At 34.5% G+C, this 117,257-nt stretch overlaps 1 protein-coding gene across 1 annotated transcript; it reads left to right on the forward strand.

Moving 5' to 3' along the window:
* The first annotated feature begins 7,482 nt into the window (after positions 1-7,482).
* On the forward strand, positions 7,483-115,232 carry TMPRSS15 (transmembrane serine protease 15). Its single transcript, XM_054576629.1, has 26 exons — positions 7,483-7,627; positions 9,648-9,778; positions 10,069-10,136; positions 19,483-19,634; positions 22,390-22,434; positions 23,992-24,027; positions 30,934-31,065; positions 35,560-35,668; positions 39,323-39,429; positions 45,272-45,412; positions 46,473-46,622; positions 55,815-55,920; positions 56,217-56,367; positions 58,369-58,504; positions 65,758-65,847; positions 68,348-68,473; positions 70,089-70,229; positions 77,720-77,830; positions 79,366-79,498; positions 96,321-96,416; positions 99,615-99,664; positions 99,828-100,002; positions 106,320-106,501; positions 107,763-107,858; positions 110,863-111,002; positions 115,077-115,232. The coding sequence occupies exons 1-26, from the start codon at positions 7,483-7,485 to the stop codon at positions 115,230-115,232; spliced, it is 3,105 nt and encodes a 1,034-aa protein (XP_054432604.1).
* Positions 115,233-117,257: the final 2,025 nt, after the last annotated feature.

Here is a 117,257-nt window from a genome sequence, read left to right on the forward strand (position 1 = left end):
AGCACACAGCTGCTAAGGAGCTTTTCCTTAGTTTACAGCCTTCAGGAAAAAAGGAAAACTTCCGGCAAGTTTCCTTAAGACAGACCCCAAGGTTATACATGTCTTTTTCTCCACATCCCATCACACCCATAATCATACGGCCACCAAACTGGGAAAAAAAGGCTAAACACCAGGAGCCGTTGCTGGTGGCTCAGGGGTGACACCCAGGGAGCCCCACTGCTGTGCGGAGGAAGGAGAGAATCATCGCCACCACGATTGTATTCATTATAGAACTTTTCTTATTTTTACACTCTCTCTCCAAGGATCCAACGTGAGGGTGTCAACATAACACACGATTGTCCTGTTTAATTCCTTATGTCTAACCAATTTTTCACCAAGCTCATGTCTCTATCGCTCACTCCACGCTCCTTAAACAATGACTTAACAATAAAACTACATTTTTGGTTACTGTGAGTTACTTTATTTTTAACCTTTCTTCCCAACTTTTAGCATTCACAGAAGCATTACTTGAAACATTCATTAAACACATAATTCTGGTTACTGCGTAACAGTGGAAAATTGTAATGGTGGGGAACTGTAACCCACCCAACCACTCATTTGACATTGTTTCTGTAAGTGCTGACTCTGGCGAATATACGGCTTATACATGAACAGCATGTTTGTATAAGAATCTTAGGAACTGGTTTCAGAAGATGCAGACTCCAACCTTCAGGCATCCCAGCTCCAGGAGATTCGCCGACCCTTGACCATGAAACCAGGGTAACGTGAAGACAAGATGATGAGAAGCCAGGATGAGTAAACCAGGGTGATGCACACCTGGCTGTCACTTGCCTTACTGGAATGGACTGTGCTCATCTTCATGGAGAGGACTTTGTCACTTCCTCTCACGATCTCTTTGTTCCATTCTCCTCTCCTTCCTTATAAAAAACCTCTGCCTGCTCTGACAGGCAGAGATGGGCTTTGCGATGTGAGCCCCCCATCGTCCAGGTGGCCGGCTTCTGCGAATAAACCACTTTCCCTTACACCAGCGCCTGCCTCTCGAGTATTGGCTTTCATAGCAGCAGGCAACTGGACCTGCTTTAGGTTATAATGGTACAATATTATTTAACCAAAAGCACACTATGTACTCAGCCGTTTTCATATAGGAACTGACACTCTTAATAATAAATAAGCAGACAATAGTCATATATAAAAACTGTGCAGTTATCTAGGAAAAAAATATTATCCAGTGGATTTATTTGGGTGGTATCTAAAGAGACATAGTCATAAAAATGAAGTGCAAATTTTTAGATGGAAATGTGGATACCCAGACCAGGCTGGGAAACTTTCCTTTCCTTAACTATTAGATCTTTTAATTGGATCTTATCTTTATTCTTCCAGTTAGGAAATAAAAGAAGAGGAGCTTTCTGGAACCCTTTTATAAGACAGTGAAAACTAAACATGTTGATGTGGAAAACTTACTCTATGGAAAAAGTAAAGCTTGGTACAATACTTGGGTGATAATAGTAGGGCAATTAGATAAAGGAACACTGGGGAAATTTGACAAGTTGGCAGCCTCTCTTTCAATATCAAGTAAATCTTTTGACCCCCAAGTACTAAGATGATTAAAGTTAAAAAGTAACATGGTGAGAAGATAAATCCTGCCCGAGCTACAGATGTGGCTGGCACGACAATATAAAATCATGGGGTTGTGAATTGGTTAGAATTCTGTGTACATAGGGGGTTTCTTTGAAAATGACCTAAACTAGCAGCTGATAGGGAGGAACATGCTGATATTTTTTCAAAGCTCCTTACTAACCAACTAAAATGCTATACAAAATGTGGTAACTCCCACTGGGAAAAACCAATCTCTCCCAGCTTAGTTCATTTTTCTCTTCTGAAATACAGATCTATTTTTGAATATTGTCATCAATAGAGTTCTCTCCTTCGAAACAGTTAAGTGCTATGTAGTTCAGCATGTTCTGGTATAATACCTTTTATTCAAAAGTTTCGTAATCCACTTTACAGACAAAAGTAGATTAGGGAGATAGGCTGGGAGAGAGTGACTTTCATAAGGCCAGGTAAGAAGCCAGCTGTGGAGCAGGAACAAAGGAGGAAGAGTCAGGAAGCAGCATTTGCATTAGCAATGGGAAAGTAAATATGGTTTTACTGCAGTCAGACAAAAGAGGGATAAAAAAGAAGCTGCAATGAGAATGAAAGGTCAGTGGCAGCCATGAAGGAAGAGATCCGAAGAAAATGTTTTAAAGACATTGTCTCACATGGGTGATGGTTTAGGTGAATATCTGAAAGAAATCTGGGGAAGAAAGGCTTTTAAATGTGAAGAGACATAAATCACCTACTTTCCTTTGGAAGGGGCCATGGAAATCATAAAGTCATGAAATTTTAGAAATGAAAGTGATTTGAAGATCAGTAACTTTGTTCTCCAGATGAGAAAACTGAAACTCAAAAATGAGTTTTAGTGAAATGCCCATGGTTGCCTGGTAAGGGTGTACAGGTGGGTCTACAGCCTACTTGTCTAGCGTTTTTCCCACAGCCGCCTGCCTCCTTCTTTGCATGGCAAATGCATTTTTTACCAACTCAAGGAGTGCAGGTCTGCCATTCATTTTAAACAGACTATTCCACTCTGTGCCATTATATAGGTTTCCTTACTCTGAACCTAAAATTTGTATAGGAATCCAACTCTTGTCTGATGGGACTGTGAGAAAATTAATCCAAAGAATTTTTGATCTGTTTATTTTGTTTTCATGCATACTTCTGTAAAATAGTATTCAGCTGTTAAAATCAGAAACAGAGACCAGCCTTGAAAATTCCCTGTGCAGACAAAACAGTTTACTCATACAAGCAAATCTGAAATTAGCTTAGTTTGCAAGACTAACTTGACCGGGGTCATATCTTGCTTATGCCTCTGGAAATCATAAGCAAAACTTGAACTGTTTCCCTAGGACAATATGAGGTAACCATTGAAAACTGTAATATTATAACCAGTCAGTGAGAAGAGGAAAGAGTCACTGCTTCCTTATTGTATACACTGCTTTATGACAATATACTCTTGAGCCTTTTCCATGCTTTGGTTTGAGTGCTCCCAGTTTCCAAAGTGTCTTTCTCATATGTGCACAATAAACTTCTACTAATTACTACCTTGGTGATTCATTGGTTTCATTTCAGCTATTCATGAACTTTTGAAATAGCTAAAAATATGTTTACATAAGTGAACTAAATATATGGTTTGCTCAGATACTTTCAAAGCCAGGAACCTTTAATATGGCATCTAAATTAATTTTCAGGTAAAGTTTTAGTTGAATAAAAATTGATGTAGTCTGTAGGTCAGAAACTATATTGGATGGATTTTAGAGTAAAGTTCAAGTTGAAACTGAAGCTTAAAACATCATTTTATAGAATCTAATTAAATGACTTAAAAATTAATGATAATCTAGTCAAAAATTTACCAGTAGAAAAAATAAAAGAAAAAAAGCAAAACAAAACAAAATAGCAAGAAAAACAAAGTTCATGGCACAAACTATGTCTAATAACAAGAATATTAAGAAACTCAACCTGGTTCTTCCCTTTCTGTTATTCACCTATAAACCCTCTCCTCCCCTTCAGTATGCTGAGAACTCAAAAAAGTTCTAATTTTTTTTGATACCTTGCAATTTGTAGAAAAGCAAGTGGTGATTAAGCAAGTATGTCAAACTAGCACCCCCTAGTGGCCAGTGCCTGCTAGGAGATCTCAGTGGAAATGAAACCATAGGGCCTTGTGATTTTTCTCAATGTTACTCATCACCTTTTAGGGAAGAGTATACAGCTTGGTGGCATCTCTCACACATTTATGAACAGGATACATCTACATTAGTACAAGGGATCCTTTGCACAGGGCGTTTAACAAAATTGCAAAAGAAAGAAAGAAATATGAACCATCATATAAAGGCTGGATATAGTCTCACGTGAGTTTTTCCTCTTCCCTCACCACCTCCTCTCAACCCCACAGTTTACAAAAAAAAAAAAAAAAAAAAAAATTAAATAAGCATTAGTATGCATTCCTCAAACTGTAGCTTATACAAATGCAAAGAGAAGTCACTGGTTCTATGGGAAAACCATAGGAAACAAATCGGCTTCACTAAATGGAGTATGAACCAGAGAAAAAGAAACAGTATGGAAGCCATGAAGAAAGGGAGGGAAGAAGAAAAATAATAGTAAATAAAATATTGTCCAAAAAATGGATTCTAGGAGCAAATTTAACCGAAGGAAATTTTTCTACATTACTATTTATTATAAAATACATGCACAAGAAAATTAAAAACAGTAAGAACTCAATAGTAAGATGATAAAATAGAATTAGATTAAAACAAAATGATTATAATTAAGGGAGTAAATTGCAATCTGAATCAGCAGCATTATACAAATAATCAATATGATACTATAGGTAGTTAATTAGTAATTAATAAGAAGGAGAGCAAAGGAAATTAGACATTGAGCTTAATAAACTTGGGAACATGAGCCTGTTTGCTTTACTGGAGAAAAATAAATTTAAAAAGGCTTACCCCTCCCCTTTTTTTTTTTTTTTACCCAGTAAGATGTTTATCAAATAGTCCTCAGACTTTTACAAAGGAGGGTTACTGTCCTACTGTCCTCTTATAACATGTAAACTATAAAGAGGTTTACCAATAGGAGATTAGAATAGTATATGAAATGATATAGGAAGCCAAAAAATATATACCAGCCTTGGAAACAAGTATGTCCTTCATAAGGGTGTGTCATCTTTGAACCATATAGCACAGAGGTTAGCTTTGTGCTATTGATTTGATACATTGCGGCATTTGGACACATTTTCATAGATAAAAGCCATCTGTAGAATCTCCAAAAGTTAATTTCTATAAGCAATGTAGATTTTACTGAATTTTGCTAGTATGTTTGAAGGCAATAATATTTCATTTTATTTTTATTGGAATTCCATAAGTACTACCAAATTTGAACATCTACTAAAGTTGAGCACCTAAAGACATTTTGTTTCTTTGTTTGGTTTTGTGTTTTGTTAATTGCCTACTGTTTTTCTTTTATGTGTTAATTGTATAAATTTTTAATATTCTCTTTCCTGATTTGTCCTTTTATTTTTTAATTGTTAAAAAAAGATCCTTTAGTACCCCATCATCAAAAAGACATGTGTCTATATTTTCTTCAGATTTTTTCTGTACTTTGTATGTAATTTAACTCAACTGAAATGTACTTATCTTTACGATGTGTGATAATGATCTAGTATCATGAAATGGATAACCAACTTACCCGCATCATTTATTGAATAGTCATCCTTTCCTCATTTATTACAGGTAACACTGTCATATTGATACATGAGATTTCCACATGTAAAGCAAGCTGTCTGCGGGCTCTGTATTCTGTTTCACTGAGATATTTTCCTGCTCCTGGACCATGATCACATACTCTTTACTATAACCTTGCAATGGTTTTTGTTATCCGATAGGGCAAGTTCTATTGTACTTAAGCAACTTTTTTAAAATTTTAAGACATTTGATTTCTTCTTTTTTACATTAACCAGTTTGTTTAATTCAGTCTGTCTTACATAAATTGTTGCATGCATTTTTTAAAAGAAAGCTATTTTCCACTCATTTATTTGGGCATAGTAAGTACAGTTACTCAAAACAAATAATTTATGGAGAATGCATACTATGACTGCTGATTTTATTTCTGAAGTTAACTTTATAATGTTTGTTTTTCAATCTTATAGTTAATACATTATTACCCTGTGCTTGGAGCAGAATATGTAAACTCATTTTGCCATCTTCTCCTTCTCTTATAAATATTTAAAAGAAATATAATAAAGTTCTTGATTTCCCTAAAAGTAATTGAACTGCACCAACTATAAAGAAGAAGACAGTAATCGTGATCCCATATTTTGGCTCCCCAAATTCAAGGGTCGCCCTCCAAGATACAATTTTTTCTAATGGACTGTCTTATTGCTAGAATCATCTGCCAGAATAAAAGTGAAATGAGCTTCTCCCAACTCCATCAGTGGTATCTCTCATTTTATGTATATTTTAAAGTGCCTAATCCTAAATTGCATAATAATGCAATTAGTATTAATTCAGTTAAATGAAAAGTATAACTATATCCCATGATATACATTTTTAAATTTATATTCTGCTTTTTATGACTGAGGATTTTGGAGTGCAACTCTTCATTCTCTTTATTCAAGGTTAAAGTAGAAGGAAGAAAAGTATCTACTGTTTACTTTAGCAGATTGTAATATCCCATAATTTTAGTGTGTTAAGGACCTCTGATCTAGGACTTTATCACTTCTGGCCAATTTTGCTTACCAGAACAAAAAGTAAATGGGTTTACTTCAGATGAGGTTTGATTTTATTTACAGGGTGGGGCAAAAGTAGGTTTTCATTTGCGAATACACAAAACACAGAGTTTATTATTGTATTCTAATTTATTAATTATTTTATTATTTTCCATATGAACAACTTTAAACCTATTTTTGCCCTACTTGTATTTGATTTTGAATTCTTAGACTCATTATTATTCAAGGTGTGGCAGTTTTAATGATAAGTTGTACTGTACTTGTCTGAAAACAGTCTTGATTTGCCCAGAAAGCATACAACTACGGTTATGAATATAGTTATCATAACCTGTTCTCTTGTTATAATTGGCATGTTTATAAAGTTCCGAGCAAGTGAGCAAAACCTTCCCCTCCCAGAATACTTTCTTAAAATAGAAAGAAATGTTTTATTCCTCTCACAGCAGCTACTCCCATTCATTGTTAACTGCACAAAACCATAAAGAGTAGCCATTTGACACTCTGCTTAAGTGGATTTTCCTTTAAGGTAAATCAATACTGCCTTACATTGCATAACTTCACTTGGGTAATTTAAAGAAGATTAAGGAGGATAAATGGTAATGGAAGAGTTACAATTAAAAAAAGAAAAAGATGAACAGAAAAAAATTGTGATTATTTTAATATTATATGCACACATACACTTAATGTGCATTGAACAAGGAGAAATGCTTTAATATGATTGAGTCACACATAGATGGTTGACCTGTTAGGAACTTTCTGCACGTATCAAATGCATGTGCCTAATGACTAACTTGTCTAGTATGAATTTTAAATTTTTCCTAATGGTTTTCAAAAAGATAAAGTGCCATTTTTGTTTACAACATGCATTTAGTTTCATTCATCTTGACAAATGGCCTGTTCAGATGATTAGCATTTACAACTCTAGGTATCTCTTTGCTCATTTACATTTTCTTAAAGATTAACTGCCCTTTTAAATCTACATAACATATAGAGACACACTGTTGCCCTTTGGGCACACACGACACATTTACATGAACCAGTAAGAGTAGTGTAGACTTATGTGCTGCTTTCCAAACCTTTTTTTGAAAACTTAAGTTTTTCTCTACAGTGGGTGCAAGTTTTTTTATTCTCTCACAGTGTTTCGATTACTATATCTTCAAGGGCCAAAAATGGTGTTAAAAAGAAGTGTACCTTCAAAGCCACCTCCTCTCAGCACCTATGAAATTACGTTTGCAGCTCTCTTTGCCATGTTGGTGGTTTTCTGCGCTGGGTTAATTGCGGTGTCCTGGCTGGCAATCAAGGGGTCAGAAAAAGGTAAGTCACGCAGAAGACATTTTCAGGGGGACGTACCCACTTTAATCTCAGTCGTCCTGCCACTACACCGTATTCGTTGCTGTGCTTTCATCACAAGCTATTTATGTTGTTTCAGTACCTTGTTGTTATTTACTTCATAGACTATGAGAAAAAGCAGTTGATCTATGATTTGAAACTGAATTCGGAATTCAAATATGGAACAAAGTTTTTCTTAAATAAAAATTGTTAAGTATGTTTCTCAGTTTCAACATATAACAAAGTAGGTTTTATAGCCTGTGAGTTAATTGTGATATACTTTAAATGAGAACATTGTTGACAAGTCAATAAATCAACTAAGTTAAAGAAAAGTATTATTTATTCCCAGAGAATATATTCCTTCCTTTGTTAAGCTAACAATTTTAATTACAACAATATAAGGTAATATGTAAATGGAGAATTATAACGGTCTGAAGCTGCCTGAGTAACAAATTATGATATGAAAAAAAAGAAGAGGTAACTAATATTTACAGCTAAATTGTATGTACCAAAAACTTTTCAAGGATCTTCAAATGTATTCTCTTGTTATAACAAACCTATGAGTTACTCTCCTTTCATAGGTAATGAATCAGAGGCAGAGAATTTAAATAACTTGTTTAAATTTAAATCATTACAACATCCTGTATATTCATAGCACAATTGTTATAGCCAAAAATTAACAGTGCTAAAATATCATTAATTGAACTGCACACTTTATTTAAATTCCACTAGTTTTTCTATTAGTGTCCTTTTTCTGGTGAGGGTCCAATGCCGAGACCTATATAAACCTTAGTTATCATGCTTCCTTAGTCTCCAATTCATGACAGATTTCCTTCTTTTCTTGTCCCAGTTTTTCCTTGTCTTTCACATATAAGCATGCAAATCTAAATGAAATTTTGAATATTTAAAAAATAAAATAGTATAAATAACATATGTTACATCAAATATGCAATGATAATTATTTAAACTAAATGTATTTTATTGTTTGAAATATTATTTCTAATGTTTCTTCTGACCCTGGAGATTGTTGTTAATATATAATAGATTCTGGCTTCTCGAGTCAGTCAATCCTATGCCCAAATTCCTTATCTTTCACTTATGACCTCTATTAACTTGGGAAATATTCTTAGTGAAATTAAGCTCCAGTTTTCTCATCAAGGACAAGAAGAAATAACTTCCTGTCATACCAGGTCAATGTGAGAATTATGTATCATGATTACTACATTTACTATGATTTCACCATTGCATAAGTTTTAGTTTAAGCAATTCATTTTAAATATGTTATATCACAGAAAATATTCTGCTAAAGACATTATGCAGGACTTAATGGCACATTTTAGCACCCACACTTATATTCAATTTGTTGGTTTTTTCTTATTTTTTAATATTGAGATAATATATTTTCTGCAACATTCTCAATAACTTCCCTGATAACAACATTCACCATCTAATGGGAAAAGGTCAGTCATGCCAATTTTATAATTATAGAGGGAAAGAAGTAGCTTCAAAGCTATGGTTCAAAGTAGTACACACACTGAAATCTTCAAAGCAGTCACATGTAGAAAACCAGCAGTGCCTTGGATGTGAGGTGTTCAATAAGGAACTGAAAGCAACTACAAAACTTTTAATTGTCCAGTTCTCACCATGTTTCCCTGAATCAATTCCCATAATTGGTGCAAATTGATTATCCCTGTATTTTCCAAAAAGAATCTCAATGGAAAAAAAGAAAAAGAAAAAAAAAAGCTCAGAAGCATGGCATACGGGTTGGACTTGAAAGGACAGAAAAAAAAATTAATAGGCTAGAGAAGAAGTTTAATTTTTAATCTTGAAGCAATGAGATGAGGGGAAAAGCAAGTGACTATGAAGCCTGAAGACTGCAAAGAAAAAACAAAAAAACATCTCAGCACAAACACATGAAGCAAGACCTTCATGTCTTAACTGGAATGTGCATATTTTCTCTTATAATTCACATTTTAAGTGTTTCCTTTCTTATTAATTTATTTAGATGCAGTACTTGGAAAAAATTATGAAGCCAGAGGGACACTGAAAATAACATCAGGAGCTACATATAATCCTAATTTGCAAGACAAACTCTCAGTGGATTTCAAAGTTCTTGCTTTTGATCTTCAGCAAATGGTAGGAGACTGTCTCTCTTCAGCTGGTTTAAAATTTCATAGCATAAGTTTATTAACTACTTGTCAAAGGATACATAGATTCTGTTTCCTTACTCTGAAAAAATTAGTAAATAAATATAATATGCCCAGGATGCTTCAATGTATGAGACTCATTGCCACAGAGATGGAAATTGCCCCTAATCCAGTTCTAAGCTAAACTTTACTTAATATTACAGGTAACTATTCAAATTTTTAAGTAAAAGTTTAAATCTTAAGCATAATAGGCTTTTATTTCACCTTTTTATTTTTTAGATAGATGATGTCTTTCAATCAAGTAATCTGAAGAATGAATACAAAAACTCAAGAGTTTTACAATTTGAGTGAGTACAGCTCAAAATTTTTCTTTTGATAGAAAAGAAGCACAGAATCACAAAATAGTGATCTATTTGCTAACATTTGCAAAATAATGTCACCACTTTCAGGAGAAAAAAAGAATATTTGAAATGTTCAACATCATTATGGGGATTGATAGGTTTTCATCTTAGCAGCAAATAATAAAAATAATTCTGAATAACTGATCTCCTGCCAATATTTTTCTCCTGAGGGTAAAATCTTCCAAAGACACATGAAGGAGGCTATGTTCGAATGTTTGGAGATATAAATAGAGTGTCTGATTTGCTATGAATGTGTGGAAGTAATTTGGTTATTATATTTCATTTACATTTTAAGTCATAAAAGAAAAGGTACTTGTTCATTTTTACTCAGCAAGCATAAGACTGTACCTAGGGAGAAAATGAGTGTTCCATAAATGAATGAATCTTAGATCAATAAGATCATGATATAATTCCACTGTGGATACTTGTACCAGGAGTTTTCTCCACTCCAAACTACCAAAAGGCCTGAGGAATAAAGGTATGAATCGGCAAGAAATTTATAGAATCTATAAAACAAAATTAATAGGGAAAAAGTCAAAGAGAGGGAATTGCTTTTTTTAAGTATATTTTATTGATTATGCTATTACCATTGTCCCACTTTTCCCCTCTTTAACCCCTCCTCCCAGTATTCCCCTTCCCTCCAGCAGCCCCCCCTTTAGTTCATGTCCATGGGTTGTGGATATAAGTTCTTTGGTTTCTCCATTTCCTATACATTCTTAACATCCCCTTGTCTATATTGTACCCACCAATTATGCTTCCTATTCCCTATACCTTTTCTCCCATTCTTCCTCCTCTTCCTCCCCACTGATAACCCTTCAAATGATCTCCATATCTATGATTCTGTTCCTATTCTAGTTGTTTGCTTAGCTTTTTCCTGTTTTTGTTTTTTTAGATTAAGTTGTTGATAGCTGTGAATTTGTCATTTTAATGTTCATAGTTTTGATCTTCTTTTTCTTAAATAAGTCCCTTTGACATTTCATATAATAAGGGCTTGGTGATGATGAACTCCTTTAGCTTTACCTTGTCTGGGAAGCACTTTATCTACCTTTGATTCTAAATGATAGCTTTGCTGATTAGAATAATCTTGTAGATTTTTGTTTTTCATCACTTTGAATACTTCTTGCCCGTCCCTTTTAGCCTGCAAAGTTTCTTTTGAGAAACCAGCTGACAGTCTTATGGGAACTCCTTTATAAGTAACTCTCTTATTTTCTTTTTGCTGCTTTTAAGAGTCTCTCTTTATCTCAGGGCAGGGGAACAATAGGGGGGTGGAAATGGGGAGAACTCTAACTGACCAACAATAAAAAAATTTTTTAAAGATTCTCTCCTTGTCTTTAACCTTTGGAATTTTAATCATGACGTGTCTTGGTGTGGTCCTCTTTGGGTCCATCTTCTTTTGGACTCTCTGTACTTCCTGGACTTGTATGTCTATTTCCTTCACCAAATTAAAGAAGTTCTCTCTCATTATTGTTTAAAATAAGTTTTCAATTTATTGCTTTTCTTCTTCTCCTCCTGGCCTCCCTATGATTCGGATGTTGGCAATTTTGGAGATGTCCCAGAGGCTTCTTATTCTCTCCTTGTTTTTATTTTTGTTTTGTTTTGTTTTGTTTTGTTAATTCTTGTTTCTTCATTCTGCTCTGGTTGACTGTTTATTTATTCCTTATGTTTGAAATTGTTGATTTGAACCCTGGGTTCCTTCCTTTGATTCTTGGTTCCCTGTGGATTTTTCCTATACAACTTAACAGGTGTGCTAAAACAGGGAGTCAAAGCAGCTCTAGCTAATACACAGAAACAAACACAGAAGAGCTGCCTAATTGAGGAAACAAAGGAATATGGCTGAAATGAAAGAACAGAACAAAACCCCAGAAAAAGAACTTAATGAGTTGGAGACAGCCAACCTATTAGATACAAAGTTCAAAACTTTGGTGATAAGGATCTCAGAGAACTCATTGAGTACAGCAGAACTGTAAGGGAAGAAATGAAGGCCACACCAAGTGAAATAAATGGAATTCCTTTTTAAAAAAATAGAAGAAACATATTTTCTACAGAAATAAAATGGTAGATAAAAGGCTGAGAAAGAGGAGACCAAGCAATGAAAGTCAAGATAAGGCTGGGGAGCCTGACTTATGTCACTTAAACCTTTACGAAAACGAGGCTGATGGCAACAGACCTTAATGACCAAAGGTCCATCTCACATATTGTTTCACAGTGGAGGTAAATAAGTGTTAGTTTGGGGGATGTTGGCAGCCTGCAATGGAAGACAATTATCATAGTCAGAAAGAATGGACAATGAGAAAGCTCCAAGCCTCCACCTTCGAATGAAATCACAATATATGAGTTCCAGACCAGATAGCAGTGGTCTCATTGTATTTTCATGATAATGCAAAGTCACTGCCTATAAAATGTAAGTAGACATTCATTTTACTTTTATCCATTTATCATTTAATATATGTACATCACTGATCACGTACTACCTATTGTTACTAGGCAATTGTATAGGCAAGGGTGGACGAAAGTAGGTTTATAGCTGCTCACATGAAAAAAGACAAGCAAGTTATAATTATTACAATAATCATATTACAAAAGAATGTCACAATGCAACTCTAAACCCACTTTTGCCCACCCCCATATGATTTGTATCATAGGTATGAGGGGGAAAACATTTTTAATGATGTAATTTAACTTTTGTTTCTCTGCTTTGGCCTGGAATGCCCACAGCCTCAGAAGGAAGTTCATTCTCACCCAACAAAGAAAGAGATTCATACTGTTAAAAACAGATTCCCTCACATGATGATGTTTGATAAAAATTAGGAGTCCATTTTCAATGTCACTGTGAACATAATTATTATTACTATTATTATTACTGTGTTTTATTTTCTGAATAAATTCAGTTGCTAGAAAATTATTTTTTATTCTCAACCAAGTCTTTAATTCTTTGGTTCTCACCCACTGATCCTAGCTGTAGTTATTAACTTTTTATAGAATAAATATATCTCTATCTTCATATCTCAGTCTTTCAAATACCTGAAGACTCTTTCTAGTGTTCTTATCCTAAATGTAGGTACTCTTCTGGGATTTTGTCTCAGAAACTCACTCCTGCCTTGTCTTCTTCTATTTCTCCTTCCCACTTGTTCTCTGTAGGCTTCAACACATTACCTGTATTATCATATTACAGGTAATTGTCAACATATTACCTGTAAGGCCTCAAAAGCATCTGCTTAATTCCCTGCCTGGACCTCCTCTTCTTCTTTATTATATATTGTATGTGTCCATAGAATCTACCCCTACATGTCATTAAGAACTAGTCCTTGTTACCTCCTCAGGGGGTACTAACTTGGCAGTCCAGTAGGTGTTAGTACCTTGTACTTATATATAAAGTAACAATCCTCATACTCTAACGTAATTGTCAATGTGCCTGTCTTCTCACTAGATTATGAGCTCACCTCAGGGCAAAGAATGTGACTTTGATATCTGTATTTCAGAAACTAGTTAACTTCTGGCTCAGAGTACGTGCTCTAAAAAGTCCTCACAAATGAACGAGCTATTTATTTAATACCCGGTTTTGATACATTGAGTATTATGTTATGTGTTACATGTTTTCCTTTAAACGATGTTCCATAGATATGAAAATGTATGCTCTTACTTTGTCTTTAATTTTCCATAAAAGTAGAATTTTAATTTTTAAAGATTTTAAATGAGTTCTCTGGAAGCACAGCAGTGTTAATGTATTAAAGAACCCCCTCAGGTTGAAAATGTGGCTCATGAAAATACGGCGAAAGATGTTTGTACCCTGCTGGTGTGGCTCAGTGGATTGAATCTGACGTGTGGACCAAAGGGTCACCAGTTTGATTCCCAGTCAGGGCACATGCCTGGGTTGTGGGCCAGGTCTCCAGTGGGGCGCACGTGAGAGGCAACCACACACTGATGTTTCCTTCTCTTTCTCCCTCCCGTCCCCTCTGTCTAAAAATAAATAAGTAAAGTCTTTTAAAAAAAAGAAACGAAGAAAGATGTGGGACACATTTGAAGAAGTATTCATGGAGACTACCTAAGGAGAGAGGAAAATAGCCATTTTTGGTAAAAAAAAAAAAAAATACAAGTTTAAAAAGCCCCCCAGCACTTATGCTCGCTTGCTCTGTCTCTCTCTCTCTCTCTCTCTCTCTCTTTTTGTCATTCATTCTTTCTTTTTTCTCTTCTTTCTCACTATCTACACTACTTATTCTTTATTTCGTTGCTTTTCATAACACTTTAGCCCAGTACCCTGTCAGCCTTATATTGTCCCACTTACTGTCTTCACACCTATCTGCAGTACAGAGGTGTCTACTCCTGTTTCCCAGGCCTTATTACCTCTGATTGTAGCCTCTTTTATTGGCCCAGTATCAGGACTAGAAGGAGATGTGTGGGAAAGATTAACTTGTCTTTTTCAGAGCCCTATTTTTAAAATATTTATTCAGTATTTATTCTGTGAAGGTAAAACCATGTGTGCAAGATATTTTTTAACTTGAAGCTATTTGTCTGTTTTGAAGTGAGTGGAGCTGATTTCTCTTTTTCAGTTTTGTAGAGAATGGAGTACAGAGCTCTGCATGAAAGCATCACAATTATTTCTCTAAGGTCTTAATGTTCTGTGAGGAAAGCTCTATCAGGTACCAGCCTCTCCTTCACTGGGTTCTTCCACTGAAATCTCTGCAAAGCACAATATCCATTGCAGAGTTTATTGGCATAGTTTTCCTAGTGGGACTTTTCATGTTCTCATATTGTAATATGCTGGATAACTTTATTTTTACTATATTGAGAAAATTTGCTGAATGTAGACTTTTATACATAGGCCTGGTGGGTTATGAAAACCCCAGCATATTCTTTAATATTTAATAAATAATCTTTTATTTCTCCGGATGCTAAAATCACTATATTTGAAACTGTAAATTATTTCAGCTGAGGAATTTTTTCTTCTTCTTTATAGCTACCTAGGAGACCAATATATTCCCTAAACCTTGATACATATTTTATAATTATTGTCAAATAATATACTTCATCAGTGTAGAAATACTTCCCCTAGTTGTAGCTGAACTACTTTTAAATCAGAATGAGTTTTTGAAAAACACAAAGGAATTTTATACATGTATCTGTAAGACAAATTGCAGTTGGTACTTTGGAAGACTGAGAGGATAGGAAAATAAATTCAGAAGCAGAAGAGTAACAAGCAAGCACTTAAGTTTCCTTTAAATAAGCACATATAAAATGGCTCATTTCACCCAGAACAAGGGTGGCAGGTTCCTCATTAGCTTTATAATTTTTTTTTAATTTTAAACTCTAAGTGGTAAAATCAAGAAACAAATAACTGAGATCTCAACTAACAATACCCACACTAACTGTGAAAAATGCATCTAAAAATCCTTGAAATACCTATTTTCTTTTTTGTTACCCATTTTCATTAAACTCGCACTGCATGCATGTGTACATTGTCAAATCATAGCACTAGGGAAACAGTCTGCTAACCAATCTTTTCTTACTTTAACTCCTGCCCCTTGTTGAAAAGAGAGAGAGAGAGAGAGAGAGAGAGAGAGAGAGAGAGAGAGTGTGTGTGTGTGTGTGTGTGTGTGTGTGTGTGGCCACTCAGGCCAAACTCTCTGGGAGCGGTCTCTGTTATTCTGCTTTTTGGAAAGCACTTTGACTGGGAGAGCATTTAGCGGCATGTGTACATTGTCAAATCATAGCACTAGGGAAACAGTCTGCTAACCAATCTTTTCTTACTTTAACTCCTGCCCCTTGTTGAAGAGAGAGAGAGAGAGAGAGAGAGAGAGAGAGAGAGAGAGAGAGAGTGTGTGTGTGTGTGTGGCCACTCAGGCCAAACTCTCTGGGAGCGGTCTCTGTTATTCTGCTTTTTGGAAAGCACTTTGACTGGGAGAGCATTTAGCGGCTGATTCTTCTCATAAAGTGCTGTTTACTCTCTGTGGTGCCATGGGGCTTATTCTGTCCTTTGAGCACGGATGAGTCACCGAGTGAGTAAAGAAAAGGCTTCTGTTTACTCAGCAACCCTAGGGGTTATAGATGTCATTAAGGAAAATCAGAGATAAGAACCATTTTGATTTATTGCACACAGGCTGTCTGTGTAATGATAGGATTGATCTGATTTTTTGAAAACTCAGATATTTCACTGGAACGAGTACTTTGAAATGAAAATGGCCATTTACCTTAATAAGTAAGATCAATTTCAGAGCAGTGATAGAAAGATCATTACTAGACTACTAAAATAACGGCTTCAGCATTCCTATTAGGTGAAACACAAATGTTTGTTATGGTTTTTCTGGTTTCTAATATATATATATATGTATATATATCTCCTTTATGGCCACACTTAGAATGAATAATAAAACAAATTTTTAAGAATACAACAATATGTGAATATAGGACCTGTAATTCCTGTCCTTGCAAAGCATAAATTATTAAATACAATATATAATTCACAAGTAAGAAAACACATCTTTTATACAAAGATGTTTTATGCCTGAGGATGAACTAATTCAGTTACTTTCAACGGAGTGAAAGAAAATTCCAGATTTGTACTTTCTCTACCAAAAATATCTTACCTTTTACACTTCCTTAGAAAAAGAAAAGTAAGTGTTTAGTCAAATTAAACATGTGGAAATTACATAAAGAAAAAACTCAGATTTAGTCAAAAGTAGGACTTTATTTTAACCATATTTAATCCTGCCCATTTAATTATTTGAGGAGTGAAGGGGTTAAGGAGACAGAAGAAGAAGGAAAAGGAGAGGAGGGAAGAGGCTAGAGAGAGGAGGGAAGATTTCATCCCTTAAAAGTAGGGAGGTTATAAAATATCTATACCCTAACTTTTCCCCCAAAATAAAACTAGCTATTTTCCTGATCTATTTAGTTATGAAGTTCTGGTAACAAGGCAAGATAATTGTAAATGTGCATCCAGGTAAATGTGTTATATTGTCTTTCTCTAACAAATAGTTTATAACGGTATTGATGGAGATGGTGCTGACGGTGGGAAGTAACTCCTATGTAAAATCACATCTGGGAGACATCTACCCCTGGAGTTCATCCCTATCTCTGATACTAATTAGCTATGAAATTCTAGGCAAAGTTATCTACATTACTCTGAGCCTCAATATCCTTATGGTTAAGTGACAATTTGGCTAACATCACATGCAGAGATTGAGTAATCTTCCTTTTCTGGAGCTTCTGTTTAAATAAGTATGTGATGAAGCCTGAGAGATGTATGCCAGTTAGAACTAAACTGCAATTAACAAAAAGCATAACTCAAAGTGCCTTAGAAAGTACGTGTTTATCATCTGACATCAAAAGAAATTTGAAGGTTTCTCCAGAGGTTAACTCCGTAGTACAATAACAGTGATGTAATCAATAATGTAGGTGCTTTCCTTTTCATTTGCTGCATTTAGTTTGTCGGCCATAATTTGTCCCATAGTACTGAGACAGTTGTGGCACTTCAAGCAATCACATAACAGTCATACTAATGTTCAACAAATAAGACCAGTAGTCCACTGTAGACCATTATTTTGTAAGATATGAAAAAGATTTCTAGGGATCTCCCATCATTGTCCCCTCACGTTCCATTGACCAAAGTCTGATCACATGCCCCTGAATAAAACTATTAATGAGCAAGAAAGGATTGCAGAAACCACCAACTCTTTGTAAGAAAATAGAGAGTTATTCTCAGATAAAATTAAGGATTGGCCAGCATGGAATTAGCGATTGTGGAAAAGTAGATAAAAACAGCATCTGTGACAAAATGTATGCTTTTCAAGAACAGCGTGTGATTCCATACATGCATGAGGTAGGGGAACCTGAATTAAACGGTTAGTAAAGAGTCTTGCCATTTGCAAGATTTGGTTACTGTGACTTAAGCAAGTAATTGGAAACTTAAACATTGCAAGATTTATAAATTATTTAATAGAGGTAAAATGTATAATTATTGCGTCAGAGTATCTTGTTTACTTCGATTAATGAAAAAACAGCTACATAGAAAGGAATTGTTTTCTGCTAAACTGTGAACCTGAATGGCAGCACAGACATTAAAAAGGAATAAACTACCAGGTGGGGATGTTGATCTACTATGATCTTTCAGAAACATTTCAATCTTGTGCATAGTCACGTGGGAAAAAAATGCAATACCATTTATTCTAAGTTCTATCACAATAGATATATGGACAGATAGACAAAGAGCTTTTCTGGAGTTGACAAAATCCCTCAAAAAGATCATTAACTTACAGATACCATAAGGATAAGACGGTAACTGCCTAAATTTTGAAACTAGCTAACATACCATGCAAGGTTTGGTTCTCCCTAGTCTAGCTCTTAAGGGTCCAAATATAGCCTGAGTACCCCCAGTTTACTGAGGGCTACAGAATGAAGATCAGACCTAAAGGGTTTGTCTCTCTAAAGGTTGTATCTTGAAAGCATAGCATGAGGGAAATAGGAAGGTAAGCAAGAGAGGAAAAATTACTCATGTATCTCTACTGGGCCAGGAGTGTATTCATTTTTATGTTTCTTTAAACTAGAAAAGAATAACCACTGAATAAAACTTTTCAAATGCATGCTGTAGAGTAGAGAATAAAATAAAAAGAAAGATGACTTGGGCTATGAAATCAAACTCTATGTTATGGTTTGAGATGATGTTGGCAAAATAATCCTGACCCTTGACAATAGAATGAATATCCTGTAAATCCCCAGTAATACAGGTACTGTTTTCTTCTTTCCATCCTTTTAAAATTGAGCACTTTTAGATATTTTATATGAAAAATAGAGAAAAATGTAGATAGAGAGTAGTTGCCTGAAGCTTGCTATCAGGTTTTCATAAACTACTCAGAAAATATTTCTCCAAAATCAGTAAAACTACCTTCGACTTCTCTCTACTTATAAATCATGTGTGAGAAATTACAAATCCACACTTTCAATTCCTTCAAACAGTAAAATAAAAGTAAATGTCATGAAATCATGTGATTTGGTTTAAATTGACATGAGTAACTCAGACATAGCCTGGCCTGGAAATTTGTGTGCTAATGTGGAACTCAGGAAACTCAGATTCCAGTTCGGGATCTCCCTTTGTGTTCTTGGGAAAAACACTTAATATTTTAATTCCTTTTTTCCACCTGTAAAATACAGATAACACTTGATATTATTTACCTTGCACAAGTGTAATGGAGATAAACAAGGTGATAACTGTAGAGAATTCCAAAGGCATCTTACATGAATTGAGCCCAAATCACTGAAAGAAGCCTGACTTTTTCTTCTTATATCATCTTTTGCTTTGCAGAAATGGCAGCATTATAGTCATATTTGACCTTTTCTTTGCCCAGTGGGTGTCAAATGAAAATGTAAAAGAAGAACTGATTCAAGGCATTGAAGCAAATAAATCTAGTCAACTGGTCAATTTCCATGTTGATTTGAACAGCATTGATATCACAGGTATCCGTGAACATTATTTGATTTCTTTGAATCATTAAGCTATGAAATTAAAATTCTAGTAATATACCGGGAAGCAATGGGATCATCCTTGGCTTCAGAAACATGTCTTAGTGCTTGAGGTAACACATTTACCTGAAAAATGTGAAATACAGATAAACCACATTTGAAGAAATATATCAGTGAGGAAAAGTTTATAAAATATCAAATATCAAAAAAGCTGTAAAAAACATTGACATGCATAAATGTTTGTGGGTCTTCTCACATTCTTGGCAGTAATCCAGCATATCCTAACTTTCCAGAAACCCTCCATCATAAGGTGACACTCATTCATTTCTGAGTCATAAACATTATTAGATTACAAAGTCAAGCGGTGAATCTAATCTCAAATTGAGAACTTAAAAGAAAGAGAGAAGGGAAAAGGAAGGATCAATGAGTTTGATTCATTCTGGCTACTTATTTATATACTAAGAAAATTTTATTTTCAAAATGACAAATGATTTTAAGATAAGAAATCAAAAGTGAAAAAATATAGAGGATCAAAATAACAGCAGACTATATGTCTATCAATGCTTATTCTAAATTTTTCATTCTAGGTATCCCCTATTAAATTCAACAAACATCACACTGTTTGTTTATTTTGGTTGAAAACAATAATTGTCTCCACAGTCCCTTATGTGTAATCCTTGGTGTCAATTATGTTTTGGAGTTTAGATATTTGGGGATGTTAAAAAGCTAATCAGCATTCAAATACCCACATCAAGAGGAATAAAGGCAAATTCTAAATAATCTAAAGTCAGAAAAAATATAGTTTTACTACAGAATGAGATCAGTTAATACAGATTTGCCTCTGAATCGAATATATAAAAAATGCTGAATTTTAATGTTGTTTAGTTTCAGTTTTGTAATAGTAGATACAAAATTAAGAATCTTGCCTTCCTTTACAACATTCATTCATGAAACACAGTTTCCTCTTAAGTCTCCTGCTATATCTGTGGTACCTGTTCAGTGAAAACATAGTTGATATTCTTAGTGCCTCCTCTACTGATGATTTGGTACCCTCAACTCAGCTTCTGGAGCAGAGACTGTTTTAGATCATTGTTTGATTCAGACACACTAAAAACTACTGCTAACTCTTATTAGCTAGAACAGATGTGTTATCTATCAACACAGTTACTCCTCATATCGACCCTATTACATGATGTCTTTACTACCGTCATTTTGCAGAGAAAACTAACACAAATAATTTTGGTAAATTGCCTTAAATCACACAGCTATTTAAAGTTGGATCAATGTTTCTGACCCAGGTAATCAGACCCTAATGTCTATGATCTTAACCATTACATTAGAGTTTGAACAATGTTGACTGATTTTTTTTCAATAGTTAAGTTTCTTTTAGAAAATTTATTTCTTGCTATCTTTCTTTGTATGTACATCAGTTTCTGTGGGTCTGATATGGCCAATGAATTGACAGATGTACTAAAACTTACTTTCATGACTCCTTGAAACTGAGCTATTTGAGGGAGGAAAGTGTGTGGTTTTTAAAAATTTATTCAATAACACTACATCCTTTCAGTTAACTTAGAATAATTACCATGAATGCAATCAATTATATTACAACATCAATGCAAGAGTATGCTCTTTAAGTTACATTTAATTTATTGAATTATGTTAAAACATTTTTATGAACACGATACCAAATTTAATCTTAGGTATTCAAATTTAATATTCACTTCAGTCATGTGAATTTTCAAATTTATTAAATTTACAGTTGGTTGAGAATTTAACAAATACTGTGGATATTTGCATAGTATACTGTATAGTTAAACATAATATCTTCTTTCACTTAAAAAAGTGAAAATATGGCATACACCATGTTATCTTTTTCATCAGTAATCTATCACATACCATTTATAAAAATTTGCTATAGATCTTGTAGAAACAAGACAATGCAAAATGAAGAAATACTGTAATAAACAACGTGGTTAATAAAAAAGAACCCACAATTTATAATGAATACAGTTTTGAATAAAAACAAATACACTGGATGAGGGTTTTTATTTTTTTTCTTAGACTTTCTTTTTTGAGAGAAGGGAAGGGAGGGAGAAAAAGAAGGAGAGAAACATCAAAGTGTGAGAGATCCTTTGATCGGTTGCCTCTGGCATACCCACAGCTAGAGACCTGGCCCACAACCCAGGCATGTGCCCTGAATGGGAATTGAACCAGCAATCTTTTGGTTTGCAAGCTGACACTCAATCCACTGAGCCACACCAGCCACGGCTGGATGAGGGTTTTTATAAGCCATACTTTGGTTGCCTTTATATCTTATGTAGTTGTCATAGTTTTGTCATGCAAAAGAAATACATATATTTTTAAAACTCTTAAACAAGTTAAAAGGTGAAGAAAGTAGCTAGATTTTGCAACACCATGGGTACTACATCTGAGAAGATCTGGTATGTAATGGTATATTACTTATCTTAAATATAAATTATTCTATGATGAATAAATACATATTTTATTAAATTATTAAGACAAAGCAAACTTTTTACATAGGCAAATTTAACAGAAAGAATATACAGATTTTGGAAATTTATTAAATGGATCACAATCAAATAATAATCAGAATATTTAGCATGAGATAAAACAGGAACTCTAAAGGATCAAATGCCCTTTGAATGAAAATTACAACTGCACTCACTTTTATAATATATGCATGTTATAAGTCCAAGCTAAAAAAATTAACTTTATTTTATTGTAGCATCTTCTGAGAATTTCTCTACGGTGAGCCCTGTAACAACTTCAGGTCAGTACTATGACATTTAAAAACTAACTTGGCAACCATCAAACTCCATGACATTGGGGAGGGATTCATTTTTTTCAGCAGCTCTTTCTGAGACATTTACTCTTTATATTAAAATGTAAGAGGCATACATTTGGTAGGGAATAATGTAGTTCATAATATTGCAGAGTTCATAATGGCTAGTTGTATCTGCCAAGGATATGCATTTCCAATTTCATATTTTAAACTCTATAGATGCATGTATACATGTATGGGTATGAGTGTATGTGAATCACTGAACATGTCTCTTTACCCCTCTGAAATTCTGTTTCTCATAAATCAGGAATCATACAATTTTCCGAATAATTTAGGTCATCCCAAATATCAAATTTATATGTACATTATTTTTAAAATGAAAAGTGTGTTTATGTGATCCCAAAATAAGACTCCAGTCATATAGTCTTAAAGGTAAAACCATGGCATTTATGAGATCACTAAGACAAAGGGAAAGAAAGTTTCAAAATGTATTGCACTCTTTGCAAAGGAGAATCTAAGGCTTAAGGTTAGCTTTCCTCTTTTCCAGCATTTTCTTTTCTTTATCTTTCTCACCACAGTTGGACACTACTGCTCCTTAAATTTAGAACTTCACTTTGTTTAATCAAGACAGCACTCTCACAAGAGATTGCTCAGGAAATTATCAATAATTTTAGAATTAACTGTGTTATCTTAAAATTTAAAATTATTATCTTATAGAAAAATCATTTTAATTGAAGTCATAGCTATAAACATTAATACTGACTATCAACTACCAGAATCACTGAGCATAACTCCTTACCCTTCTGAAAATCTGTTTCTCATAAATCATGAATAATACAATTTTTCTGATTATTTCAGAAGTTATCCTAACTATGAAATTTATATATAAATGATTTTTAAAGTGAAACTTGGTATAAATCCATGAAGATATTACTTTTGGGATTCTCTATAAACATGACTATTTTTATAAAACCTGAAATCTTTATTTTTAAAGAGGTATCTACTTGGGCCAACTACTATATTTTACAAACATTAGTTTATTTAATTCTCAAAATAATCCTGCAAAGAGGTAATATTTTTTCCACTTAAAAAAGTCACACATCTATTAAGTGTCAAACTCAGGAATTAAACGCAGTTCTTTTGGACGCCAAAGCCAGTGGTCTAAACATATTTCAAGCTTCTATTTCAAATAACATCAGATTAACCCAGAACACTGAAGGGTACAGCCACTACTACAAAATTAATGAATTCTATGTTTAGTTATTTTTGATAATTAAAAAACATCATATTCTGTAGTTAAAAAAATACAAAATGACTTAAAATCTGAAAACCTCCCCTCTACAGTTCTAAGGATCAATAAAAACAAAATATTTATTTTTAGATCCAGATACAAATGACACATTCTTAAGTTAATAGATACTAATAAGTCACAGTAACTTCTAAAAAATGACCAAGTTAAAAATATTAAATGGGAAGAATATACAATAAATTCCTAATAATAAGTTTAAATTGTAATAGTTGTTTCAATGTTATTTATTTTTACAGGCAAGTTAACAACCAACAGTCCTCTGACAACACCAGGTCAGTTTTAATATTATTTCTTTCATTTTAAAAAAGTTTTCACTAATGTTTCATTTCAGGATCCTGAGAATTCTCTCATAACACAGCAGTTAATATTACCCTTACTTTATAGATAAGAAAATTAGAGCTTAACGGTTTGCTGTTCTAGCTGAAGATTTCACCAAAAGTTAGCAGCATATTTTGAGCTAATGCCTGGATTATCTGACCTCGCTCCAGTCCTCCATTAGAACTGTGCCTATGATCTATTGCTAAGAACACCGTCAGTGGGATCAAAATGTAGGTTTCATCAGATATGATGGATTTTGTCTTTGATTATTCTCTCTGCATGCAAGTTGGATATGCTTGCACTCTTCTCTGTTCATTTAAAGAATAAAACAGCTAGTTATTTTACACAAAATGAGTTGACTCCGGAATTGCTAGAGAAATTGCAATTAGGGACATGCAAGCTACAGCAAAACCAAGAAAATGTTACTTTTTAGAGAAAGCAGGGGCTGTTAGAAACAAGATGCCATTGGAAGACACAGGGCTTTCAAGTGTAGTGACTTCTTATTGGCTGAGTCATGGCTGTTTATATTTGGCTGGACCTGTTGCTAAGCAAAAAGAAAATGTTCCTCTTGCTAATATCTGCAAGATACAGTGAGCAATTTGGTGCATGTGAGAGCTCCTCCTGCAGGGCTTTCTGATTTTTTTTAAATGAGATTTTTATATTTATTTTCACACCTCCTAACACCAGTACTGGTTGACAAATCAATACCAAAGTAACCTTGGATTTATTCATTCAACAATTTTTCATTAAATGCCTACCTTGTGCCAACTCCTGGTATGTAACTTTGATGTGAAAATTTATCTGGATTTCTAGTAATTTTCTGGATCTCTAGTAATTATCGTTCTTCTGCCTACCTGCTGGTTAATTAAAGTGCCTCTCTGGTCATAACTTAACCATTATGGTGAATGTCTTGTATGTGTCCCTTAATCTCTTCAGGTAGACTCCTTTCAGGTTATTTTGCACAGATCTTCAGTTCCTAAAATAATACTGCCATTTTTGTGTTATTCAAAATTATGTCAATTGTTATACATATACAAGGAGAGATCATTTCTATGTAAATACCCTTCTGGGTAAGACTGAATAATTCTTGTATAAAAGGGTTGATGTGATGTTTGAAAAGCAAAGTGATACATGAATCACTAAAATGCTTTACGGAAGAAGCCATCACACCTCCAAACACATAGTGGTCTTTGATGGTGGGATAAGCCTGCCTGGTGTTGTATTTAGTTGTTATTCATCTAGCTGTGCAACATGTGGAAAAATAAAAGTGCTCTTCAGCTCCCAGTCCATTCTCCAAAGTAGAAAACTATGGCACCTAAAATCACCTTTCAACACACTTTCAAAAAAATGATTTTAGGATTGATAATCGCTAATTTGTTTAGCCTAAAAGTAAACTGAAAAAATAATCTGAATATATTTTTGTTATTTTCAAAACTTTGAAAGTCACCAACTAATATCTAAATTAGTGCCATGTCTTTTATTTGTCTGTGTATTGGTTCATTAAATGACTCATATGACTCACTGAGGACCCTTAGATGTATAAATTGTACTAAGAGAAATATGTGGATCAAGTTAGGGAGAAAAAAAATCAATGTCAAAGCAAGAAATCCTTGGACTTAAGTTTTTCCCCTTTTCTATCTGAAGACATACCAGTCAAAAATATAAAAAGGGGCTGAGCCACATGTCCATTTTCTTCCAGCCAAAGGAAATGATGAATGGGGAACAAAGAATATAGGGTAATATTCCTCCCATATTTTTCTTTCTTGAGGAAGAGAGCAGAAATCTCCTTTCTTACAAGAAAACTATAGGAATATGATCAGCATACACCTAACCTTAGCTTTCACATTTTAAGCAGCTGTTATTCAGAATGAAAACCAAAAAGTAACATACAGTTCTCAATCATTGAAAAGGCATGGTGAACCCACCATTAACTAATTTCACCAGTTACTCTATATGTAGTGTTTGGCAAGTACCTAGTCATTTTTAACTTTATTGTCTGAAAGATAATTAAGATCTATGTCTTAGAGAGTGGTCCTAAGTACCAAGAGAGAGAATACAGATAGCACAACTGTTGTGAAGAGCAAAAATACAACCAGTGTTATATCTCTTCTTCCTTCCCCATTCTCAGTTAGGAAAAAAATGCAGTTGGATACTTTTTGTTTGTTTTTAAGATTTTCTAAAACTGGACTAAGGTTTAAAAACAAGATGATTGCACTCAGTAATACTCATTTTAATCTGATCATTTATTTGACAAAAAAACTCCTTTTCTGAAGTTTCCTGCTACTGCAGACTATTGAATTACCTTAAGCAATCCTTGAAGAATTATAATAAGGTAAATTGGTGGCAAAATATCATATTCCCTCTTTTACTGGATCCATGAGTTCCATATCATCTGTCCTATTTATTCCTCTCAACCAGCAAGATACTATAGATTTATAGAGGGGAACGGGGCAATTAAACTTAAGAACCACATTTCCAAGCCATAATTTATTATGAATATGCTGTTCAAGGATGTTAAGTTTATTCTCATTTTTACATGCCTGGAAGACAGAGTTTGAGAAAGATCAGCAAATACATGCATCATATACCTGGAATTAATACTATTATAAATTCTGCCAAAGAAAATTTTTGTATGATAGTGGGTACAAAGTCTGTGAGGATTATATTCTATTGTTCAACTGCCTTTGCTGCCAATTATCATCAAGTTTTACTAACCCATTTGGAAACACTATAGGAGAGCGATGAGAACCACAGTTGCATTACACTGATTTCTTGGCTGCTAGAGAGCACTAGAGGGGTTGTTTTGGGCAATTGTTCAAATGCTTAAAGTGTTTGTAGCATACAGCTTGTTATAGTGTTTTGTTACTTACTGTGTAGGCAATAATTGCAGAAAAACGAAGTTTCATTATCATGGGCTTTCTCAATCTCATACAAAATGTAATCTTGTTATAATTCCACTATGTGGAATGATTTGGGGATTAAAGAAAAATAATCATCTGATTTAATGAAGAATATAAATTTTGGGGGGAAAAAGCAAAGGTAGTGCAGAATTATGTCCCACTATTGAATTGCCCCAGAACTTTAAATAACAGGGACTTTTCCTGACCCCAAATGCATTATGAATTTAAGTGTTATTTTTTTCCTCCACATTTAAGAAAACAGCATGTATATACTGCTAAGCACTCAAGACATTTCTATGCACGATATCAGAGCTATTAAAGTATCTTCCCACTATAATTTCATTTGGATAGACCATCCATAGTCTTGTTAAAAAGATTAAATCTGTTCTATCAAAGTAGATGAGAATTTCTGTAAGGTGATATCTATTTTTCTAGTACAGTGTAGTAGAATGAACTTGGATTTGGAAGGCAGGTGTTCTTGAATTCAGATTCTACTTCCACTCTTAGGTGAGCTATAAGGCTCTTGGGCTTAATTTGTCTCAAAGAGCTTTGGCCACTAAACATTATTACCCCCACTTAAATGTCTAAGAAAATAAAAATCTATGATTTCTAAAATATGATTTTCAAATTATTATCTTGTATATAACATTTATTATAACTGGTTTGGAAGTAAAAAATGGATTTCAGTCTTTTCGCCTTCCACATGCCAAACCCAAGGCCTGCCCTGGTAGGCACAGGAGGTTCCTCACTCCGAATCACTGGAAAGTATTGCGACTTTGAAGCGTGCTGCACTAATCACATTGAGTTTATAAGGAATCTTTTGTAATACAAAAATAAATGGATAATTAAAATCTTTCATTTGCAGAACTCCAATTAATACTAATTTATTGGTGGGTTTTCATAAAGTGCCAGAAAATTAATATCCTGAAGATAAAATACCGTATAGATATAAAATTATATGCAGGTCTTTTTTCACTCAAAATCACAGTAACTAATATTCAGGCAATGTGATCAACTTCTAATAAACAGAACCAATTAATATTCTCTTAAAATATGATTATTTAACTCCTTTTCTCAAATTCTCTATTGAGAAGTACACTGCAGACTTAGAAAAGGAGAAAAAACAGAGCAAATATTAAGGAATGAAATGGCAAATAAAGTAGCCCACAAGTCGAAAAACTCTAGTTTTAAGAATGGAAGGTCATTTTTTAAAAAGCTGCCATCTGACTAAATTCTGTAACAGTTAATGTTTTAATCAATGATTTTGTTCAAATTTGCCATCGTATATGTAGATGTAATAAGAGATAAAAATTACAATCTTATAAAATCCTAAAATGTACTATCCTCATGTAACAATTATATTTATATTTTCCATATTAGATTCAATATGAAGAAATTTTTTCTTCATTGACCAAGGCAACTGAAAAGTGTTTTTAAAGCAGAGTCTGGGGAAATATAGTGCAAAATACACTAGAGTTCCTAATAGTTCCACTTTCAAATCAAAATACTTCCAACTAGAGTTATTTTCTAATCCCACCGGGTGACCTCCTATATTCACTGTCATAGCGAGGTGCCGTTAGTAATTTAACTGGCCACTCCAAAAGTGTGTCACTCTTGGCACCCCCTCCTCCACCTGCCTTTGTTCAGGAACACATCTGGCCACTAAAGCCCACCGATTTTACTTGTACAATAGTAGCTGAGTCCATGCCCCAGCTCCTCTGCTAATGGGAGAATTCCAGCCCTCTTCAACGTTCGCCTCCACCATTGCAACAGCTTCTCTGGTCTCCTTTCTCCATCGATCTCCATTTGATGCTATATTGTGTTAATGAAGCATGGATTGGTCACATCACACATACATAAAAACTTTCCATGCCATTGCCTATAGAAAAATATTTCTAACATTTTACAAAAGCAAAATGAGTCCTCTAGAATGTGACACCACACTCCCTGCCTTGCCTGGCTTTCACAAATATCCTACCATCCAGAAAAGTTAGATTCATCTGTATACCACATATTTCTGTGTTCTCATCACACAGTGTGTACATTCCATATATCTCTCTTCCTGGTACATTTTGAGGCATCCTTCAAAATCTAGTTTTTGTAGAGATGTTTACAATGTCTGCCTCAAAAAGAAATAAATTGCCTAATCCTTGTTCTCATAGCACTTTTTAAAATATCTCTTAAAAAACTAACTAGCTAATGACCCAGTCTTTCACTAAACTCCAAGTCACATAAGCCTAGAGCTTCTGTCTTACTCCTCCTTTTGACTCCATCCCCTTAAATATTTGTGACACAAATAAATCGACAATAAATACTTGCAGAGTGAATGAATACTCATCAATGGCATCAAAGGACCCTAAGTGGTATTACTTGCCCATGTGCTTTTAAGGTTGGATCTACTGAGTTTAATAGGCAATGAGCAGAGACATGGAGCATCAAGAAGTGAGGTTCCTATGGCAAGCATTAGAGCAGACAAAGTATACATCTTCCTAGCAATACCCCAAGATCTGTTCTTTCAAATGCTGAATACTTAGAATTCTATTTACTGCTGTTAAAATGACACAGAGAGTTTCCAGAGCAAAGCTTTTTTGTTGTTTATTTTTTTAGTAAACATTTATGGAATACTATTGACATTCTCTCTGCCTTTCACAGATCCGGGACTCAGTAATTAGGAACTCTCTCGGTGATTTTCTCACAGATATCGATGGTTACAGTGTGCATTTGTGTTAACTCAATATCATTTTTATCATTTTTTTATTGTCTTAAATGGGCGTATTCTGTCATCTGGGAACAGCTCTGATCTTTATCCTATCTGATTTTTAGATGCTAGGTGATCCAAGAATTTTGCAATATATATATCCTTTTTAATTAGAGCAAATTACAAAAGTCTAATATAGCTGTATATATGCTTGGCAACCCTATCCATAAATGTTCCAAATTCAATATTGTCTTAGTAGATTCCTTGACATAAGCACTTTTATTTTCTCAATTAATTTCATGAAGCATCAGGAGATATTTCAGAACAAAATATGTTTTTAAAACCAGCAGATGGCGGTGCAGTGCTGGTTTTAAGATGAACAATAACAAAAATAAAATGCTATTGAGCTTAAAGATTTTTCAAAAACTTTAAACTATCGTTGTTATTCTGATCATAGACAAAAATTTCAAATTTCAAAATTTCAAATTCTCACATTTCTCTGAAACATAAAAGCGTATGTCTTTATCTAGTGAGCATACAACAATGTCATTTTTATTGCACCTACATTTCCCAAATTAATTTCTTGGAGTGAAATGTGTTTCTGGCTGCATCTCTATATGTAGGTGGAAGGCAGACAAGAGTGTGCGCACTCCTGTTAGAACCTGATCAGTGTGCACCTTTCAACCTGGCCTGGCCTTCACCTGCTCCTCTCTTCAGAACTTCTGCCCCAAGGGGTAAACACATACTGAAGGAAGTATTCACAGGGTTTTGCCACTGCTCAATAGGGCAATGTGCTGGGGATTTTCAGTGTTTTATTTTATTATAAAATAGCTTTCATTGACAAATTTTGCTCTGCAGAATGCAAACCTTGACTTCTGCAAATGATATGAAAAACATTCCAATACATTGTCCCATATGACATATGTAACAATCCTAGGAGGCGTAAACATATGTAACAATCCTAGGAGGCGTACACATTAGGGGCCAAATGTTAAAATGGCAGTACTGATTTATCAAGGTTAAAATAAACAAAGTAAGTGTTCATATTTAATATTTATGAATAAGCATTTTTCCAGATACAAAATTCTAAATGTTTACAGATGGTTAATTTATTAAATGAAACAAATATTACAGTGGAAATTGGAATATATGTTTATAAGTAAAAACCTAAATGACAAAAATAACATAAATATCTAAACATTATACATATGGTAAGAAATTAAATCTTATATGCAGTACAAATTCAATCTTTTTTTCTAAAGAAAATGTCTCATTGGAGTGTCTGCCTGGTTCAAGGCCTTGTGCTGATGCTATAAAATGTATCGCAACTGATTTATTTTGTGATGGAGAATTAAACTGTCCAGATGGTTCTGATGAAGACAACAAAACTTGTGGTAAGTAATGTTCCCTCCCTACTCTCTAAGCCAGTTTTGAATAAGATCTTAAAGTCTCATGAATAAAACACCTGTGTTTTATTTGTAAATTTTGACATTTGCTAATAATAATATGTTGTTATTATTATAATTATTATGAATTAGCACTTAAATAATATTTACTATATGCCAGACATGGCACTAAGTGATTTAAACATATTTATTCTTTGACTTATTTCTTCATTTTATAGCTGAGTAGCATACTTATGAAAGACTACCACCTAAGTATTTGAAATACAAATATAGATTGATAAACAATATAAAGACCTATTGGAATAATTCTAACCTATAATTGCTTCTTGAAAAATTAAACAGCAAACATGAATTGAAGTTTTTTGGTGCAATCATGATCAGTGTTATTAGTAACCCTGAGCACAGTTAGTTCCTGAAGTGTGTAAAGGTTGTAGCTACGGTTTGCTATAATTTGCTCTTCTAGTATTTGTTTCACTTTGCTTTCCTTGCTTGATATTAATGGAAGATGAATGTTCCAATGACAACCAAAGTCTTTAAAATTACCTATCCACTTGATACATACTTTAAACGACAGGGAGTCCATCAGTTCCCCAGCACCAACTCAAAAAAAAAAAAATTAAAAAATGGCAACAACTAAAGAGGCTTCTACTAAGAAATTCTAATTCAAATGTTCTTGGATAAAATTCAAACCTTCAAAGTTTAACTGTGTACTTTGAAGTGCACTCAGAGCATATTGGAAGAAAGTGCAGGCTACAGAATATTTTTAAATCTATTTTATATAACTAAGTTATTCAAAGAAGAAGAAAGAAACATGCTTTTGCTATGATTTTCAGGAAGTTTCCAAAACCTTTTCAGGGAGAATATGATACAAGTGTGCCATCATGAGGTGATGCAGGTGATGTTGATTCATATTTCAAAAATAATAATGTACATCAGAGTGAGACACACAGCTTTAAGCCTATATAATGATCAATGATTTAAAATGGGGGGTATAAAATAAATTGAATAATCAGAAAATGAGCCTCACCTATAATTTGGTCTTAACTGCCATGGAGTTAATAATTTTCATGTTAAATTACTATCAGTGTATATTTAAAAACAACCAGAGATATATCTTGTGTGACAACTTATCTTTAAGTAAGTAAGAAAGCCATGAATTACTTTTTTGAGCCCCTGTAAACTCATGACATGGATCTCAGTATTAGAACTGAATTAATTCTCTAAGTTTGTGTTAAGGACAAAGTGCACTGTTCTCAGTATCTTGGAGATTTTGTGTTAATTCAACTTTAGTGTCAACTTGCCAGCCATGTCACTAACTTCCTTTATCTCCTAGACTTCCATTTCATATTTTTCTTGATTCTCTTCATTATTCATATTTTTGAATTAGCATTGCATCAATTTTGGAAAATAAATATTACGAATTTTTGGATAAGAAAGTGGACACATCAATCAATTACTCCATATAAATTCAGCTAGAACTCAGGCATACAAGTTATTTTATTTATCATTTAACTATTAAATGGGGATCCCCAAAGCCAGTGGCTTCAGCTCAGCACCAACTCGAGTAGCTTTTCTATGTGAATTTTCTATGTGAGTAGATCTATGTCCATCAATCTACATTTACAGAAAAATTAATTTAAGGGAATTATTCTATATAAAATTGACCTGTGCTCTCTCTGTATGTCTCTCTCTAATTCTGGTTCAAGTTATTAATAGAGTCACATTAATGTTGACTTCCTCACACAGCTTCCTCTTTCAGTCTTTAGTCATTTAGGTTTGCACAACTTATGGCTGACTATAGCTGAACCAAGATTTCTTTAAATTGTTTTTCTCTTTTGATTAGGGTTGCATCAGCAAGAACATTCACTTTTTAGCTGACCTGTGAGAAGGAAAGATGCTGACTCACAGCTTTTAGGCCAATGTTCAGGTCTATTTGGAAGTTGGCAAAACTCTCCACAGATTGTTTGTGTGCCGCTATGTGTGTGCACAGTAGAATTAGGTGCCTAAGCATAGATCCCATCCACCCAAGTTAGATTTGAACATCCTAGAGAATTCAGTGTTCTGCTCAAACACACAATTAGCGAATGTTCAGCCAGCAGAGGGAGCTCTCAGCGGGTCCCAAGAGCATCCTTTGATAAATCCCATGCCATTACAGACAGCATTTCTGATAGAGCAATAAAATGACTGATATTATTTGACAGGCTCATTTATCTCCCACTCAGAATTTTTTCTGATACTGCACTAGAAAATACTTTGTAGTCTAAAATGTTATAATCCTAAACAGCCAGTAATCCTACTGAGCCACGGCTGGGATATGTCTGTTTTCCCAAAAGGTTATCCTGCTTCATTGCTTATGTAAAATTACATTCTCCAGAAACATCCTGAAATTAACTGAGAAAATATATAAAGTTCCTATCACACAAACCTCTGTCCTGAAATAATTATATTGTGATATTATGGACTTTGCTATTATAAGTAGTTAAATTCTACTGTAATTTTATGTTAAATACCTTCAAGAATATTCTTCTGAATCTTTACTTGCATGCAGGAATTTACCAAAGTCCTTTTAGAGCAGAGCTTGAGCTGGAGGTTCTTTCCACTAAAACTTAACAATTTCTTACAACTTGGTCATATTTTTTAGGACAGGCTAAATACCGTGATAAACAATCTTAGCAATTTCAGACAATAACTATTTACTTATAATTTACATTACAGTCTAAGAAAGATGGCAGAGGGCTCAGCTTTAACGTGTGCATTCAGAATGCCAGCTCCTTCACCTCTGGTCTGGGCCCTCCCCTAGATCCTTGGCAACCTGCTGACAGACAGAGGGAAATATAATATCACATAAAGCATTCTTATTTTTATGATCATTGAAGATAAGTGGTTAATTGCCCCCATTATTTGACATCTTTTGACAGAGTAGAAGGTGAAAGAGATTTTCTTTTGCATCTAAAAATTATTGAGCTCTGCATTAAAAGTTCATGTATTTTACTTTTTATCTTCAAATCATATAAATTAGATTTAGCCATTTTTGTTTGCTTCAGTATTATACAAAAGGAGATTATTTCTGTCAACAAGCCACAGTTTTATCTCTTTCCTGAGGTTTGTAACAAATTGTTCAGAGTATAATCCTTGCATCGTGGGTTATTATCTTTTCTGTTCTCTGTTTTTCTTTTTCTTTTTTGTCTTCTGCAGGGAATCAGGCTATCAAACCTTAAACCAATGCAATTGATTCCTAGGTCATTGTTATTAAAAGGACTTTGAATTTAAAAATGTATTTAACAAAGTAATCTTTATGCTTTAAAAATTATACCAGAAATTGTTAAAAGTTAAATAAAAGTATTAAATTTTTTACCAAAGTTTTTATGTGCTATTCAATTGTTTAATTTTATTGCCTATATAAAATTTTGATGTCAAATAGTAGCTTGTATTTTATAACTTAACAAAGTTGCTGTATAACATTGCCATGAGCTTTTTCATCCATAATTTAGAATTAACTGATTCAAGACTCAGATTCCAAGAGCAGAAATTTAATTTTTATACATTTCTTTGATTTCCCTACTCTCCGTCAACACTTCTGGCATATGAGGAAATAACAACATGCCAGGAGAAAAAGGACAGTCTAGAAGTCATTATTTTACAATATTATATCAACAAAACTAAGTATATAGAAAATAATTACGAAAAACTGAAGATTGTGAAAATCAAGTGCTCTTTGGCACATCCTACCCATAGCAAGCATAGGATGAAAAGTGATGGGTCTGGGTCCCAGTGCGCGCTTTCAAGATGGTTTTAATCTAGTTAAACTGATTCAGACATAAATTAAAGATGTCTGATAATACCTGGCATTGCAAAGAAGTACGTGAAATGTACGTAAAATGTGCAACAAAAATTATTATAAAAGAGGAAAATGAGAAATCATGGAAACAAGACATGCAGGAATATTGAATGAAGATATTGAGCTAGATAACAGTCCATTTAAAAGAGGCAAGAATGATGAAGCAGAATAAATTGAATTTTCTACAGGCCCCTTTGCTACATGGATCATTTGCCTGGCCACATTCTTATCATTTCAGGAGGACATGGAGCATATATTTGAAATTCACTGTAGCTCCAATTTAATAGAGAAAATAAGACAAAAAATTAGTAGGTGTTTTTCTAAATTAGTTTACAATTCAGGTATATTTACTTCCTTACAAATATGAAAGAATATACTAAAAATCCAGCTAAGGCCTTAATATTTAAAATAAAATGTTTGTGCAAAGGACTCTGTAATGAGGTATGTAATAATGTTTGAAAATAGCCAATGATTTTAAGCACGAGATCGACTTCTGTTGAATCATTTCAGTTTTCTAAAATAGCATCACGCAGATCCAGTCGTGAGTGTTCTGTGAAGTGTTCATTGGCCAAATTAAACTGAATTTCATTTGAGAAATCCTTCCTAGATTGTTTTTGTCTAACATTAAGTGCCATTTTTTACAGCCACAGCTTGTGATGGAAGATTTTTGTTGACTGGGTCTGCAGGGTCCTTCGAGGCTACCTCTTATCCAAAGCCTTCCAAATCAAGTGTTGTTTGCCAGTGGATTATACGGTAATATGCCATCTTCTATTCCCTGTTCTTAAGTCATAAAGTCATTCACTATGCAATAAGTCTTACCACATTTAGTGAGGCATTCATTTTTGTTTGACAATTGATGTTTTCATTAGATATGAAGCAAAGTCTTCCCAACTGAAAACCTGACCAAGAAGTTCCTCTCTTGTTCTTAACCTTTTAAAAAGATCTTCTGTCCTATGAACCTATATGCCCTGAAACTTAGAGCCATTTCATTAGGCTCTCTAGCAAGTTTCTTTTTCCCTGTGGTTGGCACAAATCAGGTGCTGCCAAATTAAACAGGACATGTGTATGTCTGTGTATCCCAAGAAATGGTATGTCACATCACATGCATCCTGGAACCAGAATAGTTTCTTACTCATCATGGCAGCATCTCTAAGAAAGTCTCCCATGGCCTAACTTAGCTACAGCTGGGGCCACAGTCTATATACATCCTTTTCGCTATATCTTGAATTACACTTTGATCAGTTGCTATATCTTTAACCTCCAAGCTCTTACAGTTCAATTGACCAACTTAATCATTATGATGATCAAAATAATCAAACTGCTGATGGTTGACCTACCTTAACGTCCACCTAAGCATTTTTCATGGAAGAGTGTTACCTGATTTCCTCCAGATATTCTAAGGGAAAATAATTTTTACTCAAATATAAGAATTCTGAAATAAACACATTGCCATTTTTTAAAAGTATATAACTTCTCATAGCTTTAAATAAGTTATTATGTGATGTAAGTATCCAAAAATATATGTTTCCTATTAAGCCTCTGAACATTTTTCCCCACAGAACATTCAGGATATATGTTATAAGGAATTTACTTTGAGAAATGATATTTTGATTGGTTCTTTTTAACAGCTGGATGAGATTATGGTTTTCCAATCTAACCTCCTGTAAAATAGCTTTGATCATTGTGATGACTTACTTGAAAACTAGGAGAATCAATGTAACAGCTGATAAAAGACGATTAAAAAGCAGAGCTTCAGATTCTTGTCAAATGGTAGGAAATGGCCCTATAAGATTCACAAGGGCAGTCTTCCTGTATAGACATATCCCAGAGATAAGATGGGGTGTGAAAGAAAGATTGTTTTAAACACATTTACTTGGCAATATTAAAAAAAAAAAAACAACATCCTGTTTCTTTAAATAATTTCTATTTTGGAAATAAGCTCCATGAAAGCCATACAATGTAAGTAGGAGCATAATTTCCTGTTTTCATGTTCTACACAACATGTTCCACACAACATGTTCCTTGTGTGCCAAAGATATGATTTTGTATTTAAAATGGTGCATCAGGAGTCTTTGGGTTGTGCAAGCAGTAAACATGGAACCATCTCAGTGCCGTGAGTCTGCAACAAGGCCCAACGTAACTGCACACCTTTTAGCGTTCAACTCACTAGCTCAAACCTGAAAGCTTCTTATTTTAAGAAATTATGACTTTTTCACTTCTAAATATATTTTGTTCCAAATATCAAAAAATAAAGTGGCAACTCTAAGTAATTCTTGCCAAGTGAAAAACTAATCAATTCAGGTGATGTTTCCAATATATAATCATATCGAATTTAAAAAGAACAATTTATATATGGTTATTATCAGTGTTCATAAGTATAATGAAAAAGATTCCATTTCTTACTTTAAATGTCAGCAGAAAACCTTAGAAAAATCTTAAATTACTTCTAAAAATGAGAAAAGCATGAATCCTAAATGATGTCTTCATACAATCTTTCAAATTTTATTAATGTCAAATACAAATGATTAAATTGTTATATCCAGTTAATAAATCTAGGTCAAATTTACAGGGCTTGTCAGCAGAAAACAATAAACTTTTGATATAATAGTAACATCATTTATGTAATAATGACACTATGCTAATTAAAGATTTGTATTGCTCCGGTGTTTTAACCTTTTTTTCATTACTTAATTTTAAAAAAATATTTTTAAAAAGTCCATCATTGGTGACAAGGCAATTTTAAAACCCAAAGAATATAAAATATTAACCTAAACAAATACTGCACTTCATGATAAAATTATTATATAATTGATTATATAAATAATATCCCTATTTTTTTCTTTCCAGAATTGATTGTTATTAGAGAAGCATTGTACCAGACAGTTTCTTTTTCCTAATCGTGATCAAAGTTGGAGTAAGGGCGATAGTTTTTCCAGAAGCTTAGAAGATGACCAATTACATGGTGGAGAAATGTTTAAAAGGCAAATAAGTTATATTTTGGACTAGAGCAGCCCAGCCAGCACAGCTCCACACCCAGAGAACACCTGGTCGTGGTTCAATAACTCTCACTTGGAAGCAAAGAGAAATGGAGCATGGGTCCAACATTGTAGCTTTTCCATGGGCTGCCAAGGGGCTAATGTCGCTTGTGCAGCACTGATGGAACCAGCATAGTTCACATGCCTGAGGGGTGCTGAGAGCAAAGAGAAATAGGGGAGGCTTGCTGCAGCCAGTATGTCTTATCGTAATTGGGAGATGGTGCACAATGAAAAACTTCTCCCTCAGGATGGATGGAGAGAAGGGCAGCCTGCTTCCGACATTGCAGCTGTTCCAAGGGCTGTTCCAGGTACTGTCATTTGTCTCCCTGCCTCAAGTTGAGTGTCTGGCGGCTGCAAAGAACAAGGGAGAATGAGAATGGAGTGGCTTGCTGTTATAGAACCAGAGCACGTGAAGTGCCACATACGGTCACCAGAGGGAGCAAGAAATTGGGACTCCTGAGAAAGAAACCTGCAAGCCTCTAAAAGCTCCTGAATAATCAATGGGTCTTAGGACAAAAAAAAAATTAATTAGAAAATAACTTTAGACAAATAAAAATAAAAGTACAATGTGCTACAAATTATGAGATTGACAAAAAGCAGTACTAAGTGTAATGTTTATAATAATAAACGCCTAACTTTGCACCTCAAGGAACTAGAAAAAGAAAATCTGAGCCCAAAATTAGGAGAAGGAAGATATGATTAATATTAGAGCAGAAATAAATTTTTAAAAGGATAAGAAAATAATTTTAAGTAATGAAACATAATTGTTTTTCAAATATTAACAAAATTGACAAACAGGTAGATTAAGAAAAAAGAGAAAATAAACAAAATCAGAAATGAAAGAGAAATTACTACTGATGATCATCCAGAAACTAAAACAATCATAAGAGACAACTATGAATAATTATACATCAACAAAATGGATAACCTAGAAGAAATGGATAAAATCCTAAAAACATACAATTTACCAATACTGACTTATGAAGAAATACAAAATCTGAACAAACCAATTACTAGTAGGAGATTTAATCAGATATAACACATCTAAAGTATTTAAACTCATAGAGAAAGAAAGTAGAATGGCAATTGCCAGGGGCTGGGGAGCAGGAAATGGGGAATTACTGTTCAATAGGCATAGAGTTTCAGTCATGTGAAATGAAAAAATTCAAGAACTCTGCCATACAATATTGTGATAGTTATCAATACTATACCAAGTACCTAAAAATCTGTTAATTGTGTTGATCTCATGCTATGGGTTTTGTTAAGTACAAGTATAGAAAATTACATTCAAATTCTAGAATGTATTAAGAGTTGCGACAATTGTTAACTGCAGTAACCTGTTGTTTGTTTGTTTTTTTTGCTTTTGCTTTAGTGTAAAACAAGGACTTTCTATTCAACTGAGCTTCGATTCCTTTAACATATATTATACAGATATATTAAATATTTATGAAGGTGTAGGTTCAAACAAGATTTTAAGAGGTAAGTTAAAACAGTTATACAATCCATTATCAGAATGGAATATGTGAGCAACTTTTTGGAGTGATGTGTTTTCTCATTATTTTGAACGAAATAAAGACTCGGAACTTGAAGTTTCTAAAAGGAATAAACAAAACAGGTCCTTATTATAAAAAATAATAATTTAGTGCGCTATGTAATAAATCTTCTAGAAACAAAATAGTTACTATTTCACATGGTTCTCTTCTAATTGATATTATTTAAAATCGTGTGAAATTTTCCAAAACATACATACTTATATCTTTGGTTATTATATTTTGTTTGAGTGTTATCTCTTCCCATTAAACAAAACTCAGACAAATATTAAAAACTACTATACTATTTTTCTCTGACATTACACAGATTATAAGCTCATGGAACTCTTTTTCTTCTCTTTAATGACTCTGTTCCTCAGTCTCTTGCAGGGCTACTCCTAACAAAGTGAGTAAGACAAAGACTAGGAAGGGTGTATGATCAGTAAATGGTAGCTGCGGGTAGTGCTGTTATTACATAGGCATTTGTCATTATGTACATGGACGTTGCTAGGAACTGAGAGGAGGGCAGGGAATGCACTAATTTACGTGGACCCATCCCAGTTTATTGCATCTGATCCCCAAAATAGTAGCCACCAAATAAAGAAGTGAAATTCCATGAAAAAATAAAATAAGATAGAAGAAGAGAATATGGAAGTGGAGTCAAGGGAATAACTAGTTTTCTTCACACTTTGGAGGAATAGTCAAATACAGAACTAAGCAGGGTTGCAAATGACACCTGTCACTAAAGTTTATATAATAACTGCATTTACTTTAATATTTTTGCCTACAAATTGTGCTTATGAGAACCAAAAAATGAATTCCATTGAATGGATGTTTTTGATTGATTTATTGAGTTGAGAAATATTTAAATATATGCTAATAAATGTACATTTTATCGGGTGCTACTGTATGACACTCAGAAACTGAGAACTGTTTATGGATATTCTTATTTAATATTTCAATAAATGTGCAAAGTATACATCACAGGAGAGGAAAATGAGGTGTGAGAAGTTAACTGACCCCAAGTCCACAGACCTAGTTAAGGTTGGTGGCAGAAATCAAACCCAAAATCTCTGACGTCAAACACAATGCATTTCTTTATTGTGCTTTAAAATCCCCAAGTACAAATACAATAATGAGTCTACATAAAACAGATGAACTCATGATAAGTCATATTTGGTTAATAAATGAGCCAAGCCTTTTCATAATCTACTTATTTCTGTAGTTGACAAATTCTATTCCTTAAATTTATGTCAACACAAATATTTATATAGATGGACAAATAAACCAGTTCATATAAATTTTTCCAAGGACTAATGTGATAATAATAAATTTTACCATACATCAGTCACTGACAATATGCAAAGTACTGTTCTCAGCACTTTAAGTTAACTCAATAAATGTTTTCTAAAACCATATTATGTAGGTACTATTATAACCTATACAGATGAGGAAAACTAAATTCACCGAGATTAATTGCCCAAAAGCAATAGGTGTAAGACATTCATGTTCCTTTAGTCTTCAAATACTTTGATTTGCCTAAATGCTGTTTTTAATTATTTTATGTGGTTAGATTATCAATAATACATAAATAAATCTTAGAATAATTAGGCTTATTGATATGAAAAATGCACAAATAATTATGATAAAATGTAATAAAGAAACTACCTACAGTTTTAAAATTTATTAAGTTATATTTAAATTATGATAAGTAGTCCAATTATAAGGTCTTTTGAAATATAAGTCTATTTTAAAATTTTGAAAGCTAAATAATTTAATTTTAACTTAGAAAATATTAAAAATGACATTGAAAACTAAAATAACGTTTTAAAATTAAAAATATCTTTGCTCAAGAGAGGCAATAATATCTTATCCCAGCATCTAGCACAATGCCTGATACATTATAACAACTTTGTTGATTTAAGTATAAATTAACAGATTTATATATCATGATATTATAATATGTAATTAATGAACATCAAAATGTTTGTTCATGACTCTAAATGTATTTTTTAGAATAATGTGAAAACCTGCCTTTTTTATTTACAATACCATTTTTTTTCTATTTTAGTAAGTTTCTGTGTAACAGATGCATAGAAGATTTACTTTTATTAAATTCAGTTCAGAATGTATATCTCAAATACTGTTATCTTTATCACATTGAAAATACATAAATATTTTAATTAAAAGGGAAAAGTAACATTATCTAGAGGAATTACAAGAAAATATAATTATCCAGTACCACAGAATAGTTCTTCTATATTTGATCAGGGGTAAGTCAGTATAAACAAATTCTAAAGGTATTACTCAGTCATTTTAATATATAGTCATGAGGTAAAAGTTCTCTAACTTGTAAAAAGTATCAGAGAACAGTGGATATTACATAAAAGAAGATGATTTACAGTGCAATAGGATCTTTTCCAAGTAATTATGGGACTTGAAGTAAATCAGAATAGACTGACAGGTTTTTTTAATCTGCAGTGATGAAGGTGTAATGTTCAATTGAGTGAAGGTAATAATTATCAATACTGGGAATGGAAATGGTAGAAGAATGTAGGTGTGATTACTTAGTTTTTTTGTTGTTCAAAAAAATACATAGATATTTTTATGTGTCATCAAAGAAAGAGAATTAAAATAGCTTGAGTAAGCACACTAAAATTGATTTCAAATTGCCAAGCCAAGAAAACATATTTCTGAGTATATCATAGTCATGCTATTCTTTATACCCCACGTGCTTAGCTGTTTTTCCATTCCCAAATGACTGCTCACAACATATCCCTAATATTGTAGCTTAACAATTCAAGGTCATGCTTTTAAAAGTCAAGCACTCATCAGTGTGCATACATATAGCCAAATGTATAATAAACATAATGGATTTTCCTGAATGGTCAACTTACTCTTCAACAAAAATAATCATATTGTGGATATGGAATTAAGTAATGTATGCAAATATTTTTTAAAGTTAAGCATTTTCATAAACTTTGTGCTTTTATTAGAACTTTTTTGTGTTCACTTAGAAACACCTATGCACTTACTTCTGTAGATAGGATTATTTCTACAGAGAAGTTAAACAAGCGCTGGTTTAAAATGTTGACCTTCCCAGAAGCTCTGGTAAACTCTCCAATGATAGTGCTTGGATAAATTAAAGGTTACTTCCTCATGTAGCTCCTCAGTGCTCCCATGGCATTTCTCAAATACAGATTCATTCCAAAGTTCTTTTTCTATAATCACTAAGCTGAACTTTTCTAATGGGGAGCCTCGTTATTTCTTCTTCCTGTCACCAGCACTTAGCACCAAACCATATTAATAATAAGCACTTGATGAAATGTTTGTAACAAGCAAAGATCATACTCTAACGATATAATTTTTCTCTTATAATTGAATAGTTTTGAGATAGATCTTTAGAGTTATCCTCTGTAGAAAGTCTGTCTTCCCTGCCCGCTGCCCTTTTTTAAAAATTTCCTTGTATCCTAATCATGTTTCCATGTTTTCCCTTTTCACAAACCCACTGGCCAGAGTCTTTACTGTTAGAAAAATGATGGGTTAATTCATATTTACATGTGACTGCTTGGCAAGTTTATGTAAATTAATACCCAAAGAAGTCTTGGGTTTTTTTAAGGAATTATTTTCTAAAAATTCATTGTATCTGTTCTAGAAAATACCAACCTTCAAAAATTATTAGGAATTTTTTTTCTTTCAACTCCAACCCTGACTCTTCTATTCCTCTAGTTACTCATATTAATTCTGGAACCCAAATATTGCTTAAAAGTTTCCAGTATTCTGGAAATAGCAAAGTTTTTGGAGAATAGCAAAGACACAGAAAACATTAAGTATAATTTCTACATTTTCAGGGCTAACAAGTCAGTTGGGGAGAAGGAGAAACGATAGCCTTTATTAAGCATTTACTATATGCCAGTCATTATAACACATGGAAGTTACTTATTTACATTTTATCACAAATCTTTAAGGGAAGTGTAATTATATTATGATAGAGGAAACTGAGACACAGCGAAGTCTAGTAAGACATGGAGTCAGGACTAAATTGCATGCTGACCCTGGGGTGCCTCCTCTTAACCACTACCTGCTGCTGTGTTCCTGGATTCATCAGATGCATGCCTTCCACTGCATCCACAGTTCTGAGACTCTTTCTGGTCAAAGGGACTTGAAAAATCTGATGGAAGTTTACAAAGTCTCTACAGACACAAACGTTCTGCACATTTCCAGAAGTTCATGTGTATCTATGAAGCATGGCAACAGGCCTAAGACATAAGCCGTTGGGCTACCTAGAATAGTGCAGTAACATTAGAAAATGTTGGTTCCCACACATTACAACCCCCAAGAGTGCCACTGAATCAGTGGCCACATTCAGATCCAGCCAGAAGCTGGAATTAATTGTCCAAAAACAATTCCATTGCTATAGAAAAGAAAGCAAGAGGGAGGTAGATGGGTTTGAAGCAAAGTTTCCAGAATATTCACATATTTTAAGCAACTAGACACGTATGAACCACAAAGATTTTCAATGTGAGAGTTATTTGGGTTATACAGTTATATAAGTTGATGGGATGAGTCTAAGTAACCAATGTAGTTCTTTGTGAGAAAATACTGGAAGAATGATATGCAATGTTTTTGAGAAAAAGAGCAAGATGTGAATCAACACTTGTTCATGATGTTCTTTCTTTTAGATTCTATTGAAATAATCATTCATGTATCACTTTTTCTTGCTAAGTTCTACATGATAAATATAGAATTTTCAATAGTTCATAGAAGTCTTTCTTTAAAACTCAGTAAATAACAGTGGTGCTTTGACTCTAATGTGCAGGTATAGTACTTTTCAGAAACTTAAATCTGATACTAAATTCAGATTATCAAACTAAATTGTTAAACCAATGTTTCTTACCTTTTTATGAGTACCACTCCTGCTAAGGAGTTTTTTAGACATTTTTTTATCTCATTGTTTTCCCACTAAATTTTAATATTTTAGTTATTCTGTATATAAGTGTATATGCTACATGTATATCTTGGCTTCATTCATTTACAAATTAAGGGTTTTTCTCCCCTTAGAACCAATTTTTATTCCCTTAGAGGTAATATAATCCCTTTTGAGGAGGTATGTGCTAAACTGTAGATTTGTATAAAAGCAAATTTAATACAACAATAATTTTTGTAAATCATTATGAGTGTTTTTCATATCCCAAACAGTATTCTAACCATTGAGAATCAAAAGTCTGAAAAAACATTCCTTAAGTACGTTGGAGCCAAGACAGAAAAATAATAAAACCAATATGAAATGGAAATAATATAATTAATATTAAAAATCAATATAAAGTAGAAAAATCCTTAAGTCACAAAGTCCTTTTTTGAGATCCTATAGCTATATGGTTAGAGAACCAAAGAACTACTATTGTTTCTATTATTGTGACTGAGTTTAGCCCCTGTTAGCATAGCATGATAAATACCTGATAGTGCCAAACTAGCTTTTAGTCTTATAACTGTTTAACTTGTATGTTTCTTAGAGAAACTTTTCCAGTAAAGAATGCACATATTTATGTGTCTATGTTGTATGTAACTAATAATTAAAAATAAAAATATAGTTTCCAAGCTATAAATATGTGTAATAATTTGATTTTCTAATGCTTAGAAGAGTCATTTCAATTAAAATAAATCATATGAGTAATGATGGTCTTAGATTGATACATCAATAAATAGATCAATAGCTAAATGGATGGATGGATGGACGGATTGATCAATAAATGGATGAACAGATAGAAATATACATCAATTTTCTTTTGTAGCTTCTCTCTTGGAAACTAATCCTGGCACAATTAGAATTTTTTCCAACGAAGTTACTGTCACATTTCTTATAGAATCAGATGAAAATGATTTTATTGGCTTTCATGCAACATACACTGTATTTAACAGCAGGGAACTTAATAGTAAGTATTGTTTATTCTTTAACCTTTGATAATATAGTGACAGAATTTTAAAAGTAGCAGAACTTAAAATTTTAGAACAGGTTTGTAATCTGTTTTATTATGCAAGTTCTTTAATGAGTATCTCTTATGTATACTTGTCTCATCTTACTACTTGGAAAGACACTAAAGATTAGAAAATAATTCATATCCTTCAAAAGAATCAAATAACCAACTTGAGAAAAAAATGTGTCAATATAATAATTGAATTGTATACTCTGCAAGAATTCAAAGTAAATTTTATGTATATTTTATTGATTATGCTATTAAAATTGTCCCAAGTCTTACCCCTTTGCTCCCTCCACCCAGTACCCCTCTTCATTCCAGCAATTCCCCCCACTTATTTCATGCCCATGGGTCGTACATGTAAGTTCTTTGGTTTCTCCATTGCCTATACTGTTCCTAGCATCCTTCTGTCTATTTTGCGCCTACCCAGTTATGCTTCTAAATTCCTATAACTCTTCCCCCATTCTCCCCTTTTTCCCTCCCAGCTGATAACCCTCCAAATGATCTCCATCTCTATGATTCTATTCCTGTTCTGGTTGTTTGCTTAGTTTGTTTTTGTTTTTCAGATTCAGTTGTTGATAGCTGTGAGTTTGTTGTCATTTTAATGTTCATAGTTTCAATCTTCTTCTTTTTCTTAAATAAGTCTCTTTAACATTTCATATAATAAGGGCTTGGTCAAAGTAAATTTTTAAAATTAGCATAAACTAATTCTGTGACTAGGACAAAGTTTATGTAGGGAAGCCAATGGAGGTAAGATGTAAAAATTAAAGACCAAGAAGGTTGTCTTTGCTAAAGTTTTAATGGGGTATAAGAGAGATATTTTTCTAACAGTTGGCAACAGAAATATGTATTGTTTGTTTTTTAAACTAAAAGGAATGAAACAGTTAAAAATTTAAAAAAAAGATTTTGTGCATGCCATTTAATTATAAACTCTGTAAGGTTAGATTATTTTCAATGAAACTTACTACAGTAGTGACATGTAGACTAAATCTAAAGTGTTTTCTTTTTTAATTCACAGATTATGAAAAAATTAACTGTAATTTTGAAGATGGTTTTTGTTTTTGGATCCAGGATCTAGATGATGATAATGATTGGGAAAGGGTTCAGGGAAACACCTTCCCTCCTTTTACTGGACCAGATTTTGACCACACTTTTGGCAATGTTTCAGGTATAATTAATATTTAATTCATAACCAGTACATTCATTTAAAATGCAAAACCAGTATTTTCATTTTTTCTTTTTTGATCATGGACTAACAAATTCATTTAAATGAAAATAATTATCAAATATACAAGCAAGTAAAAGTGAGTGTTTCAAAATATATATTCTTTACCTTATATATACATAAGATATTGAGAAGTACATAGAGGCCACTAGAGACAAAGAGACTAGGGTTGTCACCCTAGATTTAGCAGCTATTATTAATTAAGTGGACTTGTGTGAGGTAATGAACTTTTCCGAACTTCGGTCTATTTTGATTTAATTTCATTTTCTTAGTGTTCATCGTTAGTGTATAGAAATATAATTTTTTTATATTTATCTTTTATCCTGTAGACATTGAACTTATTATTAGATCTAATAGTTTTTAAGAATTCCTTAGAATTTTCAATAAACAAGGTCATGAGAAGATTGGTGTACTTCTGAGAAGCTATTTTAGTCCTTTCAGACTGTCATAATGGAATGCCACAGATTGATTGGCTTAAACAACAAAGCATTTAGTTTTTACAGTTGTGAAATCTGGAAGTACGACGTCAGGGTGCCAGCTTGGTAGGGTTCTGGCTGAGAACCCTTTTCCTGGTTAACAGGCAGCTGTCTTCTTAGAGACAGGGGACAGGGTATGAGGGAGGGAGGGAGAGAGGGAAGGAGGGGAGGAAGGAAGGAGGAAAAAAAGAATAGAAGAAAGAGAAGGGGAGGGGAGGGGAGGTGAAGGGAAAGGAAAAAAAACAAAGCACTCTTTTTGTCTTTTCCAATGAGGTCACTAATTCCACCAAGAGGGCTCCAACCTCAGGGCCTAATTATCTCTCAAAGGCCCCATCTCCAAATATCATCATATTGGGGATTAGGGTTTCAACCCACAAATATGGGGGGACACAACCATTCGGTCCACAGCAGAAAAACTAGGGAAGGGCTCATTCTAAAGTTTAGTCCTAAAAGAAGTGTTGTGATTTGTAAATACATTTTTTATGTGAATGGGAAATGAGATTTTGATTTCCAGTGGAAATATTAACATTAAAGACAGTGTTTTACTGATTAGACCAGAAATCATGGGGAATTATCATGTGAGAAGGAACTCATGGTAGAAAGACCACCCATGAAAACCTTGAAAGCATGTATTCATAATACCAAATGTAATCAATGAATAAACATTACAAATCTAAAGATAATGTAGACTTTACAAAGTATGGAAAAGTATAAAAAGGATAGAATAGAAATTTTCTAAGTTACTCATCAGAGTATGATTCAATTTAAAAAAAACATATATGAAAATCTTCCTCTAACCACACATGATTCTAGGGATGAAAGATGCAGGTCATACACATATCACTACTTCTAAGAAGTCTGTCCAGAACCTACAACTTAAAACCCTCTTTTTTATGAAGTAGTATAACCACCGCTTTTATTTTTTCATATTACACTACATTATATTTGCTTTCTTACTTGTTTCTTTTCACCACAGTGTTCTTTTCAGGAGCAAGAACACTGTCTTTAATCTTTGAATCCTTAATATATTTTCAGTGCCTAAATCTAATTATACATATGTAAAATAATTCTTGAATAATGAATGAATGTACAACTTTGACTCAATAAGTCATTTCTTGAATGAGTAGTTACTGATGAAATGAAATTGCTTATAAAAAAATCTAAGCGTATGTGCATTATAATTTATTATTAATAGCCACCTCTTTTACAGAGATCAATATTCTCATTTTTATAACCTGAAAAGTTAAGTGGCTGATTTAATCTCAAATGTTAATTACATCTAGTAAGAAAACATTAAAGAGTTAATTTTTTTCATAATAGAAATATATCTGACTAATCCATATTCTTTAAACAATGGCATACCTAGAATAATACAATATGGTACATCGCACTACTTCCACTTGATCAAAGTATTTCTTGATAGATTACTTTTAATCTATTTCCATACTTATCACTAAAAGCCCCGTTCAAGTTTTTCTTCTACTCCTTTATTCAAGAAGAAATTTTTTGAGCACCAGGCCTAATTTAGGCAGTCAAAATATCTTTGAACAAAATAAACCAGCTTTTTTGCTGTCATAAAACACATCCTAGCTAGCAAAGAAAAACAGAAAATAAACCATATGCCTGAGAAGTAATTACATTCGGGGAGTGTGTTAAATGTAAAGGACCGCTCCAGGAAAATACGGTAAGGGCAATGGGGAAGAGAGGTGTTGAGGGGCCATTGCAAATTAGAACAGGGTGATCAGATTAGAGCTCACTGAAAATGTGACATGAGTCAAAACAGTAAGGGATTTAAGGAATTAAAATATATTGATAGATGATTCCAAACAGAGAAAACAAAGTGAGGCAAAGGCTCTAAAGGCTCTAAAGTAATTTTTGAATATGTGAATGAATGTACAACTTTGACTCAGTAAGTCATTTCTGAATGAGTAGTTACAGATGTAATGAAATTGCCTCAGTATCTGATCTGTTTGAAGAAAAGCGAGGATGCCAACCAGTTCAGCTAGAGTAACGTAAATAGAGCCAGTATGGTCTAGGTAATAATGGGTCTTCTTTGGCTTTGGCTTTTTTTTCCTCAGTGAAATGAGGGGCTATGGGGGGCTCTTTAGCATAGGAGTGATAAGACTCACACTGACTGGTAGAATACTTTGCAGAAGGGCAAGAATGTTGTCATGAAGACTAGTGGAAGGCTATTCATTGCCTGAGCCAGAGGAGAGAGCATACGATTGTCAGATAAGGGGGAGCAGATGTGGTGAGAAGAATGTCGGATTCTGCACAAAATCTGAAAGTTAACAGGATCCTGCTAAATGAGCAACCTATGTAGCCCATGAACAACAACAAAAACAACAAATGTAGTCTGCAGATATGGCCAGTCTCATTAAACCAAACACTTTTAGTATTAAAAATTATGACATTAATAGTCTTAATTAATCTTTTTTGAATAAAATATTTCTCGGGGCTTGATCCTCCAAGGATACATTTGTAATTTAAAAACTGAAGACTAACTCCAAAGTGATAATAACCCCAATCATCTAGAGAACATTGGCCTAAAACAGTCCAATAATTTGACCACTTTTTTTCTTTACTGTAATAAAAAATAGAGTCTAGCATATTTGAACAAAGAGTAGTTAGTGGAAAGTGCAGAAAGCATTTATAGCTATTCACGATGACAGATACCTTTTATGTACTTGAAATCTTTGATGTTCGAATGATCATTTTTCTACTTTTATGTCATCAGAATAAGAGACAAAATAATTTCATTGATATTTGAAGGATAGAAGTACATTACAGGAGAGAAATGATTTCCACTTGCCAACGGATTAAATAACTCAAGAAGTAAGACGAAACTGACCAAAGTGAAACAGGTTGAATGTCAGGTAGAGGTTTTAAACAGTCAGGTCAGAAATGAAGTCTCGGGAAGTCGTGTAGACAAAGTTATTTAAAGGGATACCAATCAGAGCAGTTCAGAGCCCACCAGAGGCAGCAGAGTAATGAGAAGGGGTGAGAGGGTTTAATAGGTCTTCTCCAACTCTCATATCAGCAATTTTATGATCTACCAGTCTTTCCCTGTCAGGGGCATTTTCTTCCTACCTGCTTTTTTATGTCAGAATATCCTACCTCTGAAATGGAAGAGAATTCAGTCCCTCCTGCTGTGGGTTCCCCTTATTCATGCAGGGGTTTTTGTTCTTTGCCTTCACTTTAAATGACTGGAAAGTCTGAATGAAATAGACAAACTTTGAATTAACATCGCTTTAGGGAAGAACATCTAAGCCCCTCCACTTTTTGAGTTCTTCTAAAGCCTGCTCTCCTGGGGGAGCACCAGCTCCTAAATTTTTGCAGTCAATTGAAAGTGTTTCTCTGTGCCTCTTAGAAGCAAAGTGAATTGGTGCAGATGCTGGCAGCATCTTTGGTGTTCAGAAGTGGGCCATTTGTTCAGAACTTTCAGAGAAAATGAGGTTAGTAATGTGAGAACTTCAGAAGTGTAGAGGTCACTAAAGAGCTAGACAGACCTAAAAAAGAGTTTCTTAGCTGGCTTTTCTCAATGAAGTCATAGTTGTTTTAAGGTTTGGTGGTTAGCATATGTAGTAGTAAAGATCATTGAAATAGACACCCTAAAATCTTAGCTAGGTTTAAATCTCAGCTCTACCAATTCAATAAGTTACCTGTCTCTTGTCTGTGCCTCAGCTCACTCATCTGGACAGTGGGGTTGATGATAATAGTATGTGACTTCAGCGGCATGTTATCAACATTAAACGGATTATGTTTTAAAAATAGAAAAATGCCTGGCACATGAAATGTGCTCTATAAATTTTGCTATATATTATAACAATTTTCTTTTCATGCCACAAGTATTCAACAGACATAAATTGAGTGCAGTACTCTTCTAAGCAGTGTGCTGGGGAGAAAAATAACTATACTGTTCTATTTTCAAAAATATATTAAGTTATGTAGATATCTGCATTTCATGTAGCATGTAAATTTTTATAAAATAAGTGTAACTCTAGTGTTTTCAAGGTAATTATCTTTATTCCCTTATGTTTGCTATGATGTTGAATTTTAGAAAATAATCTTACTTTTTAATATTGATGGAATCTAAATTTGGATCATTCTCCAATCTAAAACTTTCAGCATTTATCTACTAGGTTTGGTTGTACATATAAATTACAACTTACAATGTAAATTACATCAGTGTATTTTCTTCTTGAGAGAGGTCTCCAAATTTCCAGAAAGTTCTACTGTCTCTCCAGTTGCTGCTGTCTCTACAACACCATCAGAACATATCTAGCACTTTTTCTCTTTCATTGAGATCCTCAGTGGGAGGAGGTTAGGATCAGTTCATGGAGAAATAAGTAGAAAAGAGAAAGAAGTTGTAAGGAAAATCTAATGGCTCAAGAAAATCTCACTGTATGCTTAAACTAACATAATATATTCAATTTTCTGGGTTTTAAACTGACTCTGAGGTTAACTCCAAGAGCTCTCAAGATATTCAAGAAAGTTTAAGGATTTTAAAAGAAATTATTGTGTAAGGATAGAAATTGTCATACGGTATTGAAAAATATCTATGTAATCATTTTTAAATATTTTATTTATTTGTTTGTTTGTTTTGTTTGTTTATTTATTTATTTTAGAGAGAGAGTAAAGGAAAATGAAAGAGAGGGAGAGAAATATTGATATACAACATAAATATCAAGTGGTTGGTTATCTCTTACATACCCCAAACAGGGGATCCGGCTAGCAACATAGGCATGTGCCCTGACTTGGAATCAAACCGTGAACCTTTCAGTTTGGGGAATGATGCCCAACCCACTAAGCCACACCATTCAGGGCAATCATTCTTTTGTGTAGTACTTCAATAAATTTAAAAATAAAACAGCAAGTCAAATCAGTGTAACATGAATTTAAATAGTATAACATGAAACAATGTTCAACTATTACATATAGAGAATTCAAAAATTTACCAAGTATCTTTCTTTTTCCTAAATTTTTAGTAAGTTTAAAAAGTCACATTTGTACATAAAGATATACAACTTTTAAGTGTCATCATAGAAGTACACTTGCAATTGAGAATCCAGAAAGAGTGGTCACATCTAATTAGGAAGAACAAGAGAGGCTTTTTGAAGGAGATAGTAATCTGATTTAAATGACTTCAAAAAATTAGTAGGACTTGACAAATATAATTGGAATAGAAAGTGGAAGGACAGGAAAATAGAAAAAATGTTATAAAACTTGTGGATCTTAAAAAATTAAAATAATCTGATTTTGCAGAAGTGTTTCATGTAAATAGATGAATTATTATAACTATGAATAGAACAATTATATTTGAGTCATAGTACAGAAAGACACGAACATCAGAGTGAATTTGTACTTGGTTTAGCAGCAAATGAAGAGATGGTAAAAGATGTTGAATAAGAAACCAATTAGGTTGCACAGAAAGGACATTAGTAAGCAGTGGTGCAGGTGATGTAAAATTCCCATGGAGAGTTAGAGAACCAGGGCAAAAACACATTTGGAAATCATAGTAGCCTTGGGGGTCTGACTTAAGTCATAGATCTGAGTGTTAGGATGCTCCTACTTCTCCACTTGGTGAGAATCTCTAATAAAAATATTGGACTTCTGGTTTCCCCACTCTGAGTGTAACCAACTGGATATACAACTAACAGAGTTTATCAAGTGGAGAAACAAAATGATATTGTGTCATATTAAAATTATTGAAGGCAAAAAAGTTGGACTTAGGAGAGTCACCATAGTGACCTTTAAATATTTGTAGAGCTGACGCAAATTCATCTTATCCTTAATAAGTCCAGGAGGCAAAATAAGAAACAATAGGTGGACAATAACTTACTGTTTAAAGGGAACAGAGTTTTCTAAGTATGTTGAGGTGGAATGGACTGCCTTGGAATGCTAAGATTGATGCTGCATTTGACCTGTATGACCCCTGCAGGCAAAATGATGTAGAGGAAATTTAAGGGCAATTGGTAGTTGGACCATGTAAATTTTTATGTAAACTATAATTCTCTGCTTTTAAAATCCATAATTTTATAAAGGATTTCCTTCACTTTCTAATTCTTTAACTAAATAATTCAGCTGGTATCACTAAAATATTAACTCAATATATTATTTTATTATATTCCAAAATATGCAATCTTATATGATTTTTGTTATATTTTTTGAAATTTATTTATGCAAAATTCATAAGGTTCTGTGCAACAATACAAAACTCATAACATCATGATCTTAGTCACACTAAAAACTTCTAATATATTATTGCTTAATAAGTAAACAATAGATTCAAAATTTTAAAAGAATGTACAAAACTGAACACCAAAAAAAAACTCAATTAAAAAATGGACAAAGGACCTGGGTTGTCACTTCTCTAAAGAGGACATACAGAGTGGCCAATACACATAAAGGTGGCCAATAAACATGAGAAGATGCTCAACATCACTAATCATCAGAGAAAGGCAAATTAAAACCACACCTGTAAGAATGACCACCATCAATAAATCAACAAACAGCAAGTGCTAATGAGGATGTGGAAAAAGGGGAATCTTTTTGCCTAGTTGGTGGGAATGCAGACTGGTTCAGACACTGTGGAAAGCAGTATGGAGATACATCAAAAAATTAAAAATGGGTCTGCCTTTTGACCCAGTGATTCCACTGCTGGGAACAGATCTGAAAGAACCCAGAACACTAATTAGAAAGAGCATAAGCACCTCTGTGTTCACTGCAGCATTACTTACAATTGTCAAGATATGGAAGCAGCCCAAGTGTCCATCAGTAAATGAGTGGATAAAACAACTATGGGACATTTACACAAAAGAATTCTACTTGGCCGTAAAAAAGAAGAAAAGTTGTACAGATGGACCTGGAGAACATTATGCTAAATGAAATAAGCGGGTCAGAGAAAGGCAAATACCATATGATTTCACTTACATTTGGAAGCTAATGAACAAACTGAACTAACAAGCAAAACAGAGACAGACTCACAGATAAAGAGCAGATGAGTTAGTTGCGGGGGGGTTAGAAGGTGGAGGGATTGAACAAAAAAGAAAAAGGACTCATGGACATGGACAACAGTGTGGTGATTGGAGATGGGGTATAGGAGGACAAAATGTTAATGGAGAAAAATACAATTAAAAAACATTTAAAATTATAACAAATTGACTATGAACATAAACATAAATAAGAGGACAATATGGATTTATGTTATATAATTTCAGCAAACTAGAAATATTTCTAAATTGGCTTACCATTTCAGTACTTAATTTTGGTATTCAGTGGTATTTTATTTCCACCTCAGCTATATTCTAAGCAACTAAAAGTAAGGTCAACTCAAAAGGGATTTGGAGTTGGGCATTTGGAATATGAATTCTTGAGTATCTCCTCTGTACCTATGCTGCTTTTGTTAACAAGTTGAATAATTAAGCACTAACCATATAGCTAACATAAGTATTCAGGAAATATTATAGCATTATATAAAATATAAATAATATTAATATAAAATGTGAAACATGAATTCCTTTCTAGTTTATATTTTGTAGCTACATCCAAAGAATGTGAATGTTATATTTATTAAGATACTTGACTAGGATTTCACCTTTATAAAATATTTATTTATTCTGAACAATTTTTGCCTAACTGATCGAAATATGCTCTATCTATTGGTAATTCTACTAGCAATTTTCTTCATGTCTTGCTCTTACTCTATGTGTTATAAATAAATGTTTCAATTTTATATGCAACACTGGCTATGAAAATTCTGTGGAAAGCACAAAAGATACTTGATTTCAAATAAACACCAATAAAATTAGACTTATCTAATATTTTATATTCTTTATATTATATTTTGTTACAATGATTCTATTTTCTGTCAAAATGTATGAGCTACAAACTAAGAATTTTTTAAAAATTTAAATTCCCCTAAGAAAATGTTCAAGATATTCTCACCCCAATGACTCTTCTCACACTTCAAATGACTCAAATCATTTGTTGGAATAATGAATTTCAAATCAGCGAGCACTTTACTCAGTAGCTTGAGTTATTTAGAAAGCTTTTATGTGGATTAGCCTGCTACCTGCTTCTTTGTGATCTGATTAGTTATCATTCAAAGAAATATAGAAGATGAAAGCATTATAAAATTAGGGAATTTCTTATTTAGAGAAATGCAATGTAGTCAATGGAATAAAAAACTGATGTCTTTAAGATTCTTAACTTTGTCTTTGAATCTGTATTTAAATGCTTGCATGTGTCAGAAGTTAGTCCATTGGTAAACCTAACTACCCGCATGGACTGATTGTCTCTAAAGAGTGAAATAATTAAAACATCTAATAAATGGGAATTAAAAGGTATCTGGATGGAATAATATGAAAAAACAATCATACAGAAGCCAGAAGACCAAGTTTGATATATTCTTAGTAGTGTTCCAGTTCAAGGCTCTTGTTTTATAAATTGGGTAGTGCAGAGTTGAGAAGGGCTTTTCCTAAGCAACAATTTGTTATGCCAGAGACAGTGTCTTCTGGGTTTTAGTGTAGAGTCCCTTCACTCTACCTAAATATATATAAATATATTTTCACCTTAAAGTTGTTCTTTCCTGTTATGTCTGACATAATAAAAATGCTAATATTTAACTGAAATAAAAACTTTTTTGCCATTTTTACAGGATTTTATATTTCTACCCCAACTGGACCAGGAGGTAGACAAGAAAGAGTAAAACTTCTGAGCCTCCCTTTGAACCCCACTTTGGAACCAGTCTGCCTTAGTTTCTGGTATGTTATAGGCACATGTTAAATACCATATTATTTCATGAGTAACAGTGCCTTTCTCATGATGCCAGGCTTCAGCTTCACTTGAAGATGTTATCCCAAGTTTTAATGAATTCACCATAATTTTTACAACTGATAAAGAAGTTAAATGTTAGGAGACTCCCTACCCCTTCTCGAGCAACTCCCTCACCCAAGAGGAATGGGGTATTTCAAAGACAGTAAAGGGTTTAGAAGAACCCTAAAATGCCTTTATTCTAATGTTGTAGGAGTCCAATTATTTTTGCTTCTTTCCAAACTAGGTATTACATGTATGGTGAAAATGTCTATAAATTAAGCCTTCATATTAGCAGTGACCAAAACATGGAGAAGATAATTTTCCAAAAGGAAGGAAATTATGGGAAAAACTGGAATTATGGACAAGTAACAATAAATGAAACAATGCAATTTAAGGTTGGTAAAATACTTAGTGTTTTATAATCATTTACTTGTATTCTAAATATGGTGATCCAATTATAGTTTATGGTAATATGATGAAATACTTTATTTTCTAAATACAACCAAGTCACTTTCTCTGCTTTCATAATCTACCTTCTTTCTTTAATCTTTGGGTGCCTCTATTTTTATTTATTCATTGACTAATTAAAAACTACCTATTGAGGAAGAATTTACCTCAAATAGCACTGCTTATAAAGAGCCATAAAATCCATGGAAACCTAGAAGGATATGTCAGCTTTTTTCAGCAATTTTCTAGCACAAGCTAACCATGTCCTAATATGCCTCTGCCTTAACTAGGACTTTCAACTTTTTACAAATATCAGCTGGATCAACCCCACACTTTTCTGTTGAATATCCTTTCCTATTAGAACACCCACACTTACCAGTATCCATCCACCCTGCCCGACTCGGACTTAATCTCCATTTCCGTCAAAACCAAATTCTGTGAACTGTATCATTGAGAAATCTCCAATCATTTATTTCACATTAGGGTGAATTAATTTTTCAGATAACAGCTTAATGGCTTCTCTTCCTAAGGGTGTTTACAATTAAAATATAGGGTTATATAGGCTAATAGTTTGACCAAGTTAACAATGTCTTAAGTGGGTAACTTCAGATAAGAGAGTGTAACTTTCAGAGGATGTATTTTTGGATACATGTCATCAGAAGGCTTCAGGTTTTTCCTGTGACTTTGTATAAGGCGAGCGATAATCAACAACTGTCACCTGTCTTTCTCTGGTCTTTCTTACCTTTTTCCTTTTTTTCTTTTTGCAAATTCTATCTTTTTTTTTTTTTTTTTTGGAAAGTTTTTTTTCCACCTTTGGTTGTTTTCTGATCATTTAAGGAGGAGTGAGAGGAATGGAACACCAAGGGAGCGCAGAGATGGCAGAAACAGGGACATGAGTACTGTAGTCACTAAATCTGGCTCAACGCACTGAGCAGTTCCTTTTTTAAGGAATAAAACTGGAGCAACTTTTTCAAAGTCAGCTCATCAAGCAGAGTGAGAACATCAAATTCTACAAACATTTTCACTGTGGTTTTGCCACTTTGTTGTGAAATCTTGAACAAATCCTGTTAGCTTCCTTGCAATTCAGCTTGCACATAATGAAAGGGAAAAAAATAATCCTTATTTCAAATGGTGTCTGGCATGAAGTTGGTGAAATAAATAAACAAAAATGAGGGAATCGATGCCTCTGCAATGTTGGAAAAATTAAATGAAATAATATATAACATGACTAGCATAGCAATTAGCATAAAACAGATACAGTATTCAGCTTCCATCTTTTCTCTCTTATACAAGAGAGGATTCGGGAAAGCCCAGCTAAAAATGCCCACTGCCCCTAAGAACCTAATATGCTTCATATGACCGCTGGCTCTTTCTCCCAGGTTTGGGTCTGTGTTCTCTGGGTGTTACTCTCACACAGTACCTCACACCAGCTTTCTGGGTGAACTACAACCCTAAGTGATCATATTGTACCATGTCTTCTGCCTGCCACACTTTCTCCAACTTAAATGATATACTCAGTGTACATTTTCTTCAGGACCAATGTGCTCTGAGAAGGCAGGCAGGTACCTGGATTTCTAATATTGTAGGGGAAGAACCTGGGAGAAGTTTGCTCTTCCCTGCCAAACCTTGTCTGTGCAAGACCCAGAACAATAGAGTATGACAGCCTCATGTGAGAGAAAGGTAGAGGTCGAGACAAACTGTGGCAGTGAGTCTAAATCAAAAGGAAGACACTGTTAAAAACTTAGAGTGGTAGGAACACAGAATAAAGGACTTGGGCCCAGCAGAAGGACCCTGAGAAGCATGATCCAGCTATGGTTGCCTGCACAGTAATTTGTTCTCAGATACTTGAAGACAGCAGTGTTGATTTTCCAGAGAATATTGAGCCACCAGAAGAATCTAGTCAGAGAATAGTTGAGTGGAATCATTCAATATGCCTCTCTGAATTACAGGTTTCTTTTAACGCTTTTAAAAACAAGTTCCTGAGTGATATAGCATTGGATGACATTAGCCTAACAAACGGGATTTGCAATGTAAGTCTCTACCCAGAACCAACTTTGGTCCCAACTCCTCCGCCAGAACTTCCTAGTAAGTAACTTTAACATGTATTTTCCCTAATTAAGTCATTAATATTTCCAAGTAGATTCTTCTTTGGTTTATTTTTCTTTATCTTAGCCTGGTCTTTGTTCACTGGAAATCTAAAACTTTAAAGTATAAATGAAATGGAAGACAGAAAATATTAAATTTTATATGCATAAACTCATAATTAAAATCACTCAGTAGTACATTGTTAAGCATCTTATTTGTGATAATTTTAGTACCTTTTTATATTTGAATATAATGAAGGTGCTGATTTTCATTTTGTTCTCACAAGAATACAAACTAACACTCTCCATGTGGTAGGTGGCATGGCCTATAGTCTTTTGGGAAAAGCTTTGTCATTTTCTTGGCCTTCTTAAGGAGTGATGTTACGATCTTAGAGGAAGTGTGGTTAAGCCTGAAACCCACCAACCCCTTTCCAGAATAATTTCATAATAATGATTGGGCCAGGATTTTGAATACACAAACCTAAGTCACACAAAAGATTTTTGTCCTGAAATGGTGACTGTAAGTCTTCCAATGTGCTCCCTTTACAGAACCACTAATGTGTTGCAAATGAGCAGTGACCAGGCTTCCCGGTGTCTTACAGGGCCTTTTAACTCAAATGAATAAAATGGAAACTGTGTCTACCTTTGCTCTTATGTCAAATTAGAAATACAACATCTCAAAGACAAAGGGACATCACCAATAATCTTATCCACTCCACTTCAAAAAAGATAATGTCTTCATATCACTTTCAGACTACAGGATTTGACAGAAAAAAGAAATTCATGATAAATGAAATTAAACACCCATTGTTCTTTTATTAGGATGTTTTCATTGCATTGCAGTTCTAATGTAAAAACTTCTCTTTTGTCTTTGGAGTATGATGTTTGGAAACTGACCTGGCTCTGGCTTTGCTTGTGTCAAATCTGTGAATGTTTTTCTTCTGTCGTGGAGCTGAACTTACAACCAACACTTTTTCCCAGCCCCTTTCCTTCCCATATTCACAGCAGCAAAACAAGTGGTGAAACTATCCAAATTTTGTTTTGCTTCCAAAATTATATGTTTTCCTGCTTTTCAACCTTTAAGTTAAAAACGATCAGACTTTTTAGATAAGTGTTGTTAACAACTCAAAAGCTCTAAAGATAAATGACTGGTGTTTGAGAACATATAATGAATGAGCTGCTCTTAAGATGAACATAGTATTCACACTGTCATACCGCTCTCATGAGACCATATGGAAAGTGCACTTACATCCCACCAAAAGGCGAATTTACCATTGTTGTCTCATGTATTAACGTGTTTAGATGCTTGCAGGGGTTATATGTAATTTCCTCAATACTTGCAACATTCATTCAAATTTTATAAATATCTACCATGTACAAAGTATCACATAAGATATGAACTGTAGCTATTGATACAAAGGAAAAAATTAATATAATTTACATAAATAAATATTAAAAGCAATATATAATTATGTCAACCCTAAAATTAATAAATGAGGAAAGTGAGCAATAGAAGATTTTGGGGAAGATAGTAGGAACTGGAGAAAGTTGTAAAGAAAACATTCAGAGACAGAATGACACTCATAAAATTGAAACAAAAGCAGGAAGGAACCATGCATTCTCACTTAATAATATGACCACAAATATGTGGCAAGAAATGAAATTCTTTACACAGAACTCTGGTTCTAATTCACCTTTGATTCAAGAGTGTCTGACTCATCCTTAATATTACATAAATGGATTATGAATACATATTAAATGTTTTTAGATATGAACTAAGCATCTTTCTCAATTTTGTCTGTATTTTTCTCTTGGTGACACAAACATTTTTGCCAAACAAAAGTCTGAGACAAGAACTAAAGCTTTGAAATGATGATGGGGATGAAAGTGGAAAAAATACCAACTTGAACACAACAATTTAAACTTTGTAGCATTGTTTAAAAATTATTCTCACTTTATTTTGTATAGATGGTCAATACCCTACCCGTCTGTTATCTAAAACATTTTTATGCAAAAACAAAAAACAAATTATAATAATAAAAATCACTGCTGGTTCAACAAATAATTCCTCTGGATACCAAGTATTAACAATATCTTGCTATTTTGATATTAGAACCATTTAAAACAATAGATTTTCTTTGTAATTCTTCTGCCAGCAGGTTCTATTCATCAATAAGTGGTCCAGAAGAAAAATTTCTAGGTGAAAGTAACAGTCATAGGTTTAATATTTAAAAATAGCAAAATCTCATCAGAAATAGAAAATTTGAAATAATTTTGTACATAATGTACATATAAGTAAAATGTTATATACTATTTTCCATTTTAAACCTTTTTCTATATAATCCATACAGTCCTCTTATCTATTCCAGTCAGAGAGAAAGATAATACCTAAATGTCAAGGAAGTATGCTATTTCTGCATATTTTAACAATAGAGAAATTATAATGGTAGAATAACCCATCTGATTTTAATATATAAACTTCAAAATTTCCCCAGAATATATTTGTTCCAGTTTCCAAATGGTTCACTTCAAGGCAATATTTAGCACAGCAGAAAATGTTAATTATCATCAAATGCATTCTGAACAATTTCATTCTAATGCCATTTGCAACTGGTTCAGTGAAATTCTTATTTGAGCAAAGCTTTCTTGGTTGCAGATCACTGATTTGTTTAAGCAGAAATAAAAGGAAACCTTGGCTGACTGGCTAATAGCCTTTCCTTAGCTCTTTGGTGCATTTAAATTTTTAAAAATCCCTAGAAAAGATCAGTTTCCTCCCTTGTTTCTAGGGATCTACATTGGGCCTAGTTTGGGACAATGTAAACTGTTTTCATAATTACAGGAATTCTTCCATTTTATAACTCCAGCCATGCTAAGATTGTTGCCCCATGACAGTAGCATAAATAATGTAAATATGAGAATTGTATTGAGAACTCTTTAAAAAGTAAAACTTTTCTCTGCAAAAATAATACCAATCTGTAGCACAACTGGGATGATTCATGACAAGACACCTACTAAATAAGAATCAGTATCTACAAAACGAAATCCACACTTTGGTCCCCTGACTTGTCTAGGTGGCTGTTCTGCTAAAAGTAATTAAGAAAAGGAAAAAAAAGGACAAACAATAGCTTTAGCTATTTTATTTCTAAAGTTTTGCTTTATTTGGCCATTACTAAGCCATTTTCCATTTCCAAAGAAAAAATAAAAGTGAATTTGTAAACTTTTATAGGCATGACATTATACTTAGAGCTAAATAATCTAACTTTAGTTCTTCATGTAGAAATGAATCAGTATCTACTTACCTCTCTTGTAATCGATGGCCATATTCTAGCAGAACTCCTTCCTTTTTATATTATTAGTGCGACTTGATATTCAAACCCCTAGCAAATGACATTAACTTTGCTCATTTCTTTCTGTATCAATGCATTTTTAGCTATTTCATTTTTCCATCTTTTTACATTTAAAACTAATAGGCTATTTATTAGAGCTATCATTGACTACATTGCTATTAATTACAAATACAATTTAACCTGCAAAAAATGAACATTTGAACTTTATTGTCATAAATTTTATAAACATCGCTATCATGGTTGGGCACTATAACCTGTTAACAGAAGTATAAATTTTCATAAACTGAGCATAGATTTTGATGAGAGATTTTATATTACAAGCTGAACTTCTCAAATGTTTTCTATAATGTACTATACAGCTCTGTATCACTATGATATTGATGTTTCTTTTATCAAATATCTTTAATTTGAACCCTCTTATCATAAATGAAGCTGGGCTCCCCTCTTTTTCATCTCATAGTGAATGCATCCACATTGACATATAGCTCATAGATGTCAGAAGCCGCTGTTGACATTGTAAGAAATTAATCAGAATATAAATCTTTTGAGAGAACAGCTCCAAGAAAAAGAAAAATGATAGAGTTTAACAACTGTAAATGAATAGAGTTCCCTGTACCAGACAGGCTATTTAACTCTCTTTCTCTGGGTGGAAATGGTTTAATCTAATAACACAGCATGACTGTGATATCAGGAATTACATTTCATGAGTCTCTGGCTCCTCTATTAAGAAGCACATGCTATGTTTCCATGACAGCAACAACCACCATTAAAATAAATAGTGTCAGCAGATGCAGAATGGCTGACAGTGCTTTTGTCAATTCCTTACAGTCATTTGTATAGAGTAACTGATATTTTTCATCAAGTCAAAGATCAGATATATATTTCACTAGTTATTTATTTGATATAGAGTTATATCCAAAATGCATTTCAAAAAGTCTTTCTTTTTTTTTAAGATCTAAAGTTGTTTTGTTTTTTTTTTAATTTTTAGAGAGGAGAAGGGAGGGAGAAAGAGAGAGAGAAACATCAATATGTGGTTGCATCTCACACACTGCCCCTGCTGGGGACATGGCCTGCAACCCAGGCATGTGCCCTACACTGGGAATCAAACCAGTGACGCTTTGGTTCGCAGGCCAGCACTCAATCCACTGAGCCACACCAGCCAGGGTTCAAAAACTAGTTCTTAAATATTTTAAAGGAACGAATTTTCCAAGACTTCTTTTTAGTGGAGAAATGCTATGTAAACTGCCTGCCTTGACAAGCTTAGCAGTTACACTTAACATTTGGGTTCCAGTTGTGTGTTTACTAAAGTTCTACTGTTGCTGACGAAAATACAATATCAAGAGAAAAGGATTCCCTAGTTTATTAAGCATAATATTTGATTCCTTTTGCCTCCTTTCTTACATTAATAATTAGCTAACTACAAGAACACAACCTACTCATCTACATATAATGTATGTTAAGTGTTTAGTTATGTAAAACTTCAGTACATTCTCTAAAATGTCAGCAAGTTGGTGTAGCTGATTTTGAAATTTTTCTATTCCTTGAAGAGAGAATGAGAATGATTATTAAAGATCAACAACAACATCAGACAAAACAAAAACAAAGAAACTTCACTGGCTACACTGGCCATAGCTAAATTTGTGAACTAGAGAGAGCTGCTTCTCCCCAGCCTTCAAGATGCAGTGTTATTTTGTCCCCACAGTTAAACTTTCTTTCCCCATGAGTTTCACTGAGAATTGAAGGAAGCATTCATAGCACTTAGAATTATTAAAATTAAATGAGTGGGAGTTAAGGAGTTGTGGTAGATTCTTCCACAGAACTCTTTGCTAGACGATTAGTTACAAAAACAGGAGAGGAACAGCTGTTGTGGGAGCATACAATTCTCTTCACTTTCTCTCACCCTTTCCAGGGGAAAACCTGCCCTTATCCTCATTATAACTTTCTATATCTCTTGAGTACCCTGTATACAGTGTTTTTCTCCCGCCTGATCTATCCATGATTGATCTTATTTGTTAGTGCTCTCATTAATGTTCTCTTCTTCCCTCCTTCTGTCTATACCCATCAAGAATATGCCATATACTCATCAAGTGCCACTTATTGAGAATCAGTCTAAACCCTGCCTGTGGCTTGGACCAGATGGTCAAAATGCTTCAGAGTTTAATCAACCCAATAGGAGATAGTAACGTGCTGTGGGATGAGCCTGTAATTAACTGAGGTGAAGTTTTGACTTTGACACGAAGTGAATGTGTATAGCATTAGCAAGTAATGGAATACTTACAATGCTCAAATTGCCTATTTAAAATAGAAATGATAATTGTAATTATCTAATCTGCAAGTATGCATTGAAAACCAGCACTGAAAATGCCAGGTAATGTGTAGGCATACTTTATAAATGATATTTGAATTTTTACACTAACCCTGAATATCCCTAACGTATATCTGTTTTATGTATGTGAGAAAACTAAGTCTCAAACAGACAAGTAACTCAGAGTGACAATTTTAATCCACCAACTCTAACACATCTTCCTCTTATACACCATGTTCTTTCCCCAAATGAGAAAATGTTTATGAAAACACTTTGCAAAAGATAAAATTTTGTAAGAGGTTTTATTGTTCTTGCTTAGCTCATCTTGGTCCAAAAGCGCCTGCCCAGGAGGGCACATAAGGTAAACTTGACTCTGCCACCCTGCGAACAGGATAGAGTGGCGATGATGCTGCCCTTAAGCCACAGCAACTGCCTCTCTGCCCCATCAGATACATACAAATTTGGAAGATGCATGTGACTTTCATAGGATCTACAGAAATAGGGCAGATTATAAGTAAAATAGGGATCAAAGGAGAGGGTATGACTGCGGCATTGCCACGGGCAAGAGACATTTAATTATCCCTCTTATAACCTGATTCCTTTATTACTGGGAGTAAATAATTCCAGTGGAGGGTCTGCTTTAATAATAGGAAAAATATGTACTTATTTCAGTTTTCTGTATTCTTCAAATTAGGTTACCTTTATTCTTTTAATCTTAAATGTAACATGATAATGAAAACAAGAATTGGGGTACTAAAAGTAGTTTATGATGTTTATAATACTTTATAACTTTGACCTAATAAACAAGAAGATAAAAATATAAATTATGCTAAGAATTTCATAAATTCAATCAAACTAAACCATCATATTTTAACTGGAAGATCTCTGCTTGATTTTGTTAATAAATTTGCATTAAGCTCAGTCTTAACTTGGCTCGTGGACAATGTTGGGTAACAGGTCACTCTACTACAATTATTAAGCCAGTGGAGTTTCACTTTACCTCTCTTTCCTGACAGTCAAAAGCCGCAATAAACAAAATGAAGACGCTTCACCTCTACCAGAAAAAAAAATTTTTTTGGAAAAAAAGGGGGAAAAAAGCAAGAAACGGCAAGATAGCGATTTACTAGCCCTTCTCATAAGAAGTGGCCCAGGAAGGCATTTAAGGTAGACCACACCCTGCCATCCTATAAACAGGATAAGGCGGCCATGATACTGCTCCCAAGCCTCAGCAACTGCCTCTCTGCCCCATCAGATATAATATTTGTTCTATTATAATCTTTTACTTTTTTATTACAGAAGGTTGATACCTTACTCATGCAGCCTGTTCATAAAATGTATTCAGCAGAAATATTCCCTTGTCCAAGTCATTTTGGAAAATGTTGCACATTATTATGCCCTCATGGAGAACAGTGAAATATTTTAGGCTTTGAGTCCTATTTACCTGTATTTTCTTTTACTTCAGTTGCAAGATTTTCCCATCTACAAACCTTAAGATTTATCTGTCAAAGCCAAGAAATATAATTGGACATTTTCTAGCAAATTGTATTATCTCTCTGAAATAAACATTATGTTACTAATGATTTTTACTGTTTTCCTTTACAGCAGACTGTGGAGGACCTTTTGAACTGTGGGAGCCAAATACAACATTTACTTCTAAGAATTTCCCAGACAACTACCCTAATCAGGCTTTCTGTAAGTCATTTCTTCAGGCTGAGAAAAATTGCGTATTTCAAAGTTTTCCCTTGACACAGCAAAATAGATTACAAATTTGTCATATCAGGGTACATTCACCACATTTATGAGATTGCTTAATATAATGATAACAAGAATACAAAAATAAATTACTATTTTAAGCAATTATTTCAGGCCAGGCATCGTATTAGTGCTTAATATACATTATTTCAGTTAATTCTCACAATAATTCTTTGAAGTAGGTGCTATTATTATGTCTCCAATTTAAAATTTCAATAAGACAAGTAAGTGACAAAGCCTTACTCCACATACCACTCTCTTAATCACTCTTTGTGATTATATGTATAATGTCTATGGTAAATGTGACAAGTTTGCAATTCCAAAGAACAAAGCCAGTTGTGACCTCTGCAATTTTTATAAATACAGACTAGAGTCAATAAAGCAACTAGAATAATGTGATTAGATTCTCAGTATAAAAGATGAAATAATAAAAAGAATCACTAAAAAAAAACCCTAAGCTCATTGGGAAGATGAGTTAGCTAAAAGTGCACAAAGCATATCTCTAGATCATTATTCCTAAATAGAAAAGTTCATTAGAGCTGAGTAGAGATTGTGTTAAAGATGCAGATTCCCAGCCAACCCCACAAAGATTCCACTTCGGTCTGGGAAACAGAATAGTTTTCCCATGGCCACACCAGGGCAGCACCATGGATCCGAATGGAGGCTTCTACCAGCAAAAGAAATGCCCCAATGACAGTGAAAAAATGTGCTGTTAGAAACTGTCAACTTTTCTTGCTTCACATGATCCACAGATAAGTATCACTTTCATAGAATAAGAGAGTCATTATTATAGGGAGATATCTGATTCAAAAAAATAAATATCCATTAATCTAATTTGATTTGTTTGGGGAACCAGATATCATCATCTCTATTTCACAGTGAAGACATTTTTATAAACATATCCCTTGCACAAAGTAGTGATTTAAAAAACCTGAAAACCAACGGAACACTGAAAGAACAATTTAGAAAAATTTATTAAATTTATTGATTAATTCAACAAGCATATATTGAACCCTTTCTTTGTTAGGCAGTGAAATAAGTAAATGAGAAACAAACATAATTCAGTCTAGATGAAGTTTCAGATAAGTTGTCAGGCATTACAGAATGTCCACAGTACTGTTACAGTAAAGACAAAGACAGAATGCTTGAGAGGACATGAGAGGTGTGTAATACACAAGAAGTTCAGAGGTTAGGAGATGTGATTATTTTGTTTGTTTGTTTTTGAATCTCCAAGAAAAATTAAGGAGTGGTAGCAAATAAGTTGAAGTACAAAGGAATTTCGCAGCATGCCAAGCAGTTCAGATTTAATTCTGAGAGCACTGGGGAGACTTCAAACGGTTTACAAGAAAATAGGGATAAAATCAAGCCTGCATTTTAGATGAATCCATCTGGCTTGCAGGATCAGAGATTGATGGCAAGGGAAGAGAGCCATCAGCATCACCAATTAGGAAATGAAAAATAACAGTGACTTAAACTCCTATAGTGGCAATGGAGGCTCAGAAGTAAATGAGATCAAGGGGTATGGTAGGTACTGTTGGCTGGCCTAAGTGACGGATTGGCTGTGGCAGGAGAGACGAGGTGAAGGAAGATGCAGAGGTTTCTCGTGTAGACAACTGTGGGCGGATGATTAGTGGTGCCATTTTACTGTGACAGGAAGAGTAAGAAATGAGTTTAGGAAGGAGATAATTCTGTATTCCATTTACCACATGGTGAGTTTGAGATACATACATCCATATACAAAATAATTGGGTAAATTTATCTACTTCTCAAAAAAAAGGATAGAAAATAAGACTTGAAAGTCATTACTACATCAACGAAATATTCTTCCCTACAAGTGAGAATGAGAACACATACATAATGAGGAAAGAGCCTAGAAGAGAATCTAAAGAATAAATTGTTTAAGAAACAATAAAGAACAAGAAGTGTTTACTGATATTAAGGCTGGTAATTGTTTTTTATTGTTTTGTTTTGTTTTCAAAATGAACTACCAGTAAACAACATCTTTAAATAATGGCAAAATTACTTAAAGAAATAATAAAGTATTCATGCCCTACAAATTGCATTTTAATCACCTCATTTTCCTTTAAATTGAGTCATGGAAAATAAAAGTAGAATATTAATACATTTGAGATTTATAAAGTTTAGATTGTGGGAGCAAAATATTGTTAGTAAACTTTGATTAAAGTATTCTTATATAAAATAAAACAAATTTAATTACAGTAAATCACTTCAGATTTTATTGAAACTTTACTATAAATATTCATGACTAGACCAATATATTTTCTCACACACACATTAAAAAACAACAGTGTGGAGTATTGGTTTTCATAAAGGGGGAAAAAGATCTTTGAAAGTGATTTGAAATTCTCAAAAGAGTGAAACTTTTTAAAAAATACAAAGACGTGTTGCAAAATAAATGTTGTTATTTATTACTGTTAAGGTACTTGGAATTTAAATGCACAAGAGGGGAAGAATATACAACTCCATTTTCAAGAATTTGACTTAGAAAATATTGCAGATGTCGTTGAAATCAGAGATGGCAGAGGAGATGATTCCTTGCTCTTAGGTGAGTCTGCAGTTTAAATATTGTGAAGGTTGTATGGCTCAAGACTCTGGACTGATGGAGAGAGCATTTCTCATTAAATGTAATCACTGTTTTACAACTACCAAACAGTAGCATAGGAGCATGTCATATTTGTGTGAAGGTTTTAATTTGGGGGAAGATGTTATAAAGATAATAGAATGATATTCTTCTTGAGCATTCTTGGCAAACCAGGATTAATATTTTTGAGTCAATAGCTTCTACTAGCTGGGATTAATTCCTTACAATAAGCTTTACACCTTGGAGACTAAGAGCTAAGGACAACTGCTATGTAGTTTTTATGCATTATGTGTGTATCAGCTGTTCAAAGGTAGCTATTAAATCAAATTTTATTTTATATCAAACTAACAAAACAAATGTTAACAAAAATCTATTCATCAAGTATAATAGCTAATATTTAACTAATTTTTAAAACATAAAGTATGAAAATATATAGAGTCAACTGGAATGCATGCATAACACACTTTATAAGTAAAGGTGTTTTATCTGCTGTACCCCAGCCTCATATGAGCCATTTCCTGTAAAATCTGGCCCGACGCACTCATGTTGCAATCATATGAACGTTGTGACCAATGGGTGAAGACTGTAGAGGGCACCTTCCGTAGCAATGATGTAGATGAAGGAAACAGAGTGGTAGAGAGGGTTCTCCAGCCAGAGTAATCTATTACCCATTATGTGGATTTCTTCAGCAAAGTCCCACAAAGTTCTAGAATATGAGCTTCATGTGAGAGGATATTAAGAGCCACACGCAGTACAAATATGCAATGAAAGAATCAGTGGGGTTAGGAAGTTAGTGCTAGAAAGAACCAAGGCACTTCAAATTTGATTTTCTTATGTACAATTATAAAAACATTTTGGGTAGTTTTCCCATTTTCTGGTTACAATGTCTTTCTAATATAAACTTCAGTGTTCCCATGATCTAAGAAAAATCATTTATTATCATTTCACCTGTTATATTTACATAAATCATTGCAAAGTAAATAAGAATTCTAAAAGGTTCTCAAAGTTATAGTTTTCTAGTTTGTAGGCAAAAGTGTTTTCTGAAACAAAATTTCTTTCATATCCCAAATGTAAATTACTTAATAATATCAATGTATTTTTAATTAGCTTAAACCTTTAGTGTTAGTAAAAAGTATTTCATTGTTTATGCATCCCCCAAAACCACCATTTAAATTTATATAATCTGTTTCTAACTAATCCATCCTTCAGATTAGGTGAATGATTCAACTCACAAAAAAAGTCAAATAAATTTGAACAAAACTATTAAAGGAGACTATAATCTCCATTGTTTTATAATGGTCTTCTGAAGCAGCCAAATAATCATTTTTCTGGAATAACATGTGCTTGAAAATAGTGGTGCTAATCAGCCAAATAATGTTATGAGTAATTCATCATTAAATTACAGAACCACAGAAACCTCTAGTAATATTGGAAAAGATGAACAGAGAAATTGATTTCCAAGAACCAGTGCCCAAAATGTAAAAGAATGCGCACATTGCATGGAACTGAAAAAAAAAGTATATTTTCTTCTATACCCGAGGAACATCTCACTGAATCTCTTGTTTTCCTTTCGGAGCAGCTGTGTATACAGGGCCTGGTCCAGTAAAGGATGTGTTCTCAACCACCAACAGAATGACCGTGCTTTTCATCACTAACAGTCAATTGACAAAAGGGGGATTTAAAGCCAACTTCACTACTGGCTATCGCTTGGGAATTCCAGGTAAGTGCACTTGGAATTATGTACTGCGCTGGAACTTTTGGAGCAAACCGATAAAAGCATACGGACTTCAAGGCCTAGATACATTTCAATGTTTGCAATCTAGAGCACTCATTTTTCCTCATCTTAACAAGGATTTCCTTCTTCCCTTTATGACTATTTAACTACTACCTGAATTAGTTCAAAGAGGAATCCATATCATTTTTCAACAGATCTATTTGCATTTCTCTGGTGCCTAAAGAGTCATGAATTTCATTCACTGAAGAGGGCCATTTTAAACATTAAAATGGGGTTTTGGCACTATGAGGAAGGAGGACTGTCTGTCATGTTCCCTTTGCCAAGAGCATTTTTAGAGAACAGCAGGGACACAGTCAAGTGAGCTGTTTGAATGCCAACAACATCCAATTAAAATATTAACATCATTAACTTCTTAGAGACAAGCAGTGTAAAGCCAGTTCTATGAAGGATGAAGGAATTTGCTGCTGATTTTTGCTGGTATGAACAAACTTATTACCTTATTTTTTATATCCATAACATAGTTATCAGGGAGAAAAAACAAAATTGTTTCCTGCCTTCTCATCGGACACATCAATATCTATTTATTCATCTATGATATAACTGACTGCATTCAATAATCTAAAGAGAACTTTTTCTCACTTGCTACTTATTCTTTTGGACTATGATTTTTCTTATGCTACTGCCCACACCTGTGCTTCTTTCTAGATGCAAGTATGTCAGAAAGACAGAATACAGTACACTTCTTCCATCTATCGTTCCCTTCCATAGGAGACTGTGATCAGTTTTTTACTTAGAATGTCTAGAAAAGAGGATGAGTTAGAGCTTTGATCCTCACCTGACCTATTATCTAATCCCAGGTCCATGTGTGCAAATAAATACCTGTTCCTCCACTCATAACTGGCCGAGAACTTTAACTGTGTCACAGGAAGTTGTATGCTTTTAGCTTTATAGCAAACATGGAAGACGACCTGTATCTTACCTACCCTTGCCCTGAATAGAAGACACAATTGTGAGAGTCTGTAATGGTGTGCAAGAAAAACCCGAAGCCCCAGTTTGAAAATAATAGGCATTTCCAAAGGGAAAATAACAGTAAAAACTAACAGCAAAGATGTACTGTAAAGCATTAATTATCACAAATCAGTGTTATAACTTCCCTGTTTAAATTTTAAATTTCAAGAAGAAAATTTTGGGTCATATTCCTAGGCAGAAAAATATCATTTTTGAAGGTTTTAAAAAGCAGACAATCTTTACATGTTGCTCATTTCATGATGACTATTTAAACAGTAGAATTATATTTTGAAGTTTTTGAAGAGGAACTGCTATAATAAAAAATGTATAGGCATCAATGTCATTCACATTTAAATGCAATAGAATTACGTGCTCCATTCTCCAAAGTAGCTTAAAATTGAGCGAACAAATACCTAATACCTATTCTACTGGAGGGTGGGGCCTCCCAACTTTTTTCCAAGAATAATGTCATGGAAAAAACTTTTGAAAGAAGTATTATATTTGTGAAGAAGTAGAAAGGAACTTTAAAACCTACTGAACTATAAAGGCTGATAGCTCTAACCACTAAGGGAGTAAATTTATTCATGAAGCCAAACAATTGAAGTGATTATTGGGTATTCCACCACCTGCAAAAGAGAAAACATCTTAAAACAAAATTTTAGAGAAATGGTAAATCTTTAAACCCATATTTTAAATTGTAAATGAGGAAGGAGGAAAGAAATGGGAAAATAATATGTTGTGAAAAGGCAAAGAGCAACAGATCTCTTTCATTAAAAATATTACAATGATCGGGTTTTAACCAGAGTCTCATAACAAGACAGACACAGCACCAAAGATTTTGAAAAATATTATAAGCAATTTCTATTCAAGGTAAAAGCCAGAAGAGCATAATCTATTGCTTCCAACACAAAATAGATACCAGATTTATGGTGTAGAGGTGGTTTATATTTGTTTGCCCTGTCACTAGATTTCAACGACTCTGATGATGTTATTTAGGAAGTAAATCATTTGGAGACAAATTCCCTGATTGAGGTTAGAGTGGAGTCTTCCGTGACCATCACTGTGTCCTCCTGGACACAGGACAGATTTTGCTGGGGAGCAGAAAATTGAGTGATTGAGTCATGATCAGCACAGCCTTCTCCCAGAGAGATGTTTAACACCGAAGTACTGAAAAGCAATTACAGAAACAGGGAATTGGCAGTGGAAGGTAATCAAGCTGGTAATGGAAAGAGAGGATGGGCACACGTATCTGTTTATATTGGTGCTCTGCTTTGACGGTCATTTCAGAAGACATATAAAAGGGATATCATAAATGTTCAGCATTTATGTGCTTCATTTATCTTCTGAGATATTTTGGGAACAACTTTCAAAGTCCTTCATTGAAATGTAAAAGAATTATATAACACATTTTTGTATCTCCTTTTTTTAATCTTATTTTTAGCATTGCCAGTCACATTCCACTAGAATGTATGAAATACAGATTTATTAAGATTGATCTCCTATAAAGGTCTCCTTACTGCTCTTTTCCAATACTGAGAGTCTTCATTTGGAATTCAGTGATGCTTACCAGGCAACTGTGCAAGTGGCAGCTGATTACATTTAGGGGGTTAGAGCCCTCCCTAGATTGTGTAGCGTGTGCCTTAGAGATCAATTCAGTTCCATTTAAAACCAAGCATATGTTGACTAAATGAGGCCAGGCTATTGGAGACTTCATAAAAAAGTAGATGGGGAAATTCAGTGCTTAGCAATATTTCTTTTTCTCTCTCTCACTATGAGCATAAAACGATCAGAAATAAGATTTCAGAGGCTGCAGAGAGTAAAACTTTCAGATTAAAGACTTCTTGATGAAGCTGAACTGCTCTATGTTGTTGCAAAGAATGAGAATACATTTCATGCATGTAAAGAAAATTTTGAAAGAGTTTATTTATATATCTCCTCAGAAGGTATCATTCCCAGTCAGTTCAGCAGCAACAGACCATTTTGTCCCATTTAGCATTTTTTTATTCAACACATTCTTCTAATAGAAACAAGTGAATTTTTCTAGATTTGTAGCATGTACCCTTAACAGCTTTCATAAAAGCACAAAAGTGAACTACAATCTTCAGATCTTTATGTATGTTATTATTCATATTTTAATTCAAATATTGAAATTTCCATTCAAAAAATGTGTGCTTTTCCATTTAAATACAGCTTGACTACACTAGTAAAAGGGTAAAATTATCAATACATGTATCTATGGTTAAAGTACTGGCATCGAGAACTCATTTTTACTTAATGATTTTAATAAGCTATGAAAACAAAATAATGATATATTTTAAAAATAACTAGTGATGACTAATTTCTATAAGTATAATAAGATATTTAATGATGGATATGTAATTAGGCTGTCAACTTTTCAAATAACTATAATACATGTTAAAGTATAGATTTTAAATAGAATATATAAATACAAATACATATATACCTAGTTCAAACCTTCTGTTTTCTGAAGGAAAATTAATACTAGATAGATAAAAATAAAGTTAGTTAAAATATTAATGTTTGCCTGTAGAATACTAACTTTTCTTTGCCCATTTATCATCTTACTAATCTGGTTAAAATATGTTTGTGAAACAAATTGATAATTACATTTTCAAGAACTTCCTTAATAGTATTATATTTGATATATGTAAACTACTTCTCTCGTGGGGCAAAGATTTGTAGAAATAACCAGCAGGCCATGTCTTCCTTAAAATATCTTTTCACTAAGGTAACTAAGAATTGGGTTGAAGAAATACAGAACTTTTCAAAGTTGAAAATAAAATATACAAAGAGCCCCAATTATTATTGTTAGATACTCAGAGGAATGGATTAAATATGATTTCTTGTTGTTTATATGGTTATCTGGAGGGGAAAGAAACACAGCTGGCCCATGGAAGTAAGAATGCGAACTTAAAATTATCAGCGAAAAAGAACAACTTTTAAATGTTACTATTTTTGCTGTCAAGAATACTATTTATTGAGCACTCAATGTATTTATATTCATATACCAACTACATTTTAATTTTTAATTATATTTTATTGATTATGCTATTATAGTTGTCCCAATTTTTCCCCCTTTGCCCGCCTCCACCCCTTTGCCCACCTCCACCCAGCACCCCCCACTCCCGCAGGCAATCCCAACACCATTGTTCATGTTCATGGGCCATGGGTATAGGTTCCTTGCTTACTTCATTTCTTATACTGTACCTTGTAATTTTTTCACTTACTCTCACGGTACACCTAAGACATAAATAATAGTTGTTCCCATTTAAAGTTAATTCATTCGTCCAAGGTCAAAAATAAATAAAAAGAAATGACTAAATTGCAGGTCAAACCAAGATCAGATGATTACTAATGCCATGGTTTAACCACAATTTGAATTCAAATAATAAATTTTATCCTCATGAAGATAATAGAATCTTCTATTAAAATCTAAAAAAAAAATAGAAAATGTCTATATTTTTTCAAATCAACCGAGTGATCATCGCCGGTAAATTCCCTAACTTCAAAATGTATTTCTTTAAATAATACTTCTAAAGATTGCTTTATATTGTGTCAACTCTATAATAAACTAGGGTTTATTCTGATTTTTTATTTAATCTTTATAGTATTTTTTCCATTACCATTTAGTCCCCTTATGACCCCCTCCCCCAAGCATATACTGATTTTTGGTGCATGTCATTCATTTAACATAAATCAATTCACTTAATGTTTCACAAATACCTAAAGATTTTCTACTTTGTGCTTAGCATTTTATCAAGGCCTGGGCACTATAGGTATTGCAGCTAGTATATTGCATATTCAATTTAGAGAATGGACTCAATGAGAGTATAAACCCAAAAAGCTTTATCTTTCTCTACCTACTTTATTTCAAATATCCCTTTTTGCCCCTGAATATTTCAATCAGGTCTCTTCACTTTGCCAATTATTTCAAACGTATTAAATTTTCTTAACGTGGTAGTTAAGTCTTGTTTTTAGATATTAAAATGTACTGTCAAATATAACATCAAACTTTAATATCATCTAATTCAAACTTTTTTTTTTTAATCTCTCAGGTCAGGCACAAACCTTAGCCCAATAACTTAAGGTAGAGGAGGAGAGATCTATTGTCTTTGACTCGTTTTTCACTTTCTTTTCCTTCAATCGTCCCATATATATCTCCACTAACAAGGGAGCAGCAGACAGGAAACAAAAATCTATCATCACTGTAGTTTTCTTTTGATTAACAGTGGCTCCCAGCCAAATGCTGGCTCCTTTGGGACAGAGTTGTGGGGTTTTCGGAGCATTCCTCTGCCCCCCCATGCCCCACACACCAGTCCTAGGACTACTTCACCTGGCATGGGTAATACCTTAGATAATTCCTTAGAACCTGACATAGCTCCTAATCCCCACCCCAGACCCCAGCCCTCCACATCTTTGTGCTGGAGCCTGCTTGTCTGTCAGGCAGCTGTCATTCAATTAAAATTCCTAGTGTCCACTGGACAAATGGAAACTCATGCTCTGCCCTAAGGGGAGATAACTGCAGGTTGTTTCTACTGTCGCCCTCTCTGCTAGCCCTAACCACCATCAGGGTTAGTCCCAGCTAACCTCTGAATTCATTATGGGAGAAGTGAATGTCAATCTTTATACAGCTATCTGCCCACAAACTTTCGGAAACTAAAGTCATCATCTCCCCTGAAATTTTTCACTATTCTTCAGTTTAGTCTGATATTTTTCAAGTGTGGGTCATGAAATCAATGTATTTGTTTTTGACCAGCATTCCTTATTACAGAATGGAAAGGGAGGGGGACGGTGGGAGAGTGCGGGATGGATGAGAACAGAGCCGACTGGACCTGAATAAGGGTGTTACATTTAGTCACACACATGCAACATGTTAGGGTGTCCTAGAGTATGGTTCAACAGTTGGAAAAAAGTCTGAAAGCCCCTGCGCTAGTCCCACGGAAACCCCAGCCCTCATGGTTCTTCCGTGTGCCAAACTTTCAGTCAGGAACCGTCTTGGGGCACCCATCATGCCAGAGGCACCATTCTCCTCTCCAATCTCCAAGCACTCCCCTTCAAGAATGCTATGTGTTCTAATTTTTAGGGAAAAAACTCTAATTTTTTTTTAATAACTGAAAATGTGTGATGGGTACTCCTAGTTGCAAGACAAATTTTTCTTTTTTAGTAAGTATAACATGGCTATAGTAACTCTCTTGAGAGTGCATTAGTATTACCAATGCTCTCAGATTTGGGCTACCATCTAGATTCTAAAACAGGAATGATTCCTTTCAGGCGCTGTTATGTTTAGTCATAAATTGAGAAAGTCTATGGAAATTAGTACAACTTAATTCTGAAACCATTTTAATTTGAATTGTGTCTCCTACAAAACAATATAATAGTTTAGGATTCATTTTCGCTAATAGCTTTTCATAAAGAAGTTTACCTGTTCCTTATTTTTATTAAGTGCTTGTGCTTCTGCATTATGATTGCCCACGGGCCATGTGGGGAAGGAGACATCAGGCTGCTTCATACCCAACCACCACCTTCCTTCTCAGGGGATCCAGATCCCACATGGTCTTCCTCAGAGACCTTAGTGTCAGCAGATAGCGCTTCTGGGACATAATTTAAAAACACCATGAGGGAAGCAAACACTTCTCTCTGTCAGATGAGAGCTGTCCCCTTAGGACCAAACAAACAATTCTAGAAAACAGCAGTATCCACTCTGTTCGAACAATGAATATTTCCAGTAGATCTCTTTCTACGCAACTCAAACTCTGGAAATCACCAATTGCCTCAGATCTTCTTCGTTCCTTCCTTGTCCAGTCTCTTCATTTTCCTTCCATTTCTTCATTTGTCAAGCACATTCCATGACTCTAAACTTGCTTTAGTAGCTTGAAGCTCAATCCCCAAATTCCTTTCAAATTCATTATTAGACTGTTTCCATTTCTTTGTGACTACTTTTTCCCAGCTGGCTACACTTTAAATGAGTTCACTGTTTTCAGCCTGGTCCCAGTTTGGTCCCACCGAAAGGCAACTTCCACATTTCTATAGAATAAAGGTTTAGAAATATAATTTTATTGGTGAAGTTAAGAGATCTTTCTATGCTTGTATAACATTCCAGTGGTTGCGGCTTGTATGTTCATTTTAGGGTGGAGGAGTTCACTGAAAACACACTGGCAACAATTGTGAGGGAGGGGTATATCAGGAGCCATTCTCTGCTGCAAAACAGATGCTCAAGTTTTTGCCCACAGTCTTCTCAAATCATATCTCTGGGTTTGACACTATCATTTCTGAGGCATTCTGAGACACTAAGTGTATGGTCTTATTCAATAGCAAAACTAGCTTGGCCATGTGCTGCTTTAAAGAGCCTGTTTTTTTCTTTTTAAGGGATAGAAATGGGATAGATACTCCGCAATCACCTATTTGCCATTCCTTTATCCTATACAATAACTATTCTTTCCTCATAGAGACCTGCATGGAAGACAGCTTTCAGTGTAAGAGCGGAGAGTGCATTCCATTAGCGAATCTCTGTGACAGTCTCCCACACTGTACGGATGGCTCAGATGAAGCACACTGTGGTATGGTTTACTTTTTGGAAAATATTTTTATCACTTTAAAATTTTGATTCTACAAATGTGAAAGGAAGCTTATAAATGTGTTGCTTAAGACATGTTTTGATGTTTGGGGGTATGAACATCTCAGTGATTTCAGCATCTCTATCCCCATTCTAGTTAACAGTAAAGTTAAAATGCAGATCCCAATTAGTTTTTTTGGTTTAAATTTACTACACTTAATAACTTTAAGTCTAGGACAACACAAATTTGGGTAGAAAGCATAAAACACCACAGAGAGATGATAGCCCACACCAGGCACTTGAACACCACTCTTATTAATTACCATACTGACAGCTTTGCCTACACACAGAGACATGCTCGTTTTTATAACTGATTTTCCTATACTTGGTTATTTGCATTCCTGTTTCTTCATTATCTGCTACTCTTTCTGTCTTGAGTCTTGAAGTGACTCCAGCCCCACTCCATATCTCTATAATATCATAAGTATTGGCCCTGGCCTGTGCAGCTCAGTTGGTAAACCAAAAGGTTGTGAGTTTGATTCCAAGTCAGGATACACACACATTACAGGTCCAATCCCCATGCAGGGTGCATATGAGAAGACAGCTATTGGTTTCTTGCTCATGTTGATGTCAGTCTGTATGTCTCTCTGTCTCTCTGTCACTGAAAGCAATGAAAAAAAGTCCTCTGTGAGGACAAAAAATTTATATTATGAGTAATGCTACTTTTATTATGCCTTACTTTTGATTTCAAGCAAATATCTGATGCTACTGATTCTGTGACATGCACTGTAACTAAGTGCTGTAAAACAATCTTAACATAATAAGAATTAGCTCTGTTTCAGCCATGAGAAAGCTGAGGCTTGAAAAAGTGGCTGCCAAAGGTCTCACACTAAGTAAGGACTAGAGCTGTGTTTTCAACAAAAGTTTGTCTTATCCTAAAGTCAAAACTCTTATTCTTCTCACAATAGGAAAAAAATGTAAACAACATTCACTTACAGAATTACAGTATGGTGTTTGTTAGCAAAACTACCATTAGCGATGTTCTTCCCATTTGATAAACTAGCTTAGCTTGGCCCAGTCCCTACTAGCCACTAATGGCCTTAACTCTCTAGTCAAAATGGCTGTGAGATGGCGGGAAAGGAGATGCATACCAAACAGCAAAAGAACATTGCAAATAAAATGGTTTCTGGAAAAACTAGTAGGTTCTCCTAAATCGCCTAATGTTGTACCTGTACATGTGTTTTCTTTCTTTTACAGACCAACTTTAAAAGATATGTTCTTCTTAAATAACCTTATTTTCTGTATTGATATACCATGAACTTACATATCTCTACCTTTTCCAGTTTTATAGTTATATAAAAAGAAAAATTAATTTCACCAAACTTGTATTTCCAACATGGACCTTCCAAAATAACTCTTAAGAAAAATTACAATCAATCTCTAAACTCTAAATGTTAAGAACATTGCGCATTGTAGTTCAGAGTTCATCATTTACTTTTATTGACTTAGGTCAAAATGACCTGTGTCTAATCTCTTTAGTGCGTCTTTTCAATGGGACACTGAAAAACAATGGTTTGGTGCAGTTCAGAATTCAGAGCATATGGCATGGAGCTTGTGCTGAGAGCTGGACCACCCAGATCTCCAATGATGTTTGTCAGCTACTGGGACTAGGGTAAGTAATTCTATTCAGCTCCCTTTTAAGATCTTCTAATTGGTATCAAACTAGGTGTATTAAGATAGTTAAAATTTATGGAAGTTATGAACTTAGAAAATACACATGAGCAAAAGGAAGGAAAAAAATCTTGATTATACATTCTTAAAATATAATCATTATTCATAGCTTTTTAATAAATATGATATAAATATAGGTATACAGAAAGATTATAAAATTATACACAGTAGTTCATTATGCTCTGTTTTATAGACTACTTATATATCAGCTTTTCTCATGTCATTAAATATATTCTATAGATTATTTTCTTGAATGAAATATTTTATTTTATGCTATATCATAATACACATAACTAATCACAAGCATGCAGAGAACATGCTTTTTCTATATCTTTGTAACATGTTTACAATAAGATTTTTTTTTTGGAAAATTTGTAGCAGCAAAATTATTGTGCAAAGTTAAGCCTTTCCCAAGAAAGATAAGGCAAATAGTAATTTCATATTAATGACTCACCAAAATAGTTATACTTCCCAATCTAATGTCATGTTATGTTACATCAAATATATAGGAGTTCACCATAATCATTTGTTACCTTTCCATCAGTCTCAAGTGGAACAGTTTATTTCTTTTAGGTTGCACAGTCAACTCTAATGCACAATTCTGACACTTTACTATTCATAATTTGTGAAATTTAACCATAGCAGGTCACATATGGTAATTTTGTAATTTATAGAACTGTATTATTTATAACTCGGGAGAAAAAAAGGGGAAAAAAGATAAAAGCTGCAGCCTGGCAAATTCCCTAACCTCCTTTCATCCATTGTCCTGTGATTTCCTATCTGGGTCCTGTGTCCTGTGTCCTCAGTGATTCTCTATCTGTGCTTTGCACAGCAGGATGTCTCTCCCTGGAACAGAGTGGCTCAGACACCATCTTGATTGCTCATGGTCTCTTCTGGAGCACAAAGGTTGGATTGCTTGCAGTCTCCTGGAGTCAGAGTGGGCTGACCTTCAGTTTCTGAAACAATAGCTTTTTACATGGATTAACTACTAAGCCTATTAACTATTACCTAAAACTAAAACTTTCCAACTTTCGAGTTCCCCCATCAATCTGATTTACATAAATATAGAGGATCCTTGGAAATACATAAATCAGTGGAAAAAATAATGATTTTTCAAGAAAAAAATTAGTTTTAAAATTTCTTTTTTACTTCAAAACATATGTTTCACTAGAAATACCATCAGTGTAATATTAGGCCTTAATGTAGCTCATAACATGTTTTTAATTTCTAACAGACTGGGAGAGTTGTATTATATATTATTGTCAAGTGCCTAATAGCTACATATACATATTTTACAATAAGACATATGTTGAGGTTCCAGTCAGAGTGACAGAAATGCTCCATAACTTCTTGCAAGTGGATTGAAAGTTTTCAGCTCCCTTTACCTCCTAAAATGTTCATTTAGAATGGGAGCTCCCCAGCGTCAGGCCTCATTCAAGTGATGTCAGATTCAATAGAAGTCAATTCCTCCTTCAGTCAAGATGGAGACATAGGTAGATATGCTTTGCCTCCTCGCACAGCCACAGAAAGGAATTATAACTGAATCTCAAAGCAAACAACACCCAGAACTATCAGAAAATCACACTGTATTGAAGTCTGACAACCAGGGATTTAAAGAAGCCACATTCATCTAGGCAGGTAGGAGGGGCAGACACCAAGACAGGGTGGAGAGTCGAGAAGACGCAGTGTGGTGCAGAGAGGTGGTGGTGGTGGTGGACGGGGCATGGGTGGTCCCACAGTCATGTGCGGTGGTTAAAAATTGTGAGAGGTGTCTTGGGAGCAAGCGATCCCAGCTCCGGGCCAGACCACACAGCCCAGGGTTCCAGCACTGGGAAGATAAATCTCCATATCTTCTGGCTGTAAAAACCAGTAGAGGATGGATGGGGTGGAAGAAAAAACTGTCAGATTTTCAGAAAACTTTGCTTTAAGGGCCCACATGGTCTTAAAATCTACACAAACTCACCCACTCTGGGATTCAACACCAGGGCAATAGTTAGAAGGGCAACAGTTGCACAATAAGAGTGGGTAAAGTGACTGGAAATGGAGTGAGTGCAGGGAAAACCCCCATAAGCCAGACAGCAGCATAGTCCCCTCTGCAAACCCTCCCCTCACACAGAGCCATAGTGGTGAAGCAGGTTTTCCCACCCTGGCAACTTCCAAAGGCTCTGCCCCACACAATTTACAGGTGCCTTTTATAGTCAGCCTCAAGCAGCTCTACCTAGTACATAGAAACAAACAAACATAAAGACTGCCAAATAGAAACAAAGAAATATGGCCCAAATGAAAGAACAGAACAAAACCCCAGAAAAAAAAACCTAAATGAAAGGGAGAACTAAATGATCCACTTATCAGATGCAGAGTTTAAATCACTGGTGATCAGGATGCTGACAGAGCTCATTGAGCATGGCAACAACATAAAGAAAGAAATGAAGGTTACACTAAGTGAAATAAAGAAAAATCTACAGGGAACCAGCAGTGAAGGGAAGGAACCTAGGATTCAAACTCCATGATTTGGGACAAAAGAAAGAAACAAACATTCAACCAGAATAGAAAAAAAGAAACAAGAATTCAAAAAAAAAAAAAAAGGGAGGATAGTATAAGAAGACTCTGGGATATCTCCAAATGTGCCACCCTCCAAATAATACGGGTGCCAGAAGAAGAAGAATAAAAGCAAGAAATTGAAAACTTATTTTAAAAAATAATGAAAGAAAACTTACCTAATCTGGTGAAAGAAACAGACATACAAGTTCAGGAAGCACAGAGGGTTTCAAACAAGTTGAACCGAGAGAGGACCACACCAACACGCATCATAATTAAAATGCCAAAGGTTAAAGATAAAGAGAGAATCTTAAAAGCAGCAAGAGAAAACCAGAGCATTACCTACAAAGGAATACACATAAGACTATCAATTGATTTCTCAAAAGAAACTTTGCAGATTAGAAAGGATTGGCAAGAAGTATTCAAAGAGATGAAAAGCAAGGGCCTACAACCTTGATTACTCTACCCAGCAAAGCTATCATTTAGAATGGAAGGACAGATAAAGTGCTCCCCAGACAAGGTAAAGCTAAAGGAGTTCATCATCACCGAGCCATTATTACATGAAATGTTAAAGGAACTTATTTAAGAAGAAGAAGATCAAAGCTATGGACATTAAAAAGGCAACAAATTCACAACTATCCACAACTGAATCTTAAACAAAACAAAACAAAACTAACCAAAAAACAACCAGAACAGGAACAGAATCATAGACATGGAGATCATTTGGAGGGTTATCAGGGGAAGAATGGAGGAAAAGTTGCAGAGGTTAAAAAGAGCAATTGGTAAGTACAAAATAGACCGGGGGGCGGAGGGTATTAAGAATAGTATAGGAAATGGAGAAGCCAAAGAACTTATACGCACAACCCAAGAACATGAACTAACAGAGGGATTGCTGGAGGGAAGAGGGTACCAGGCAGAGGGCTACAAAGGGGGAAAAAGTGGAACAACTGTAATAACATAATCAATAAAATATACTAAAAAAAAAATAGCCATAGCATGCCCATCTTATGATAGAGCTCTGGAGTTAACGGTCAAGGGTTAAAGGTCTAAGTCAGGGCCAAACTCAGCCTTTTCCCTTTCTTCCTCTCTACCCACTCAATATTCACAAATTCTATAAAACTCTGTCTCTTCATCAGTAAAATGGTATTCCTAGCCTGACCTTGCTGTGTTAGTATGAGAACAGGAAACATGATGAGTAAAGGAAGCTCCTGGCCCCAGGGCAGACGGCTCCACCATGACAGCATGACCTGCCTAACTCTGAGCTGCCCTGTGGCCCATCTCCAGGTGCGGCTGCGCTCAGAGGAAACATTAGTCCATTGCCAAAACACAGGCAATACAGCTCCAGTCCCTAACAAGCATCTCAAAGTGCATTTGCATTCCTAAGAAAACTTAACATTTCCTAGCATCTTTTCTCCATCTCCACTCCCTCTCACAGTGCAGCCACACTGCCTCAGTCTCCCCTCAACTCTCGCCATACCCAGTGCCTTCAGGTGCCTGACTCCCCTTTCTCTCCCTTCTGCCTTTTATCCTCTTCTATCCTCTTACCCACGAGGGACACTCTGCCTTCTAGGAAGGAAATTAATCTGGGATTTCTAGGCTTCCTTCAACTTTCCTTGCCCGAACAACTGGGACCCAAAGAGAACTAAATACAGAAACTTCTTTGGGGGAAGAGGAAAGGTAAAGCCTAGGACTCCTGGGGTACAAACTTTTTTTTGGTCCTGCAGTAGGTAGTTGCTGTTATCAGGTATCTCAACATGATTATTGCCATCGACTGTTTGCTCCTCAAGGAGCTTACAAATTGTGGAAATAACCTGAAATAGATGTGAGAACCTGAACTGCAACTAACAGACATGTTGTTATGCAATGAATTTTTGTGTCCCTTCAAAATTCATATGTTGAAGCCCCAAGTCCAATGTGATGGTACTGGGAAGTGGGGCCTTGAAAAGGTAATTAGGTTTAATGAGGCCAGGAGGCAGGGGCTCCATGATGGGATCGGTGCCCCTGTAAGAGAAATAGAGATCAAAGTGCCCTTCCTCCTCCCTTCACCTTGTGAGGACACAGAGAGAAGGCAGCCATTTGCCAGCTAGGAATCGGGACCTCACTAGGGAACCAAATCAGCCAGTGCCTAGACCTGGGGCTTCCCAGAACTGTAGGAAATAAAGTCCTATTTTCCTTAAAGGAAAATTTCCTATTTTCTTTAAAGTCCTAAAAAAAGAAAAGAAAGAAAGAAAGAAAAAGGGAAGGAAGGAAGGAAGGAAGGAAAGAAGGAGGGAAGGAAAGAAGGGAGGGAGGGAGGGAGGGATGGAAGGGAAAAGAGAAAAGAAAGAAAAAGAAAGGAAAAGAAAAAAGAAATAAAAAGTGGGGAAACTTCCTGCTCTTTGTATATATTACCCTTTTTGTTATACATTATACCTTGTATTCTAACAAAAACCTTTCAACGCAGAGGTTGAGAGTGTTGGGGGTGGAGGTGTGGCTTTGGGAAATCCAGCGTCTTGAAGATGGGTGAGTTGCAGGGGAATAATGTTTCTCTGATGAAGAGTCAACCAAAGACTGAAAAAGAGTTGGGTTTTTTATTCTCACTTCAAGCACAGCCTGGGGTAAGTGGCATTGATTCCAGGTCCCTACTTTAGTGTTGATTATAGTTAAATGGTGTGTTCCTAGAGGTGAGGCCCTAGGAAGTCATTTCTTTCCACTACTAGAGTCACCAACGATGCTCAGGAGCAGTTTCATAGACTCAGGAACTTAGTAAAGAGCAGGCTAAAGAGATTGGTAACTTGACCCTGTTTCCACAATCGATGAATCCAAATGCTCTGGATGATATGTACATATTATGGGTTTTCACTGTGCAGGAGGGGCTTGTGATCCGATTCACCACCTTTCTGAGCATCACTGTATGACTATAAACATAAGAGTTCTTTTCTACTGTGGTTTGTGAATCTTAACTCAATTGTTTCCTGGAGTTAAGATGAATCATTTACAAAGATCAAAAAGATCAACGCATTCTTTGACAAAAGTTTTTGGTTTTTTAGTAAATTTGAATGAAATATGTTAGATGATAGCATAAAGCTGATTCTTATAACTGCATGAGAGAATGTAATGCAAAGGAAACACATATTTTATTATTTTTTCACAGTTGCTAATATTACTTTGATTACTCTAGGACCAGAAATCTAAGCATTAGCAATGATATTGTATCTGTTCTATGGATGAATAAGACATTATTCCTACTTCAGCTGTGGTGGAGGTAGACACATAAATAGATAATTGCAATATAATGTGATAAATTCAATATGCTATAGGAGAACCTTCTCAATTTCTGCATGTCAGGAAAAGCTTTCTAGAAAATAGCCTCAGCTGAGTGGATGACAGCCAATTCCAACAACTGTGTACTATCTATTTACATGTTTTTCCCCCAGCCAGATTTTATTCCCTAGTTCACTGACCTCATTTCCTATGAATCACAGTCCTTCCATCTGGAGACAGCGACAAAGAGCTAGATTTTTTAGTGGGTGTAAAGCAATCAGTACATCCCACTGCCTTAGATGCAATATTTTTGATGAAGGTCAGGCACTTGCTTTCTTCAGAAATGAGTCAGGTAATCTCTGCAAAGACTTTAATCTTTGGGCCTGCACTTATTAAATAGTCTCCATAGGGCCTTAGTAATTGAAAGAAAGTTATAGCCTTAATGAGAATTTGTCTGGACTGGCACATGGTAATGGAAGGAAACTCGGCGAGGTTAAAATGATGTGTTTGGTATACTGGAAAGTAATTTAGAAGTCAGTTTATTAAAAAGGCACTGTGGTCTTTCAAGATTATTTATGCAGATAGACTACAAAATGCAATTCCCCAAAGATTCTAGTAAATCGTATGAGACAGATTTCATCAGCCTTCCCTTTTTTAAATGAACATTTTCAGTCCCTGCCATTTATAGCACACATAAGTAAAAAGTACTTTGAACAACATTTTCATGTCTCTGATGAACATGAAAGAAAACATTTTATACCAGTGCAAGAATAAATGTTAAAGGAGTTTAGTGATTTTTAAAGCAATAGTTCTTAGTGAAGCACACTGCCCTGTTGCTTAACCAACGAATAAACTACACAGCTGATTCACCTTGTTAAGCCATTAGAAACTAAAAGTCATCAGCTCTATACAGCTTTACATAATTTAGGAAATACTAGTGTATTAAAATAGATTAGTTATATGTATCTCTATTAGGCAGCATATGAGTTGGTGTTCATTTTCAAATCCCATGGTAGTCCTATGCTAGACACCTTCAGTTCAAGTATCAGAAACATCAAGGGAGCCTCTCATTTTCAAATTCAATGTATGAAATATAATTAAATTACTTCATGTTCTTCCATTTCAGAAATGTTTTTAAAATGTTGAGGAGTGAGGAGTAAACAAAAAATTTTAATAAGCCTTCCAAATAACAAGAGTATAACGATTTAATTTCCTGTGTAAGCATAAAGCAAATTTATATCCACAATTTAGCATTGGGCCCCCAGTTTCCTATTAGTTTAAGAAGTTGGGAGACAAATTAGTGTCTCTGAGCTTGTCATTGTCCCCAATTTTTCTACTATGTGGAAAAAATCTTAACACAAAGTAAAAACAAAGATATGAGAATTAGTAGAAGAAGTATACCTACTAAGTTCAAATTTAAGTGATTTTTAGCTTGCTAACTTTACACAGAAATAATTTAATAACATTTTCTGTTATTTTTAATTTTCAAGTTCATCTCTAAAGGAAATGTTTTATTCTGGCTGTGTTCCTGGTGTGAGATGGGGCATGGGGGAGGCTGAGGGCAGATGGTGGGGAAAAATTTTTTACTTAGTTTAATTAACCAAGCTAAAAACTCATCATGCACCTGAAGTACAAATTATAACTTTGATGCTTTTTCCTAGTTTAAAATTAACAGTGCATTAGTTAAAATAAATATGAAGAAAACACTTAAGAGCAAAGCATAGTAATTTTGTAACTTTCTAAGATAAATATTTTCGTAGGTTTATTTTCTAACAGGATTGGGAAAAACCATTGGTTAGGTAATTATGGCTGCTATGAGTGAGGGAGTGAAAGCTAACATGCCTCTCACCTGTGATCCAAGAGCTGGATCAGCAGCTCCCAAGCCTGATTCGAAGCCCTAGTCTTGGTCCCAGATATTCAGATTCAGGGTGGTCTAGATCAGTGGTTCTCAACGTGTGATTTTTAGGACCAAAAAAACAGCACTTGTAACACCTGAGGTGCATGTAAAGAAATGCAAATTCTGGAATTTCACCTGAGACCTACTCATCAGAAAATCTAGAGGGCCCACAACCTGTGTTTGGATAAGCCCTTCAAGTGATTCTGTTGCAACCCAAATTCTGAGAACCATAATGTGGAGTAGGCAGTCTTGTGAACCTTCTTTTGTCATGAGCACTTTTAGCAGTCTGATGAAACCATCAATCTCTTCTTCGGTTCATATTTTTAGGTGTATAAAATAAAACATACATAATTACAAAGGAAATGAATTTCATTGAAAAATAATCACTGAAATATTATATATATTTCTTTATTAAGAGATTAAATAAGATACACTGGTGGTTCTAATCATTTCTGTAGGATCAAAGGTAAGCATAAGGAATATTTTTAGACAGACGCAGCAACTACAATGTGAAATGTAGGTATCTGTGATTTGTTTTGGTGACAAAATTATAGGTGCTGCTAATAATGTTGTTATTAGTCACCTATATTTGTATCGGAAAAAAAGACTAAATTTCAATGAAAGGTTAGTAAAAATAAAGATGTAATTATTTCTCATCCAACCAGGAAACCAGGCAGATTATCACAGACAACTAGGGGCTCCACAGGCCCCAGCCGCGGGCCTCGGCTGGTGCGAGGCACAAAGGTCTCTGGCCTTTGCAGAAGCCCAGGTGACTCTGATAGAGCCGAGGAACCTGTGAAACTGTGTGCACTGTTTTGGAAGAAAATACAGTACTTGTGCACAATATCTCTGAAACCGGGCAGTTGGCTTTCCCCTGCTATTATAAACAAAACACCAAACATCTTTTTTTTCTGCTGCAGCCAGGCTGAGGCCCATCTCTGACTTAATCCAGGGGATTCCTTAATTTGTCATGTGACATCAGTCTATTTTAATTCTTTTTTGAAAACCCAACAAACCAAAATAAAAGTAAGGAGTTTTAAAAGGCCACTATAAGAAAAACATCATTTAAAGGGTAAAATAAATCCATAGCTAGGTTTTCACCAGTTAGAGGCTAGTACAATGACTTGCTTGGAAAAATTCATTCTTGATTTCTCCCATCAAATGTTTGAAAATGTGTTATTAGGAATTAAGGGACTCTTTTTATATAAAATGTCACTTGTGTTACTACAATTCAGAGAGAATCCTCATTGTCTTTAACTTGACTTACACTCTAATGAGTATTTTGTAACCTCAGAAGGATTTATGTGGCAAAGAATTACTGACAATATAATTATTCACATAAGTAGTAAGAGAAATCTCTTTTCTATTTGGTATAATTGTGTGTTGTCTACTTATAAATTTTCTGCAACATGTAGCCATTTAGTCTTTAAAAGTCTGTTACAGATGTTTTTATTACTCCAAAATTTTTATTTACTCAAAGTCTATTTCATAAAAACAACAAGAGATCATTGTCCCCCAAACAGGCATCCTTGGCCATTCCCTTAGACCCTGTCATGCGGGGATGGGAAGGCTGCTGTATTCTAAAACCGAAACATTTAAGGACAGGAGAAAACTTTCACTACTTAAAATGAATAACAAAAGTTGTCCTGTTCATTCTATTTCCCCTCTAAAAATTATTTTCAATGGTTCAACCTGCATACATTCTAGGAAACAATGGACAATTTTAATAAAATTTACAAAATCCAATAAAATAATATACTTTTCTCCTTTCCTTCAATTTTTCCTTCTTTTTCTTTTCCTTATTTTTCTCTATTTTTTGTTCCCTCCCTCATTTTATTTTTTCTTTTATCTTTGTTATTTTCTTCCATTCTCTCTTCTTTTTTAAAATAACTTTATCTTTTCAAAAGAAAGGGAAATGATTTATAACTAAGAGTATGTGCAGTAAGATTTAAAGAGTATTAGGAGAAAATAAGGTCCAAAGAAAAAAGGAGGCAGATCTATAGAACATTCAGGGTCAGAATAATTACTAATATTTTTGCCCATGATTTTTGGAAACCCATTCCGAAAAGAAAAACGTTAAAAATCTCTTCACTTTAATTCTGTGATAAGATAATACTACCAGTTCCATAGGGAAAATATATTTCTCCTGACACTAAATTCTAAAGGAAATGTTGCATATAAAGTAATAATACTACATTGAAAAAAATATATGTACTGAGAAAACTTCATAGTAAATGTGTAGTGTAAGTTGTATGCCTCTTATTCAACAACAAACCCCAAAGGCAATTGAAGAAATAATGTTACAAACTTGGAAAGCAGGAGAGAATTCCCCCACTCTACTTTTCTTTAGTTCTTCTGGCTGGACTAGCTATAAAATAATAAAAGTGACAAAAGACTGTATTAAAAGGAGAAAAAAACAATTTAATATAGTTCATTAAGAATATAGTGTGATGTTCAGATCATTGAAATGAGGCTCAAAGAAGTGGCAAAAATAGGCACTTTACTTTTAGACAAACTATAGATGTGTGAGAAAATGACAAGACAGGGAAAATTAGTGCTCATTAGAAATGAATCTAAGTAGGTCTGGATATTTTTTAATGAGGAATCCAAACACAGATTGGCCTGGGGTAGTAAATTAGCAAAGGCAATTAACAAAGGCCTTACAAGATTTGTTTAGACAGGTTTTTTGACTCTGGATTTTTAACTCCTGTGTGATAAAGTTGTCTCTCAGTCCTTCAGAAGCAGGAGGCCACCTATGATTAGCGGCGGGAGCGGGGTTCTTACTGTGTCTAAAGGAAAAGGATTTCCTGAAACCCGCACAGGAGGATGGGGCTCAGTGGTATGGTTTATTGACAATGTACAGTCAAGGGGTTCCCCGCCTGTCGTCCCAATGTCCCATCCCCTTCCATCTCGCTGTGAGAAAAAGTCCAATCTTGGCTTCAGTCGGGTCAGGATAAACGCCACTGCCCAGAGTTTATGCTCCACACTCAAGTCCAGTCCAGTCCAGGCATCCCTATAGCTTAGCATGTGTTTCCAGCTGGAGCCCACGTGGCCACAGAGAAAACAGGTGCGTGTACCGTGGGAGTGTGCGTCACAGGTAAGAGAGAGAAAACTTCTTTGTTCCCTTGGGGTTATAACAAGGAGCCTGGGCTTGGGACAGAGCAGGTGCTTTCTCAAAATGACCAATCAACTGCTCAAATTTTTTCAGACCTTGGTATGTCTACCCCGCTTGCTAGGTTGATAGGCAGGCCTTTATGGTCCAGCACCTCCTCCTGCGCTCCCCAGCAATCCAGAACCAGATGGGGGAAGGGGTGAGTGTTAATCCCCTTGGTGGAGCCATGCTATGGCTCCTTTGAGTGTGAAAAGCTGTAGCTTCCTGGTGAAGCAAACAAACTCCTGTTTCCCAGCTTATTCAGCACAATGTGTAGTTCCCTTTGCTCCCCTTCTTTATAGCTAGGTAAAAAACTGATGGTAACACCATCATGAAGACTTATTTCCGGCTTTTAGGGGAACAGAGGAGAGTCAGAGAGCTCTTCTTGTTCTTGCTGCTTCTCCGGTAATTTTTAGTTCAAAACAATCATATGTCCTTTTTGAGTATCTTGGGGCATCCTATCCCTGGCCCCAACAAAATGAATCAAGGATATACAAAAAAAGATTAAATCCAAGTTGTCCAAGACGTTGTCCGTGGATCCTGTCTCTGGCAATCTCCCCTGAGTATCACTTCTTTCAGCCTTATTTTTGGTAGGAGATGCCAAGAGTTTATTTCCTTCTTAATACCATTAAATCTATAAGATAAGAGAGCGCAGCTACAGACTGACCCATCAATTCCTCTCTTGTTCTCTTTACGTAGCGTACACAAAGGAGGAAATTGATTAAGTAAATATATTTTTTTTCTATTGGCAGTTCTTTCCTTCTGTATGCCACAGAATTGTAAGAGTTGAGGTCAGAAAATCTAAAATTAATTAAGCTTACCTGCTTGTTAAAAGCAACCATAATGCTGGTTGAGCACTAGATGTGTTGTTATTAATATGGCAAATGAATAAGCAATTGTAGTTGAAATGTGTCCAGTTCAGTCTGGTGCTTAAAGAACAGCACACATGTCCTGAGTCTCCTAGTGAGAGGCTTTGCCATCCTTTACCTTAAATCTTTTTAGTTCACTGATCCCCAGCTTTTTAAAATGCTCTCCCTTACCTTCTGCTCTGCCAAATAAATCCTCCTCTTGCCTCCTTTCTGAAAAGGATCATCCATTCTTCTGAAAAAAAAAAATTCTTTTCAGACTAATCCTACCTGGCTCAATTCATTACTTAAACCTTTTGGGAGTGTGAAATGAGCTACAGTGCCTGGCTGTAGCATTTACAGCATTGGTTCTTCTTTTTAGCTTTAATGTGCCAAAAGCTTCAAACATCCCTACCTAAGCTCCTGCTTTGGGGAGGAATTCTTATCACAGCTAACAGTCTGAGGAGCGAGACAAAAGAGAAACCTAAATAGGGCCTGAAAAGAAAGGCAGGAGATTTAATACTGTGAAAGACGCCTTGGGATATACTCCTTCCCGTCCCTGGAATTCATCTGTGAGTACATTTTTATACTCAGTATACAACCTCAAAAATAATAATAGTGAGTTGCATCTCTGTGCTTTTTTTCTCGCTTAGAATAAGGTTACCCTGAAGCCAGGGGAGCCCTTTAAGAGTGCACAACCCATAAAAATGGTAATAAAGATTTAGAAATGGGTAGTCAGGAGGCATTAGCATGTCAAAAAGTCAGTGCTATCTGTGTTTTTCTATGGGATACCAAAATTCTGGTTTCCAACAGCTATGCAAATGTGATAGAGTTATTTAAGCCTGCAGGGGTAGAACCTGTTTTCAGGATTTAAAATACGACAACCCTAGTTGTGATCTTGACAGAGTGCCTCTCTAAAAATTAGCAACAAATTTCCATGTAAGGAAAAGAAACTGAGGCACCAACCCAGTTTTATACTTAATATTCACAGACCTTATGTCTCTTATAAGATATTCTCTCTTTACAATTTAATTTTTCAGTTTGGAGATTTTCTTTTCAAAAACAGTGACAACATAAAATTATTAACCTTTTATTTTGCCAAGAACATTTTAAATATATTTTGTTATCTTCATCATTCCTTCAAATAAGGAATAGTTTGTTGCAAACTTTTTCTGCCACTTATATTCTGTTAACTGTGAATACAACCTGGAATAAATTGTGTCCAGCACCAAAAAATGATGAGTTCAACTTGGCAGGATTTCAAATGCAGGTAGTCCATCTCAAATTAAATCCCAAATTCTAATATCCAGTACTGACACCAGGAAATGTTTGTATGAACTGATAGCCTATGTACACCACTCTAATATCAATATTTCCTACAAAAAATTTGATTATGTATGTAATTACTTTGTTTTTTTCAAAAGAAGATTTTATCTAACTATTCTAAATAACCCAAAATAACATACTCTGTACAATTAACTGCAATCTATTTTCTATTGTAAAATTTGAGACTAAAAATGTAGAGATCATCTCAGAATATAAGATAATAATGTATTTTTATATGCATATGTAATCACTATCTTTCTCATCCAAATAGTGAAAACATCACTATGGAACAGTATTTGATCATACCAGGGTAGAATAATTAGCATTTACTAAATTCTTTATTCTTTAAACACATTCTTTAGTTACTGTTTTTTATTTTGAAAGCTTTGCCCTTAGTCTTCCTTTACCTAGAATAGGCTTGTGTAATAAATATAATTGCCAATCTCATTAGAGGGCAATGCCAGAGGTAGGTATGTAATAAAAGATGCTAGATAAAAAAAATGATTTATAAAAATTTTCAATATTTTTTTCAATTTAATTTTGCCCATATTTTATTTTTAATTTTTGGAGACATCAATGCATCATCCCCCTCAGGGTCTGTCTTAAAAGAGACAGCCAAGGGATAAAATAAAAACAGCTAGAGGTAATGTAAACATTTTAAATCCACATCTCTGAGGCATATTTTTAAGGAATTACCCTTCAATATGTCCGTCCCTGTACAGTCAGTCCTCACTTAATATTGTTGATAGATCCTGAAACTTTAAGTAAAATCTGAAGTATAATGAAACCAATTCAACCATAGGATAATTGATATAAACAAAATTTAAGTTCTTGACATCTCCTCAATGTTATAAGGAATTGACATTAAATAAAATGATTGAATTCAAGGACCTGCTGTACTTGTGAACTGCTGTCAAATGACAAAACTAAAATGATTTAATAATGCGTTTGACATCCTATCCTATATTCAAGATAAAACAGTTCATGTGTTCGGGGAGCACAGTGCCTAGAAAACAATGGAGCACAATTCCCAAAGGATTTGGGGCAAGAGCAAGTTCTACACAGCATTAAAAGAGTCAGCTGGGAATCAGAACATGATTGACTAGGAGGTTGAAGACTTCCTTATGAGGCTAGCAGGTCCTATTTACTAGGGTAAGGTAAGCTAGCTAGAATTGAGTTGGAGGATTGTGATTTGTGTATGTTAGGTTTCTTTGACAATAAGACTTCATGTAAGGGTGAGCTGACTTACGTTTAGATTTGTGAGTTCAGCCAGGCCACCAAGACAGCCTTCATTTTGTGGGTCCTGATACACGAATTAACTTTATCAGTGCCTTAAAACAAATTGTTTATTAGGTAATAAGAAATCAGTATGGAAGCCAAAAATAGATCCCTAATAAGGGAGAAATAGATATATTGAGCCATGACAGTTGTTCCCTAACAAGTATCAGAACCTCCTGGAGGGTTTGCTAAGGGAATGAATCACTGGACACTACCCCAGATTTCTGACATGGTGGGCCAGGGCAATTAACGTTTCTAATACATTTTCTAGTGAGGCTACTGCTGCTTGTCTGGAGAACACACTTTGGAAATCCTCACTCATGGAGAGTCAGAAACAGAAAATTACCTAGAAAAATGTCTAATGTGTAAGCATTCCCCAAAAGTATACTGGGATCATGAGCAAAAGCTATAAAAGAAGGTAGATATCTAACAGGGAAATTGAAGGGTGACTAGGACCCATCAACTTTACCTTTGCAGCAAAGATGTTTACTAATAAACCAATTCCAACTTGGTCCTCAAATTGGATGGGCATTCTCTGATGTTCTTAAAAGCCAAGATTGGTGTGATGAATTTCTACCAGAAGCTGCAACAATGGTACAATTCAAAGTCCTCTAAGACCTGTTTTTCTCCACATTCTGCTTTCCCTAAAAGTGTGAGTCCTTAAATGCACAGCTTCTGTGGTGGGGAAGTCCTCGCTGACCTAGAACATTCCTGACCTTCTACACTCTCTATTGCCCTTTGACATCTTTATGTCTCTTTCATTTTCTGAACTGTAACAAATACATTTTATACAAATTTTCCAATAAAATTACTCTTCTGCCCACATGGGAGGAACATCTTAACCTTTAATGATAACATAAGCAATACTAATCTTCCCTTTGATAAATCCATTTCAGGTTTTATTAAAGGAATATTTATTAGTGTGTTTGAGTTATTTCTACCTGCTTAGTGCAAAAGGTACCAAAAAAAATTATGATTAGGACATTAAAAAAAGTTAAAAGAATGAGAAATTTTATATAACTAAAATGAAACTTTAAAAAAAGGCTAGAATCAAAAAATATAACAGTATCTAAAACATTTACTTATTATTCATGCTTCATATGTCCCATGTTATTTATCCTCACAGCAATCTTGTAAGGTTAAAATGATTGTTGTATCTTCACTGTAAAAATAAGGTAACAAAAGAACTTACTGATTGAGAATTTGTCCAATTGTACAACTGGTAAAACCAAGATTTAACACCATAGTCAGGCTCAAAGCTCATGCCTCTTACCCACTACTCACATTACTATCATTAAAGCTGTCTTAAGTGTTAATTGCAATACTAAACATTTATTTTCAACTCCATATTTCCAGAATAAACACTACTTAAGTTTCTTTAAGGCGTTGCCTCACCTGAAAGAGAGAGGAAACACTCTCTACCAAGGTTTTTCCCCCTTCTTGATCATAACATCCATGAGTGTTCCTTGGCAATTCCCTACACAGGCACAAAAGGGTGAGTGTTGGCTTAGTCTGGGGAAGACACTGAACGTTTTTTTTTAAGAGGCAATGGTGGGTCCATCATGCTACCCAAAAAGGTAGGAACTGCATCATCTCCCTGCTAACCAGGAGAAAATAGCAGGAATCAATGTCTCCAGCCTAAGGGCATAGTTTTTACAGGAAAATTAAAATCTAGAATAAATAAGAGGCAGAAAACAAGATTAGGAGTTGAGAAGCTGAGAGTCTCCAGCTGAGCCTCAGGAAGAGAGTCAGGATAATTGAGAGAAATCTCCAATGAAAGTTCACAGTTGAGGGCCCAATGTAACAGATTTTCAGAGAAAAGAAAGACTAGGGATTTAACGGCTTTTGTCACACGGAGGTATCTCTTTCTCCATCCCATTCTAGCTCACCAGTTGACACTTGCAGGTTCAGACTACATACTTTCTTTTTCAGAGCCACACAAAACTTCTGGCTTTCAATGAGGGCTTGTTAGGCTTTGAATTGAAAGAAATATGAAGAACAAAGTGACACTTGGAATAATAAACACAGAAGTTTTCCTTTTTTCTAGATTGTTCTTTGACAACATGCATATTTTAAAAGATGAATTACACTCAATAGGAGCAAAGTTTAGCAAATATGATGCAGCAATTCTGTGAAGTTGTCATTAAAACTGATCATTAGGGAAGCTATTGGACAATATAAATAAGTCAAAAAATATCAGCCATTCACCTTACATATACACTGATTATAACTTTTTGAATATGAACTAATAAGAACTTGAGGTATTAAGGAAAAACTAAAATTATATATATGCTATTATAGATAATTCTACTAATTTGTACCACCTTTTAGGTAGCAAAACACTTGTAGATCTATATTAAGATGTTGATTTCTTTGTATGGAATTCTATACTTTCTTTCAACATCCACAACTTTGAGTAACTAAAGTTTAGTTCACGGTCTTTTATTTGTGTTTTTGTTTTATCTGTATGTGTGTTTTTCCCTAGGACTGAAAACTCATCAATGCCAGTCTTCTCTACTAGAAGCGGACCATTCGTGAAATTAAGCAAAGCACCTAATGGCAGCTTAATCCTAACACCAAGGTGGGTCCCAAGATCTCTCTTGGCCAGCTTGTGCAGGGACTGCAAAGAAGGCAGATTTTGAAGCCAGGCATATTTTAATTCCCTCACATACTAGTCACATACTCTTGAAAGTTATTTAACATTTTTATTCTTCAGGTAATTTCAAAAAGTCTATAATTGATGCTATCTGATAACATTGCCCAACCTCCATATGAATGGTGAAACAGTCAAATGAGATACTGTATACGTAATTGTTTAGTGCACTGATAGAGATCTAGTAAGTTCTAACTCATAGTTTTTTAATCCTTACCCACAGATTCATAAACAAGTAAATCCCACTGGGGAAAAAAGAAATTGTGAGAGTTGGGATAAATCAGCCCAATGTGAATCAGATTAACGAGAGCAATACAATTAGCTATCACCAAAAGACGGGGAGGTCGTGGCAATCTTTGCTCTGCCTTAGCCAATAGAACATGGGTATGAGGTGGGACAGTCCAGACTTCTGGGTGTGCCTACAGATTCCCTTTTGCACACTAAAATTACGTTCACTTATATAGCTTTTACTCATGTTTTAAAAAACAACATTCTTTCCATATTCAAAGTCACTACTGTATGTGTGTGTATGTTATTTGAAGGAAACGTCTACAGACATAGATACTTTAAACTTTCATAACATGCACAAGCCAGAGAGGCCCTTGATCCCTTTCTTGATTAGCCATGTTATACTGAATTAGTGAAAATCAGACATATATACATTTACTTGGTTAAGTAGTTAATTTATTTATGTATGTAATCATTACACTTACTGCCCCCTCATAACCAGTGTTTTTTAAAACACCCTTGCACCAGTGGCTGTGATAAAAAATAAAGAAAGGAAGAGAATATCAAAGAAGGTTATTCTTCTAACTCTGAACTATATCCTCAGTTTTCCCCTATTGTGAAGCATATGCAAGATTCAGACTATTTCCCACCACTGAGAAAGGCCACTCAGCGAGATACCAGCAATCTGACCGGATATAACTGGAAATAATGATTCATGGAGCTGCTGTGTCTCCATTCTTTCCTATTCCTCAAGCCACTTCAGTAGCATGTAGCTAGATAAAGATACAAACTGTTTATCAAACACTTCCTTGAATTCCTCTCATGGACAGACGCTGTGGTAAGAATGTTACAGGAGTTATTTCCAGTCCACACAAAAGCTCCATGACATAGTATTACTCTGCTGGGTAAATGAGGAAACAGAGGTCTCATACTGGGGACCGACCTGAGCAAGTTCAGAGAGCCTGCAGGCGACAGAGATTCTAAGCCAAGGCACCTCACTCCAAAGCCCTCTCCTTTTTCACCTACTGCGCTGTCTTCTAAATTCCTAAAGCAGGAGCTCGCTTGAAATAGCAGCTCTAGAAAGGAGAGAGAAAAAAAGCTAAGGCTTTGCAACAACAAAAAGGCTATGTTGTTGAGCATATATTGGGAGAGAAATGAGTTCCTTTTGTCAATACAACAGGTATAAATCCACCCATTTATGTCTCGGTGTCGCTTCCACTGGGCCGAGAGAAAGATGTAGGATCATGGCATTGTCTTTCTCCTTGTTGGGAGAGCTGACCCAGCCCTGACTCCGCTGCCAAAGGTCAGGGCAGTAACCCTGCTTCTCTCCAATCTCTCTAAATACACCTGCACAAACAGTGGACTCACTGCTCATTCTGACCACAGGTTAAGCAACTAACTCTTCCGTACTGAGACATTCCATACATGTGGGTTTATGTATGAAATTTTTGACTATCCAAAAATTTCATGGAATTTCATATCCAAAAATATCATGGAGTTTGAAGTATAAGGTTCAGCTTAAATCTTTGGTTAACTCTTAAGTTAACCAGAAGCTTTTTTGTGCTTACTGCAAAAAAAAAAAATCATCAGTTTTACACATACCACAGAATAGTAAACATTTTCTAATATCTAAAAGTGATGAATTATTTTGAATATGGATTTTCATTGATGAGTAATATAGATGTAGAAAGAGTTAGGATGAAACTTGACACATCCCAAAAATGACTTCCCTCTCAACTATGTGTAGATAATAGGAATTAACTGAAGTTTCCTCCTTGCAGAATTCTGAATATGCATAGATATATCTACATCTAGATAGATATGTATACATGCACATTGCTTATTAATAAAATCTAAGAACATTCCTTTATATTTCCATTACAATCACCTATTCTAAAGGATAGGTCAATCATACCACATGATGCATGTAGTTTGAAATTAAACTTATCCCATGTTTTCCAGAAAACTGAATAGTTTTGGTTGTCCCTATGATCTTAAATGGATCTTGGGTCTTATTTTGTGTTTTGGGGCTTTTTTCCTAAAACTTTAAGCATCAAAACAAAATGCACAGCATTTAACTGCTATATGTAGTTAAATATATAAATAGAAATCATTAAAATGATATGTGTGTTCATGTGTGTGTGTTAATGTGAATAATGTGCAGGAGCTGCCATCAGGAAATAGGGCAAGTATTTTAATTCTTTGTATTAGACTGATCTCTAGTGGTTGGTAACTATAACACACTTTCAAACAAATTTTTTTGTTTAAAATACAATTATTGGCTTTGAATAGTTGGTATTCAACTATTAAACAGGTAGTAAGTTTTTAAAGTATTTATGACTAGACTTTATTTTATATTTGCCTATTTATGTGTTTACCTCTGAAAGCAGGACCTGTGATTAATTTATCATTGCATCCTCCTAATGAAGTTCACAGTCTTGCACACAGAGTGAGGCACTGACTAGTTGTCTGATTAGGAACATTGAAGCATATTCTGTTATAGAATGATGAAATTCAATGTTGGTTCGAACAAATGAACAACACCTATCTTTTATGGAGTGTCCATTGTATATAAGGCACAATAATAATTTAATCAAAAAATTTTTACTTCTCAGAAAACTACAAAAAGGTAAGTCCTTGTATTATGAATGATAAAAGGGAGTCTCAGGGATATTGAGCAACTTACCCAAATCATGAAAAATAAGTGGTGAAGGACACAAACTCAGTTCTATTTGACTTTAAACCGAGGATTTCCTGCTTTGTATTTCAGCCTCCTCACATTTTATATATGATACTTAAAAGTGCATTTAACCAAAAAAGGTAGGATACCATACACTATGTTATGCCTTAAAATGTTAGGTACATAATTTCTGAAATATAATTGTCCTTCTATTGCAGTAAACAGTGTTTACAGGATTCACTGATTCTGTTACAATGTAACCACAAACGTAAGTAAATATTTTGCCATGTTTTCTTCCAAGTTTTCAGTTTAAAATTCTGAATAGAGCTGGTATGTCACCTGATGTTATTTTGTAGCAACCCACTCAACTTTCATGAGCAGAGAAAATTCACCAAAATAAAACAGAACTCTTTCTTCAATTATTTTAATAGCATGTGGGAAAAAATCAGTGGCTCTAGAAGTCAGTGCAAAGATTGTTGGAGGAAATAATGCCAAAGAAGGAGCCTGGCCCTGGCTCATCGGTCTGTATTATAACAGCCAACTGCTCTGCGGTGCTTCTCTTGTCAGCAACGACTGGCTGGTGTCTGCTGCTCACTGCGTGTACGGGTGAGTGTAACATCATAGTGTCCCTTCCAAAATGAGACGACCACAGCACACACTGCATTTCATTTTCATGTAGCCTCACAAGTCCATTTCATCAGGGAAATCTTCTCCCTGTTTATGGCACTATGAACTTTTCAATCATTTTTTCATTAAAATAATACATAAAATAGAGAAACTTCAATTAAAAATTATCTTTTCTTAGATATGTGCATGAAGTATTATGTTTCTTACATAAATAATAATTGAAAAGTAACATTTTTAAAGGTGTAAAATTAGTATTTAATGTATAAATTGTACTGGCTGTCATTCAGTTAGGCCAATATGCATTGTCAGCAAATTGTTAGTATCAAAAAAGCTTTCCAGTTACAAATAAACTGCTCTTTAAAAACTTGTGTTTAAAGACTTAATTATGAATTAGGATAAAAATGTTTACTTAGTTCTCAAGTCAGATCTATTTTAATGCTACCCAAAATTAAAACTTAGAAATATTAGTTCTATCAACCATATCTAATTCTTTTATCAGTAACATGACAAAATGCATGTTGAATTCTAGAATTTATTCTCCTTCTAGAAGCTACCATTTCTGAAGCAATGCCACAGGAGAAAATGGTATGCATAGAGAGACAAAGAGAAAAGGAGGAGAAAATAAATATTCCTGGGCCCAAGAACTTGTTAATTCTCTCTTCTTGCATGAAAGAAAGAATATTTTTGTGTAATCCCATCCTAACACTTCTGAATTAGGTCAGATAGAATCTTGGCTTCCACATGAAAAACTCACAAGCCCTGCCCTAGGATAGTTCCCTGCCCCTAAGTAGAAGAATAATAGAAGAATCTCTGAGGAAAGAACCATTTGTGCGTAGAATTGAAGATGCAGCTGTAGTCAATCAGATTAAGAGACTGAATTTCCTACCAACACAAATATCAGAAGTTCTTTTATAAAAGATGGAAACAAATTGTCACACAGGAGGTTTTGAAAGTTGTTTGGGAGATAGGGAGTGCCAGTGAGAATGAGTATTAAAGGATTGACTTCATACCTAAATACTCATTGTTTAGAGTGAGGGTAAATTTGAATCCATAATCCTAGGAACTTGCAAAAGAGAACTCTCCACCAGATCACAGGTTGGCCAATTACCTGAGCCTCAACGGAACTGTCCGTGGTGCTGACCATCTATAGCGACAGCTCTCTGTTCTGTGCCCAGAGCCTAATGACCTGGTGACTAAACTGCAGCTTCTCCCGTATCTAAAGTTCACCTTCTTGACGTCTGCGGCCTCTTGATATATTATATTTTAATCTGTTTACAACCAGAGCATGACAGGTACACAAAGCAGTCAATTTTCCCATCCCTGGCTAAGCATGACTTTAACTTTTACCTATATATACTCTGTGCCTTGGGCATGTCACAGATGGGTAATCTATATTCTAACTGTATTACAAGTAAAAAGTATCTTTAGCTAAAGATTCAGTGTTTTCTGTTGCACAAAGGTAGATTTTAGTAAGTTAGCAATCTTCTGTATTAACATGGAATTAGGTAAATTTGCTTGATGTTCTCGTGGAACATGTGCTTTCCAAATGTCAACCAGGCTTGCAGTAATTTTAGCAAGATCTTTCAATTACTTACCTTACAGATGGGTTTATTGTGGGTCAATGGTCCCAATATTATATATTTTTCAAGCCACGAATATACAAAAAACAGCTTCATCTAATATAAACACATGCCCAGTCATACGGGACGTAAAATGTCTTTTCACACAATTTTAGTTTGAACAAAAGCAAGCAAAGGTACTCTGTGATAGAATCATGATGATTTCCGATCTACTCCCACCGTGCTTGTGTTTTCCCTCTCCTTGGTCATTCGGTGGTATTATTTCTTCTTTCTCCAGTCGCCAAGAGTTTCAGTTTCTTGCTTTTCATTTAATGGCTATAATCAAACAAGAAATTTTCTGATATTATTTTAGAAATTTGATCAAAAATATTTTTTACCAGCGTGCCAATACTGCCTATTTATATTTTTAAAAATCCTAACTGCAGTGAAATGCCTAATTCCTAATATGTAAATGGAAGAATCCAAATCAAGCAACTTCCTGAAATCATACTACACAGATGACTTGTCCTCAGTGTAAATCTCTTCCAGGCCTTTTAACCTACAACTTCCCTCTTTCTACATTCTTATTGTCCACACTCCCATTCCCATCCAGTCTCAGTGTTCCCGGATGACCCAAAATATCCATGTGCCCGCTGCTTCTCTATCACTGACTTGTCTTCTTTTCCAACCTTAAAAGAGAGATTTGGAAACTAGGGGCCAGTTTTGCTGTGGTTTAAAGGAAAGGTTGACTTTGAACCAGAGAACAGGGTTTTGGTCCTACTTATCCTGCTGATCTCATATGATTTGGTATCTCTGCATTTCAGTATCTTCGTCTGTAGGGTGTCTGAAGGATATCTACCTTCTAATGCAACTTTCAGGAAATACTGAGATGCTGCAATATTTTTGCATACTGTGAATATAAATGTATAAATAAAACTTTTATTGTGCTGCTGTTCCTGCATTGAAAGGCTTATGAAAAAAGAGTCTAGGTCTTGCCAAGAGACAGTAAGCATATTTATTTTACAAATATCTTATATGGATAAGATATTTTCAAAAAATGCACAAAATTGCAAATAATTGTACAAATAACTCTCTATAACTTCACCCAGATTCACTAATTGTTTAAATTTTATGCTGTGAAATCTTTCTTATTCTTTCTTTCCAATCTGGAGGATTTTTTTCTCAACCATTTCATAGTAGGTTAAACATTGTGCCCGTTTACCATTACATATGTTAATGTGCTTTTACTAAGAACAAAAATATTTTCTTACATAACCACAGAAAATCATGGAAATTTAACGCTAACCACAAAAAAAATTATCTAATCAACAGTGTATATTCATTTTTGTCAGTTGTCCCAAATATGCCCTTTTCAACATTTTTGGTTTGTTCATATTTTTGGCACCCAAAATCCAGTCCAGGATAATGCACTGCATTTAGTTTCAATGCCTCTTTGGTCTTTTAAAATCTGAAATAACATTTCTTTCTGGCTTTCTTTTCTCACACACACACACACACACACACACACACACATGCAAGAATTTTGTAGAAAGTCTTTATATTTTGGAAAACCCTTTAAGCTGCTCCCTTATCAGTCATAATATATCACCTCTCCTTGAAAACATCTTTACTTTCTGGCAAAATAAAATGTTCCATGTTCATCTGTGCTTTCTGCGCCCTAGCCCCCAAATCAAGTTTTCTAAAGGAAACCCCAATTCCATTTAGCTACTGTGGTTTCTTCTATATTAAAAAAAAAGATATTGTGTGCTCATTGTTACAGCTTTTATGTCCTGCTCTTAGACCCTCTTAATGGGCGCTACTGTATCCTTGTAAATATGAACTCAAAGATAGTTCCAACTAAAATAAAATACACCAGGATATGGTATTTTCTCCTCCCTTATTGTAACTGTTTTCTCCAGTAATAGGACACCTTTCTTCTACTATCCACAAAATATTTATGGATTTTTCTCAAGCTTAGAACACAAAAAGTAGTTTGAGAACTGCTACCCTTACCACTGTGTTAAGAAAACATACCAACCAACCAGTTTAATATTTGTTTTCTATTTTTTCAACTGACATATAGCAAATGGATCACCTCAAGTGTACAATTTGATGAATTTTGACATAACACATTTTCATCACCTGGAAAGTACTCATATACTTTTTCCCAGTCAATCACCATTTCTGCTTGCAAAAGCAACTACTCTTCAGTTTTTTGTGTGAGCAGTTATGTATAGATTTAGAGTCTGGATCACATCTATTGACTAGACATATATCAATGATGAAATGATCCATAGAAAGTCCTCTCACGAGTTTTCCAGTCTCTTTTTTTCAATTTTAATTTTAATTTTAATTTTTTGTGTGTGTAATCACTTGTGCTGATATGGCTTAATATACAGCTCCCCTCTCTTTACCTGGATGTAATGTGTAACCATTGGTCATGTTCAATCTTTCCAGCTTCTGGATTACATTCTGTTTTTGTATATTCATTCAGTTAAGTGATATTTATTGAGCACTCATCCTGTTCCAAACATTGTTTTAAGTTTTTGGAATAATAGTGCTCTACCTACCCACAAAGTCCTTACCCTTGTATTGCTTATATTATAGGCAAGGGCAGCAAAACAGGAAACGCCAAGAAGACTTGCTGTTGCTGTTGGCCAAGGAGTGGCTGGCAGACAGCTTGGAACAAGATTGGAGATGCAGGCAGCTAGGTCCTAGGCCCTAGTGTGAGCTCAGGAGGCCATGATAAATAGGATGTGAGACCATTTGGAAGGTGAAGAGTGGTATTATCTAATCAGGCTTTTGTGTGGAGATGAGACTGCTGGGAGGAGCAAGAGTAAAATCAAAGAGAAAGAAAGAAACAAGGGTGGCCCTGGGGTTGTAGCTAAGGAAGCTAGACAGATGGTTGGATCTCATCAGTAAGTTTAGATAGTTAGTTACCTGAATTTACTAACAATCGTTCCCTTTTAAGAACTGTATGTTTTTTACTCAACATTTAATTTATATATTCGTTCAATATTTACAAGAAAATTAATAATTATAACACCATCTCACTTGCTTTGCATTCAGTATTTATTTATAGATATTATATTTTGTGTTATAATTACATTTTTATATAACTAACATGTTAATATTTATATTATAAATAATATCAACTATATTAATGGTATAACTTTTAAATAACTATTAAAATTTTCTCAAAGGGAATATGAGCGCATTATGTAGATGTTGTCTTGAATTTAATATTAGAGAACATGTAATGATCCAAAATGATAAGATTGTCTCTTTAAATGCTTTCTACATATTTCATCTTCAGAAATAATCACATAGAAATTCAGAGAAACATAAGTAGATTGTTCACTATAGATTTAAATTAATAATAAAATAAGGCAGTTCAGAAAGAGTACTTAATCTCCCAAATTCTTATATGCTAACTATAAATATAATATAAATGATATGAGATGGCTTGTAGTGAACCCAATATTTAGTAATCACCATTTGCTATCATTATTTTAAGGTTTTGAACAAAAAACCAATGCATGATGTATAAACTGTGAAGAGTAAACATACATGCTTCAAGATACTGGTCTAATTAAATACAATCTACAATATTAATCTGATACATTCTCACTGATTTCTAAAAGTGTTATTGTGATAAATAGAGAATAGTCTGTTTTTCATGTTTTTATTTCTCCTGCTGTATAAGTAGCATTATGGGAAGGAAATCTCTCTCCAATATGTATCATTTGCATTTCTCTTTCAAGTCAATCTGCATATCTTTCTGTGTCTATGTAATTAACTTACCCCCCCCAACAAGTCCAATACCACATCAAACTAGACATTTGCAACTATTAAGAATTAAATCACTAGTTCCACGATAATTGAAGTTATCGAATTTTGACTTCATTGTGAATATGGCTTAATTGGCTTAATTCCAGATCTTGTAATTTTTTGGAGTGAAAATGTTTGAGGTCAATAGTACACTTAAAAGTCCTTGCACATTTGAAAATTACAATATACTATTCAATTCAATCAGTCCTATAACACAAATGTTATTCTTTACCAACATTTTATTGATGGCCAACATTGTATATGGAAAATTATTCAAGTACACTGTAGATGGAAATTACTCAAATTTATGTTAGATTTTAAGCACCATAATAGGTTTTCCTTCTTACCTTGAGTCTGTGTGAATTCAGTGACACCCTGAATGGGAACACGCTCCTGAACCTCCTTCTATTACTACAATAGCTGCTGTGTTCGAAGAAATCCTGGACCAAGATGCCATTCCTGCAGTGGAGTGCACTCTAAAGCAGTGGCTCTCAAGCTGATCTTTCATGAGCATAAACTTGGATATGTGATTTTAAAATTAGTTGAAAATTAAAATCTCAGACTCATTAAATCAAAGAGAGAAGAGGGGGAGAACAGGTATCAGTGTTATGCTGGGTGATTCTAATGTGATGTAATGTAATGAACCAAAGTTGAGAGCAGTAGCCTGGAACTAGACATCAAGAGAAGATTTAAGAGAAGTGATTGAGAGAGATCAGCACTATTTAAGTCTTTCCCTGTGATCTGATAAAAAATTAAAGGAATATTTTTAAAGAAGAATTCCTCAGAGAAAATCAAGAACATTTTAGGATGGGAATACATAATTCAGAAATATCTTTAACGAAGATCTCTAGAAAGTAACTGTGATAAACAGAGAGTTTCTTATACCATCTTTATTATAATCTCCAGGAGAAATTTAGAGCCATCTAAGTGGAAAGCAGTCCTAGGCCTGCATGAGACGTCGAATCTGACTTCTCCTCAAGTGGTAACCCGCTTAATAGATCAAATTGTCATAAACCCACATTACAATAAACGGACAAAGAACAATGACATTGCCATGATGCACCTTGAATTTAAAGTGAATTACACAGGTAAAACAAATCACTTTTAGTCACCTTATCTGCCTAAATTAATTCAAAATTAGATTTGAAATATTATCAGCACCAACCCATAAATAGTCCATAAAAGTTGAATAGTTTGTTTTAAAAATTATTATAACTTAAATGAAATTGGAGAATGAAAATGATGCATATTAAAGTACCTTCTGGATATATTTAAACCCAACTTTCTAGAAAGTTGACCAATAGAATAAAAACCTCAGAACCCTCTATAAAATCAAAGAAGCAACCCAGAAAAAAATAGGCCATGTTACAAGGCATGCCTCCTCCATTTTTCATGTAATAGAAAGGTGGGTTTATCTTCCACAAAGTCCAGAAAAGGACACGCTGAGAGAATATCCTAAGCAATAAGAGACAGTGAGTGAGCATTGTTATCCGTTGAATAAAATTTTTAAGGGATATTCAATAACATTAATAAAGTGGCAGATGGAAGACTGCCTCCAAATACCTAAATCATACAGGCATGCAAGAAGTCATCTGAGGAGTAAACTTCAGCCTGAAGGGCTCTACTCAACTCTTTTACTCTGAAGACCTTTCCAATCCCAGTTATGGGAACGTGCCGCTGTCTCCTGGCTCTTATGGAATTTGGCCACCATATGTATTGCAGCACCTACCAAACACAGACAGTTACTCTGGTTAGTTTTATAGCACCATATCTTACTCACTTTTTGAGTTTGTCCTGAGATTTACATACAGTGGATGCTTTAATAAGTGTCAGGTGGCTCATAAATTGTTGGAGAAGGGTTTTGAAAGTCAGGGACCAGGGTTAATGCTTTCTTAAGCACCCAGCAAAACAATTACTTAAAAACTTTTTAGATGTAAGATACATGGGGAAAATATTTTTTAAAACTTTTACCCATACTTCCCTTAAGTGACCCTGAAAAACAGCTTCACCAAGATTTTCAGAGAATTGGCATTACTTTCTATGGAATGCTGTAATTATTTAAAAATCAATATAAATTATTAACACCAGAATTATGATGTTGTTTACATTATGAAAGTGCAATTAGGAGACAATATAGAGGATTCTAAAAAGGCCACCAGTGGTACCTAACCCATCGTCAGAAAAGTACTGCTCTGAAATGCTTCTTTCCCCCAAGATTGATGTCTAAAAAATGTCCAGGCTTTATAAAACAAAAGTACAAATTGTTTTAGATAAAATGTTTAGGATTGATTTTTAGAACTTGGAAATGCTTGTGCATCCATTCTAGTTTTTGTTCTGCTTTGTTTCCAGATTATATACAACCTATTTGCTTACCAGAAGAAGATCAAGTTTTCCCTCCAGGGAGAATTTGTTCTATTGCTGGCTGGGGAAGGGTTGTTCATCAAGGTAAATGATCAGATTCATAAAGAAGAAAATGCTTACTAGAAAAAAATATGCTATTGTACTATCCTGTGATTATTTTTAACATTTTTTGCAACTCTTATGCTATAATAACTTTATGCAATATCTTTTAAAAACACTTATATTCATATATTGCCCTTTTGTATAGTTAAGAAGTTCTTTTTCAATTTTTATAGAGACTATTATAAAACAATAATCCTTATTGATGAGGATTTCAAGTGTCCCCCAAGCTAGAAATCTGATTTTTATATTATAAACATTGATAAAGAGGAAAGGTACATCTATTAAAATGAATATAACCAAAGGTTTCAAAAATTTACTTTTGTAAATCTCATGGATAAAGTCCCATCAAAAGCCAAATTATTAGCTGTCTTATTTCCCAAATCAATAAAGCTATCTTTATTTTTCATCTAAAGGTCTCACAGTCACATTTTCTAAAATGAGAAAGAAACCCCTTCTCGCTTCACATGCTCATTCTGCCTCCTGACAACAAGATTTAGATATGGTGCAATCTTACATCGAATACTATACATTGATACACCATTGATTCACTAGCATTATTTAATAGCATGTTTTCTAAACACAAAGAAGAGGCATAGTAATAATAAGCAAACATGAATTTTATTAAAACATTCCAGTGTGTCAGGCCCTCTAAATGTAACACCTGCAAGTCTCACTGGCTTCTAAATTCCTCATAGGAGTTGCTCCGCCCAGGACAGAGTTTTGACCGCTCGTTAACAGTTAAGCAGAAAGGGAAGGCCCTGCGGTCTGCGGGGAAAACCTGGTCCTTGGAGCCACAGCAGACCGGAGATCAGAGCATGACATTCAGAAATCCTAATTGTATTTAACATGTATTTAAATCTTGTGGGGAGGTGCATGTCCCAGAAGCAGAGCATTCACAGCCAAAATATCCCTACTTCTCGTAAAAGAAAACATCAAGTCGAGGTCAAACCCTCGCGTGATGATTCTGACAAAGTTCTCCACTGAAATTTCATTAGGTTGTTGAAAATGCCTTATGTCTACTGTCCATAAAATGTATTGAAGTCAAAGACTATATACTTTTATTTATGTCACTTGAAAAATGTCATGATTTATTAAATTTGAAATGTAGAGTAAAAATGATTCCTAGATAGATGTTTTCCTTATCAGACTTCAAACTAGAAGACATTTATGACCACCATGTAGACTCTTCAAAACGAATTATCCAATAATGAATAAATATAAGACTCTTTATTCCATAGGAAATGGGTGTTTTTTTCCAGAGCTGATACTTACTGTTACTAAAGATATGCATTTAATTGACTTAAGAAAGGTTTCTAAGAGTGACATGGAGCCAAGAACATCTGTAGCTGAGGGTGATTTCATGTAGAAAAAAGCAGTCAGATCATGTTTAAATAGTTGCTGGATGATGACAATTGGAATGAATTTTTAAAATTCTGCCTTATGGTTTCCAGTTACATCATTTCATAAAATCTCAGTAACCTCTTTTTGAGTATTTTACACTGAGTACTTTTTCTAAAAAAACCATGAACATATTGTTTACCAAGAAGAAATAAAATGATATTAGTTGAATAAATCAAGGCAATTAGTTAACTTGAAAAAAATTTACTGACTTTTATTTGTGTGTGAATATGTATATGCTCAATTATTCTCACACCAATTCATATTGACAAATAAATGGTAAACATAAAAACACTGTTCAAATTTCCCTTTACCAAAAAGTTTTATCACACACCCAACCAATTCCTTGGCAAGCAGCAAAAATCAGCTTTAATTTTTATTATAAAACAAAAGTCACCCAGCCCATCCTCAATCTTTATAGAATGGATGACAGTGAGATGTTGAATTTTCTGCATCTTAACCTCTCCAACTCATATTCTTAACTTAAAGTTCATTGTTAAACTTGAAAAGTCATCCAGGGTTGTGCTGCCGGAGCTGCTGGCACCACCGGCTAGAAAGAGCCACTTGTACCCATCTCTCAACTCCCTGTTTATTGTCGTGCTGGTACTTTGTAATCGGCCATGGTTGGAGTGTTTATTCCAAGCAATCAGCAGGCAATACACATTGGGGCTGTTTGTCTTGACCACCAATTATTAAACATTTACCCACATACCACTGAGTTATACCTATGTAGCTTTGCACCTAAATTGCACACACACACGTTTATTTTCTCTCTTTTTTAGCAGGAAATGAGGTCAATACATTTTTTCAATGCTGGCCATCAGATGTATTCACATACTCTCAATTTTCTGCCTCTCTTGAAGAGCCAAATAGAATTGCTGATTATTAGAAAGTGCTTATCATGGACCTTTTCGGGACCACTAGACACCTGCTTGTTTCACTTTCCTCATGGTATTGGTATTTCAGTGAGCAGACGTTCATGCTTCCAGTAGATGAGTCATTTTGTAACAGCCATGGAAGTACACTCTGCTACAGAATGCCTCCTTTCTCTTCACCTGCATGTGGATGACAAGCTGAATGCCCTTAAATCGGGGCACAGTTCATCTAAGTTTCATCTTCTGTTCAGTGTGCACCTGCTCAGTCACACAGCATCTCAAGAAGCTGAATGCCATTATAAGGACGCACCTCTTCAGGTGCCAAATAAAAACCACTTCTGGATTTCTGAGCCATGGCTAATTTCCATGAATGAAACTCATTGTGTTGGTGGGCTTTCCCACCTCATCCCACCATGAGCAATACTGTAGCTGTTTAAAATTACTAAACATGCCTAAAGACTGCCTAGTCCAATCCACTATTCCAGCTAGCCCTTGGTAACTAAAGAAGTGCTTTACATTCATTTGGCAAAACTCACAGATGGGTTTTATTATGTGCTTTAAAGTGCAAGGTTTAGCATTTAGGTCCATTATATATACACACAGTACTAAATAATGACAGTGAACTGAAGAAATAAATAACGCTGATGGTGGTTCATTCACTGATGCATGTTGATCATTTCTGACTGGCTGCTTGCATTATCCATTCTGAACAGGTCCTACTGCAGACATATTGCAAGAAGCTGATGTTCCTCTTCTATCAAATGAGAAATGCCAGCAACAGATGCCGGAATACAACATTACAGAAAATATGGTGTGCGCAGGCTATGAAGAAGGAGGAATAGATTCTTGTCAGGTAAATATATCAAACTTCTCATACTACATTTTCAGAAAACATTGCTATATACTGATTTTATCATTTAACAATGATTCTGAAATGAAGAAATCATCAGTCTTAACTTTTTTTTTCCTTTACAAAACTGTGATGTTTGGCTTTTATTTGTGAACTATTTACATAGTACTCCTGTGTGGACCTGAACATGAGAAAGAAAACTAATTTTTACCAACAAGTGCTATACATCACATGTCTTTAGGGACTAGGCATAAAATGTGAATGTGGGAGGCAGCCAGGTACAATATGCAGCAGCAGGCCCGGGGTGATATAGAGAATGGACATCTTAGACAGTAGCATTTATTTTCAAATTCCAATTCATTAAAACTCTATGAATACTTAAAACAAACAAAAAATAGGTCCCAGGGCCAAGTTTTACAATATGAGAGGGCCTAGCAGCCTCTAATATTCAATCCTGGTTTAAGGCATGGTCCAGATGTCTAATTACCTGAAATAATTTCTGGATGAAAACCACTGTGAGTAAACTGGTTAGAGCCCATTTACAGCTAACTTTTTGCAAGAAGGTAAATGAAGAACTTACTCAACTTGGCATAAACATGGCTCTGGAGCTCCTCTACTGGAATTTTGATGTTATCTTTTACATTTCCTTCAAGAAGTGTAATAACGTGAACTCAGTGCACATCAATACTGAAATATATTTGAAGTATCAACAGCTTTGAATTTGTGTGAACTTTATAGAAAAATTTTACCCACAAACTAGCCTTGAAAAAAGGAAAACATCTTACCACCTAAAAATAATGTAGCCATCAATTAGCTGCATTAAATTCTCATGCACTCAACAAATAAAAAGTAAATTCTGCTAGATTTCAGAATTATAATTAATTTTCAGGTGCAGCATGGAGTAATAATGAAAAGCATAAATCCCATGCTCAAACCACTCTTTTTTGACCCTTATTGGTAAGATTTTGGGCAAGTCGCTTAGGTTTTATTGAGAGGTTTAAATGACATAATGCAATGTAAGGCACTAAGAAAGCACTCAAAAATATTAACAATTCTATTATGAGACTTTGTAAGTAATTTTTCTGGCATGCTTTCTGTATTTGAAAATTAGTAAAATATTAATACATTAACAGCTATTGGATTAGATTAAACCTGATTGCAATACTGAGCAAACAACTTATAGATGCAGAAGTAGCCATTTATACTGTGGGAAGATGGTTTCACTTGTTAAAGTGAGAACAATTTGTTATATGTGTGTGTGTGTATATATATATATATATACACACACACACATAAATTTCATAATAATTTGACTTGATACAAGACTTTCTAACAGACATTTGTGCAGATGAATCTGTATACGTATGGCCCAGTTGAATCAATGTCTTCAGTCATGTAAAATAACTTTCATCTTAGTTTATTCTGCTTTGATGAACACTTGTAAATTCAAGACAAATAGTTTAGTTCATGTTAAATTTTATTCCTGGATCTTGTGCTTTCCTTTTAAAATGAAATGTGTGCTAAAGATAAGATATATTGCCACTTAGAGGGAAATTTATAGAATTATTGTTCAGAAGGGAAATCAGCTGTACAACTTCAATTACAGTTAATGGGGGTTGTGTGACAGACACCTCAAGCACTAGGTAGAAAATATGACTGCCGATGCTATTGATGTTAGAGTTACATTAAGCCAGTAACTCATGCCAGATCTCTGAAATCTTATAGTTGGCTCTCATTTCTAAAGCCTAAGCATGTTATTCATTAGCAAGTAAGAAAGCTCCCACACAAGGTGTACCTTGTATAATAGAATGTTATCATGACTGAGTACTCAATAGTCTAAAGAATCACATGATTTCCTTTGCTCAACTTGAGTACCACGTTATGCAAGAGGACTGATTAAATAGGAATACATTATTTAAAATTATAAATGTTACTATTGACATATCATTTGACTAAGTTCTTTGAAGCATTATTTTCCCCCTATAGTATCAAAGATTTTTGCCTTATTAGTTACTCACACATTCATGAGTATCTTCTGGCTTATCAAAGGCGGGCCTTTGTGTGGCAGTGGCCTGGATTTTCAGGCACCATGAGTGGCTGTAGAATGTCCTCTCTACATGAAACTAAGAGTATGACATGAAGAGTAGACTTGTTTTGCTGACCACTCAGAGGCTTATCCTATAGCAATGGTTTTCCAAGTGTGGCCTCCAGGCCAGCAGAGCATCATTACCTGAGAAAGGTTTATAGGGACCGACTTTCAGGCCCTGCCACAGACCTGCTGAATCAGGAACTCCAAAGGCAGGGCCCAGCATTGTGTTTTTCGCATGTTATCAGATGATTCCGGTGTACATTAAAGTCCAAGAACAACGACTCTAAATAAAAATGGTCATCAACCTTTACACTCACATAGTCAAAGGAGGTAGTGATTTTTTTTCTGTACAAATTTAGCATCTCAGTGGAAACATAAATTTTAATACTTTATGTTCTGGATGGCCACTCATATTTTTTAAGTACTTATGACATCTCTGAGATAGTAGGAGAATGAACTATCTTCATTACACACATCACAAAATGAAGACCAGGAGAGGATATATAACTGAATTCAAATGGTGTACTTAGAAGATGGGAAGTGATGGAATTTGATATAGGTCTCTCCACCAGACAGACCACCCAGCTCTTGGGCACCTAGCCTGCTTGAGGATCCTTTGACTAACTGTGGCTGACCCAGTATGAACTGGGTAATTTAAAATCTTTGTTCATGTAGTCAGTATCTGGTTTCTGCTGTCTATTTAGAAAATTAGTTTTTTTAGAAAACACGAGGAAAACCAAATGACTCTTTTTAAAAAATATCAAAACAATTGAGGTTTATTTTTAATAATTTATAAGTTGCATATAACTTTGAGTCTGTATTTATTCTTACCTAGGATTGACAGTGTTCCATAAATATTTCTGAACCTGTATTATAGACTAAGGGCATAAGATGAAAAAATAAAAAGCACAGTTCCTACCTTCAAACAGCTTGACTATATTTGTCACATGTAAAATAGATGTAACCTATGTTTGTCAATGCAGTTTACACTCCTCTGCACCCAACAGACAAAAGAAGCCCTTATAGAACAAAATTTTTCCCTTAAATACAGGTCCCTATGATAGCAAAGAATCAGACAAAATGTCTCTCAGGATATTTCTAACATCAAACCTAGGTTGAAATAATCTATTGTACTGGTGATTTCAAGGAAAATACACAAGGCTTTAAATTCCTTCTTACATATATAAAAAGGCAGATTAAATATTTTACATAATTAACATGAAAAAACTTGTCAATTTTTTCATTTATTAATGGTACTACATGTTTGCATTGTGTTCATTTGGATTACACAGAAATAATTACGTGCAAATAAAATCTATGTAATTAAGTTTACTATGATCCGCTATAATTAATATTTATGAAAACTGAACATTTCATCAGTTGAAATCTCAGATGAAAACGTGTCTATCACAGAAATTATATCATATATTTATACTTACCTCTTTCAGTTGAAACATTGTTTTTTTAAATCTCATTGTGTTTTTCTAATGCTGAAAAGTTGTTACCCAACAGAACAAAAATCAACTTTATGTGTGAGTTATTAGTTTTTTTAATACACAGAATACAGAATAATTGTCTTCCACAGATCCCTTCAAAATACTTAGAACATATCTTCATTAATTAAAAAAATAAACTTTTAAGAAATATTTTGGTTGGGATGATTCTTGGAATTGTGACTTTGAGAGCTCCTTAGTACTCACTAAAATGCCATAATTAAACTAAGAAAACTCTTGCTACATAAATTGTGCATTATAAAAAAAATTACACATAAGTCATTTTTAAGTTGTCTTAGTTTGTGTGTTCTTGCAGAGTAGCAAAGGATTTCCATTCTTGATCTACATTAACAGTGAGAATATATGTATAAAGGTGACTTGCAATTAAATCATATTTTTCATCTTTATTTCTGGATTAATTTATTAAAGACAATTTTATATATTTATATCAACTGACCACACACTTACAATTTTCTTTTGTATTTTACTGTTTAGGGGGATTCAGGAGGACCATTAATGTGCCAAGAAAACAACAGGTGGCTCCTGGCTGGTGTGACATCTTTCGGATACCAGTGTGCACGGCCTAACCGCCCAGGGGTGTACGCCCGGGGCCCGAGGTTCACGGAGTGGATACAGAGTTTTCTCCATTAGACTGTTTCCTGAACAAAACACGAAAATCAGGCAGTTTTCCCAGCCCGTTGTAAGGAGCGTGGAAATTGAGAGTTTTGTTAAAAAAAAAAGTTTCTAAAAGCTTTTAGTCTTACCTAAGCCACTGAAATGCTAGGGGGAGAGAAACAAACAAACAAAATGGAATTAATCTTTAAAATACTAAGTAACCTTAAAATAAAACATTTTGGTTTTAACCATCATTTTTATCATATTCTCTTATTGAAAGGAATGCTATTTGAAATCAGATATTATCGACTTAAAACAGCTTAAGCAAAATTAGAAAAAGTGAAATAGACTGTTTTTCACAAAGTATGTTATTGTTTGAAATTAACTGTTGAAAATTATCTAGTTCCAGCTTAAATTGCTAGTATCAGAAGCTCAGTATTCTTCCTGCTTTTCCATCCGAGTTCATTTCCAGTTTATCTTGGATATATCCTTCATGGTTCCCCTCTCATAAAAAATACGTATTGTAAGCTCATATCACAAACCTGGACTAAACTGAGTGCACATTCTTCTCAAATAAGCTAATTAAACAGCAAACAAACACAAGGCTATATGTTGCCCTTGTATCAAAATAAAAGGTAAATTTACTGATATTGTAGTTCTTTTATTGTATCTTTTACCACCTGGATTATTCATCCTGCCTATTTCAAGCTAGTATTTTTTTTAATTTTCAAAAACCAATTATACATATTTAAGAAATGCAACTATTAAAATTTCTCTTTCAATTTATGTGTGTTACAGTGGATGTTTGTTTCTAACATATGCAAACCTTATTTAAACACAGATGAATAGCCCACTAGAAGGCCAAAAATGTGGAATAAATGAATTTGTTTCACTGCTTTAATCTCTTGGATCATTTCCAGATTAAGTGCAAATTTTAACACAAAACATATTGACTTATTTGGGAAGACAAAATTCATACATACTTACCAGCACATGTACATGCATACATGCATTCCTGCATGTGTATGTGTCCAGGTAGAAAAGAGAGTAAGGTTAAAAGAGTTGAAAGAAGAGTCAGTGAGCATAGACTGGCCTTATGGAAGAGGGGGGACCTGGGCTCTCTGTAAAAGGAATGACCATTATTTATGTACCGATGAGGCACTGAGGACCACCACGTAGGTGGGAATGACCATGGAAGTTCAGCAAAGACACAATAGATAATCATCTGTTGTCACAAAAGATTCTTTCTCTGGGTACCAGTCAGAGAAGAGGAGAAAAATATCATATAAAAAAGGCATGGACAGATGACTAAGGACTACAAATCCCTAGTAAGCAATTGTGGAATTTATTCTTAGGACAAAAAATCAGGAGTCCCTGAATACATGATTCTCTGTTAGACCTTTCCAATTAAGAAGGATGGAACAACAGGGGTAGGGTGCGTTATTTGATTTTAATACCTGAATATTATTCCAGGATTCACCTGCATTTCAAAACACATATGAAGAACTATGCTCTGAAAATACAAACACATACAACAGATACACATACCATGTGGTCCTTTTTATTTTTCAAAGTTCAACTAAAATTTTAAGAAACACTTAGGACATTCTCATGCCCACGTTCTAATAACAAGGAACTTCATTGTCCCGCCCCTAGTAACTTGTAAGTTTAGTAATTAATACCAGAAGCGTTATCCAGGCCTGGATCAAGATAAAAGGCGAAGCTAAGGCCGTTCCCCACAGCTTTGCCTCCCCTGCTGCAGCTGTTGTAGTCATGGGAGGCAGAGGAACGGGGAAAGCCTAGTCTCCTTCCACCGAGTCCTGCCTAAAGCCAGACACGCATGGCTGGAGCTTGGTGGGAAGAGGTAGTTTCAGCAGCTGGTCTCCCATTCTGCCCAGAAAGATGGGTAGCCAAGAAAAGAGAAGAGCTAAATGAGAGCAGATCTAAGCTTAGAATGCAGCTGCCCATTCCCTCCATCTCTAAGCAGCTGAAGAAGGGTCAATGCCCACTCCTTTCTATTTTGCCTTTTAGTTTTGCCAACCAGCTCCAGTTGTGAATTGC

Source organism: Pteronotus mesoamericanus, unplaced genomic scaffold, assembly GCF_021234165.1.
Source record: "Pteronotus mesoamericanus isolate MK-2021 breed Mesoamerican mustached bat unplaced genomic scaffold, CSHL_Meso_final contig_116, whole genome shotgun sequence".
In the NCBI taxonomy this organism is placed as follows: Eukaryota; Metazoa; Chordata; class Mammalia; order Chiroptera; family Mormoopidae; genus Pteronotus; species Pteronotus mesoamericanus.

What these genes read in the sequence shown, in the direction of transcription:
- TMPRSS15 (XM_054576629.1), top strand. Translation starts at nt 7,483, where the DNA reads ATGGTGTTAAAAAGAAGTGTACCTTCAAAGCCACCTCCTCTCAGCACC. An exon ending in GAACAGCATTGATATCACAG is followed by an intron (nt 19,635 to 22,389) that starts GTATCCGTGAAC and finishes ATTTTATTGTAG; the next exon opens with CATCTTCTGAGAATTTCTCT. An exon ending in CTACCCTAATCAGGCTTTCT is followed by an intron (nt 65,848 to 68,347) that starts GTAAGTCATTTC and finishes ATTACTGTTAAG; the next exon opens with GTACTTGGAATTTAAATGCA.